This window comes from Staurois parvus, unplaced genomic scaffold, assembly GCF_062004578.1.
Source record: "Staurois parvus isolate SC_StPar_1 unplaced genomic scaffold, SC_StPar_1.0 ptg000053l, whole genome shotgun sequence".
Taxonomy (NCBI): Eukaryota; Metazoa; Chordata; class Amphibia; order Anura; family Ranidae; genus Staurois; species Staurois parvus.
Genome location: NW_028317849.1, coordinates 3,635,909 through 3,780,087, shown reverse-complemented (window position 1 = coordinate 3,780,087; position 144,179 = coordinate 3,635,909). Strand labels below are relative to the sequence as shown.

The following is a 144,179-nucleotide window of genomic DNA, read 5'->3' as shown; positions in this document are numbered from 1 at the left end:
GTGTAAAGCTTGGTGGAAAGGGGGATTAGGGTGTGGGGTTATTTTTCAAGGGTTGGGCTTGGCCCCTTAGTTCCAGTGGAGGGAACTCTTGATGCGTCAACATACCAAGACATTTTGGACAATTTCATGCTCCCAGCTTTGTGGGAACAGTTTGGGGATGGCTCCGTCCTGTTCCATCATAAATGCGCATCAATGCACAAAGCAAGGTCCATAAAAACATGAATGAGCAAGTTTGGGGTGGAGGAACTTGACTGGTCTGCAGAGTCCTGACGTCAGCCCAATAGAACACCTTTTGGATGAATTAGTGTGGAGTCTGCGAGCCAGGCCTTCTCGTCCGTCATCAGTGCCTGGCATCACAAATGTGCTTCTGGAAGAATGGTCAAAAATTCTCAGACACACTCCTAAACCTTGTGGACAGCCTTCCCAGAAGAGTTGAAGCTGTTATAGCTGCAGAGGGTGGGCCAACTCAGTATTGAACCTAATGGACTGGGACTGGGATGCCATTAAATTCATGTGTGTGTAAAGGCAGGCATCCCAATGCTTTTGCCAATATAGTGTACATCCAGTGGGAACTCCAGGGGGTGGGGGAGCCTAGAGTTGGGCTTTAAATGGCTGTAAGAATTTCCATTTTTAACACACATGGTAAGATCTACATCATGGTGTTAAACATTTTCAATCATCAAAGTGATGTATTTTCTTGAAGCAAATGGTCTACAGAATAAAAAGTTGGAAGCCCCTATTTGGTATGCTGCATGGTGTTTGTGCAAATGTGTTTTGCAAAATATACACTAAAATGTTTTTAGGGCTTAAATACACAACATTCTCTCCATTAAATATAAAAAATGAGGTTGTGTCATATTAATAAATATCAAATATTCTCTGAAACCGTTAGTTCCAAAAATGACAGGGAAAAAACAGGAAGGAAAAAAACATGAGACCAATGTAATGGCTATTTTGGGCCTATAATAATTTTTAACATTATTGTGAACTTTTGAAGGAAAAAAACATGAGACCACTATATGGTTTGGTATTTATGGTGGATATGAAATGAGTATTAGGTTATTGTTTTTTTAGATAAGATAGTATTCTTGTGAAAGGCTGTTTAAACTTAGGAAGGCCATAGATGATTCTATTTTTTTTTTTTGTTCAACCAACTGCACACTTTTGTGGCTGCACTGATCGAGTGGACATTTTCCAAGGCGATATTACAGAAGTCAGTTGATATATTGGCTTCTGTACAACCACCCTGCCCATACATAGATCGAAATTTGGCCAATCCCTAATCAAAATTTCAATCCATGTATGGCCAGTTTTGGATATGTCAGCAACCTATTGTCAAGGCCAAGTTGACGAGAGGGCTTCCCTTGCGACTTGGGTCTGAGCACCCCTGAATGTGGTGACAGAGGTAGAAGACTCAAAGAAGCACGGATGCCGATAGCTTGATAGCAGGTGACTGCTACTGTCAGGGATGTAGTCAAGATGAGCCAGGGTCACACACAGTGAGGCAGCAGTATCAGGAGGCAGGCTGGGGTCAGTACCAGGTTAGCAAGCAGGGCGAGGTCCAGTAGCAAGCTGAGGTCAGCACCAGGAGATCAGGCAGGGAATAGTCAGAGGCAACCTGAAGTCAGCACCAGGAGATCAGGCAAAGAGTAGTCTAAGGCAAGCAAAGGTCAGAATCCAGAATTCACAGAGCAAGGTCAGCAGCAAGCCAGGTCAGCAATGGAAGATCAGTCAGCACAAACAGGAACACAGGAAGCTGAAGAACATCCATTAGTACACATCAGAGTCTACTTTAAATAGACAGCTTGGTGCCAATGTTGGAAGACAAGCTCGCCGATGCACGATGACACATAGAAATGTGCCTACGTGTCAGTGCACACTGGATAGCCTGGACCTGTATGTGTGCTGGTACACGTGCATGAGCATTAGCTGCTCGGGAATGAGCAGTAGCTGCACTAGTTTCCTGTCACCTATTTTTATGCCTGTGCAAAATGTTTGTCGCCACACAAATCTTTGGTCATTCTCAGCTGTCTGAGTTCCCAGGTCCTCTTGAATGACCAACTGGTGTCCAAGTTTTGTGATGTGGTATTTAAGGGTTATTTAGAATGGTTGGAATAAATGAACTGTAGTTTTGTTGAGGAGCACCTTAGTTCAGTGGTATTCAATGGAAATTATGTCTTGATGGCAAATGTATTTCAGAGAAAACATTTATTGAATAATATTGTTACACCTTTGACTCATTATCAAACTCAGCAGCTACTTTGTCAGAAATTGTGTGTAGAAATGTATTGCAGTTTAGTAATCCTTTTTGCCAGGAGTACCACCCCTCCCACCAAAAAGATTCATATGCTGTAAGACGTTTTTACACACCATTCCTAAATAAGTGCTCGCAAAGCTACGAAACTTGTTGTACAGTAAATGTATCAATATCATTCAATAAAAGTTTTGTCTGAAATACAACTTTTCCACTTAACACCATCAAATTTAAGAGTGCCTTGGGAAAATACAGCTAATTTTTTTTATCTATCACTTCAAATATCAAACAATTATAGTTTTAAAATTACATTACATGCTTCCAAAACAATGGAAAACTATAACTAGCTCAGAAATTGTAAATAGTGACACATGAAAGCAGAGTCCATATATAGAATCCATGGCATACATTTCAATTTAAAAGACTAGTAATAGATGTTTATTTGTGTGTTAGTTTTCTTTTTTTTCCTTTTTCACCTAGGCCCTCATCCTGCAGCCTCCTGGGGTACCACATCACATCCTCGAAAAGACCATGGATCTTGGATCATGGGACACAGAGGAACTCGAGGAAAGAGGCGGCACACATCCTCATCACATCATACAGCTTTCTTAGATTCCTGATGCCTCCTTTGCCTCCAGTTCATTTTGATTTAATACTGGACATGTCAAGCCTGCAGCTTGCATGGTCTGTGTATTTTTCTCATTTAGGTGCTACAGCAAGGGTTAAAAAGCCTGTACTTGCAAGTCGGGCCACTGCTCTAACACACGTACAGCAGACCAGGTCTCCAGATCCTCTCTGTTGATTGAAGAGGTACAGTGGGCAGTGTCAGACTGCTGGAGACCTAGTCAACTGCTGCTGCTTGATAGCAGCAACCCAACCAGGGCCTCTGAAAAGGGGTTACCAATGGTCCTTCTGTATGGGATCCCTTGTAGTTTCCCCCTGCAACAGCTGCAAGCTGACTTCTCCTCCTCTCCCTCCCACCAGCTTTCAGCTGCTGCAGGGTGGAGCTACAGGTGATTGGTTCCAGTAAATTCTGCCCTGCCACCCCTCCTGTTCAGATTCTCCTTCCTTCTGCTGCCTGGGCTCCCTGTGTGCTCCCCTGGTCTCCCCCGTTGCGCTGCTGGCTTCCCCTCCCCTCCCTCCTGCAGGGAATCCATTTCAGAATGGAGAGCAGGGAAAGGGGCCAGAATATATGTCATATATACCAGCCACTTTCTTTTCCGAATGAACACGAAATCAGTACCAATCACTCACTGTGCTCAATCATAACCTAAGCATAATAATCAGTGTTTACTGTGCTTCAGTTTGTGAATGAACAGGAAGCTCTGTACAGAGCTATTCCTGTTCATTCATTCGGTGCAGCTGAGGCTGTAGAGCTAGAGATGGAGGACTGTGTACTGAATCATAGTCTCTGTCTCGAAGTGAGACCACAGAGGTCTGTTTAGTTCCTGATAATTCACCAAAAGCCCCCAACAGGGCTTGTAAAAAATCAATGTAAAAAATAGTAAAAAATAATTTAATAATAATACAAAAATAAAATTGTGAAATTATAATAAAAACATGTAAATATGGGCTCATTCACAGGCCTATACAGTGTGAATGAGTGGTTTGTTTGTGTGGCTGGATCCGCCTGTTATTGCATGGGTTGCAGCAGCTGTAAGAACACAGGGCCTGATTACGACAGGTGTACAGATGAGGATGAATTTCCCCAAATGCACATTGTCTGTGTTCTGGGCTGTACAACTACTCCAACATGCCTGTCAAATTAACCACTTGACCTCCAGAGGATTTACCTCCCTTAATGACCAGGCCTCTTTTTTGCTACTTAGCGCTGCACTAATTCAACTGATAATTGCGCGGTCATGCAATGCTGCACCCAAATGAAATTTACGCCCTTTTTTTCACACAAAAAGAGCTTTCTTATGGTGGTATTTGATCACCTGTGCGCTTTTTATTTTTCACACTATAAACAAAAAAAATGCCAAAAATTTGGAAGAAAAACAATATTTTTTACTTTCAGCTATAAAAAATATATAGTAAACTCAAAGTTGGTTATAAATTTAGGCCAAAATGTATTCTTTTTTTGGTAAAAAAAATCCCAGTAACTGTATATTGATTGCTTTGTGTGAAAGTTATAGCATCAACAAACTATAGTATAGATACTGCAATTTTTAACGGACAATTGCGCGGTCATGCAATACGGTACATAAATGAAATTTACATCCTTTTTTTTCCCACAAATTGAGCTTTCTTTCGGTGGTATTTGATTGCCTGTGCAGTTTTTATTTTTTGCGCTATAAAAAAAAAAAGGCTGACAATTTTGAGGAAACAAAACAATATTTTGGACTTTTTGCTATAAAACATGTCCAGTAAAAAAAAAATATAAAAATCAAATTTAGTCATAAGTTTCTGCCAAAATGCATTCTGCAACGTCTTTGCTAAAAAAAAAAAACCCAATATGTGTAAATTAATTGCTTTACGTGAAAGTTATAGCGTTTACAAACGGCGGGAAAGATACTGGGTTTTTTGTTTTGTTTTTTTAATACTAATAATGGCGGCAATCAGCGACTTATGGCGGCGATCAGTGACTTATGGCGGCGATCAGCCACTTATGGCAGGACTGCAGCGGACATTGGGGGGTACTGACTTGGGGTCACTGACATCCCCAGTGACACCGATACAGTGATCAGTGCAAAAAAAAAAAAAAAAAAACACTGACACTGTACTAATGGCACTGGGGAGGAAGGGGTTAACTTTATTTTTCAGGGAAGGGTTATCTGTGTGAGGGGGAGTGTTTTACTAGGGGGCGGGGGTGTGTGCTGGATGGGGACAGGCTGATCGGGAGAGAGAAACTCTTCTGTCCCGATCAGCTTGTCCACGAGCTGTCAGAGAAGTGACAGAAAGCACAGCTACTGCAGCTGTGCTCTCTATCACTGATTACCGCTGATCGCCGGGAGATAGCCGGTAAGGATCGGCTGTGACCCGGCGACTGACATCCGTGGCTGTGATCGGCGGGACATGTAGGGCGGCAGCGCGCCTCGCGCGCGCCCCCTACCTGTTTACAAAACACACGTTTTAAAACGTGGTTTTGCCTGCCCGTGCCGCCCTGCCGCCGTATTTATACAGTGGCTGGGCAGCATGTGATTAAGGCTTGCGACTGTGTAACTGTTGTGTCCCTATAACATAACATAGACTGCCTGCACACAGCTCCAGCCACACACACAAAAAAAACCCCACAAATTCACACTGTACAGGTCACAGCACCCATATGGATGAGCCCCAGTACCTCACTCACAAACAGAGCTTTATTTATTAACTCAATACAGTTTTATCTTTTAAATTTAGCAGGAATTTTTGTTATGTTCTATTGGATCCCTTAATAATGATTTTAGTGTATTTTTTAGCAAAAATATTGTTTTGATATTTTGTGGCACCCTGTCAAGTAGGCTTTATCTGGTCCCATTATTTCTAACAGCGGCCCCAGGCCCAACCCTCTAGCACAGGCTAATTTTGCTGTTGCTGCAGCACTAAATATAGAACAATACACCAAAAAAAGAACATATTGTATACTATAGTCTGCAGCCTGGGCAAATTACAGTTATAAATAGGGGGACATTAACTGGGTTTTCACAGGAACCTGACATTCATTGTTACAGCCCTGAGCCCAACCCTCTAGTATATGTTAATTTTACCATTGCTGCAGCACTAAATATGGAACAATACACCAAAAAAAGAAAACATATTGTATACTATAGTCTTCAGCCTGGCTGCATTACAGTTCTAAATAGGGGGACATTAACTGAGTTTTCACAGGAACCTGACATTCATTGTTATAGCTCACCTGACATTCATTGCTACAGCTCACCTGACATTCATTGATACAGCCCTGAGCCCAACCCTCTAGTATATGTTAATTCTACCATTGCTGAAGCACTAAATATGGAACAATACACCAAAAAAAGAAAACATTGTATACTATAGTCTGCAGCCTGGCCACATTAAAGTTATAAATAGGAGGACATTAACTGAGTTTTCACAGGAACCTGACATTCATTGTTACAGCTCACCTGTCATTCATTGTTACAGCCCTGAGCCCATCCCTCTAGTATATGTTAATTCAGCCATTGCTGAAGCACTAAATATGGAACAATACACCAAAAAAAGAACATATTGTATACTATAGTCTGCAGCCTGGCCACATTTACAGTTATAAAGAGGGGGACATTAACTGAGTTTTCACAGGAACCTGACATTCATTGTTACAATTCACCTGACATTCATTGTTACAATTCAGCTGACATTCATTGTTACATATCACCTGGTATTCATTGTAACAGCTTTGTACACTTATTTAAACTATTTGACATTGTGTGAAAAAATATTGCCAAAGACTCCACCAAGATAAACAACTGCTTTTATTAGTGTACTGACCTTTAAATTTGCATTGGACAAACGATACTTAGCTGTACAGCAAACATTTACAAATATGAACTGAACGTGAAGTGACTGCCAGCAAGTTTAAATGAAATAGTTTACGAACAGGATGAAGCCAATTAAAATAAGAACTATTACATTCTAGAGTCCTGTACAATGGAAACAGAAAAAATACACAGTTAAACAGGAAACAAATATAGTTTACATCTTGCACATTCAGTTTGACAGGTTAACCTCCCTGGAGGTATTCCCGAGTGTAGCTCAGGGTAAACTTTCAGTACCAAAAGCGGTACCAAAAGCAGTAACCCTGTAGCATTACTCTGGGATCCCTGTTTCACTTACCTTGTTCTGCACTCCCGCGATGTCCCCGGCCATCTCCTCCGACCGAAGCCGACATCTGTCTTCCGGGTTCCATTCCCTGCGAGCGTCGGGATGTACGGGGGCCAGAACCGGTGGGAAATTCAAACATTTTAAAAGTGACATTCACTCAATACACTAAAATCACATAGTAAAACATTACGGTAACAAAGAATTTCTCATACATTTTGTCCCTACTGCTTTGTCCTGTGCCCTGCCTGCATTTTTACTGTTCTTTCTGCCTGGAAACTGAGAAAAGTCCATGGCGTCCAAAAAGTGTCTCTTTAGGTCAAAAACGGTTTTAGACCAGCTAGAGAACAGCGATAGTAAATCAGAACCACTTGCAGAATTGAGTGATAATGATTCGTGGGGAAATTCATCATCAGACACTGAAAACGATTTTGCGACTAAGCTCAGTGATGTGCGAACTTGGCACTATATTTCCAATTTCAGTGTTTTTGGTTTGATTATATTATTGAATTAAATGTATTATTATTTTATTATTATTTTTTATGATTATTATAATTTATGATTTCGTGTTTCAAATTTTATCATACCCGGGATGTTTGCTAGACTCTTGTTTGGACAGATTTCAGTGAGTTATTCCTAAAAATTACAGGCCTACAATAAAAAACAACATATTTCCATGCAAAAAAAAGTACCACTTTGAGCACAGAAATATGGACATAATCAGACCGCTAGGGAGGTTAATTGTTATTCTAGCCCCATTTTCCCACAAATGAAAAATTATGGCAACATGCTGTTTATCTGTTCTATTACAGGAGACTCCTTTTATCTGCAAATTTCATTACCACTAGAACGAGTAAAGGTTACTGGTCAGAGGAAATATGGTGGCCCTCAAGCAGACTGGGTTGAAGAAGCTCCTCTATTTGGGACATAAATATTTATCAACAATCTCCCTCAGGAAATCTAGAAAGATAAACTAATTCCACTTTTCAGACTGTTGGAATACTGTATGAGTTTTGTCTTATGATGGACAGATATACAAATGAAAGCAAACACCTGAAAGACAGCATGTGTAATGTACTTTGTATATTCGGGGGTGGGTTTGTCGCTAGCTGTCTGTGGTGGGTAGTTATGGGCTGAACACCCCTCTGACCTATCGAAAGTTCAGCCGCGAACTTAGAACAGGGACAATTTACTGAGTGGTATCTTACTGCATCTGAGTATGCGGTAAGATTCCGCTCAGTTACTAAAATACCACATGAGTTATTTTGATAAGTCATGTGGTATTTTAGTAGTGAAACATTCATTCATGTTTCAGCTGTCGGGTCTGGTATGGATTTTGAGGGGAACACCCCACGCCAATATCCAGACCAGACCCTTATCTGAGCACGCAGCTCGGCAGGTCAGGAAAGGGGGGGGGGATGAGCGAGCACCTCCCCCCCCTGAACCATACCAGGCCACATGCCCTCAACATGGGGGAGGGTGCTTTGGGGCAGGGGGGCTCCCCCTCCAAAGCACTTTGTCCCCATGTTGATGGGGACAAGGGCCTCTACCCCACAACCTAAAATATAAAGTGAACAGGCTGTTCACAAAGCGGTTACATAGAAGGACAATGCGGTAGACCAACACACAACCAGTGTATAAATATGATACTTTATAATATCGATAGGCATATGCAAAAATAGCCAATTGTACATATAAGAGAATTTAATACACTTAGTAACCATTACGTCACCCCAGACAACGTTGTCTGTATAACCATAAAATAAAAATGACGTCAAGAGCAAATAGAATTTAGCAGCATGGCAGTGATTCAATACTGTCATCTGCTAAGCTGCAATCTAAACATGGAATAGTCCCATTCACTAGAATAGATGGAATAGATAGAGCGTATAGTCCAAGGTGGAATCATTGAATATGCAACTCAGTTCAATGAATAACAAGATAGACAACCTCAGACATGCATGAATATGAGGTAGCAACTCTCTGAAATTATTGATGACAGCAATGGTACATATTTGCAGTAAATTGAAGTAATTGCTTGCAAGGAGACACCAATGCCCTGTTTGCCAAGGTGGACCTGGGTGATCCAGTCAAATGCATGAATGGAAGAAAGTCCTTAGCAGCAGTATATGACCTTGCAGGGGATATATTCACCCTATGAATTAGTGACTGTCCGTCCTTAGGAAGGTGCCATATCGCACATAAATAGTAGGGTGTATGGACTTATAACATCTAATGGCAGCATGGTTTCCCATTGAGGACTGTTCATTGCAGTAAGGACGAGCGTCATGCATCCCAGTATACAGCCATTTAGTGAGTCCATACACCCTACTATTTATGTGCGAACACACAAACGGTAACATGCAGCCCATCACTAGCTATGGGCTCCTTGATTAATCAAAGCATTGTTTAGGTGCTTGACTGTTGATTAGATCACTGTTGGCTGTACTGTTTACCATTTGCATTGTTTAGGATAATGTGATCAAGCTCTTACCTAATCAGTGTGGGATGCTTGTCCTAATGTATAATATTTGTGTTTATTGTAACTGTGAGCATTGCCCCTATTTCTGGCGTGTATAAAAACATGTGTTTTCTGTTTAACCACCTTCCGCCCGCCCTATAGTACAATGACGGGCTCAAGGTGGTTCTCTCGTTCTGAGAGGACATCATATGACGTCCTACCATTCTCACTGCGCATGCTTGGCTCAGGGAGCGTGCAGCGCGGCGATCGCCGGTGCGCTGTGTCACGGAAGATCACGGAAAGAGCCGAAGATGTCGGCTTGGTCATGTGATTGGTCCAATCACAGCTGATCACATGTAAACACGGAAATGCCGGTTATCGGCATTTCTCTCCTCTCGAGCTGTCACGCTGACAGCTTGAGAGGAGAGGAGAGCCGGTAATCGGCTTTCTGCGGAGGGGACATGTACACTGATCATCAGGGCACTGATGACCAATGTGCTCTGATGATCAGTGTGGCCCCAGAAGTGCCACCTGTCAGTGCTCATCAGTGCCACGTGCCAGTGCCCATCAGTGCCACATCAATGCCACATATCAGTGCATACCAGTGCACATCCATGCAACATATCAGTGCCCATCTGAGCTGCCTTTCAATGTCACCCATCAGTGCCGCCTTTCAATGTCACCCATCAGTGCCACCTATCAATGCCAATCAGTGCCACCTATCAGTGCTGCCAATCAGTGTCACCTATCAGTGCTGCCAATCAATGCCGCCTAACAGTGCCAGTCAGTGCCGCCTAACAGTGCCAGTCAGTGCCGCCTAACAGTGCCATATATCAGTGTCATGTATCAGTGCTGCCTTTCAATACCCATCAGTGATGCCTGTCAATGCCCATCAGTGCAACCTACCAGTGCCTCCTCATCAGTGCCACCTATCAGTGCAGCCTGTCAATGCCCATCAGTGTAACCTACCAGTGCCTCCTATCAGTGTCCATCAGTGCAGCCTATCAGTGCCCATCACTGCAGCCTCATTAGCGCACATCAGTGAAGGAGAAAAATCACTTATTTACAAAACTGTATAACAAAAACTAAGAACAAATGTTTTTTTTTTCAAAATTTTCAGTGGTTTTTGGTTAAAGAAAAAATAAAAATCCCAGAGGTGATTAAATACCACCAAAATAAAGCTCTATCTGTCTCAAAAAAATGCTAAAAATTTCATATGGGTACAGTGTTGCATGACCGCGCAATTGTCATTCAAAGTGTGACAGCGCTGAAAGCTGGAAATTGGCCTGGGCAGGAAGGGGGTATAAGTGCCCCGTAGGCTAGTGGTTAATAAAGAGTTCCAGTTTGGCGTCTAAGCTATTCTTGTCAAGTCTTGGGTGTGATGCCCAGCTATAATATCTTGGTCCTGTGTCCCAGTGGCGAGGAAGTGGTTCTCTGGCGGAATCACCCAATCTGGGTGACAGACGTTCCATCACACAGTATTGTTCCCTACTTAGTAGTACAGTGTCCCTTTCACTGCTGTTTGTCAGCACCTACAATACATACAGTATATGCCACACATTTCTATACGCACACACAGTCTTTGTTTAACAGAACTGGATAGAGGTAAAGTGTATGTCAGTACAAAATAAAAAAAAAAATGAAAACACACAACCAGTACATACAGGTGAAACAAAAAATTTGAATATTGTGCAAAAGTTAATTTAGTTCAGTAATGCAACTTAAAAGGTGAAACTAATATATGAGATAGACTCATTACATGCAAAGCAAGATAGTTCAAGCTGTGATTTGTCATAATTGTGATGATTATGGCTAATGAAAACCCCAAATCCACAATCTCAGAAAATTAGAATATTGTGAAAAGGTGCAATATTCTCCATTCAAAGTGTCCCACTCTAATCAGCTAATTAAGCCATAACACCTGCAAAGGGTTCCTGAGCCTTTAAATGGTCTCTCAGTCCGGTTCAGTAGAAATCACAATCATGGGAAAGACTGCTGACCTGACAGTTGTGCAGAAAACCATCATTGACACCATCCATAAGGAGGGAAAGACCCAAAAGGTAATTGCAAAAGAAGTTGGATGTTCCCAAAGTGCTGTATCAAAGCACAGTAATAGAAAATTATGTGGAAGGGAAAAGTGTGGAAGAAAAAGGTGCACAAGCAGCAGAGATGACCGCAGCCTGGAGAGGATTGTCAGGAAAAGGCCATTCAAACGTGTTGGGGACTTTCACAAGGAGTGGACTGAGGCTGGAGTCAGTGCATCAAGAGCCAGCACACACAGACGGATCCTGGACATGGGCTTCAAATGTCGTATTCCTCTTGTCAAGCCGCTCCTGAACAACAAACAACGTCAGAAGCGTCTTACCTGGGCTAAAGAAAAAACAGACCTGATCTGTTGCTCAGTGGTCCAAAGTCCTTTTTTCTGATGAGAGCAACTTTTGCATCTCATTTGGAAACCAAGGACCCAGAGTATGGAGGAAGAATGGAGAGACACACACTGCAAGATGCTTGAAGTCCAGTGTGAAGTTTCCACAGTCTGTGTTGATTTGGGGAGCCATGTCATCTGCTAGTGTTGGTCCACAGTCTACCAGGAGATTTTGGAGCACTTCATGCTTCCTTCTGCAGACGAGCTTTATGGGGATGCTGACTTCATTTTCCAGCAGGACTTGGCACCTGCCCACACTGCCAAGAGCACCAAAACCTGGTTCAATGACCGTGGGATTACTGTGCTTGATTGGTCAGCAAACTCGCCTGACCTGAACCCCATAGAGAATCTATGGGGCATTGCCAAGAGAAAGATGAGAGACATGAGACCGAAGAATGCAGAAGAGCTGAAGGCCGCTATTGAAGCATCCTGGTCTTCCAGAACACCTCAGCAGTGCCACAGGCTGATAGCTTCCATGCCATGCCGCATTGAGGCAGTAATTGCTGCAAAAGGGGCCCAAACCAAGTACTGAGTACATATGCATACTTATACTTTTCAGAGGTCCGATATTGTTCTATGTACAATCCTTGTTTTATTGACTGCATGTAATTCTCTAATTTTCTGAGATTGTGGATTTGGGGTTTTCATGAGCTGTACGCCATAATCATCACAATTATGACAAATCACAGCTTGAACTATCTTGCTTTGCATGTAATGAGTCTATCTCATATATTAGTTTTACCTTTTAAGTTGCATTACTGAAATAAATGAACTTTTGCACAATATTCTAATTTTTCGAGCTTCACGTGTATATTTAATACACGCACATTTTACCTGTTTCATCCTTTTAAGAACCCTGCAATTTCCGAAAAATATAGTATCTGCTCTGTTTATGCCATTAATGCACTCAACTCCTAAGTCCTGTGGATTGACCCCAAAAAATCATTTTTGTGGACTGGAGTGGTGTCAGCTCTGTCCTGTTGACCTTTGCTAAACTAATCAAACCCACCCTCAATGCTATACCCACAATAGCACAGGATACAGTCCTGTTCTAAATTTCTGTCATAATCAAAGGAAGGGATTCCTAGAGTTCAACCTAAACCCTGCCCTTTTGCCATTCGCAGACTGGGCAAACTATTTGGCCCAAGTTGTCCAGTCCACTCACAGAATCCCTGGATGCTGAACCGAAATCTGGGAGACATCATTACCTCACCCAAGATCCCTGGCACTGTTATATACATCAAAACAACACTATGGATTTGCAACTATGAGGTGGGTGTGGGGCAGAGAAACATGATCAGGTGGTTACCAATACAAAATTATATAAGGTGCACAACTCCAATAGTAATATCAATAGTGTAGCTGCCCCTTTAAGATGTGTGAAGCACCTTTAGACCTATAGTAATTAGTAAAGTGTAGGCACTTCACTTTATAAACCAATTCATGTGATAATCCTCAAAACTAATCCAAAAAAAAATTTCTATAACCAAAATTAAAACATAATCCAATAAATATACACTCACTGGCCACTTTATTATACCTTGCTGATGCCAAGAAAATATGCCCCTCACCAGTACACCACCACTACCAGCCTGAACCATTGATACAAGGTAGGATGGATCCATGCTTTAATGTTGTTTACACCAAATTCTATCCCTACCATCTGCAATCAGTCTGTCCATTCTCCTCTGATAATGCAAAAGATGTGTAGGCTGCTCTGGTATTGAAGACTGAATGATTACATAGCCCACAGTAATATTCTTAAGAATAATTTTGTGATTATTATTATTCAATTATTAAGAACAAATACCCCCACCTCCGATATCATAGATGAAGCCTTTATCCAGTACACAGGCAACCTATCTAAAACTAAACAACCCACTAATACGGACACCCAAGACATCCGTTTTACTACCCAATTCTATTCACGTCATAAACAGATGGAATCTATCATATGTAAACACTGGGCAATATTAAAGCAGGATCAGTTCCTTAGCAACTCCATAGCTGGTAGACCAAATTCTCCTACAGGAAGATCCCTAATATTAAAAGTAAACTCGCACCAAGCAAATTAAAATCTATACCGGGACCTAATAATACCACTATACCCACTTTCCTTTCCATAGAAGGCATGTTCGAATGCTGTAAACCTCTATGCAAAATGTGCCATTTCATTGAACATGGCCAAAAAAATCTCCATACTAAGGGTAAGTCATATCAGATAAAGGGATTCCACACTTGCTCATCTGAATATGTGGTATACTTTTTATCCTGCCTTTGTGGCCTGTTATATGTTGGCAGGACAACACGAACACTACATAAATGTTTTGGTGAATATTGCCGCTTAATTGAAAATGGTAAAGATAAGCACAGTGTGCCCAGACATTTTTTAGAATACCATGCAAAATCCACGGAAAACTTAAAAGTTTGGGTTATTGAGGCGATGCCTAGGAAGCTCCCGTTAGCCGTACGTTTCCAGAAACTTTGTCAGAAAGATTCTGCATATATGCCCTAGATACCTTGTCTCCTGGTGGCCTTGATGAAGAGCTGGAAATAAATACAGTCATATAGTTAATAGATCAGTAGTTGATATAAACAAATATTCACATTGTATATTTTCTTTTATTTCAGGTTATGTAATTTTGATCTTCATTCTATTTAATTGGATAATTTTTGAAATGCAACATATTCCACACAGTAAGTTTGTATATAGATAAGAAATTTCTCTCAATCGTGTTTTATCACATATTTTTAGGTCAGACTTGATTTATATTCTTAATACATCTACTCCCCTTTAATTTCCTCTATATACAATAATTTTAGATCATCCATCTTTTTTTATATCTCGTCCATCAGTAATATTATGCAGTACTAATATATATGAACGCTTATATGGATGTTGCATTTTAATGATGCAGTATGTATATAGCCCCATCTCTGCATCTTTCATATGTGTCAGTATATGTGTATATACATGGTCCTAAATATTTTTATATATGCACGTGTTCTTAATTATCTATATGTGCCATAAAATGCTACATATATACATATATATATATATATATATAAATAGAAGTCTAATTGTTATATAATAGCCAGCTTGTGTGCATATTTTCACTCCATATATTAGCACGTTGTATGTGCAGTTTATTGATCCTGAGCGGAGATTGCTTAGCCAATCACCTCCCCAGCTCCACTTCCTATTGCTCCCATATGTGGCTGTCCTAATGTCCTGGACGTTAAGTCTAAGGAAGGAGCAATAGTGCATGCTCCAAAACGCATTACCGCCCCCTTGACATCACTTCCAGTTGTGTTCCAGTGTGGCTCTAGAAGCTCCTGGCAGCCATTCACTGCTCAGCACCGCGGATCGGCGAAAGGTTTGAGGATTACATCTGTCACAGGAAGAACCAAGTGGCACCTCATGGGACTGACAAGCATTTTTCCCATTATGCTCTATTGTGTTTTTATCCTTGTGTCACAATAAAGTATCTTGCTTATTGCACTTAGAAGCTCCTTTTTCTTTTGTTTCCATTCTCCTCTGACATCAACAAGGCATTTTCATCCACACAATTGCCACTCACTGGATATTTTCTCTTTTTCAGACCATTCTCTGTAAACCATAGAGATGGTTGTGTGTGAAAATCCCAGTAGATCAGCAGTTTTTGAAATACTCAGACCACCATGTCTGGCACCAAAAACCATGCCAAGTTCAAAGTCACTTAAATCCCCTTTCTTCCCCATTCTGATGCTCCGTTTTAACTTCAGCAAGTCACCACATCTACATGCCAAAATGCATTGACCTGATGCCATGTGATTGGCTGATTAGCAATTTGTGTTACCAAGCAATTGAACAGGTGTACCTAACAAAGTGGCTGGTGGGTGTACAATACAGTTCGAATCCAAATATGTTAAGTCCAATGTTGACATCCCAGCACTGAATAAAAGTGCACTTGTGTCTGTTCTCTTTTCTTCAACCATTAAAGATCCAGTTACTGGGTGATATGTGAGTACACATTTTCTTATCACGTGGTGGTGGATGCATGTCAATGGTTGAAGAGGAAAAGAAGAGACACAAGTGCACTTTTATTTGGTGTTGGGATATCAACATTGGACTTTATTTTAGGCTATTTGGATTCGGACTGTATTGTAGATTTATTGGATTATATTTAAATTTTTGTTATAGAAATGTTATTGTAGATTCGGTTTATAGAGTATTACATGATCAGGTGGCTAAATACATCTTTGAGTGGCAGGTCATCATGATGGACAACATGAATGATGGTGGATTTATGTTGTACATCAGGGGCATTATTTTATTTTTTTGTATTACCCACTTGACCTCCAAAAGGTTTTATCCCCTTCTTTACCAGGCCTTTTTTCCCTTTTCAGCACTGTGCTACTTTAACTAGCAATTGTTCGGTCATGCAACACTATACACAAATTAAATTTTTATCTTTTTTCACAACAATTAGAACTTTCTTTTGGTGGTATTTCACCACTGGGTTATTTTTTTTGCTATAGAAACAAAAAAATAATGACAATTTTGAAAAAAGCATGTTTTTCTTAATTTCTCTCATACAATTTTGCAAACAAATAATCTTTCTTCATAAATTTACACCAAATAGTCTGCTACATTTATTTGGTAAAAATCAGTGCATATTATTTAGTCTGTGTGAAAGTTATAGAGTCTACAAGCTATGGAATATATATTTGAAAATTGATCAGTCCTGATGTACTGACTGCTTATCTTACCTAGAAATGAGACAGTACAACCCCCCCCCTCCTCTTTCCCAAATGACCCCTTTTTGGAAAGAAGACAGTCCAAGGTATTTAGTAAGAGGCATGGTGAGTTTTTCAAAGATCTAATTTTTTGTCACAATTTTTTGGAAAATGAAGAAATTAAATAAAACTTTTTTTTCATTTTTATTTTTTACATACTTTCATTAGTGCAGTAGTGTCATCATTATTATTATACAGTATTTATAAAGCGCCAATGGTTCGCTCAGCGCTGTACATTACAAAGGGGGACAGAACATGTGACAGAACAATAACAATACAATACAATGCAAAACATGAGGGGATCGAGGGCCCTGCTCTTTAGAGCTTACAATCTAGGAGGGAGGGGATTGTGGCACAGGAGGAGATAGCTGTGGGGGATGGAGTGGTAGGAAGAGTGGAGGAGGTCGGCAAGTTAGCAGAGGGTGGGGTAGGCTTCCCTGAAGAGATGGGTTTTCAGGGTGCGCCTAAAGGAGAGGAGAGTAGGTGATAATCTGATGGGTTGGGGCAGGGAGTTCCAGAAGATGGGTGACACCCTGGAGAAGTCCTGGAGGCATGGGAGGAGGAGACCAGGGAACTAGAGAGAAGGAGGTCTTGTGAGGAGCGGAGTGTGCGTGCTGGGCGGTACTTGGATATTAGGTCAGTGATGTAGTACGGGGCAGTATGGTGGACAGCTTTGTACGTCAGTGTTAGGATTTTGAATTTGATCCGTTGCGCAATCGGAAGCCAGTGGAGGGATTGGCAGAGGGGGGTGGCGGAAATGGAGCGGTTGGAAAGGTGAATGAGTCTGGCAGCCGTATTCAGGATCGACTGAAGCGGTGATAGCCAGTGGCGAGGCAGGCCAGTGAGGCCACACAGCTGGTGTGGTGGTGATCAGGGATACTGCCAGTGCGAATGTGCTCAATGATGTACCAGTATGTCGCTGAGCCTGTAGCTGCAGCCCACTCGCAATAAAAGTACTGTGGGCGGGTGGTAAGTGGTTAAAGCACTTTTTCACGGTGTGGATGTGTTTATTCACTTTAACCCTTTCGTTGCCTGGTCTGCATGTCCATACATACGCCTGGCTTAGGAAACTTTAACAAGTTGCTCTGCAGCTTAAGTGGGGACAAGTGAATATGATATTGGCTGAAAGATCTCGAGGCAAATTCTATGTAAGTGTAATTATACCAAAGGTCCAGTTACATTTTGTGCCAACTGGCAATGAGTCAGATTTTCGAACTCTTCCTTTTGAAGTGATGAGATTAGAGAAATTTTCTCTATGGGGACACAGACAATAATTCAAATCTGATAGGAAAATTAGGGATGGAAGAGATCATTAAAACTTGACATATGTATGTTCTAACCTTTCCCTATTATTTATTGTGGTTACAAAAGCCATCAGTTCCCAAGTTGTTTTTAAGGCAACTGGCAATAAATTGTGCCATTGTTTGAAAACTCCTTACTTTTCTTGAACTGTTTGATTATGCTGATCACTATCATTTTTACAGCCTTACTTCCTATCATCACTATCAGGTGCTGTCTTGATGGTTGTACAAAGCAACCTTATACAAAATCCCAAATAAGTGTCTTGGGGACAGTCAGTTGTCCTTAACCCCTTCACACCTAAGGGTAAAACAAATCTTGAAGCCTAAGTAAAATTTTACAACTTTGACATGTGTTAGCAAAACCATACATATCACCACAACTACTTTGTACATCCAGGTGGATTATACCTTGTTTTTTTCAGAACAAATTGGGCTTTCATTTGGTGGTAAATGGTAATGGATATCTCCTGATTTTTTATATTATCAAAGGAAAACTGTCCCAAAATAGTAAAAAAATATTTTTTTTTAAAATTAGCTGTGTATTTCTTGTTACTACCATAACCTACCAATAAAGAACAACCCAAAATAAATTTTCCAGCTCTTGATGATCGCAGCGATACCATATATGTGTATGTTATTTGTACCTGTACTACAGCCCAGAAACATTAGTGCGCATTTTGTTTTTTTATTTTTGTTTTTTACCTAAAACACACCGACACTAACTGATACGGAGACCAATTTAAAAAATAAATAAATAAATCCTGACCTTTGACCCGGACCTTGATCCAAACACTAACCATGGCACTGAACCAGATCAAACCTTGATCTAGGTACTTTTTATTAATTTTTTTATGTTATTTTAAAATATTTATCTTTTTTTTTTTTTCTACAAACAGTTGTTTTTTTTCTCTCTGCATGGAGAGAAAGAGGTACAATGTATCACTCTCCTCCATTCAGAGAGAAAAAAAAACAAGTGGGGTGGGTTTCACAGTCACTGATCACTGTGATAGCCTCTGATTGGCTATCACAGTGATCATGTGACCTGGAATCGGAGTACGGCCCCACGGAAAAAGCCCAGTTCTGTGAGGCCGCATATTTGTATGTGACGTTGGCGTCAAGGGGTTAGAGCTTACAGAATTACTAAACCCGGGACCTTGCATTCACTATATTTGGTCTCCCACAGTACACAGAACATGGAAATGCAATTATTTTAGTAAATATAAACTGCTAAATACTTTTTCTCATCAGCAGTTAGAGCAATCTGTGACTTGTATCAGTGTTCAGCAGAGCACTGGTTAAAGCTTGTAGGAGGAGTTTTCTCTAGGAGGATGCAGAACCCCTGACCTCTGTCTGGGCAGTGCTGACTGGCCCTGTGCTGATCACATGCACTCTCCCAAGAAAAAAAAAAAAACACCTCTCTAGCAATACATACCAAATTGAGCATGTGCAGTTTCTCCGACCGATATGTCTTATCAGGAGATAAGAGGGGGACACTGGAAAAATAGGAGAATTGGAGAAGACAGGATCAACAGCCTTTTTATACAATGCAGAGGATTAACCCCTTATTTTCCACATTCAGTATAACAAGCATGCTTTACTGTATATACAGACTGATTTTACTGTTGTGGGTTTAGTAACACTTTAACTCTAATCAATTTTGCTTTAAACTGTCTCATAAGAGTCAATATGGTCCTGGCTTCTCTATGTAGAAATTCACTGTCCTGGAAATGTCACAAAGCTAGTGAAGTTCTGGGGTTCTGATGAAGGCATGTGACAATACATGTGGAGCAGGGCTAGGTGACGCAAAGCCAAGGACCAGAAGTACTGTGTACTGTTCAGTCCCAAAATACTTTTTTAAAAAGCAACTTTTATGTGTAATTATATTATTGCAATTTTAATTAAGTGCTTGGTGACAGTACCACACTATGGTAGCTCCCTTGTGTCTCAGAGTCTAACCCACATATAATCAAAAGTGGTGCAGGTGAGTTTCAAAGATACAATAACCTCTGGGAGCAGATGGGTGAGAAGAGAAACTGGGACCACAGAGAGGCTTTGCTATATTATCCCCAGGAGGTTGTGGAAGCACTGTTGACCTATCTTACGTTTTAGGTCATTACTCCAAGTTGAGGACACATCCATATTCATTATTTGAGGTGGCGCACAGTGGTGTGAAGAGGGTTTACAGCACTGGGATTCTGGCTTTACTTATCTGTGGGAAGTTGGGATTGTGGAAGCACATATTTATTTAAGAGACTATACTGAATATACAGTATCTCACGGAAGTGAGTACACCCCTCACATTTTTGTAAATATTTTATTCTATCTTTTCATGTGACAACACTGAAGAAATGACACTTTGCTACAATGTAAAGCAGGGAGTATACAGCTTGTATAACAGTGTAAATTTGCTGTCCCCTCAAAATAACTCAACACACAGCCATTAATGTCTAAACCGCTGGCAACAAAAGTGAGTACACCTCTAAGTGAAAATCTCCAAATTGGGCCCAATTAGCCATTTTCCCTCCCCGGAGTCATTTGACTTGTTAGTGTTACAAGGTCTCAGGTGTGAATGGGGAGCAGGTGTGTTAAATTTGGTGTTCTCACTCTCCCATACTAGTCACCGGAAGTTCCACCTCATGGCAAATAACTCTCTGAGGATCTGAAAAAAAGAATTGTTGGTCTATATAAGCTCGAAAGAGCAGGGCCCTCGATCCCCTCATGTTTTGCATTGTATTGGTATTGTTCTGTCACATGTTCTGTCCCCCTTTGTAATGTACAGCACTGAGCGAACTATTGGCGCTTTATAAATACTGTATAATAATAGTAATAATAATAATATAAAGATGGCCTAGGCTATAAGAAGATTGCCAAGACCCTGAAACTGAACTGCAGCACGGTGGCCAAGACCATACAGCAGTTTACAGGACAGGTTCCACTCAGAACAGGCCTCGCCATGGTCGACCAAAGAAGTTGAGTGCACGTGCTCAGCGTCATATCCAGAGGTTGTCTTTGGGAAATAGACGTATGAGTGCTGCCAGCATTGCTGCAGATGTTGAAGAGGTGGGGGGGGGTCAGCCTGTCAGTGCTCACACACTGCATCCAATTGGTCTGTATTCTGACTGATAAGTAAAGCTTTTCTGATCTTCTTGTAGCCTTCACCTTTCTTGTGTAAAGAAATTATTTTCTTTCTCAGGCCTTGTGACATTTCTCTTCTATGTGGTGCTATTGGTGACAGCATGAAATGGGAATAGGTTTTCTATGTTAAGTAACACCCTTTTATAATCAACTGTCTGCTGGTTACCTAAAATTGTCTAAAATTTAGCTTTGCTCCTAAGACTTTCATTGGGGTTTATTCATTTTTGCAACATGGTCTTGGAAAAATTTGTTAGGAAAAATACTTTGTGTGTGCGAATTAACAAATCTTGTTTGCAATCAATGGCCCGCATTTGTGGGAGTATTTTGTAGTATAGCGTTCCATAGAAAATGTTGATTCTGAAAGGAACATAAAAGGTTTTCTGAAAAATCTGTTGGGATGTATTCATTTATACTGAGCAGTGTAAGTGCCACTTGCTGCACAGCCCATTGCTTGGTGCCCAATTTTGGGCTACGCCTACTGGCTGTAGACAAAATTTGTCCAGGCTTGCCCAGCAACATTTCATGTGACTACAATAAGAAACGTCAGAATGGCTCCTGAGGAGGCACCCGCACCAGATTGGCTGGAACACTGATAAAGGGTGTATATAGCAACCAAAACCAGAAGCATGCCCAAATGGCATACGTTCTGTGCCAGCACCAGCACCAACTATGGCCAAACACATCCTACCATGGAAGATCGTACCTGCCTTGTTTGTTACCGGACTTTCCTACCGGCCTCATATGTGCGTGGGAGGCACATATGCAAACTGTTGTAATTCCTACACCGTTCACCTGATTTGGATGTAAATACCCTTAAATTAAAGCTGACAGTCTGCAGTTAAAGCAAATCTTGTTCGTTTCATTTTAAATCCATTGTGGTGGTGTACAGAGTCAAAAATGTTAGAATTGTGTCAATGTCCCAATATTTATGGACCTGACTGTACATGTACCTGTGAGAACCCACTTGCGTTCATGACTTTATTTACTCCTTCTGTATCTGCAGCTAGGTGCCTAGGGTCTCTGTGATGCGGGTTTGGACCCAGTTACTGGGGAACCGACCACTCAGTACTGAGGTAGTGAACTGCTTCCCTCACTATGCACAAAACTGGTCACCTCTGGCGGTACGGCTTTCCTGCTGTCTGCCATGCTCGACTTTAGAATAATTTCAGACCAGGCTTAGAAATGGTTAACAGATGTTTACTGGTAACGTTTGCATCCACACAGTCCATCAGTACACAAGTCCCTAACTAGCATCCCTAGGTTGCCTAGGCATACCTTAACAGGTAGAAGTCCATATCTGGAAGAATCCATCACTGGTAGGTTCCCTTGTGAAGTACTGATGGCTTGCTGCTGATTACTATACATCCTCACATGTGGACCCTTTAGCCTTTTACCATGCAGTCCTCTCAGTACTGACCTCCTTCAGACCCAGCCTTCCCCTTTTTTATATATACCACAGGGTGGAGGGCCGAGCCTAAAAAAAGCCTGGGAAAACAGCAGACCCTCATTAACCCTTCCCCACCTGGGTAGCAAAAAATCTCTACCTAAAGAGCCAGCTTGCACACACCTGCATACAAGTCTACTAAACAAAACCCAGATTAGCTACTGCAAAAGTACACCAGAGCTCACATTCTAATATAATAGAGAACCTTTTTCAGTACATGTGGTGTCCACAATATAACATATTGCACTGTAAAAACTGGTCAAAATATATTATAACACAGTGTCCAAAAGTCCCCAAAAAATAGTGCCCCAATATGGCACCACAAAAGAATATAAGATGGTGCTCACATTATAACACAGGGCACCGATACAACACATTTATGTTAACAATCCCTAGTGGCCTAGCGGGTGCCTCCCTCCCCATATTAATAATCCCTGGTATTCTAGTGAAGGAAAATACATATATAAAATAAACAGAGATCACTTGCCTGTTTCTGCATTTTCTTCAACACCATAGTGAAAGTGCACACTGGGCACACTCTCACTACTGTCTGCAATACAGCGACAATGCAGGTGTATGGGGGTGTCACGTACCTGATAGGAGACTGAATTGACGAGGTCGGCCTCACTTGTGTCACTAGCCCTGACCCCGCTGAGGTTGGAACAGAGGGAGTCTAGGGACCAGGGGGACAAGAGCGCCAGTGTTGTTGCTTGCGGCTCTTGCAGATGATGGCCTGGAAAGGCAGTGTATCCTCTGATTAGAATACTGTAGTAGCAGACAGAGCAGGTTCTGGGTAATGCCTGATGTGCAGCAGAGCAAGTAGGTAGCCAGGACACAGAACAGGAGCAGGGTCAAAGGAAGGCAAGGTCATCAACAGTCGGGCAGCGAAGTACAGAATCAGTAGGAGAAGCCAAGGTCAGGAGCAGAGCCGAAGTCAGGAACCAGGAGCATAATCAGAGTTGGTCAGGAACAAGCCGGGTCAGCACCAAAGGAATTGCACAGGAAACAAGCAGGACACTGGGGGAAGCTGAAAACCAGTCAGCACTGAATGAGCAGCAAGGTGCTCTTTAAATAGCCCGTTCAGCGCCGACAGGCGCGCCTGGGTCCTAGTGCCTGCCCATTCCGTCATTGGTGACAGGCATGCTGGGGTCCTAGTGCCTGCCTGCCTGCCTGTATGCCTTGTTGGGATCCTGCGCATGCGCAGATTCATGCGCTACGGCAATCTTTTTGTTCCCTGACAGGGGGTGTCAAATGACAGCCACATTTTTGGATTTTTGATACTTCTTTAGTGTCTTGAGGCAATTATGAAAGAAAGAGCAGTTGAAATAAAAAATAAAGCGTGATTTTATTCTATCACACAATGGCTTAAAATAACAAAGTAAAACTTATCGTGAACAGTTCCATATAAAACCAGAAATATCAAAGCCGAAGTTTAAAGATAAGTCACCATTATTGTCATGGCTGTCCGGCCATGTGCATCTTCTATGTTCTGTTTGTCCTTCTGGAGTCTTTGGGAAGAAGCCGGAAGTGACTATTCTTGTCTTACAACATGCACCTGTTCCAGCTTCTCAGAATGTTCGAATGCGTGTCTGTTTGGACATACATGTGTGTGTGAGTGCGTATGAGTGTGTGTCCCAGAGACTGTCTCTTATGGTCTTTTTATGAAGCAAGTAAACGTCATAACTTGTGATCTTAAGGCTTTGTATGGCAAACAGTACTGCTTAGCAGAGCAATTTCATTGAAGGGAGGGGATGCTACATGTATGGTCTTTTGATTGACAGGTACATATGTAATGACCATAATAAGCTGGTGATGTAACATCAGCTTGTTCATATTTAAATAATATAAATTAAGAATGTATCTTTACAACATCTCAATGTTGTATAACCACAAATCTAGGTATGTAACAATACTGTATTACCAACTTATAAATCAAAGTACATACAGATACTATTAGAATACATAATGTAATACTTTTTCTATTTTGGTACTTCTAACACCCTTGACTAGAGATGAGCGAATCGAAGTAGGCGAAGTGGAATTCGTTTCGAATATTGGAAAATTTTCGATTCGCGCCGAATCCCAAAAATAGCCTACTTCGGACGCGCGAATCAAAATTTTTCCTAAAATGGCGGCGGACATGTGCGGCGACGGAGCGGGGATGTCTGGGAAGGCGCGCAGACAAGGCGCGCTGACCCATAATGCATTCCTTAATGACATGTGATCGCATTAGCCAATCAGCAGCCAGCCAGCCAGCACTGTGTAATGGTCGAGCTATAAATGGCAGCCATTTTAGAATTCTTCATTTGCCTCCAGTCATTCAAGAGAGGCAGACCGCTCTGTATTAGGGACAGAGTTAGGGCCACAGAAACGTTACTTGGGGACAGAGAAACGTTACTCAGGGACACAGAATTGTTACTCAGGGACAGACACAGAATTGTTACTGAGGGCCACAGAACCGTTACTGAGGGCCACAGAACCGTTACTTAGGGCCACAGAAACGTTAGTTAGGGCCACAGAATTGTTACTCAGGGACAGACACAGAATTGTTACTGAGGGACACAGAATTGTTACTGAGGGCCACAGAACTGTTACTTAGGGCCACAGAATTGTTACTCAGGGACACAGAATTGTTACTGAGGGCCACAGAACCGTTACTTAGGGCCACAGAAACGTTACTCAGGGACACAGAATTGTTACTGAGGGCCACAGAACCGTTACTTAGGGCCACAGAATTGTTACTCAGGGACAGACACAGAATTGTTACTGAGGGACACAGAATTGTTACTGAGGGCCACAGAACCGTTACTTAGGGCCACAGAATTGTTACTCAGGGACAGACACAGAATTGTTACTCAGGGACAGACACAGAATTGTTACTGAGGGCCACAGAACCGGTACTTAGGGCCACAGAAACGTTACTCAAGGACACAGAATTGTTACTGAGGGCCACAGAATTGTTACTCAGGGACAGACACAGAATTGTTACTCAGGGACACAGAATTGTTACTGAGGGCCACAGAACCGTTACTTAGGGCCACAGAATTGTTACTCAGGGACACAGAATTGTTACTGAGGGCCACAGAACCGGTACTTAGGGCCACAGAAACGTTACTCAAGGACACAGAATTGTTACTGAGGGCCCCAGAATTGTTATTCAGGGACAGACACAGAATTGTTACTCAGGGACACAGAATTGTTACTGAGGGCCACAGAACCGTTACTCAGGGACAGACACAGAATTCTTACTCAGGGACACAGAATTGTTACTTAGGGACACAGAATTGTTACTGAGGGACACAGAATTGTTACTGAGGGCCCCAGAATTGTTACTCAGGGACAGACACAGAATTGTTACTCAGGGACACAGAATTGTTACTGAGGGCCACAGAACCGTTACTCAGGGACAGACACAGAATTCTTACTCAGGGACACAGAATTGTTACTTAGGGACACAGAATTGTTACTGAGGGACACAGAATTGTTACTGAGGGACACAGAATTGTTACTCAGGGACAGACACAGAATTGTTACTCAGGGACAGACAGAATTGTTACTGAGGGCCACAGAAATGTTACTTAGGGCCACAGAAACGTTACTCAGGGACACAGAATTGTTACTCGGGGACAGACACAGAATTGTTACTCAGGGACAGACACAGAATTGTTACTGAGGGACACAGAATTGTTACTGAGGGACACAGAATTGTTACTGAGGGCCACAGAACTGTTACTGAGGGCCACAGAACTGTTACTTAGGGCCACAGAACTGTTACTTAGGGCCACAGAAACGTTACTCAGGGACACAGAATTGTTACTGAGGGCCACAGAACCGTTACTTAGGGCCACAGAATTGTTACTCAGGGACAGACACAGAATTGTTACTGAGGGCCACAGAATTGTTACTTAGGGCCACAGAAACGTTACTCAGGGCCACAGAATTGTTACTGAGGGCCACAGAACCGTTACTTAGGGCCACAGAACCGTTACTTAGGGCCACAGAATTGTTACTCAGGGACAGACACAGAATTGTTACTGAGGGACACAGAATTGTTACTGAGGGCCACAGAACCGTTACTTAGGGCCACAGAATTGTTACTCAGGGACAGACACAGAATTGTTACTGAGGGACACAGAATTGTTACTCAGGGACACAGAATTGTTACTCAGGGACAGACACAGAATTGTTACTCAGGGACAGACACAGAATTGTTACTCAGGGACAGACACAGAATTGTTACTCAGGGACAGACAGAATTGTTACTGAGGGCCACAGAAACGTTACTTAGGGCCACAGAAACGTTACTCAGGGACACAGAATTGTTACTCAGGGACAGACACAGAATTGTTACTCAGGGACAGACACAGAATTGTTACTGAGGGACACAGAATTGTTACTGAGGGCCACAGAAATGTTACTCAGGGACACAGAATCGTTTAATTAAAGAGTATGTCAGACAACATGCAGAGGAGTGGCAGAGGAGGCAATGTTTTAGGAGCGAGCAGACGTGGCAGCAGAGGAAGGGGTCGAGGCAGCACTATTCGCAGCCAGAGGCTAGTGCTCCCGGTGTCATCCAGTAAAGTGAGGAAGAGCTAACAGAGGGCGGTCAGGAACGGGGGGAGACATCCGCCTCTTCAGCAGCCAGGCGAAGAAGTAGTGGCGAGGAGAGTGGCTCGGTAGCCGGTCTAGAGACAGGTCTGTCTCCTGACCCACACGCAGCCGAGGGGGCTAGTAGTGAGGCGGAGACCCTAATTGATGATGATGAGGCTGATCGCACTTGGCAGCCTCGTCGTCATCAGGCTATTGCTTCCGCATCATCAGGAGAAGAGGGTGGCAGCTTGACAGCGAGCAAAACAGTCGGTGAGTTGTCTCCATCGCCACACTCTGCCATGTGCCACTTTCAGGTCTCCTCACACACTGCTGGTGTGTTCCATTTTTTGTCATAGGGTGCTGGCAGATTACGGGCCTCCCATAGCTGCTGCCAGGCCCCTAATCTGCCATGGGCCCCTATATACCGCCTCCTCATGCTGCTGCCAGGTCCAGAGTCTCTCATGGGTCCCTGTACGGCCTCCCATTGCTGCTGTCTCCATCGCCACACTCTGCCATGTGCCACATTCAGGTCTCTTCACACTGCTGGTGTGTTGAATTTTTTGACATAGGGTGCTGGCAGATTACGGGCCTCCCATAGCTGCTGCCAGGCCCCTAATCTGCCATGGGCCCCTGTACCGCCTCCTCATGCTGCTGCCAGGTCCAGAGTCTGTCATGGGTCTCTGTACGGCCTCCCATTGCTGCGGTCTCCATCGCCACACTCTGCCATGTGCCACTTTCAGGTCTCCTCACACACTGCTGGTGTGTTCCATTTTGTCATAGGGTGCTGGCAGATTACGGGCCTCCCATAGCTGCTGCCAGGCCCCTAATCTGCCATGGGCCCCTATACTGCCTCCTCATGCTGCTGCCAAGTCCAGAGTCTGTCATGGGTCCCTGTACGGCCTCCCATTGCTGCTGCCAGGTCCACAGTCTCTCATGCCATGTGCCACTTTCAGGTCTCCTCACACTGCTGGTGTGTTCAATTTTTTGACATAGGGTGCTGGCAGATTACGGGCCTCCCATTGCTGCTGCCAGGCCCGTAATCTGCCATGGGCCCCCGTACCGACTCCTCATGCTGTGACGTTGCAACAAGGTGGAATTCAACCCTACATATGTTAGACCGCCTTTACGAACAGCAAAAGGCCATCACAGATTTCCTGATGTTAAAAGCGGATAAAGGTACTCCCTGTGTAACTTAGATGTCAGCCATTGGCAGCTCATGCGTGACACTTGCGCTTGCTCAGGCCCTTTGAGGAGGCCACGCTATTCGTGAGTCGGCAGGACTATGGGATGAACGACGTCATTCCTCTGTTGCACGTCCTGGAACAAATGCTGTTAATAATGGCTGGTCAGGGTGCGGTAGACGTGGCGCACAGATCTCAACGCCACATGACCCCTGTGGGGGCAGGACAGGAAGAAGAGGAGGAGGTAGAGGAGGACATTGGTGCTCAGGAATTATTGAGTGAAATGGGTGGTTTTTCCACTCAGCGGACAGGAGTGGAGGAGCAGGAGCATCTGGTAGAGGAGGAGGAAGAGGAGACAGAGGACCCAGACGCACCGTGGCAGTATGCTGTGGAGATGGAGGCAGGGAGTCCCTCGCATTCCTTGGCACAAATGGCCCATAGCATGCTCGCTTGCTTACGTACCGACAGCCGAATAATAACCATCAGACAGAGGGATGACTTTTGGCTGTCCACCTTGTTGGACCCTCGCTACCGTTCCAAAATGGTGGCCTTTTTCACACCTGCTGAGAGGGAGGCCAAAATAACGTACTATAAAAACCACCTATGTAGTCAGCTGGTCTCTGCCTGTCTGCGCCAACGTCCATCCTCAGACACTGTGGGCCCTGTGCGCTCGCGTTACGCTGCCATGGCAGCAGGGGAGGGGTGGGGTGGTAGGAGCAGTGGCAGCTCCACCAGCAGCAGCTGCCTCAGTCTGCAGTCGATGATGAGTAGCTTTCTTCACCAGCGCAGTGAGGAAACTAATAACCAGCCGCAGCAGCAGCAGCAGCAGCAGCAGCAGCAGCAGCAGCATCAGGTGGACCTGGAGCAGGACCTCAAACAACAGGCTTAGGCCTACTTGGACAGCACCCTGCCAACCGAGGTAGACAATCCCCTTGACTACTAGGCAACGAAACTTGACCTTTGGCCCCAACTAGCTGAATTTGCCCTTGAAAGGCTGTCATGCCCGGCCAGTAGCGTGGCATCGGAGCGCGTGTTTAGTGCGGCAGGAGGTATTGCAACTCCGCGGAGGACACGACTGTCCACCCAAAGTGTGGAGAGACTCACGTTTGTGAAAATGAATCAGGCGTGGATTAGTCTGGATTTCAAACCACCAGTTCCTGACACAACTGACTAAATCCGCCATGAATCATGCCCCAAACATGTGCCACTTTCAGGTCTCCTCACACTGCTGGTGTGTTGAATTTTTTGACATAGGGTGCTGGCAGATTACGGGCCTCCCATAGCTGCTGCCAGGCCTGTAATCTGCCATGGGCCCCTATACCGCCTCCTCATGCTGCTGCCAGGTCCAGAGTGTCTCATGGGTCCCTGTACGGCCTCCCATTGCTGCTGTCTCCATCGCCACACTCTGCCATGTGCCACTTTCAGGTCTCCTCACACACTGCTGGTGTGTTGAATTTTTTGACATAGGGTGCTGGCAGATTACGGGCCTCCCATAGCTGCTGACAGGCCCCTAATCTGCCATGGGCCCCTATATACCGCCTCCTCATGCTGCTGCCAGGTCCAGAGTCTGTCATGGGTCCCTGTACGGCCTCCCATTGCTGCTGTCTCCATCGCCACACTCTGCCATGTGCCACTTTCAGGTCTCCTCACACACTGCTGGTGTGTTGAATTTTTTGACATAGGGTGCTGGCAGATTACGGGCCTCCCATAGCTGCTGACAGGCCCCTAATCTGCCATGGGCCCCTATATACCGCCTCCTCATGCTGCTGCCAGGTCCAGAGTCTGTCATGGGTCCCTGTACGGCCTCCCATTGCTGCTGTCTCCATCGCCACACTCTGCCATGTGCCACTTTCAGGTCTCCTCACACACTGCTGGTGTGTTGAATTTTTTGTCATAGGGTGCTGGCAGATTACGGGCCTCCTATAGCTGCTGCCAGGCCCCTAATCTGCCATGGGCCCCTATACCGCCTCCTCATGCTGCTGCCAGGTCCAGAGTCTCTCATGGGTCCCTGTACGGCCTCCCATTGCTGCTGTCTCCATCGCCACACTCTGCCATGTGCCACTTTCAGGTCTCCTCACACACTGCTGGTGCGTTCCATTTTTTGTCATAGGGTGCTGACAGATTACGGGCCTCCCATTGCTGCTGCCAGGCCTGTAATCTGCCATGGGCCCCCGTACCGCCTGGTCACGCTGCTGCTGGGTCCACAGTGTGACATGGGTCCCTGTACCGCCTCCCATTGCTCCCACTCTGCCATGTGCCACTTTCAGGTCTCCTCACACTCCTGCTGGTTTCCATTTTGTCATAGGTTGCTGGCAGATTACAGGCCTCCCATAGGTGCTGCCAGGCCCCAAATCTGCCATGGGCCCCCGTACCGCCTTGTCACGCTGCTGCTGGGTCCACAGTGTGACATGGGTCCCTGTACCGCCTCCCATTGCTCCCACTCTGCCATGTGCCACTTTGAGGTCTCCTCACACTCCTGCTGGTTTCCATTTTGTCATAGGTTGCTGTATGGCCTCCCATTGCTGCTGCCTCCACCGCCACACTGTGGCTCCAAACACTGGTTTTGGCCCCGTGACTGGCCAAGTGAGTGAAGTGTGCGGTGATTCTAAGATCGACGGCACTCATCTGCATGTCATACTGACTGACAGTATTATTTCTCTTCCCCAGCAGACTCCAAGGGCATTTAAATTAAAGGTACAGTGTTCTGCACTAATATTAAGTCTCTCTGAAGCCTAGAAACACCCTTTTTTAAGTTAAATTCACAGCGAATATATTCGACTCGAATCGAATATTGTCCACGAATTCGCCGAATCAGTCGAATCGAATTTTTGAATACTTCGCTCATCTCTACCCTTGACATTCACACCAGAGTCTTGTAATCAGCTATGCCTTTATTATAGAATACTCAGCTTTCAGCTGGTTACATAAAGTGCTGCTCCTCTACTGCCAGAAATGCAGAGAAATCTCATTCACTTTTCCCCTTGCTCCTCTGAACCCGTGACCTTGAAGTGAAGGCCTAACTTTTGGGTTGGGGTGTCCAGAGAAGTTAGAACGTTGAGTGAGTGAGATCCCACTCTGTCACTAGACAACACCCGCTACCAGGGCACAGTATACTGGCATGTTCCCACACAAAAAAAAACCTGTGCAAGATTCAGGAAGTCTTCCTACTTACCTTGATTCTTCAGTAGATATACATACACATGCAATCTGTGTTACTAAACTCACAACAGTAAAATCAGTCTGTATATGCAGTAAAGCGTGCTTGTTATACTCACTATGAAACCTAAAAGGGTTAATCCTCTGCATTGTGTAAAAAACGCTGTTTGATCCTGTATTCTCTGATCCTCTCCTTCTACTGTCCCCAATCTATCTGCTGTTAGTACAGGGCCCTAGGAGGCACATGCTCAGTTTGGTGTGTATTGCCAGAGAATTATTTTTTTCTTGGGAGGGTGCATGTGATAAGGACAGGACTAATCAGGTCAGGGGATATGCAGCCTCATAGGAGAATTAGGGGAGAATGAAAACTCCTCCTACAAGTTGGTACCAATGCTCTACTGGACACTGATAAAAGTCACAAGACTGCTTTATACTGCTGATGAGAAAAGGTATTTAGCAGTTTATATTTACAAAAATATTTGGATTTCCATGTCCTGTGTACTGTGGGAGACCAGATCTAGTGAATGCAGGGTCCTGGGTTTAGTAACACTTTAATGGTCCTAATGTATAAGTTATTAGTATGTCTACATGACATTATCTTAGCCATCATTAGAAAAATGTATTCTTACCTCCAGGCACAAAGCAATGCCTCCACGCATGTATAAAACAGAAGTTAAGCGCCTTAATATAGAAAAAAGCTGCTATGCACAAAAAGGTAACCAATATCACCCTAGAACATCAATATAAACAGGAAAGTGCAGCGCTTAAGATATTAACCACAAATATATAAGTAAAATGATAAATAAATATCCCTTCTCTGGTCCAATAAATAAATAAAATATATAAATTATATAAAAAGTTCCAATATGTAAGCAATGTGAACCAGGTAAAGTGACTCTTGTGCTCTGGTGACTCTAGGACCCGGTATCCGTGCAATAGTGGTGAAAGTAATGCGCACTCATCAGAAGCGCATGTTTAATGCGCCTTATGTAAATAATCCAGATGTCATCAGATATAGAGAAGGTCAGAAGATGGGTGGTCCTCCCTCTAAGGGATGGTGGATCATTGGACTAAGTAGTGTGAAGCTGGTGTAGGTGGTCCTTGTCCTCTAGGGGTCCCCCTATTATCCAGGCTGGTTGTATCCCTCTAGGTGTGCAGACCTCCACTATGCAGCAATGATCCGTCTTGGTGGTGGATCTGTGGGCTAGAGCACTTCCCCAGGGGCTGGCAACAGCGATACTCCCATAGTATAGTAGGTGTTTAAGATACTTTGTGATGCATCATAGGTAGGTAACATAAAAATGCAGACAGAAATCGATGAGGACTAACCATCTGATAAATGCCTCCACGCAATCACCACTCTAAATACTGCTGTAGGAAGCACTGTTTAACAAAAGTAATAAGCCTTCTTCCAGTAAAGCACTTACAGTAACACAAAGAATAAGAAAGGAAAAAAAAAACGAATGCGCTTACATATCCAAGACTGATATGAAATAAATAGTACAACTTACCATGTCAGTGATGAGTGGTGGTGGATATATACAACCATTGGCTTTTGTAGCTAAATGAAGTCCAAGTGGCTGTATGGCTATACAACAACCCAAAAGTGAACGCATTTTACTTCTAAGTCAAGGTATCCAGGGACACCAAAGGTACCAATGAATGAGACTTCATGGCTCTGTCTGCAGAAGAGAAGTAGCACTGTATTGTGACTATCAATAGACAGCCGAAAATCGGAAACAGTGGCGTGACATCCACCTACATGCTGACATCATGTCTCTGCCCTCTGATTTAAATTTTTGGGACAGCGGCCATACCACTATTTTTAATACAGTATACTGCCCAGATGATCACCCCTAGTAGTAAGAAGTGAAAACTGCTGGTGATTGTCATAGAGAGCTTGGAGTTGAAGTACAGTGCCTTGAAAAAGTATTCATACCCCTTGAAATTTTCCACATTGTATCATGCTACAACCAAAATCATAAAATGTTTACAAAATTACAAATAAATATCTGAAAAGTGTGGCATACATTTGTATTCAGCCCCCTTTACTCTGATACCCCTAACTAAAATCTAGTTGAACCAATTGCCTTTAGAAGTCACCTAATTAGTAAATAGAGTCCATCTGTGTGTAATTTAATCTCAGTATAAATACAGCTGTTCTGTGAAGCCCTCAGAGATTTGTTAGAGAACATTAGTGAACAAGCAGCATCATGAAGGCCAAGGAACACATCAGACAGGTCAGGGATAAAGTTGCGGAGACGTTTAAAGCAGGATTAGGTTATAAAAAATATCCCAAGCTTTGAACATCTCACGTAGCACTGCTCAATCCATCATCCAAAAATGAAAACAGTATGGCACAACTGCAAACCTACCAAGACATGACCATCCACCTAAACGGACATGCCGGGCAAGCAGAGCATTTTTCAGAGAAGCAGCCAAGAGGCCCACGGTAAATCTGTAGGAGCTGCAGAGATCCACAGCTCAGGTGGGAGAATCTGTCCACAGGACAACTACTAGTGGTACACTCCACAAATCTGGCCTCTATGGAAGAGTGGCAAGAAGAAAACCCATTGTTGAAAGAAAGCCATAAGAGGTTCTGTTTGCAGTTTGTGAGAAGCCATGTGGGGGACACAGCAAATATGGAAGACAGTGCTTCAGTCAGATGAGACCAAAACTGAACTTTTCGGCCTAAAAGCAAAACACTATGTGTGGCGGAAAACTAACACTGCACATCACCCAGAACACACCATCCCCACCGTGAAACATGGTGGTGGCAACATTATGTTGTGGAGATGCTTTTCTTCAGCAGGGATAGGGAAGTTGGTCAGTGTTATTGGGAAGATGGATGGAGCCAAATACAGGGCAATCTTAGAAGAAAACCTGTTAGAGTCTGCAAAAGACTTGAGACAGGGGCAGAAGTTCACCTTCCAGCAAGACAACAACCCTAAACATACAACCAGAGCTACAATGGAATGGTTTAGATCAAAGCATATTCATGTGTTAGAATGGTCCAGACCTAAATCCAATTGAGAATCTGTGGCAAGACTTGAAAATTGCTCTTCTGGCTCTTCACAGACACTCTCCATCCAATCTGACAAAGCTTGAGCTATTTTGCGAAGAAGAACGGGCAAAATTGTCCCTCTCTAGATGTGCAAAGCTGGTAGAGACATCTCCAAAAAGACTTGCAGCTGTAATTGCAGTGAAAGGTGGTTCTACAAAGTATTGACTCCGGGGGGGCTGAATACAAATGCATGCCACACTTTTCACATACTTATCTGTGAAGTGGAAGGAAAATGATTAACAGTTTTCACTATGTTTTACAAATATGTGCCACTTTTTGTTGGTCTATCACATAAAATCCCAATAAAATACATTTAAGTTTTTCGTAAAAATGTGGAAAAAGGTAGCACAGTTTGAATATACAAATGAAGCTGTTTGTAAATTATTTGTTGACATGATATATTTTATGGATAAAGTTTACATATTTGATCATCACAGCTGGCTTGATGGCATTGTAAACTATAAAAATGATACAATCTAAAGCAGATAATATTTTATAGGGATAAAGTTGACATGCATATTTTTGTGATCACAGCTGACCTGCTGGTATTGTAACAATTTACAAGCTATGTAAAAATGAAACAATCAGAAGTAGAAAATTGCTCATCACAGGACTTCTATAAATCAGCAAGTACTTTTTTTCCCCTTTGCCAAGGTATGCTATACTTTTTTTGCAAATACTTTTCTGAGCACATTTTTAACGGTTTGAATGTAGTGTGAAAGTGTTCATGCTGCCTTGATGACCGTTGTCACTCCTGCAGAAAGTAATGGTAAATCCAAAAATGTATAGTTCCCCAACAAAAGAGGTGTGGGGAAAAAAAACTTTTATTGGGGACTCCTGTTCTAATGACAAATGCCCAATAGGAGTTGCGACTGGTATTTCTCTAGGACAGGAAACAAAAGAAAACTCATTTCAAAATTGTCAAAAACTGTCAGTATTGTATTGATTTGCTACTGTATCAAAACTTAAAATGCTTTATATCCTAAAGGGTTAAGGGTACCTCAACATTAAAATCAACTCTTGTAAAGAAGATAGCAAATTCTTACCTCTCCATCTGCCCGCATCATGCATACCTCCTAACTTTTGAACTTCAGAATGAGGGACACTTGAGGGAAGAAGTGACCTGCAGCATGCGCAGCACATCATGGCAAAAATGGGTGTGGCCAAATTCTTAACAGTGGGAGGGCCTAAGGGGCATAGTTAAACAAAACCCGGGCTTCCTTGTACCTATAAAATATGCTTTGATTGCTGTGCCAGAAGCAAGAGTCTCAAGGACACAAACCCCAGCACAATCACTAAAAAAAAAAAAAAAATAATGAATAAAAAAAGCTTCCATTATAAATGCTTTTGCACAAACGGTGGAAGAGTGCGTTACACAAAGTGTGGAAGGATTCAGGAATGAATTATGCACAGAGTGCAGGATTAAGGGAATGCGTTACGTACAGAGTGCAGGATTCAGGAGTGCATTTCGTACAGAGTGCAGGATTCAGGAGTGCATTTCGTACAGAGTGCAGGATTCAGGAATGCGTTACGTACAGAGTGCAGGATTCAGGAGTGCATTTCATACAGAGTGCAGGATTCTGGAGTGCATTTTATACAGAGTGCAGGATTCAGGAGTGCATTTCATAGAGTACAGGTATCAGGAGTGCATTTCATACAGAGTACAGGATTCAGGAGTGCATTTCATACAGAGTACAGGATTCAGGAGTGCATTTCATACAGAGTACAGGATTCAGGAGTGCATTTCATAGAGAGTGCAGGATTCAGGAGTGCATTTGGTACAGAGTGCAGGATTCAGGAGTGCATTTGGTACAGAGTGCAGGATTCAGGAGTGCATTTCATAGAGTGCAGGATTCAGGAGTGCATTTAGTACAGAGTGTATAAAATGCACTCCTGAATCCTGCACTCTGTACCAAATGCACTCCTGAATCCTGCACTCTCTATGAAATGCACTCCTGAATCCTGTACTCTGTATGAAATGCACTCCTGAATCCTGCACTCTGTACTAAATGCACTCCTGAATCCTGCACTCTATGAAATGCACTCCTGAATCCTGCACTCTGTACCAAATGCACTCCTGAATCCTGCACTCTGTATAAAATGCACTCCTGAATCCTGCAGAGTGCAGGATTCAGGAGTGCATTTCATAGAGTACAGGTATCAGGAGTGCTTTTCATACAGAGTGCAGGATTCGGGAGTGCATTTCATACAGAGTACAGGATTCAGGAGTGCATTTCATAGAGAGTGCAGGATTCAGGAGTGCATTTCATACAGAGTACAGGATTCAGGAGTGCATTTCATACAGAGTACAGGATTCAGGAGTGCATTTCATAGAGAGTGCAGGATTCAGGAGTGCATTTGGTACAAAGTGCAGGATTCAGGAGTGCATTTCATAGAGTGCAGGATTCAGGAGTGCATTTAGTACAGAGTGCAGGATTCAGGAGTGCATTTCATAGAGTGCAGGATTCAGGAGTGCATTTCATAGAGTGCAGGATTCAGGAATGCGTTTCAACAGAGTACAGGATTCAGGGGTGCATTTCATAGAGTGCAGAATTTAGGAGTGCGTTTCATACAGAATGCAGGATTCAGGAGTGCGATTCATACAGAGTGCAGGATTCAGGAATTGAAAAGAGAGAGTGTGCAGCTGTCAAGTCCAACCTGTGATGTCAGGGATGGGTGGGGCTGATATGCGCTTCAGAGATTCCGCCCCCTTTTAGAAACAAGCCATTCATAGGGAAACAACCGGCAGTTATACACGTGGCAAGGGGCAGGACACAATTGGAACTACTGCATGTGCACTGGTGCAGCGGTGTATAATTCAGATTTATTATACACCACTGCAGGTGCACATGCAGTAGTTCCAATTGGTCCTGCCCCTTGTCACCATCTTCCCTGGCCTGCAATGTATAAATGCCAGCTGCTCGTCTATGCAGTAGTTTCTTGACAGAGGGTGCGGAGCCCATGAAACGCATATTGGCCCCACCCATTCCCGACATCAAAGGTTGGAGTTGACAATTGCACTTTCTCCTTCATTGCGGCAGCAAACCCCACTGGCTTGCCCGCCAATTCCTGGCTGTGCTAGATGTTCACACTATTCACACTGCTCTGCTGGAAATTATCATATAAAGAATAGGTATAGTAATGCAGGTCAAAGCCCCTGTACACCAGGACTGTGGGAGAAAGGTGAAAATGTGGGAAACTCCCACCCAAATCGGGACTGTTGGAAGGTATTCATCATGTTGAGCAGGAAGAGGGTCGTTTTCAACAGGCTTCAAGGGCAAAACTGAAAATACACAAAACCTTTAAACAATATGCGTGTGGGATGTCTTAAAGGGGAAGTGTGGGATAGTAAAAATTAACATTCATATTCACCTCTATGGTTGCAGCATCTCTGTGACAGTGCAGCTGTCCCCCCACTGGCTGTAAGACCAAGAGCTGGGCAATCACATGACTGCTGATCTCTCAGTTCTTAGTCAGCTCTGAGCAGAGAGGGGTGACTGGAAGTCACGGGTCCTCTGTTCTGCCTCTCCAGTGCTCACTGGAGCATCCGGCTGCTGAGGACGTGGGAGCGGCTGGCTCAGGCTCTTAGAGGAGCACCGAGAGGCTTAGCTAGCTGCCGGTCAGGTATCTGAATGGATCCTGACATTGTCGGGATCCTAGCAGAGCCTGCACTGGCTCTGTGATGGAAGCGGATAGTGGGCTATAGTCCCTCAATTGGCTGATTCTGGATTACAGTAGAGCACAAGTGCACTCCTGTGAAGTAAAAGAGAAGTATGGCCAAAAAATGTTTGGCTGTACTTTTCTTTTAAACAGTGTACATAGTGTTAGGGAACAGAACAATTTTCAAGGACAGCACATACAGTATTTGGTTGTGGAATAAATGTTTTTATTTTACAAATTAGTTCAGCTTATATAAAACATCAGCATTCAATCTAGTTCTATTCACCCTGAAAAATAACCTGTTTGGGGGGGGGGGGGCATGGCTTGATGGTGGACCGATTGGATTGCCGATTCCAGAGCATAGAGCCTTCTCTCTCATCCTGCAGTCCATCCTTCCTAGATCTATTCTCCTGTGTCACCGATCGCCTTCTCCGGACAGAGTGCTTCACCCGGTCCATCATAATGGTGAAAATAGGGTAGAATAAAGCTCCCTTGGTGGCTGAAAAACTGGACAAGTACTTCAGACAAGATGGTTTCCTTCCTTCATGCTCCCTGCTGGACTCAAAGGATGAACTGCAAGATCTATCCCACCTTTTGGCTCCTAAGCGGAGTCCCAGCACGTCCTCATGGCTAGACAAGTGCCCTTCTCTGGCTACGATCTGGAAGGTAAGCCCACCTCTCCTTCTAATGAGCTCACACTCACACAGATCTCATGTCATCCATTCAGGACTGTAAGGCCTCCATTACAGCCCAAATAGAGACTATACATATTGACTTCTCTCTACTTAAACAAGATGTACAGAATCTGACAGAACGTACTGGGGTTGCTAAGGAGTTTATTAGTACAGTAAAGGATATCATTGCCCCACTCTCTACCTCCATGTGCGAGGCCTTCAACAAATTGGCAGCACTGTGGGCTAAAGTGGATGATTTGGAAAACAGGTCCTGCCACAATAACTTGAGATTTGTGGGCTTTCCTGAAAAAGCTAAGGGGTCTTCCTCTGAATACTTCCTATACCTGGCTAAAGGAGACCTTAGGAGTGAATGTTAACCTCACCACCCTTGCGATTGAGCACACTCACCATACACCTCCACATCCTCCACCTGAGGGTGCTTCTTAACAACCGATCATAGCCCGTTTCTTTAATTTTCTGGATAAAGTGGCCATCCTGTGGGCTGCAAGATCGCATGGGAAACGCCGCTTTATTGGTAAAGTGATTTTTTATCTTTTTGGACTTCTCCGCTGAAGTGTACCATCAATGGGCCTCATTCACCACTGTTAAAGCTAGAATGCAGGAACAGGCTCTCCAATATTCCATGCTGTGCTCAGCCAAACTCTGGGTCATTTCAGCGGGTAAGGTCTACTTTTTCACATCTCCTAAGGAAGCTACTTCCTGGCTGGATGACACCTATTGTCACCCACAGCGTGTCTGACAGTGAACAGTTCACCCTCTACCTACCTACAATTTGCTTTCCTGCTCACGGGCCACAGGTTGAGCCTTTGTGCGAACCCTTTCGCTTACCTGTTCCCTGAAGGTTATTGCAGAGCTCTGACCTTCTCTCCTTCAACAGATGGACACGGGACAGAAGCCTACTGCTGCTCCCTTGTTGTGATCTTTATAATTTTGTCCAGTTGTAGTTATGACCAGTCGACACCTTTGCCATATGTGACTTTTTTTTCTGGATCTTTGACCTAATCCTACATATATTTGAGAAGCTAGCCTCTGGTATCCCATTCTTCTTTCTTACTACTGCTCCCCACCTATATGTGATGTTCGCATCACAGATTTTGTTTTGTTCTATTTCATGTTTGGGCTATAGGCTCTCTGTGTTTGGGATGGAAGAACAGGGTGGGTGGGTTTGGTGTTAAGTGAATCTTTTTGTTATGTATGGTTTTCTTGATTTTTGTGCCTTTACTGCTCACCACTCTTCCTTCCTTTGGCACCTATGGTGGGAATTAATGGACACCCTATACTGGCTACTATCCTTATTATTATGTTTGCATACAATGCCATGGCTAATACTTTGAAGATTTTATCTTGGAACGTTGGAGGATTGAACTCACCTCGGAAACAATCTGTTTTTTTCCTTTCTTAAACGCTATAAACCACATGTAATTTGTCTACTGGAGACCCATCTAGTGGCTCCAAAATATCTGGCTCGTAAAAAATCTTGGACTGCTCACTCCTTTCATGCCACCCATACCTCGTATTCCCGGCGAGTATCTATATTATTGTCTACGTCTCTCTGCAGACATTATTCTTAATAAAACTGATCTGGAAGGCCGCTTCATTATTTTAACTATCCAGATAGGCAGCATAGCTGTGACTCTGGTTAATGTTTGTGTCCCTCCCCCCTTCTCAGCAAATCTCCTTAATAAGATTTCATCTCTTGAAACAATGACAAATAAAAGCTGCGCAAAAAAAAAAAAAAAACAATTATAAAAACACAATGGCAAAGTGAAAATATGCCACAAAACATAACACTTCAATAAATATACACAAATATTTAAATCATTTGACATACAGTGGGGCAAAAAAGTATTTAGTCAGCCACCAATTGTGCAAGTTCTCCCACTTAAAAAGATGAGAGAGGCCTGTAATTGGCATCATAAGTAGACCTCAACTATGAGAGACAAAATGAGAAAAAAAATCCAGACAATCACATTGGCTGATTTAGAAAGAATTTATTTGAAAATTATGGTGGAAAATAAGTATTTGGTCACCTACAAACAAGCAAGATTTCTGACTCTCACAGACCTGTACTTTCTTCTTTAAGAGGCTCCTCTGTCCTGCACTCATTACCTGTATCAATGGCACCTGTTTGTACTTGTTATCAGTATAAAAGACACCTGTCCACAACCTCAAACAGTCACACTCCAAACTCCACTATGGTGAAGACCAAAGAGCTGTCGAAGGACACCAGAAACAAAATTGTAGACCTGCACCAGGCTGGGAAGACTGAAGCTGCAATAGGCAAGCAGCTTGGTGTGAACAAATCAACTGTGGGAGCAATAATTAGAAAATGGAAGACATACAAGACCACTGATAATCTCCCTCAATCTGGGGCTCCACCCAAGATCTCACCCCGTGGGGTCAAAATGATCACAAGAACGGTGAGCAAAAATCCCAGGACCACACGGGGGGACCTAGTGAATGACCTGCAGAGAGCTGGGACCAACGTAACAAAGGCTACCATTAGTAACACACTACACCGCCAGGGACTCAGATCCTGCAGTGCCAGACGTGTCCCCCTGCTTAAGCCAGTACATGTCCGGACCCATCTGAAGTTTGCTAGAGAGCATTTGGATGATCCAGAAGAGGATTGGGAGAATGTCATATGGTCAGATGAAACCAAAGTAGAACTGTTTGGTAGAAACACAACTCATCATGTTTGGGGGAGAGAGAATGCTGAGTTGCATCCAAAGAACACCATACCTACTGTGAAGCATGGGGGTGGCAACATCATGCTTTGGGGCTGTTTCTCCGCAAAGGGACCAGGACGACTGATCCATGTACAGGACAGAATGAATGGGGCCATGTATCGTGAGATTTTGAGTGCAAACCTCCTTCCATCAGCAAGGGCATTGAAGATGAAACGTGGCTGGGTCTTCCAACATGACAATGATCCCAAACATACCGCCCGGGCAACGAAGGAGTGGCTTCGTAAGAAGCATTTCAAGGTCCTGGAGTGGCCTAGCCAGTCTCCAGATCTCAACCCCATAGAAAACCTTTGGAGGGAGTTGAAAGTCTGCGTTACCCAGCGACAGCCCCAAAACATCACTGCTCTAGAGGAGATCTGCATGGAGGAATGGGCCAACATACCAGCAACAGTGTGTGCCAACCTTGTGAAGATTTACAGGAAACGTTTGACTTCTGTCATTAATACCACATACTAAATAGTGAAGTGCTAAAAAATACCAAAAAAATACCCTATATATACACATCATAAATACCATCTGAACCTCTAATAATATATACCATATGGTGATAAAAAAATATATATAAATATGTTTATTGGTGAGATAACTTGAATAAATAAATATCTCATACATAAACTAACCATTAATACCTCATAATATATAAATACGTGATAAAAAATAAAATATAACAATTGATATTTTCTTAATTAATCCTCAAATAAATCAGTGATATAAAATCAATATTTATAATTATACTAATTGATAATAAAATAATGAAAGTGTAACTATCCGTGATAAATTGTGACAAACCTATGAATAGAAATAAACTATGATTCATCATCAAATAAAAACGTGATTAAAATTCTGTGGTAAACTATAGATCAGAGTGAAAATAATATTATATATTAAATCCACTTAATTATGTGATAAATACATAAAAACACTGTGTCTAAAATAAACACAAAAGTCCATGCATGTAATGTGAAAACACTCTGTGATCTTCACTTCTATTGCTCAAAAGGAATCCTCCAATGGTAGCAATGCCTGCTCACCTCCCCACCTCGACCCACACAGGGCCACAAGGCAAAAATTCTCCTCAAAGGCAATCCTTTACTCCAGGCAGCTCAGCAAGGGACCACAGGACTTCCACTCCACCTCCTCTCAAACGTCATATAGGACACAAACAGAGCTTCCCATAGTATAATACCGTTTATTAAGAACACTCAATGTAACATACTGTTTCCACTCACATGTATTCCTTGTTTACACAGCGCTTTCCACCTCATTCCATGGGTGTATTCACATACAGGGAGGGAAACCAATATGGCCGCTACGTCCGGACATGCGTCCCCACGTGACCCGAAGTGACGTATCTCTGAACTGGGAATGGCGTATCTCTGAACTGGTATTGTATTGTACTGGTGCTTTTGCTCAATAAGGGTCACATATTCCTACTCATATATCATAGACCTGTGGTGTATTGTCCTCCTTTCTCCACCATCACTCTACCTTTTGGAGGCATGAGAAGGCACAGATTACTTGTGTTGTAGATGTTTATTGTTGGTTTGTAATAACGGAATACTTTTAATAAAAAAAATTAAATAACCTGTTTTTTCCAGGTAATTTAAAGTAGAGCTCCACCCAAAAGGGCTTAAGCCTTCCTTCCCTCCCAGTTTGTGAAATTGAGCTATTGGGGGGGGAGGGGGGGGGAGGGGAGGGGGGTACCCCGTTCCCATTTCTGCTCTGACCACCTGGGCGAAAAAGGAAATCCTAAAAAAGGTCCTATCAATATACAGTAAAATCCAATATACTCTTAAAATAACCACCTGAAAGGAAAAAAAATTTTGAAAGAAAAGCCCACTTTTCTGAGGGAAGCTGCCGTTAAACTTGAAATAATATCCCTGTCAACATTATATAAAAACAATATACATACAAAAATGGACAAAAACCAAAAAAGACCTTTTTTTTTCTAAAGAAATATAAAAAAAGTTTGCTATGGAAGAGACAATGGTCATCTTAAATCAACCACAAATTAAAATTAAGGCCAAAAAAGACCCCAATGCTGAGAACAAAAAAGAAAGCAAGGTTGATTGCCTAACTAACTACCAGGGTGGAAAGCTTAAAAGAGAAGTATTGGATGTTTTCATTTTTTTTTTCTTTTTTAAATCATACTTGCCTAGGTGGATACTGCATCTGTCCGCCGCTGGCTCCAAGTGTGAGAACTCGACCGCTAATCTAAGTGATCACATGACCGTTGAGTTCTCACGGGCGCACTGAGTAGAGTGGTGACTGTCAGTTACCACTGTCTTCTCTGACCCCCCACGTTCACTGGAGCACTGTGACCGCTTCGCTGAGAGGTGCCGCTCCAGACCCTGGGGTGGATCCCAACTTTAAAGTTGGGATCTTTCTCCAGCCTGGACCAGCTGAGTTACATAAGCTGACAGTGGGCTTCAGTCCGCTGTCAGTTGAAAATGGGTCTCAGAAGTGCAGAACGAACTGCACTGCTGTGATCCACAGAAGTACAGCCAAAAGAGATTTGGCTGTACTTCTGCTTTAAAGAAGATATAGCACCTTCCTAGGCAGGTGTTAGGTTAAGTTAGTTTTATAGCTCTCTTGTAATAAGTGGAGATGCTTTTGATTACTCTTCATTTCACAGGTAGTGGGTTTGGCAACTATCCCCTGCCTTCTGAATTGTTCTGGAAAGTAGTGCGCTGGGAGAGTCAAATCTGCAGTATAAAGTTTTGTGGTCCCAGCCAATCCCTAGAGGAGAGTGCTTAAATATATTGAATAAAGAACCTCCTGGGGAAGAACAACACTCTTGCTCCAATCTTTCAAGTCCCAGAGACACTATGGGGTTGAATTTCTAAAGATAAATATACTGTGCAGTTGCTTTAGATCTAAGGGGAAGTTCTGAAATGAGACGAAGCTCTACGGATTTCTTTCATCCAATCATGTGCAAGCAAAAATACTGTTTTGTTAAATTTTTTTTATTTCCCTTGCGTGTTCTCCTCAGATCTACAGCAACTGCACTTTCAATTAACTTGCAGTGCACAGCCCATTTGCCTTTAGTAAAGCAACCCCTACGAGTACCTGAGACAAGGATCCTAGTGGCTGTTGCTGTGGTTAGCCCCTGGTGCACTATTATTAAGTCCTCATGCACACTTCATGTTTTTACAGCAGCTGCTTTTGGCTTTTGACTTTTTTTTTCTACAGCTAGTAAACCCCCCAGCATATTATCCTATGTGTCCATACACACAGACTGTAATTAACATTTTTTGGCTGGAAAAACACTCTAACGCTGCAAACCGGCGTTTTTCGACTTTCGACCCAAAAAAGAAAAAAAAAAAAAAACCTGCTAAACAACACAAAAGCGGGAAAAAGCAGCTAAACGCGACAAAACATCACTAAACGCTAATGCAAAAAAAACACATTTTTAACGGGTCTTTACACAGCTAACGTTACCAGCGGGGGTGTATCATTGTCAAAATCTACAATCAAGAGAAGACTTCACAAGAGCAAATACAGAGGGTTCACCACAAACTGCAAACCATTCATAAGCCTGAAAAATAGAAAAGCCAGATTAAACTTTACCAAAAAACATCTAAAAAAGCCAGACCAGTTCTGAAAAAGCATTCTTTGGATGGATGAAACGAAGATTAATCTGTACCAGAATGACGGGAAGAAAATAAAAGTGTGGAGAAGGCTTGGAACAGCTCATGATGTCATCTGTATAACATGGTGGAGGCAGTGTGATGGCATGGGCATGCATGGCTTCCAGTGGCACTGGGTAATTGGTATTTATTGATGATGTGACAGAAGACCGAAGCAGCCGGATGAATTCTGCAGTGTTTAGAGATATACTGTCAGCCCAGATGCAGCAAAGTTGATTAGACGGCGCTTCACAGTACAGATGGAAAATGATCAAAAACTCCTGGGTTGCTTTTGCAGTGTGTTTTGGAAGGAAAAGAAGTGGAATATTCTGCAATGGCCGAGTCAATCACCTGATCTCAACCCAATTGAGCATGCATTTCACTTGCTGAAGGCAAAACTAAAAAGGCAGAAAGACCCACAAACAAAGAACAACTGACGACAGATGCAGTTAGAGAGTTCCAGACTTCAGGCAGTCATTGCCAGTAAAGGATTCTCAACAAAATATTAAAAATGAACATTTTATTTATGATTATAATAATTTGGCCAATTACATTTGACCCTCTGAAAATGGCGGGACAGTTTATAAAAATGGGTTCAGTTCCTAAAATTTGTACTTGATACTTATGTTCAACCCCTTGAATTAAAGCTGAAAATCTGCACTTCAAATTAATTTGGATTGTTTCATTTTAGTTTCTTCTGGTGGCAAACAGAGCCAAAAGTATGAAAATTGTGCCTGTGTCCAAATATATATGGCCCTAACTGTATATATACATAAATGTTTTGCCTTTCATTTCTGTTTTAAACTGAATGGGTTGTGAGGGTTTACATATACTTTAAGCAAATCCATTTTTATAATAAAGTGAAGAAGCTCTAGCTATTCGAAATTAGCTGCACTGAGGACTGCTGAGCCCATTGGTGGTGTTAAAGGAATGTACCACGAGAGGACCAGTTGGCTGTCCTGCCCATCGTCTCAGCTGAAAACCCCTGCACAAGGTGCCCCACAATATTAGAGTTGCTTCTGGCTGAATGTGCAGCATTTACTAGAGTAAGCTTTTTAATTCACTGGTCTTGGAAATGTGGTTCCGTTTTTTACCTCAAAAGATCCACACAAGGGTTCCCTGCCTTATTGGAGCATTTAGCATCCAAGGTCAAGGACTGAGCTACAGGAGAGATTGAACTTACAAAAGACAACCACAAAAAGGTGGTAAGATGGTAAAGGTTTAACCCTTTCATGCTGGTTGAGAACTCTGAGTACAAAAAGGTAAAAGCTGTTGTGTAAACATCCACACCTTTTAACTTTGTACTGGACCTCTGGGTGGAAATAGGCGGGGCTACTGACATAAGCACCAGGGAAATTGGTTAACTTTCACCTAGTCCTTCCCATCAGCATATTTTTACCTTCCTTTTACTTCCCCAGCACTCCATTCTGCTTTCAAGAACAAATTTCTGTGCAAGCTACAGTATGAGTTTTTGAAGTAATATGTTGGGGAGGGGTTGTGAATGAAAACAGGCCGATTTCTTTGTCTTGAATGGGTAAAAAACAGATTTGCATATATTATCAAAATTTTTAAATCATATATTGATTTTACATTCATACAGGGTATTTTGCCTTCTCTCCTAGAAGCCTTTCCTCTTGGCAGCAGCCTTTTGACAAAAAAAAAAAAAGCCTGACACTTGTAAAGTGTGTAACGCGTTTAGGAGTGTCAAGTGCTTTGGCATAAATTAATTTCAATGGCCAGAATAAATACATTTTCTAGCCAATTAAATGAATTAACACTCATGCATTAAACACGCCTAGCGTTAACACACGTTTACAGGCGTCAAGCATTTTTCTGCCAATTAAGCAAATAAAACATTCTGACTTTACAAATGCTGCATACTTTCTCCAAGTGAGGCACTGAAAGAATATCGAAAGGCAGTTTCTAGATTTTTCTAGAGTTTAGCAGTGGTTGTCTGATAAATAATAATGATATCAAATTCATAATTCGGCACTTATATTGATGGAAAGCTTGCAAAATATTTGGTTTTTATGATTAATCATAATATTAAAATGTGTGAATGGTCTTGAACCAATTATAGTGTAATTTCTTCAGTTAAGCGGAGATAGGAGGCATAAACTGACCTAGCTAACCAGCTGAGAGCTGATTATTCTATAATAGAGCATAGCTGGTTACAGGACTCTGGTGTAGAATGTCAAGGGTGTTAGAAGTGAATCAAAATAGAATAAGTATTACATAAACTAAATACACACAGATACTATTGGTATATATTGTTACACATGTAGATTTTTGGTTATACAACATTGAAATGTTGTAAAGATACATTCTTAATTTATATTTTTTTAATAAGAGACTGGTCATATGAGCAGGCTGATGTAATATGGTCAAATTATGGTCACTACATATGTGCCTGTCAATCAAAAGACCATATATGTAAAGTCCCCTCCCTTCAATGAAAATTGCTCTGGTAAGCAGTATCGTTTGCCATACAAGGTTCTAAGATCACGAATTATGATGCTTACATGCATCATAAAAAGGCGTCTTAAGAGACAGAGAGACATACACACGTCGGTCCATCCATACAGATACGCATAAGCAAAGCTGAGAAGCTGGGACAGGTGCATGCTGTAAAACAAGAAATAGTCACGAACGTCTACTTCCAAAGACTCTGAAGGACAAGCACCACATGGTCAGACTCAACTGCATTAAACAAGGCAAAAAGCACATGAGACAATGAACATAATGGTGACACATCTTTATAACTTCTGCTTTGACATTTACATGGAACTGTTCATGATACGCTTTACATTGTTATTTATTTTAAGCCATTGTGTGATAAAATAAAATCACACTTTATTTTTTACCTTTCCGGCTCTTTAATTACAAGCACAATCGCCTATAGACGCTAAAGAAGTACTATATGTGTCTCAGTAAATTCTACATTGTCTAAATGTTTCACATATTTCTCTTATGACAAATATCCTTTAATATCGGCAGTGCTAAGCTCCTCATTATAACTAGTTTATAATACCATGGCAGGCAGCACAGTGGCTAAATGGTTAGCACTTCCGCCTGGCAGTACTAGGGTCGTTGGTTTGAATCCCAACCACGGTACCACCTGCCTGGGGTTTGCATGTTTCCTCCCACACTCCAAAGACATGTTGATAGGTTACTTGGCTCCTGTCTAAATTGGCCCTAGTATGTGTATGTATGAATGTGAGTTATGGAACTTAGATTGTACGCCCCTTGAGGGTTAGGGACTGATGTGAATGTACAGTATACATATGTAAAGCACTGCATAAACTGTTGGCGCTGTAGAAGTACTTGTAATAAATAAATTAAAAAAAAAAAAAAAAAACACAAACATACCATGACAGGCACACCCCCAACCATATTATCACTGGACTCAGTGTGTTTTTTCCATTATAGTAGCCAAGCTTTTCAACTTTCCAGACATAACATTTTAAGTATCTGTGTTCACTCATTTCTTCCAAAACTGCTCAATCCCATTGAGATCTATGCAATACTACACTTTTTTTTTCTCAGCTCCTGTCCTCTTCTGACCTAGATGCTTGCTGGTATTTCTGGCCGTGGCCATCTTGAGTAAGGGCAAATGATTTGTATTGCATTTACTTCCTGGAACCCACCTGCCCTTAGCTCAGGCACGCAGGCAGGAAGGTGTGCTTAGCTGAGAAAACCCCTCCTCCCCTCTTGAAGACTCCTGGGTTGTATGACATAGGTTAATTATGGCAAAACACAGCTGTCTAGTTCCCCTCACAAAGAGAACGATAGTAGCAGTTTTCCTTGCTGGAGGGTCCAGAACAGAGCATCTAAAATGTATGCTGCAATTTTTTTATTTATTTTTTTTATGTTTAGAATTTTATACTATATAAAAATATTTTATTTTTTTTTAAGTTATGCAATGTGAATATATTTTTTAAATTATGCTATGTACCAATTGTAAAGTAGTTGTCCCAATTTGGCTTCAAAAAGGTGGAAACACAGTTTAAATCCAGTCCTCAAAATCACTCTGGTATACTTGTGATACTATATCAATGACAAAAGGTTGTATACATGACTGAACTGAGGTATGGCAGTCAAAACTCCAACGTTCAAGTAGTCCTCAAAAAATCACTCTACTGATCAACTGTACGGTGGCCCTGCTGGAAAATTTCCTCCTCTCAAACAGTGCTGTAAGCTATAGCCTGTATCGGTGATCAGTGAATTATGATAGTGGGGAAATCTCCCTGCGTCTGAAATTAATGACACAGTGGGAGGATTCCCCCTTCCACCATGAATGTGTGAATGGGGGAATCGGGTCAGTTTTTTTGTTCAACCCACTGGTTGAATGAAAACAAATGGACTCATCTATGGCCAGCTTAAGGCACTGTTGCCTCTGACTGCAAGTCTCAGACGTTGTGATGGTGTCATTGTGCTGCTTAGTGTTCTCCTTGCTGGAGGCCCTGACATAGGGGAACAAAACCCTGTCTCTACCAAGATGATCATCTCCAGACCGAAACATTGTGCAGAACAAAAAGTAGGCCAAGTTACCAACGTGGAAAAGATCAGCTGCAGGTAGACCACAGGGAATATTGTTGACAAGTCCTTTGCAAACTTTACCCAAAAATGGAGGGAGAGAGAGCAGAGTTTAATTCCTCCTTAACTTCTCAATATCTAAATAATTAGTCTAACCCCTAAACATCCTGAGCCATTAAGCTCACCTAAAAGTTAAACTCCCATAGTGAGCTCTTAACTCTTTTCCCAAACATTTAACCTCCAAAAGTGTGCCTGTACCACTTTACTTTCCCTAAAGTGTGTCCTTAACAGCCCCTAAAGTGTGACCTTAACACTTACATTTAGATGCAACAACCCTTAAAAACACTGAATCCCAGAGTCTAACACTGACACAAACAAAATCTAGTCCATAAAATAATCAAAAACAATAATCAACTCTATCCTGCTACATACTTACTTTGTCCTTCCTCAAGATCCTCTGTTGATAGCATGTAGTGTAGGTTCCATGCCAAAAGCATACTTCAGTATTCTCTTCAATAACACAAGCTAACAATATGACGAAAGGTATGTTCAAAAATATAGCTCAACTTAAATTACTTTAATACAAAATTGAGAATAAGTTAGCAAAGACAAGCATAAACAAGTATGAAGACAATTGCTTAACCAAACACAAAGGGGTTGATTTACTAAAACTAGAGAATGCAAAATCTGGTGCAGCTCTGCACAGAAACCAATCAGTTTCCATTTTTTTTCGTTTGCCAAACCTAATTGAACAAGCTAAAGTTAGAACTGATTGGCTACCATGCACAGCTGCACCAGATTTTGCACTCTCCAGTTTTAGTAAATCAATCCCAATGGCTCTTCTAATAACTGAAGGAAAGGAAAATGTTGCTGTGGTGCCCACTTTTGCGTAAATAAGAGAATGAGTATTTTGATTCACAATGCTACTCGAGGGCATGGGCAATACAGATTTTCCTTTCTCCAGGTCTTATAGATAAAACTATTTGTTGAGAGTCAAATGGTATATTGCTTAAGAATCTTCCCAAGTCCATCCCTGTTAGTGGCCTACATATATAGAGAGCTTCTGTCCACATTTGAGATGAGGATCTTGTATAGCTTTCCACATGACCAGCATCTGATATGGCACAAAACGGTGTACCATTAGAAGTTCTCTATAATAGCATGGATCAAAAGAGTCTAATGTGGCAGACGGCACATGCACTCCTACTGTTCTCATCCCCATGTGAGAGGCTGGAACTAAACCAGCCTTTGCCAGACACATGCCTAGATAAACATCATCAATAGGGAATAGGGGAATTTCCAAGGATTTATTGTAAATGGCATGGGCAGTGTATCTGGATAGGAGAATTCCCCCACCGCCACAATACATTGGGTAGGAATCTGAGCTGGTTATCTGTACGGGCACGTAATACTTGCTACCAGATTCACGAATAGGTCCAACATTGGCTATCAGCTGTCCGATAAAGAGGTGATCATCTGCCTTTAGTCCACGTAGATAGGTGACAACATTGAAGGTATTAACAAATACATCATCATCTCCATTAAATATAAAATTAGCTCCTGGGCAGTTATTCTCTAACCACTGATGGAAAAGGAACTGTTTCAATGTCAGATTAAAAAAAGTGTCATGGAAGTTCCACTGTAATATATCGCCGTAGGTTTCACTTTCGATTTTTAGAAGTTGCCTCAAATGTTTGTCCTCCCTTTCATTTTCAAAAGTTCCAGAGAGAAAAATCCTTCTGACATGGGCACCATTATAGCTGTTTTGCTCCCCCCAAGTCTGGCGAATGATGGCTCTCCTTTCATAATTCCCAGGGGAAGACTTTATGGCAAGAAGCAGAAATACCCTTTTAGATTTAGCTCTTCCACCACACTTCTGTGGTGCATTAAGTATCTGTGGAAAGCTTGTGCAGTGTTTATATCTCAAGAAGTTTTTAATGTGTTCAGGTAGTTCGGAAAATCCATCAATACGTTCCACTGAAGAGTTCTCCTGACAGTGGGAGACCCACTCAATTTTTTGTAGTGTAGTAGGTCTATAGGTAACATGAGCAAGAACAGGTTGATCTTCAATCTCTTCTATTCCATCTCCACTTTCTTGCATAATAAACAAGAGACCAACAAAGCCCAAGCACAGCAGTAGTATGCTTTCCACCTTTAAAATAGACCGCCTCATGCTGACGCTGTTAAAAAAATAAATAAATAAAAACAAACAATGTAAAGTCTATTTTTCTCAACAAATACAATGCAATATTTACTACATTTTTTTTTTTAAAGCTATCTTTATGTGAAGAGTAAATCCATGAAAAAAAAACTGCTATTTTAGTGTTTTATAGATGCAACAGAATTAAAGAGTCTCTGTGAGCACCCCCCTTCCACAAAAAAACATTACAGGTATAAAGTGTAGGCATGTACCTGAAGAAGCCTCCAAGTCCCCACTGTCAAATAATGGGCAGTCTGTCAGGCAAAGCTTTAGCAACAAAAAGCTGAATTTAAGCTGCTTTGCTTGCAAGGCAAATCAGCTGCATCCAAACAAGTGTAAGGGCCCTTTCACACGGATACATTTTTGTTTTAGCCTGCTAAAAGCACAGGAAAAAAATATATATATTTCCCTTTAAATCCTATAGAACTCTTCACACCAGTGGCCTGCAGGTGCAGTGCATTTGCATTCCCAATGTGCATGAGTACATCCAAAACACTAAAGTGGCCAGGAACAATAGCAAGGAGATCACCACAAGTCATCAAGGAATATAATAAGACATAATAAGCCATCAAAACACTCAGTGAACCAGGTTCAATCTAGATTTAAAAAAATTCTTGGGTAGACCCTTTAAAAAGTGATTCAGAATTAAATATGGTACATTAGCATATAAAAGTTATTATTTTTAGATATTCAGAGAAAAAAAAATATTGTGAAAATGCAAAATAAACAATAATAGTAATGTGCTCTCAATAATGAAAATTGAAAGCGGACTACATTAAATGGAATCTCTAAGGCTACGTTCACACTAGTGTTGTGTGCAGGCGGCAGAGAGGCGTTTGGGAGGCGTTTTTACCGCTTCACAAACGCCTTGGACAATTCTGTACATTGCAGCACATGGTGCTGTTCTAACAGGAGCATTAGCGTTGCGTCAAAACGGACGCCTCTAGTCCAGTCAGGAGGCGTTGAAGCCTCCTATTCTAGTCTATGGTGCCGCTCCGCAAATACCCGGCCTGCGTTTGCAGTGCGGTTGCAAAGCAGTAACACCATTCAAACTTCATTCTAGACGTTTGTGGGGCGTTTTTAACACTCGGCATGCGCCATTTGCCGAGCGTTTGCTGAGCGTTAAAAAATGCTCCGCTATAGGGGCGTTTGGCAAGCGTTGGTAAAACAGTCAAGGGTGAATGAGCCCTAAGGGTAGGAAGTACAGAAACTGCCATTGCCAACTTAGAATTTAAAGCTGTAGGCTCTGAAGCAGTCATGCTTTATTTTGACTTCACTAAGATGGCTTACACCCACAGGTCCTCAAAGAGTTGAGCTCTTCTATGTCTAAGCCATTGTTTCTAATTTTCAGAGACTCTTTAAAGACTGGTATGGTACCAGTGAATTGGCGTAAGGCCAACGTGGTGCCTGTATTTAACCAATTCAATACCAGGCAATTTTACACCTTCCTGCCCAGGCCAGTTTTCTGGTTTCTGAGCTCTCACACTTTGAATGACAATTGCACGGTCATACAACATTGTACCTAAACTAAAATTTTATAATTTTCTTCACACAACTAGAGCTTTCTTTTGGTGGTATTTAATCACCGCTGGGGTTTTTATTTTTTGCTAAATTAACAAAAAAAGACCAAAATTGTTTTTAAAAAAACACACGTTTCTTTGTTTCTGTTATGAAAGTTTGCAAATAAATAATTGTTCTTCATAAATTTAGGTCAAGATGTATTCTGCTACATGTCTTTGGTGAAAATAACCCAAATTAGGATGTATTTTTTTAGTTTGTAGGAAAGTTATAGAGCTCACAAACTATGGTATAGATCTGAATATTGATCAATCCTGAAGTACTGACAGCCAATCTAATTTCTTGAGGTCCAAGAATGTCAGAACAGTACAGATATCCCCCAAATGACCCCTGTTTGCAGAGTAAACAGTCCGACGTACTTCATAAGAGGCATGGCGAGTTTTTTGAAGTTGTATTTTTTTGGGCATAATTTTTCAGAAAATGAAAAAAATGAAAAAAATTATTTTCACTATTTTTTTTTTATATATTGTCACCAGTGCAGTACAGCATCATCATATAACTGGCATGGCGGTGATCAGGGACACTGACTGGTGACAGTATGAAAAAAAAAAATATATATATATATATATATTTCACTATGACCAAAGTAGTACAATGTTACCATAGTAACATTGTACTACTTTGTGTAAAAAAAAAAAAAAAAAAAATACTGATCACTTCACCAATTTGCTTGTAGCAAATAATTACTTTGCTACAAGCAAGCATTTACCTGAATGACATCGATTCATTGTATTTTGTTTTTTTTTGTGCTTAGCTGTGATTTGGCCACAGCTAATCACATGACATGTGCATGTGATTAGCTGTGACCATTCACAGCTAGACACTAGTATACAATGGATGGCATGAATGAAGCCATCCATTGTATACAACTGTCATGTGACCTGCTGTGATTGGTCACAGCAGGTCACATGGTACCAGCAATGGGGGCCAATATTCAGATCTGTCATTGGCCGTGTCCGAGGTACACGGCTGGTGACAGATCGCGCCGATGCACGGCTCTGCAGGAGCGCAATCTGCGCATGTGCGGGAGGACGCCATATGGCGTCCACCTGGAACGCTGATGACATTTGCCGGCCGCCATTCGGCCATAGGGCGGGCGGCAAATGGTTAAAAAGGGATGAAAGCCTTTACGAGTAACTAAAGACCTGTTCGTTTAACTTGTATAGTCAGGAAGATACTGGAGAGTTTAATAAAAGACCACATAGGTGAGTCCTTGCTAGATAAAATAAAAAATAAAAAAATTAAAGCAGCGTTCCACCTGGAAAAAAAACAAAATACAGTAAGTCGGCAGCTACAAGAACTGTAGCTGCTGACTTTTAAAATACAGCCACTTGCCTGTCCCTCGGTCCAGCGGTATCCTCACCATGGCTGGTTTCACCAGCCATCTTCTCTCCCTGGCGCCGGCATCTTCAGTGTGGGCACCTGGCTGTGACAGCTTGCGGCTTCACAGCCAGGTGCCCACTGCGAGAAGCGCTGCACTTTGTGAATGGCCCCATACGGGGAGAGAAGGGGGGGGGGGGGGGACACTTTCCACTTCCGATCGCCTAGGCGATCACAGCGGAAGTGAAAACCTGTCAAATTCGGGTACCTGCTCCCCCCACTCACCAAAGGTGCCAATCCTTAATGGGGAGCGGGGGACAAAGGCTTAGGCTTAAAGTGAAACTTCCCCTTTTGGGTGGAGCTCCACTTTAAGCAACAAACAGCATGGATTCATGAAAGACAGAAGTTGTCAAACAAATCTTATTTCTTTTTATGAGGAGGTGAGCAAAACCTTGGACAGAGGGGTGGCTGTGATTATAATATACTTGGATTTTACAAAAGCATTTGACACAGTTCCCCCACACATGGCTAATATGTAAGGTAAAGTCTACAGGCTTGGAAAAATCAGTTTGTAAAATGAATAGAAACCCCTTCCTTAGAGACCTCCATTAGATCAGAAAGACCCCCCTGCCCATAGATTGCCTTACCTGAGGGACTCTGAGCAGCTGCAAGCCAGGAAGCATAGGAGGCTTTGAGTTGAGGAGATGGAGCTGCTGCAGCTCTAGGGCTATTGTCCACCCCTCTCTGTGTGTCACTGCTGGCTAGCAAATTATTGCTTACAAAAGGAGATCCGTGGGGGGAGGCGCCCAGCGTGGGAGAAGGCAGAGAGCACAGGAAGGCAGCACAGCTGACAGGAGTGGAGCCCAGTGCCCAAACTTGCTCCAGCCATCTGGGGGCCCCTCCACATTGGTGGAACTCCAGCACCTAGTCGCAAGAGCAATTGTTACAACCCCGGTATTTCCGCCACTGATCCAGAGTATATCTGATTGTCTCCCAGGGGAAACCGGAAGGAATTTTTCCCTCACTGGAGAGAATTGGATCATGCTTTAGTGGGGTTTTTTTTTTGCCTTCCCCTGGATCAAATGTGGGTATAGAATTATTTATATGGAGGGTTTCAATATCTTCCTCTTGTTGGTTGATCTAGATGGACTAGTGTCTTTTGTTGGTTGATCTAGATGGACTAGTGTCTTTTTTCAACTTCACTAACTATGTAACTAAGATTTACTGCCCTGGAATAGGCACAATACACACTTTTTAAAACTTTGCTTCTTGCAGGCATGGTCCTGGTCAGTGTTTTTCAACCTCATTTCAATCAAGGCACCCTTTAATTCTGCACAATCTTGAGGCACCCCAATCTAAAAAAAATTAACTAAAAACGCAGCAACATCCACACGCAGAGGTTAGAGGTGATTCATTCCTCCACCTTTGCACACTGGTAATTACTCCAGCTGCTGGAGACAAAATACACATTTAAAGCGCCAAAGACCCAATTATAGGAGTCCATGGAGATCTGATGAGTGCGGTGTTCACAAGGGGAACACATATCGGCAGGCCTGGACTGGGACAAAAAAATAGGCCCGGGCATTTTAGACTGAGCAGCCTCAAGCCCAGGGGCTCTTCCAGTGAGCTCAGTGGCGGAACGTCAGGGCCCGGTCGCAATAGGATAGGAGCTCCATTTGGGGTGCTTTGGTGAGATATCAGATATCTGCTTATTTGTACCTGTAATATACTTATTCCCTATTTGTAAATAAACCCAAACCCTATTCGTAAGAGTCAGTCGTCCTTCTTGGAATCAAGACACTCCAACCAGAGCACATTTCACAGAGTGAAAATGCCCGGTGTGCCCTATGGCCAGTCTGGGACTACATATCGGTCACAATAAGTGAAGACACTGGATTTTCTACCTCTGAGTACAAGACACTTTTTAAAGAGCACTTTATGAACACTGAATCTTTCCACGGTCTATTGGATATTTGTAACTTACACAGAGATTTGTGTTACTGACTTTTGCACAGAAATTATATTGTTTACAATATTTATGCACTATTTTGCACAGTGATTGTTTTATTTGAAATATTGCATATTATTGATTTATGCACTTTACAGATACATGCACTTTACTTAGTGAAGGATGCTACTGAAGAAGGTATGTTTTAGTATCGTTCCACGTGTATGGTGTCACTAAAGATAATTTATTTATATTATTGTTTAGGGGAGTTGCAGCGTTGTAATATTGCAAGTGCCACACCATATTGTCTTTGCTAGTATTTTCCAGGAACCTTGACAAGGTCATCTAATGTGTGTAGATACGTATATAAACGTTGTGGTTTGCAATCGGTTTACCAGTGTTATGTGTATGTAAACTCCTTTTGGCCTGCTAAATATAACAGTGAAACGATTGGGCCCCTTTCACACAGAGCAGAATCCATTTTGCTCAGCAGGGGATCTGTCCTCTGATCTTCTGCTGAGCTGAGGAAAACGGGCGCAGAATGGGCGGGTGACAGGTCCCTGACACAGGGCACAGCCTGCTCTGTTCTAGATTAGATTAGATTCAATTTTATGGTCATTACATATGTAAAAATACAAGGCAACGAAATGCAGTTTAGTATTGAACCAGAAATGCAATAAAAACAGTACAAAGTATACTGTGTCTGCTAGATGTACAAGATGGACATCATTTATGATCATAACGTATATGTGGAAGTACTTTAGGACTAATATGTAGATTACTATGATTACTAAGTACTATGAACATAATATACAGATTATGAAAATAATGAATGTAAAGCTAATGCATAATACTTATTACACAAATGAGTGAAATGAGAACTTATCCCAATGTGTAAAGTGAATACAATTCAATGTTTGTATATACACAGGAGAAAACGAGAAGGGGAGATAAGTGTATAGGGGAATAAAGGATCAACGGGGAGCAAAGTTCAGTAATGTAACAGCTGTAGTAAAGAAACTGTTCCTAAGTCTGGTGGTTTTATTCCAAAGGCTCCTGAAGCAGCTCCCAGAAGGCAGGAGATTAAACAAACAGTCTATGAGAAGGATGAGAGGAGTCCTTGAGAATACTGCAAGCTCGGTGCAAGCAGCGTTTCCTCTGGACATCCTCAATGACTGGAAGTGAAATCCCTATAATGTGTTGGGCAGTTTTCACTACCCGCTGCAGTGCCTTGCTGTCAGCGACAGTGCAGTTCCCATACCAGACTGTAATACGGTTGGTGAGGATGCGCTCTATTGCACAGTGGCAAAAGTTCACAAGGATAGCTGAAGACAGCTGGTTCTTCTTCAATGTCCTCATGAAGAATTGTCACTGGTGAGCCTTCTTGACCAGACTGGAGCTATTGGTAGTCCAGGACAGGTCCTCTGAAATGAGGATCCCCAGGAACTTGAAACTGGTGACATGTTCAACAGCCATCCCATTGATGTGGATGAGGTCATTCGTGCCTCCATTCTCCCTCCTCAAGTCCACAATAAGCTCCTTAGTCTTGGTGTAGTTAAGGAGCAAGTTATTGTCCGTACACCATGCAACCAGATGTTGCACCTCCTCCATATAGGCCATCTCATCATTGTTTCTGATGAGGCCAATAGCTGTAGTGTCATCTGCAAACTTGACGGAATTAGAGTCACATGTCTGCAGTCATGGGTGAAGAGGGAGTGGAGGAACGGGCTGAGTACACAGACATGTGGTACACCGGTGTCGAGGGTGATGGTGGTGGAGCAGGTGTGGCCTAACCTGACATACTGAGGTCTGCTGGTCAAAATGTCCAGTATCCAGTTACAAGCGGAGGTACTGATGCCCAAATCTCCAGGTTTAGTGGTCAGTTTGGAGGATATGACTGTATTAAATGCTGAACTGAAGTCAGCAAACAGTATTCTTGCATATGTTTTGTTATTGTTCACTCCAGTGTGCAGTGCTATAGAGACTGTAGAGCCTGCATCCTCTATGTTCCTATTGATTCTGTTTACATCCATAGAGGAGAATGGAGGGTCCGATTAGGTCTGCCTGAAAAACAGACAGGCGGACCTAATCAGATAGATCATGTGAAAGCGGCCTTCTGATATACGTGGAAAAAAAATAGCTGGTTATCGTGCTGTCATGCGTCCTGTCCCGTGTGTTAGAACTACAGAACATCTTAAGGAGATGAGAAGAAGGGGAAGTGTTCTGCAATCCCAACACTTTTTTTTCCTTTGGCAACAATATTGTTCTTCCATAGATAAGGTAAAATAAGCGTTGTTACCCTAGGACAGGAACTATGTTGCTAGCACATAACACTTCTCAGAGATGTTTAAAGCTTGGGATATTTGTCTATAGTTTAACTCAGATAAGGGTCTAGTGACATATTAGTCGGAGAATTAAATACCATATCTATACATCGAAAACATCACACACACACACACACACACACTAGAGGCCTCCAGGAACAGGTACAGTTATTCTGAGGTCATGTGACACTAATTTCACACAGATGAATGCCATTTCACCAATATGGGACTTCTGAAGGCAAGTGGTTGCACTATTGCATATACAGGGCTCATGCATGTGAACGAAGAGAGCCATACGCAGTCAACAGAATTATATATCACTGCCCCCAAGAGTACAGGTGTTTGCGTGCAGCTTCCAATATAAATAGTTGACATTGTTAGGTTCACACCTATGCAGGTTGCGTTTGACCCGTTTTTGCACCTGCGTTTTTTTCTGTTTTTATTTTTCTTGTTGCTAGGCAGATTTAAAATGCAAAATGCATCAAAAAAATGCACTACATGCTTTTCTGCAGCATTTCTATTGAAGTCTATAGAACCAAAAACGCAACTTTTTTTTTTTTTTTTTTTTTATTGCAAAAAGGCCCTGACTCTTTCCAAAAAACACTCCTGGTGAAAATGTGGAGATGGGAACATGTTCCATAGGAAATCATGTTAAATGGATTGTACTGCTTTTCTGCAAAATGCTGCAGAAAATTTTTAGGTGTGAACCTCAGGTTAAGGATTTCCCTCAGATGACACAGCTGTGATAAAATTACCAAGCCCACAATACCAATTACCTGTACAAGGTGAAGAAAAGGTCTGGTTCATACCAATGTAATTTTTAGTGCTATTTGCGGAAACGCACTACAGTTTATTTAATATGGTTTCCTATAGGACATGTTCACATCTATGCTTTTTTGAACTGCTGCATTTTTGGAAAGGGTCAGGGACTTTTTTTTTTTTTTTTAAAGGCAAATGTTTTTGCTACAATAGAGTTCAGTGGAGAAGCTGCTGAAATGCATGCAGTGTGTTTTTGCTGTGGTTTGCATTTTTTTTTCTGCCCAGCAGTAAAGAAAATTTCCACTTTAACAAAAAAACAAAGCTGAAAACCCCCTGCAAAAACGCAAAGCGCAATGCAAACATTATTACAAAATGGATCAAATAAAACTGCATAGGTGTGAACCAAGCCTAAAATGATCACCTGTTGAAGGTACCTGAAGAATGTAAATCTGATACTTTCACTTTGCCTATGGGCTTTGTAAAATAATCTTACTTTGAATGACGTCTAAGTATAAAATTCTTTTACAGACAGACAGTGAGAAGCTGAAATTATGCTGGATTTAAAATTCTAGGTGATTTCCCATGTTGAAGGAGCCACAGGAGTATGTACAACCTGACATACAATTTATTTGTGCACAGCTGTACTCTTGTAAATGCGGTTTCAATGCATCTATGTTTACCTGAACTTGCTTGTACAAAGTTTTTTTTGAACGTAAAACATCTACCTTTGGAAAATACATCTCACATGCATAAGTGGGTAAATGACCATGCACAGAAACATCTGCTCTTAGAAGAGTAAGGCCATTCACCTGCAGCTCCTCAGAAGTGGGAAGATGCCAAGAATTTAATGTCCAGCATATTTTTTTTTGCCAAATTTTACACCCAGCATATTTTTGGCCTCTCACCATCCATGTGCATGAGGCTCAAAGAAAATAAAAACAACCCTTTAAGCAGTCATAATCTAAACAGGTATTTTTGCTTTTTTACAGTTGCAAGCACAAACAAAAAATCTGAGTACAATCAACAGAGCACAGTCATAAAAATCGCAGATGCGTCCATCATGTATATAAAATGTAGTAATATAAAATTGGACATATTAAAAAAAATAAATAGGTATCACAAAAGTCATCCCTGTGAATAAACTCTTGGGGTTACCTGTACATCCTCCTTGCCATTATATAAACCTTATATCACTGTAGTCAGCACAGAGTAGGAGTGCAATCTCATTGGATTTGGGGTACTCAACAGTGAGATACAAAAAAAAAAAAAAAAAAAAAAGTATTTTCCTCTTTTTTTAGAGGAGGTTTATGAGGGAATGGGGGTCCCAGGTAAAACGGGGGCCCCAGAAGAATAAAGCCTGCATTTCCGCAACACCCACTGGGGGAGGAGGCACTGGGCCTTCTAAGCCCTAGCAATCAGGGGAGCAACAAGTTGCATAACACTAGCATGGTATTCCACTCTTCAGCATTGAAGAAAAAAAAAAAAAATGGTGGTACCATGATTGTGCTGCAGAAGTAGCAGTCTGGGGCAACTTTACACTGCAGACACATAATAGTGCATATAAGCAGGACTTTCAGAAACACAGCAAGCACATGCAGAAGACACACACAAAGTACACAGAGCATGCTAAGCATACAGCTGATGGAACCCAGCCGATGTGCACATCTAAGATCTTGCATGCACATACAGGACTGACACAGGACACTTGGATATTCGCTGTACGGCTGATGGAAAGCAATGTATGCATGCGTGTCCGGGGCACCCATGCAGGACTCACTCAGGCCTCCTGTTAGATGCTCATTGTATAACTAACAGGAAAAACAGCCACATAAATATAAAAAACAACTTTATCTGCATCAAAAGTCCAAAGATAATATGGTGGAAAGTTTGGTACAAATTGCTCTGATACTTCAAGTGAAGTAGCATGATTTCAAAGTTGCCTTCTCTGTGAACCAGGACTTAAGGCAGATTCATACTGTTCTTTTACTAAAGCAGATTTAGTATGAGTTAGCTGCGCTTTCCATGAGGTTTTGTGACTTTGGAGCAGTTTCAAAAAGCATACCAAAACTCCTGTATGCTGCATCTTTGGTGTGCTTTCTGACACCACATCAAAACTTTGGAACACCATTAAAATTGATGGCACTATATAAGTACCAGTAATAAAGTAATGGGAAAGTGCAGATAGTTTGAACAAAGCACAGCCAACAAGCTGCTTTTGATCAAAGTGAGCGCAACCATGCTAGGGCAGTATGGAGCCAGAGTATTTCCACAAAATGAAATTTCTATTGCAGGGGACACCTGAAATTTTAGGCGTCTTAAATGCAGACTTCTTGGAAAATCAGCGAGCCAATAACAAAAGCAAGACATTATATTTCTATATGCAAGATGTACACCAACTGTACAGAATGCCTCCAGGTTTCAATGCTGTATTGAATTTAATTTTTTTTCTTACACAGTTTTAGAAAATCACTGTAGTTACAGGTTGAATTTAAAAATTTTTTAGGGACATTAGAATTCCAAAATGACTCGTGTAGCAGTTGTATATGCTATATTTTTTAAATAAAAAAGGTACAATTTTCCTTTAGAGTAGTAAAAGAAAGGGGTAATAATCTTAGGCCCCATAAAACATACTCTTATTTTAATTTAAAATTGCCATACACTACTACAGTTTTCACTCTAAATGCCGTATGTCCAAAAATGTACATACTGGGATAATGTCCCAATTAAAATCATCCTGATTATCATCTGACACTGACCTTTTTTTTTATTCATATTTAAAGTTTAAAAAGTGAACCTCTAATCAATTTGAAGCAAGTAAACTAAAAGCCCACTGTATAACAAGCATTATGATCTGCTTCCATCTAGACCAGGGGTCTCTAAACCTTCTAAAACCCATTAAAATGGTGTTAGATACAGTACTCTAAAATGGATATTAGATGGCAGTGGCCTGCCATTCAGTGCCATTTACTTTTGGCAGAACAGCCCTCTGGAACTTGTAAGCTGAACAGCAGGAGTTGAATGGTGGGGAGGAAGTCCAGGGACTGCATTTCCTGGGAGAGGTAGTGTGTGGGTGGGGCCATATAAATATCAAAGCCCAGGAGAGTGAGTGGAGGGGCTGAGAGAGGAGGAAGTGTGCTGATGGCTGAAGTGCTGAACTAGGGCGCGGAGCCAGAGTTGGAGAGGTAGGAGTGGAAAGTGCCTACTGATCGCCTGTCCAGTGAGCCAATCTGTTAGCAGGAGACCAGACGGGACACCGAATTGGAACCAGAGAGCCTGTGTGGGGCCCTCATCTGCCGGAAATGCTGGATCACTATCATCTGTTGGACCACACTGATCGGGTGGGAGAGTCCCAAGTATGCACTATGAGAACACCGACAGTTTCATCATCTCAGCTATCTACCTGCACATAGTTGTGAACATTACATATAGTTTCCCCAGGTTATGGCCTAGTTCCCTCGACCGCCTCTGTTGGAATACATCTGCATTACAGTCTCATCATTCAAGCTGACGACAGGACATACAGTAGCAGGCCAAAATACAGCAGTGCCAACTGAAACAAGTTCCCCTTTTCAGCCAAGCAGGATTCCTACTAATTTTCCCTTTAGCCTTTGACATTCAGAGAGAGTTGTCCTTGTGCAGAGACACTTATGCCAATTGTTACTCTCCACTATTTAATGTCTGCCTTTTAACTAGTGCTTTACATGGGGACCCTGCACCAATTTACCACCAGCAAAAGGAAATGTGTTAAATCCTCTCTTTCCTCATTTTTGTGTTACTGTTTTGAGGAACTATTATCTACACCTTAATCCAATTTCATACCAACTGGGCCCCAACTGGGCCATTGATCAATTATACATGAGAGCTCTCTTCACTTCACATTTAATCCCTGCCATCTAGTTCTGAGGACCCACAGTTGGCTTGCCCAGTGACAGTTGTTCTTGCTCAATGGAGATTCAATAGTCTCCTCAGATTGGAGGCGTTGGATTATTTCTGAAAGCAGGCCTGCTACCAGTTACAGATATTTCACTGGGAATACGGTTACTTTTAAGTAAAAGTTATTATCTTTATTGCCCATGTCCATGTTCTTCTGTTATTTTTTACCAAGTTTCATTCAATGCCAATATAAATTTCATATTAGTTTATACTACCTTGTGTGTGAGTCCATTTTACAGTTGTGATTTATTGTGGCCACAAGAGTATGGTGGTATCAGCAGTGGGTGGGTCTGGAAAAGGAGGTCCAGATTGACAGGGAACCCAAAAATTACTAAGCAACTCTTAAGGGGGTAGTGCTACATAAAAGGGCCAGTTTACGGTCGTTCAGACTATAAGGGGGCCTGAACTGTGGGAGTAAACAATGTCCCATCTTTGCTCTTGGGGGAGGAATAGTACCCTGTCATTGGTGTCAGAGGGAGGAATAGTGTCTGATTGTTGGTGACAGTGGAATGAATTATGTCCTATTGTTGGTATCAGTGGAACAGTGCCCTATTATTGGTGTCAGTGGCAGGAATAATGCCTTGAGGGCCAGATAAAGGCAAGCAAAGGGCCACATCTGGCCTGCAGGCTACAGTTTGAAGACCACTGATCTAGAGGTTTGTATCTTCAAACCCCCACCGCAGCCTCTTGAAAAAGCTATGCAGATGATTGCATTTCCATAGAACTAAATACATCCCCGCTACCCATGTTGAAGAGAAACAGAACTCTGTAAACTGTGCCGTGAGAAAGGAATGCTGTTGGTAAAGGACTAGCCAGCAATATTGTCTGTTGTCACCCTGCAGTGCATCTTTCTCCATTACTGATCTACCATGCCTTGTTCTGCACTATATCTCTATGTGGAGGTGGCCACTTTTTAGTAGAGCCCGGCTTTGCTTCTTCATGTCAGAGCCTTCAGCATAGAGAACAGCGTGCAGCACAATAGCATCATTGCCAAAATCTCACTCTAAATTTCCTGAGACTTTCAGTATTAAACAACAGTGCCTTAGATTTTGCTCTGGAGTATACCTCCAAACTCAATTAGATGGGAAAGAGGGACACATTTTAGCACAAAAGGTACATGGGAAAACCTTTGGTACTCTTCCAGTTATGCAGACGGAATAATTAAAATGCAAAAAAGTGGTTAAACCTACAGGTGTTTCTATTCAGTGCTGCTTTTGCTTTATATTGGCTTTAAGAATGAGGAGTAATGCAAGTTTGGATGAAAGGTTTAGTGTAGTATACAAAAACTTGGTAGTTGAATAGTTAAATTAAAAAAAAAAAAAAAAAAAAAAGACAACTGAGAAGGGAACAAGGACGGGGGATCTGGTTCTAAAGGAGTCAGTCCTTCCAAATGAGGAGTAATTGGAGGCTATGCTATGAGCTACACAGCTATGAGGGTGTACTCAAAAAAGGAGTAAATAGGAACCCTCGCATGTCTTGGTGTACACGCCTGTTTTAGAGAAGGAATTCTACACAAAAAAAAGGGTACATTTTTTTCAGAGTACCGAATTAACATAACTGCTCCTTACAATATAGCAAATCTTCATTTTTTAAGTTCAATTCCACTTTAAGGTGCTTGGGTCTGGCAACCAAGAGCAAAATAAAAAGGAGAATACTGACATATTATATGTCCAAAGCTACCAGATTATTCTATGAGCAATGCATTGGAGGTAGCAAAAAAGTATTACAAGATTCCTTCAAAACAGACAACTGAATACAGAATTTGGAACAAATTGGTCCCGTCTAGGAAACAGCAGAAAACGGAAGCCTAGAGCAAAAGCTCAACATATTTTGACAGATTTCCTTCTCCTTTTCCTTGGCTTGTGGGTTCTGTCAAACCTCAGTTTGTAGAACATAGTTGTACAACCTTTCAGACTTTGTTAGACTTTTCTGATTAGATAACATGCAGTAATAAACTGCAAGCAAACACAGAAGGCTATATATTATTTTGCCCTTGGTGGCCCGAGCACGAATATGTAAAATATGGACAAAGCTGAGGCCACTGACATTATGCTGAGGCATCGTGTTTATTGAAACATGTTTAAAAAAACCAACACGTTGATTTTGGTAGAAGAAGCAAAATAGCTTTTGCTTTTAGTAAAAATGCAGAGTCAAACTTCTAGGGCAAGTTTGAATCTGTTAAATGGCTGAAAGAAAAGAATTCCAATTGTTAGTAAGAACGTGTTCATATATTAGACCGGTCACATTTTGGTTCCTGGAAAAGAATATTTGCATATACCGTATTTTAATCAATCAATCACTTGACCCCCCCAGGTCAGTTCCGACATTTCTCACACACGTAAAAAATCTGCATTTTTGATAGGAAATTACATAGCACCCCCAAACATTTTTTTAAGAAGAGACCCTGGAGAATAAAATGGTTGTCCTTGCAATTCTTTATGTCACACAATATTCGTGCAGCAGTTTATTAAATGTAAATTTTACAGGAAAAAAAATACACTTTAATGAATTTTAGTGCAGACAAAAACATAAATACCCAGTTTTTGGTAAAATATAAAAGAGGATGTTACCCAGAGTAGATACCAAACACTTTAACCACTTGCCCTCCAGAGGATTTACCTCCCCTTCCTGACCAGGCCATTTTTTGCGTCACTGTGCTGTATCACTTTAACTGACAATTGCGCGGTCATGCAGCGCTGCGCCAAAATGAAATTTACATCCTTTTTTCTCCACAAATACAGTTTTCTTTAAGTGGTATTTGATCTCCTGTGTGTTTATTTTTTCACTATAACAAAAAAAAAAAAGACCAACAATTTTCAGAAAAAAAAACACTATTTTTTACTTTTTGCTATTAAACATGTCCAGTAACAAAATTAAAAAAAAAAATCTAATTTCATTATAAATTTAGGCCAAAATGTCTTTACGAATAAAAATCTCGATGCGTGTAAATTAATTGCCTTATGTGAAAGTTATTAGCGTTTACAAATGGCAATATATATCGTATTTCGTGCTCCATAAGACGCACCTGGCCATAAAACGCACCTAGGTTTTAGAGGCGGAAAACAAGAAAAAATATATTCTGAACCAATGGACTGCAGACACAGTACAGGAGATGACCAGAGACTGCAGACACAGTACAGGAGATGACCAGATGACCAGAGACTGCAGACAGTACAGGAGATGACCAGAGACTGCGGACACAGTACAGGAGATGACCAGAGACTGCGGACACAGTACAGGAGATGACCAGAGACTGCGGACACAGTACAGGAGATGACCAGAGACTGCGGACTTAGTACAGGGAAAAAACAGGGACATAGTACAGATGACCAGAGACTGCAGACAGTGCAGGGGATGACCAGAGACTGTAGACCTTTGGGGAGGGAAGGGGAGCGGGTACCTGAATTTGACAGGTACCCGCTCCCACTTCCGGAGTTATCCTTCCCTCTTCTTCCTGCGCCGGCTTCTCTGACAGCCGGGTGCCCACTGCGCATGTGCGAGAAGCGCTGCGCATTGTGAATGGCCCGGCGCCTTCTGGGACCTGTCATGTGTCCCAGAAGACCGGACCATTCACAAAGCGCAGCGCTTCTCGCACATGCGCAGTGGGCACCCGGCTGTCACAGAAGCCGGCGCTGGAAGACTGTACAGCATTGGAGCGAGGAACAGGTAAGGTCCTGCAGGAGAGAAGAGCTGAGCGATCGGCCCAATATTCTGACATGGTGGTGGCAGAAATACCGGACCAGCCGCTTTATATTCACTCCATAAGACGCACTGACATTTTCCCCCCTTTTTTGAGGGGAAAAAAGTGCGTCTTAAGGAGCGAAAAATACGGTATACACTGGGATTTTTCATTTTCCAATTTTTACTAGTAATGGCGGCAATCAGCGACTTATAGCGGGACTGTGGCGGGCATTCTGATTCTGGGGGGAACTGACTTGGTATCACTGACATCCCCAGTGACATCAATACAGCAATCACTGCTAATAAAAAGCATTGACACTGTACCAATGGCACTGGGCAGGACGGGGTTAACATCTGGGCAGAGCAAAGGGTTAACTGTGTGCTCGGTGTGTTTTCTTAGGGGCTGTGTTTGTGCTTCACTGTAAGCACACTGCTTTGCATGATTGTGCTGTGCACAGCCATCCAAAGCAGTGTGCACAAGCTTACAGGAAGAAGAACTGTATTTTTTACATACAGTTCTCCCCCTGTCGGAGATCCTCGGCAAATCACTGTCCGGGACCTGGTGATTGACAGCCACGGCTGTGAATGGTGGTGCTGGTAGGGCACACGCATCGCACGCACCCCCTACCCAGAAATGAAAAATAACATATACATATATATGTAGCCGTATATCTGCTATAGGGCGGACGGGAAGTGGTTAAAAGTATGTAAGCCCGTGGAACAGCAATAAACACTTTGCCAACTAAAAATCTCCATGGGCAACCCTTTAAAAACCTTTACAATTTACTAGTGGTGTGTGTATGTGTGGTGCGATTGCCAATTACATATGCATGCGGGACATCTGTGTACGTTCACCTTTGTGCGTTAACACATGGGGACAGGGACATGGGTCCTTTCATTTTTTTAAATCTATTTTTTTTTTTTTTTTTAACACTTGTACCCTCCCATCATAGGATGCTAGTTAAATTTAGCTTTTGGCACCTTCTGTAATTAAGGGAACAGTAATTGTTTGGTCTGGTTTGTTCAGGGTTTCACAGGTTGGAAGTTTGAATGCTTCCCCCTGCCTCTTTTTTTTCTCCCTCCCTAAGCTCTAGAAACAAACAAAAAAAACAAAAAAAAAAAAAAAACAAAAAAAAAAAAAAAAAAAAACAGCCTGAATATTGATCAGGGCCAAGCGAATCCCTGGGGAGGTGTGCCCAGATTTTTTTTACCCCCATATCGCTCCTCTGGCCTCCAAAGCATCTCATTGAACCAAGTAACCGGTAACGGCTTGTAAACAAACAAACCAAAATAGTAAGTGATGAAATTCTTGTTGCTTCTCATTTTGACATCACAGAAGGAGTGGAAGGAAGCTACCTCAGTGCACCTGATGCCCCAGTTAGATTGGTCCCGGGCTCCTCCCCGGTGCGACAGGAGAGCCTTGGAAAAGCAGTGGTGACTGACAAATGCGGTGTCTGACCACTCCCTCCTCACCCACTTGTGACAAATGGTTGGCCAACTCACATCGCGCGGTCACGGATACGCAACAATGACTCTCTCAGCCCCCCCACGAACAAAGATTCTCCAGCTTGTGGGATCCTAATCTATGTGCCAACAGAGTGATTGTCATTGGGTTTAGTTACCCAAACAACTCTTTATGCTGCCACCAACTGTTTACAATATTTGCAATAGCAATTATGACTTTAGAATAAACATCTAACACACTGCCACACACGGTCACCACAGACAGGTATATCCAGAGATTTACACTACAGTAGCACTCTTCAAGAGACAGGGGTTCTTGAATGTTAGTGCAATAAAGACAATTTTAATGCTTTTCAAAATATTGTTTAATAATGACGTTCAAAAAAAAAAAAAAAAAAAAAAAAAAAAAAAAAAAAAAGTGGAAAAATAAAATTTACAGAAAAATTATACTGATATGGTAAAATGGCCAATCAAGGCTGCCTTCTACCACGTGATCAGCTGTGTCCAATGACACAGTAGATCACCTGGTAAATACAGTTGCCAGTTATCGGCTGCACTGCCGATAACCGGCAATAGTCAGAGAAGTGATCGACACTGATCATCAGTGCCCAGAAGTGCCACCCAACTGTACCCAGCAGTGCCGCCCACCTGTGCCCATCAGTGCTGCCCAGCAGTGTGCCACCCATCAGTGCAGCATCATCAGTACCAGCTTAAGTGCCGCCTATCAATGGCCATCAGTGCCTCCTATCAGTGCCCATCAGTGAAGGAGAAATTACCTGTTTACAAAAAGTTATAATAGAAACCAAAATTTTTTTGTCCTTTGTTTATAGCACAAAAAATAAAACACCCAACGGCGATTAAATACCACAAAAAGAAATAGTAAAAAAATGTATACGAGCGCACCTACAAATGCAATACAGCAGCTGTGCACCAGGTAACCATAAACCTTGTAAAACAATATAAATCAGAAGATGCAGCGCTGAAGAGGAAATACTAAAGTGAATAAATGCATAGATAAATAGGTAGTTCATATGGTGATATCAAGGTGACTTCAAGTGCTCTCATCTACTCCTATCCTCCTGGTAACAAGGTGCTGTGCGATATAGTGCAGAAGGGATGCACACTCACCAGAACGCACAGTTTAATGAGCGTTTATATACAGTGGGGCAAAAAAGTATTTAGTCAGCCACCAATTATGCAAGTTCTCCCACTTAAAAAGATGAGAGAGGCCTGTAATTGGCATCATAGGTAGACCTCAACTATGAGAGACAAATTGAGAAAAAAAATCTAGACAATCACATTGGCTGATTTGGAAAGAATTTATTTGCAAATTATGGTGGAAAATAAGTATTTGGTCACCTACAAACAAGCACGATTTCTGGCTCTCACAGACCTGTACCTTCTTCTTTAAGAGGCTCCTCTGTCCTGCACTCATTACCTGTATCAATGGCACCTGTTTGTACTTGTTATCAGTATAAAAGACACCTGTCCACAACCTCAAACAGTCACACTCCAAACTCCACTATGGTGAAGACCAAAGAGCTGTCGAAGGACACCAGAAACAAAATTGTAGACCTGCACCAGGCTGGGAAGACTGAATCTGCAATAGGCAAGCAGCTTGTTGTGAACAAATCAACTGTGGGAGCAATAATTAGAAAATGGAAGACATACAAGACCACTGATAATCTCCCTCGATCTGGGGCTCCACGCAAGATCTCACCCCATTGGGTCAAAATGATCACAAGAACAGTGAGCAAAAATCTCAGGACCACACAGGGGGACCTAATGAATGACCTGCAGAGAGCTGGGACCAACGTAACAAAGGCTACCATCAGTAACACACTACGCCGCCAGGGACTCAGATCCTGCAGTGCCAGATGTGTCCCTCTGCTTAAGCCAGTACATGTCCGGGCCCGTCTGAAGTTTGCTAGAGAGCATTTGGATGATCCAGAAGAGGATTGGGAGAATGTCATATGGTCAGATGAAACCAAAATAGAACTGTTTGGTAGAAACACAACTCGTCGTGTTTGGAGGAGAGAGAATGCTGAGTTGCATCCAAAGAACACCATACCTACTGTGAAGCATGGGGGTGGCAACATCATGCTTTGGGGCTGTTTCTCCGCAAAGGGACCAGGACGACTGATCCATGTACAGGACAGAATGAATGGGGCCATGTATCATGAGATTTTGAGTGCAAACCTCCTTCCATCAGCAAGGGCATTGAAGATGAAATTTGGCTGGGTCTTCCAACATGACAATGATCCCAAACATACCGCCCGGGCAACGAAGGAGTGGCTTCGTAAGAAGCATTTCAAGGTCCTGGAGTGGCCTAGCCAGTCTCCAGATCTCAACCCCATAGAAAACCTTTGGAGGGAGTTGAAAGTCCGTGTTGCCCAGCGACAGCCCCAAAACATCACTGCTCTAGAGGAGATCTGCATGGAGGAATGGGCCAACATACCAGCAACAGTGTGTGCCAACCTTGTGAAGACTTACAGGAAACGTTTGACCTCTGTCATTGCCAACAAAGGATATATAACAAAGTATTGAGATGAACTTTTGATATTGACCAAATACTTATTTTCCACCATAATTTGCAAATAAATTCTTTCCAAATCAGCCAATGTGATTGTCTGGATTTTTTTTTCTCATTTTGTCTCTCATAGTTGAGGTCTACCTATGATGCCAATTACAGGCCTCTCTCATCTTTTTAAGTGGGAGAACTTGCACAGTTGGTGGCTGACTAAATACTTTTTTGCCCCACTGTATATATCCCTTGAGGTCATCAGCTGGTCAAAGTAGGGTCTGGAATCCAATGGCCTCCATCCAGCGTTCCTGGGTGTTATTTCTAGGACATCAGGGTGATCCCTCGGATGTTAGCCTATGGACTGCTCCTTAAGTGGTAAAAACGCTCCTTCCCCAGCAGTGAGATGAGACACTGTAAATTGATACTCCCCAAGGGAGTCAAAACAGAAACATCTCCATAGTGTAGTAAATTCGTATTTTATTTGAGTAAAACGAGGATAAAAATCAATATTCGTACGAGAGAAATCATGGACTGACCGTCCAGTGTTAAAGATGGCCACCGGAGCTCCACGATGCTCCGGCGGCGTGATGTCACGGCGTTCCTGGCTCCTCCTACGCGTTTCGTGCACACGCACGTCGTTTGGCAATTCCCCCCAGACGACACACACACCAGCATTGAGGTGGTTAAACCCAAAACCAGAGTAGACAGCTGTAACTGACAGTCAATGGACTAATGCTGCATCCACCTAGGTAAGGATTGAGAAAAAAAAAAAAAAAAAAATCCCCATACTTCTCTTGCATTCTCTATAACCAGCAGTCCTGTGTCCCCTTTGCCACCCCAAAGAAGTTTATACCATCACAGGGGTAATATGCCCTACTAGGCGTAAAAAACAGTGGTGTATTTAGGTTTCGTGCTGCCCTAGGCAACACAAAAATCAGCGCCCCCTGCAGAGAGAGCCTGACATTGACCAACAACACCCCTGCCTCTCACCCAAGAGAGCCTTTCACTACCACTGCCCCCCATACACCAGCCACCATCCCCCATGGCGAGAGAAAGACACTCACCTTCACAGCTCCGGACATCCCCAGGAACGAGAGTCGGGCTGTGCATACACCGTCATGAAACCTGGACCCTCTCTCGGAACCCACCAGGTTCCCATGCCCCGTGTGTCCCTTCTTCCGAAGGGCAGTGCTGCCCCCCCCCGAAAAATGCTGCCCTAGGCAAATGCCTTGTTTGCCTTGTGATAAATACACCCCTGGTAAAAACCCGTAGTAAGCAATCTGCCCCCATGCTCCTGTGCCCAGTGTCATCCTACTCCCCTTTGTACCATTTATTGTGATGCAAATTTTCATGGTCTCGCCTTGTACTGTTCCAACAGTTGTAGCACATACCTGGTGTATGTCACAATCCTAGTTTCATAGTAGGTAAGGGTGGAAAGAAACAAGGTTTGTCAAGCCAAACCTATGCAATCATCAATGTGCACATTTTTCTTGAATAAGACCATAAAAAGACAAGTGCTTTCGTAATATTCAAAATAAGGACCAAGCAGTATCCTGGCATGAGTAAGGACCAAGCAGTATCCTGGCATGAGTAAACATTTGCTGGGCAGACTATTTTCTCAACTATTGCTTCATATGAGGTAATGGGAAATGAAATCACATACTAGTAATGGTTCAGATAAGCAATTTAAGTCATTGTGAAACTGAATGCGAGTGTGGTAATGTATACAGGAATTTGTGCCAGAGCAACTTTTACAATGTGCTTTACTTTAGTTATTCATTTTGATGACAACTCCATTCATCCACAGAAGTCTAGCTGCCAGGAACAGAGTCAAATGATGGAGCCTAAGGCTGGCCATAGATTATCCAATTTTCTTGAGATTTTTGGTTTAGATTTACAGAAAAACCATAGAATATGAGGTCAAATCTAAACAACACTTTCAATTTGTATCCAGTTAGGCAGGCTCTTGCACTACATAGTTGAAGGTAAATCTAAAGGAAATTGGGCAGAAAATTGTATAGTGTATGGCCAGCCTAAGTAGGCTGCAGAGGTTATGGTATTTAACAGTTAAATGACAGGATTTGTGGCTTAAAGATAAATTACAGGCACACTGTAATTTATAGTAACATCACCTGGAACCAGCATTTGTAGACTGACATAAGGGAGTTACTGACCAAGACTGGTTTTGCTGCTGGGTGGTGTCTGCTTGGTTCTGCTTTGGTTTGGTGCTTTGGCCTCAGTCTCCTCTCTGTGGTCCAGTGCCTTGACCCCATCCCCTTGTCCAATTTGTGGTCGGGGATAGGTTGGGTCATTCTTGTCCCTCTGGTGGCGTGAGGTGCTAATTATACCAAATATTTGTTGCCGTCGAAAGTTGTGACATTTTTTGCATTCGCTTCCTGAAGAAGCAGCGGTCAAAGCTGCAGAATGTGTTTGACTTTGAACTTGATAAATGTGCAAATAATTATACGAACATACGTCTTTTTAGCACTGTATGGTACAGTAATTTATGATGTTTTGAGTTATTGTGGAAGCATACCAATATAAACGGGAGTACAACTTCAGCTTCTAATAACCTAGGCGCTCCCCAAAAGGTGCCAATTCCTCACAGGAGGTGGGGGACCAGTACTTAAAGCAGAGCTCCACTCAAAAGGGGAAGTTAAATGTGTCTGTGTTGCCTCTATTATGGAGCCTTTAAAGTACCTTATTGGTGGAATCAGGTGGTTCCTTTATGTGTTTCGGAGCATTGTGAGCACAGGAAATCAGCCACTCAGCACTAGCACCATTCAGAGAATACTTTGCATTTTCTCAATGACTGCAAAGCATTCTCTGATTGGATGATGTGGAGAGCGGCAAAACCTTTTCACAAGAGATATATAGGATTCCACCACAGATTTTTGTTGTAAAAATGTAGGTATCTGCCTGCCATGCTAACCCTTGCTTCAGTACTCATTTATTCAATACTTCAATAGTCACCATCTTAAATACGTTTTAAAGGCCAGTTCACGCCAGGCCAGTTTTTTTTCTGCATTAAAAACACATTGATAGTAGGTTACATGGTTTCCAATGGCAGAGTTCACACCAGTGCAGTCAGTTCCAGTGCATTCCAGTTCCAAAAAAAAAAAAAAAAGTAGAACATGCTGTATTTTGTTCTGCACTGGAACACAATACAATGCACCAAAGACACACGTCACAATTGAAGTTGAAGAAAAAGAGAGGGGAAAAAACAAACAGTTTGTAGGTGCAATGATTTGCAGGCTCCTAAGAAATAAAAAGTGCACTTTACATAAATACACACAAATAATCCAGTAATCCAGTGAATGAAGCACACTGTACAGTGACAAAGTGAAATGAAACAGTCATACAATATAAAATTATTAATTTATAAATATTAAAATTTATATGACCGTTTCATTTCACTTTGTCACTGTACAGTGTGCTTCATTCACTAGTTGGTTACAGGATTACTGGATTATTTGTGTATATGTTAAGTTATTTTATTTGTAAAGTGGCAGCAGTGTCCAATATTGGTTCACTATCACTTATATGAGATTATTTATATGTTTTTGAGCACGTATTCAGCGCAAAGGGTTTTTTTCATTGGTTGTGTTTAAAAAATTCACTTTACATGCAAAAAAGTACATTATTATTTTTTTTTCTTTATACAAAAGTGAGCTTATCCTTTAAGATAGCCGATGGGTTAGCATAAAAGCCAGGCAACCAGAATTTTCAGAAGGTGTGCATGACAAGATTACTATAACCACTTGCCGACTGCCCACAGTACATTTACTACAGGTGGGCGACACGTGCTGGGTGCAAGGGCGGACTCATCATTTGCAAACTCGGGCAATGCCCGAGGGCCCGGAGTCAGTAGGGGCCCCATGAGATGCCCCGGTACCTTTTTCATAGGCTTTTTTGAGTTTGGGCAAGGACACAGGGGCCCCATGATCCCCTATTGCCCGGGGGCCCCATGAGTTGTCAGTCCGCCCCTGGCTGGGTGGAGGATGTACATGTACGTCCTCGAGCCTGCACAGCTTTAGAAGCGCGCTGCGCGCCCCCACAAATCGCTGTGTCCACTGAACACAGTGGATTGTGGCTCCCAGTATCGGGTCACCTTGAGCAGCCTGGTAATTATGGGATCGCTATGCGATCACATTGTCAAAAAAGTTGGTATGAACGAATGCCATTCAGAACAGCTCTGCTTCTTATACCAGTGAGCTGTAATTGACCCACAGCTATCCCTGGGCCAAATCACAGCAAAGTACACTGTACCATGTGCAGTGCTTAAATTATAAATAGTCCTGGTGAACGTATCACGTATAACTCGTGTATAAGGTAACAGTCCACAATAGGTAAAAAAAAGAGCTCAGGGTGACTTCAATACTCCCAAACTCACTTTCTCAAACCCTGTGAGAGGCAGGATATGCATAAAATGCGCACTCAACGGACGCGCAAAGGTAATGCGCAATATATCAATACATGGAGGCCTGCCAGGGAGTCCCTCTCAGGATGGAAATGGAATCAGCCAGGCATGGATGGAAATCGTCTGGATGGATATTCAACCGGAGGTCCACTTTAAGGACTCGGATGCAGCCTCTTCAATATAATGGGATGGTCACCAGGGGGAGCTCTGGGGGATTGAATGCTCAGTGCAGAGCAAATATGGAAATACCCATAGTGTAGTATTATCAAAATAATATTTAATGACAGATAATAAAATCAACATAAAAATGATTAGATATCATTTTACATGTATGAGGATAATTGCCAAGTATGTGCCGAGATGCCATTTAAAAAAAAAGCAGCAGCGATAGATATTGCAGCAAACAGGTTGCTATGAGCACTAACCAGCTAGTATAAAATGGTGGCCGCCGGACCTCCGTGATCCGGCGGTGTGATGTCAGGGTGTGCAGGCTCCTCCAAGACGCGTTTCGTACACTCGTATGTCTTCAGAAGGGGTGAGGATATCTAATCATTTTTATGTTGATTTTATCATCTGTCATTAAATATTAAACATTATTTTGATAATACTACACTATGGGCATTTGCATATTTGCTCTGCACTGAGCATTTAATCCCCCAGAGCTCCCTCTGGTGACTATCCCATTATACTGAAGAGGCTGTATACGTGTCCTTAAAGTGGACCTCCGGTTGAATATCCATCCAGACGATTTCCATCCATCCCAGGCTGATTCATTTCTATCCTGAGAGGGACCCCTGGCAGACCTCCATGTATTGTTGTATTGCGCATTACCTTTGCGCGTCCGGTGATTGTGCATTTTATACATATCCTGCTGCCTCTCACTGCCTCTTACCGAGTTTGAGAAAGTGAATTTGGGGAGTATTGAAGTCACCCTGAGCTCTTTTACCGATTGTGGACTGTTACCTTATACACGAGTTATACATTATATATTCACCAGGACTATTTATAATTTAAGCGCTGCACCTATTGTATCCTGTATATTTCTTGGAAGGTTTTATGGTTTCCTTTATTGTGCATAGCTGCTTTTATGTTGAGCGCTCGCTGAGTTATTTTATCTTTTTACACTGTACCATGTGATAATCACATATGTCATGACAGTTGTGGCTACAGTGATTTTCATTGGAACAGCAATAAAGAACAAAAAAAATCCCTGATCACCACCCCAAAGTTAGTGATGAGCACCACTACACCAGTCATATGGTGGTGACAGTAATATATATATATATATATATATATATATATATATATATATATACATATACACACACACACACACACACACACACACACACACAGGCCGCTTTATTAGATACACCTTGCTAGTACTGGGTTGGACTCCCTTTTGCCTTCAGAACTGTCTTAATTCTTTGTGGCATAGATTCAACAAGGATTCAAAGAGATTTTTGTTCATATTGACATCAGTTACTATTGCCTTTCTATCATCTCAAACCAGTCTGCCCATTCTCCTTTGACATCAACAAGGTATTTTCACCCATACAACTGCCACTCACTGGATATTTTCTCTTTTTCGGTCCATTCTCTGTAAGCCTTATTATTATACAGTATTTATAAAGCGCCAATAGTTCGCTCAGCGCTGTACATTACAGAGGGGGACAGAACATGTGACAGAACAATACCAATACGGTGATGTAGGTGGGGCGGAGCCTAACTATGGCGGCATCGGAGAGCTCGTGGTAGGAGCTCCCGCACGAGGCCCCTCCGACCTACCCCCCCTAGGATCTCAACATTCCCCCCATGGAGATGGAGCCCTAGAAGGCAGAGACCTTCCTTGACCGGGGGACTTACTGGCTCCTGTAGCTGAGTGGTTACCCGCGGTGAGGGGAGTTGAGAGCGGAGACCGGCGGAGAGAGGCTGGGACGCCGAGCCTGGTTGCCAGGAAACAGGGAGGCGCGGCCGGGACACATGACCAGCAGTGGTGCATCCCTGGGAGGCAAGGAAGCCAGCCTCCCGGCCGGAGGCTGACAGAGAGCAGGAGAGATCCCCGTTCTGTCTGACGACCTGCTATCCCTGGAGCCCTGGCAGGGGATCGATGGTGAGCCTGCCCAACAATCCAACAAAGCAGAAGAGTGTTGAGGAAAGTCCTGGAGGGTCCCCCTGAAAGGAAGAGAGCTGACCTATCGAGGGAGATGGAGAGTGGAGCCTGAAGCTGTCTCACGAGAAGCGCAGGAGGGGTGAGTCTGGCGGTGGCCCCAAATAAAAAAAAAAAAAAAAAAAAAAAAAACTGTATAGAGCTGGGAGAGAGAGAGAAAAGGGGGGGGACCCCCAGAGAATAATAATAAAAATAAGGAGAAGAGCGCAAGGTGTAGCCAAAAGGCGTACAGAAAGGTGGGAAGACAGAGCTGGGAATTCTACCTCTATATCTTATCAGTTTCCTTGTTTTTGTAAGGTATAAGTCTATGAGAAGAAAATAAAAGTTACAGAAGAAATGAAAAATAAAAGTACAAAAAGGAACCGGGCCTAAGGGGACCCAAACGGGGACAATTAAAAAGTATACATCCCAGGGAAATGTGACCCCAGAAAGGCCCCAGAGCAGAAATGATAGAGAGTCTGATTTAAGTATGCAAAATAGTCCTAAACAATCACTGGAATTGGATATCAGTAATCAGCAAATATCAGAGATAGAAATCCCAAATAAAAAAAAGAGATGACAGAAATGTTTAAAGATCTGGAGAGAACAATAAAAGCAAGAAATGGTAAATATTCGGAATGACCTGGGGCAACTGTTGTTAAGGGTGGAAGAAACGGAGCAGAAAGTTGAAAATCAGAACCAGATTATTTCCGAATTAGAGAAGAGGATAATTAATATGGAAAAAACTCAGGAAAAATTGCAGTACAAGGCGGAAATCCAAGAGAATAGAGAAAGAAGGAGAAACATAAGGATAAGAGGGATACCGGAAAGTTTAAAAAGGAGAAATATTGGAAGAGATGGTCTGCAAAATTCTGAACTATATAATGGAAAACTCTGAAATGGAAAGGACTAATATAGAAAGAATCTCTAGAAATGGGAAACTCCAGGGGAATTATGAGAAGGACAGGCCGAGAGACATACTTGTAAAATTCTATGAAGTACAGCAAAGGGAAAGACTCTGGAGGAAAACTAAGGGAAAATCAGTTATAAAGTATGGAGAAATGGATATTCAAATATATGCGGACTTGTCACTAGAGACTCTCCGGAGGAGGAGAACTCTGAGGCCTTTGCTGGAGCAGATGAAAAAACAGAAGGTGCAATATAGATGGGGAGTTCCGGAGAGTTTAATAGGATGGAAACATGGAATAACAGCCCAATTGAGGTTCCCAGAGGACTTGAGAAATTTTTGTGATAGACTTGAAATGCAGAAAATTGAAATAAACGGCTGGGAAGAAGATTCTGGGGGAAATAGATCAAAAAGAGGGGAGGTGTGGAGGAGGGACGGGGAGGGTGAGTGAAGAGGAGAGAAGTTTTTTTTTTTTTTTCCCCTCTCTCTATCCTTGCTCCCATCCTGTCGCCTTTTTTTTTCTCCCTTGTCCCTACAGCCTGACTCCTTTCTTTTCCTTTTTCAGAAAGTATAAGTAGAGAGGAGGTCAAGGGGGGGATTCGGAGGGAGGGGAGGCCGTCCATGGGAGGAGTAAAGCCCTAAGGATTAAGTCAAAGGTGGATGCTGCCTCCACAAAATGACGGTTAGGCAAAGTGAAGGCCTAAAAAGAGGGGGGAGGGAGAGGAAGTGGATTGAGGGGTGTATGGAGAGGGGGGGGGAGGGAAATGGGGAGAGAAAAGGGTAGAGGGATAAAAACGCTCCATAGGAATAAGAAAGAAGGAAAGGAGGAAGAAGGAGACGGTAGAAAAAGAGTAAGATGGAAGAAATCCAATATATAACTTATAATGTAAAAGGGTTAAGTTGTCCAGGAAAGAGATTCAGGTTATTTAAAGAACTCCAACATAGAAAATCCTCAGTGGTATTCTTGCAGGAAACACATCTAGAGATAGAGTCGAAGGTTAGACTGAGGACTAGATATTTTCCAACATGGTTCTATGCGGATTCACCAACTAAAAGAGCAAAAGGAGTTGCTATAGGATTCGCAAAGAATAGAAGGTTTGAGCTGGAGGAGAGATTAACGGATCTGGAGGGAAGGTTTTTATTTTTGAGAGGTAAAATTACAGGGAATGGAGTGTACAATAGCAAACATATACAGCCCAAATAAGAAGCCGGAGAGGTTTATGAGAGAAGTGTTGAAGAGATTGATGGATTTTAAAAGTGGATGTATGATAGTAGCGGGCGACCTAAACATCTGTATGGACCCGCGGATGGACACCACTTCCTCTGTGAGGAGGGAGGAAAGCAAATCTTTGAGAATGTTAAAGAAATTGATGCATGAGTGTCAGCTGGTAGACATCTGGAGAATTAGGAATTTGAAGGAGAGAGATTATACTTTCTTTTCGCACGTTCATGAGACTTATTCTAGATTAGATTATATATTAGTAGAACATCGAATGATAGAGTTGGTGGTGGAGGTAAGAATTGAAGGAGGTACCCTGTCGGATCATGCCCCAGTTGCAATGAAGTTGAGGTGGGGTAGAGAAAGGAGAGAAGGTTATGTATGGCGGTTGAATGAGGCACTTCTCATGGAGGAAGAGATTGGTCAAAGAATTGAGAGGGAAATTGAATGGTTTTTTGAAGAGAATGAAACAGAGGGTGTCTCAGTTGCAACGGTGTGGGAAGCACATAAAGTTTATATCAGAGGTCTACTCATTGCAATGGGAGCAAAAAAGAAAAAAGAAAGAAGAGAAAAGATAAATAGATTATTAAATGAAATATATGATCTTGAACAAGTGCATAAAAAGGGAAAGATCTAAGGAGATAATGCAGATGTTAATAAAGAAGAAAGAAGAATTAGAGAATGTAATGGAGGAAAAAAGAAGAATCTTTAATAAAATAACAAGTGAAAGATATAGATGGGGAGACAGGCCGGGAAAGTATTTAATGAAAACTTTAAGAAAAAAGAAAAATAGAAATTATATTGAGAAAATAAGAAATCCCAAGGGGGAATTTGTACATTCAACCAAGGATATTGCTAGAACATTTAAAGAATATTATAATGAGCTGTATAATATTATACCCCAGGATGCATTTAAGAAAATCGAAACAGTAAATAGAGGGGAAAGAAAGAAATATCTAGAGGAGGCAGGCCTACCGAAAATTAGAGAAACACATCTGAACTCTTTAGAGGCAGAAATAACTTCAGAGGAAATAAAAATAGCATTAGAAAGCATGGCGGGAGGGAAAAGCCCGGGTCCGGATGGATATACGGCCAAATACTATAAAAAAATATAAAGAGCTTTTAATACCCAAAATGAAGACCTATATGAATGCCTTGGGGAATGGGATGGAGATGAGGGGAGAGTCTTTACAGGCGAATATAGTATTGATACAGAAGGAGGATAAAGACCCCTCGCAATGTGCGAGTTATCGTCCAATAGCGCTGCTGAATGTAGACACTAAAATATATGCAAAGGTTCTGGCAAATAGACTGAAAGAGCTGATGCCAGAGTGGATACATGGAGATCAGGTGGGGTTTATCTCGGGAAGAGAGGGTAGAGATAATGCTTTGAGATCATTGTTGCTTATACAGGAGGGCAAAAAAGGGAAAACCCCAATGATAATGATGTCAATAGATGCTGAGAAGGCATTTGACAGAGTGAGCTGGGGTTTTATGATGGACACTTTGGAGACGTTGGGAATGGGAGATAGAATGAGAGGCTGGATTGGAGAGTTATACAGAGGGCCTACCGCTACCATAATGGTAAATGGAGGAAGATCAGAGTATTTTAAGATGTCAAACGGTACAAGACAGGGATGTCCATTGTCTCCATTGCTATATGTGCTATCACTGGAGCCCTTACTGTCTAGGATTAGGAAGAACATAGACATAAAAGGAATAAAGATAGGAGATAGAGAACATAAGGTAGTGGCTTATGCGGACGATTTGATGTTTTATGTCGGAAATCCTAGAACATCACTACCAAATTTAATGAAAGCCCTGAGGGAGTACGGAGACCTGTCGAATCTGAAAATTAACCCAACAAAGACCGAAATCTTAAACATAAATCTCAAAAATAGCGAAAAAGAAAAAAACTACAAGAGGAATTTCCTTTCCTCTGGAGAGACAAAGAATTAAAATATCTAGGAATAAAACTATCAGCCTCAAATAAGAATCTATATAAAGCTAATTATATCACGTTATTAAATGAAATGAAGGAGGAGTTAAGAATGGTGGGAAATGGAAACCCATCATGGATAGGTCGGATAAACTTGATAAAGATGGCAATTGTCCCCAAAAGTATTATATAAATTTCAAATGATCCCAATCAAACTCCCAGAGGCATATTTTAAAGAACTGAGGAAAATGATAATAAAATGTATATGGAGGAATAAAAAGCCTAGAATAGGTTATGAAACGTTTATTAGAAGTAAAGAAAGAGGAGGATTGGGGGTACCAGATTTTAGGAGATATTACAAAGCGGGGATCATTGCAAGAATCTTCGACTGGATTCATAATCCGGAGAAAAGTTAGGTTAAAATTGAGAAAGCACTGAGTGGAATAAGTTTGAGTAATAGTATATGGGTACCGGCACAATACAGAGAATTAGAGGAGAGCACAAGCACGTACACTTTAAATGTCTTAAAAGAATGGGATTTATTACACAGACAAAAGGGGTGGGTTTTTAAGTCACAATTAATACCACTTAGGAACACAAAATATTTTATCCCAGGTAAAGATAGTATAGCAGGGAAATGGATTATAAAACAGGAGGCGCAATTGAGAGATATAAAATGGTAGGAGAGGAAATTGGGTCATACAAGAATATGGAGGAAAGAAAGGGTGAAGTCTTTAATAAGATGGATAGATTAAGATATTACCAACTGAAGAATTTTTTTGATAGCCTTCCAAAGCCTATAAGAACTAGAAAAAACTGGAATCCATTTGAGAGAATTTTGGAGTCACGGGGAAATGGTAGACACGGAATGGCAAACATACACAAGATACTAATGGAGCTCGACACAGACACAAAATTAATGCACATAGTGAAATGGGAAAGATTTGGGAAGAAAAATAGAGGAGGAGGAGAAGAAGATGATGTTCACATTAATTCACGAAAATATTAGTATGAGGGAAGTGGAAATAAATTATAAATGTTTGAATAGATGGCACATCACCCCCTACCTGGAGCACAAGATGAATAGAGAAATTTCACAGATGTGTTGGAGAGGCTGTGGAGAGGTGGGCACGTGGTATCATATTTGGTGGGAGTGTTCAGAAATACAGGTGTTCTGGCGAAGGATAGTTCACTTGATAAGGAAAATTACTAAAATCAATATAGGATTAGATCCAGAATTATGCCTCCTCCATATCTCAGAACTCCCAGTGAAAGCTTATAAGAGTTCAGGGATATGGTACTACTTAACCGCAGCAAAAAGTCTAATACCCAGGTACTGGAAGAAAAGAGAAGTGACAACTGAGGAAGACTGGAAGGGCAGAGTAAATCAGATATCTGGGACAAAAAGATTGTATTACATGCATGAGGACAAGCTCGAGGTCTATAATAAAAAATGGAAAGGATGGGGAAAATATAAAGAAATGGTGAAATAGATGAAGTGATTATGCTCCTGGTAGTCGGTTTAGAATTGGATTCAGGAACAACAGAAGTATATGGAGTAAATGAGAGAAGAGAGAACGTGGAGTGTGGGAAGGTTAGGGAAGGAGGGGAGGGGATGGGGAGAGGGAGGGGGGGACGGTAAGAAAAGAAGGTCATATATATAGGAATAAATTAAATATGTTTTTGATAAATGTTTTAATAGAGATGTTGAAATGACTTGTATATGAAGTGAAAAATATTTATAAAAAAAAAAAAAACAAAAAAACACAACAATACCAATACAATGCAAAACATGAGGGGATCAAGGGCCCTGCTCTTTCGAGCTTACAATCTAGGAGCCCTAGAGATGGTTGTGCATGAGAGTCTCATTAGATCAGCAGTTTTTGAAATACTCAGACCAGCCTGTCTGGCATCAACCACCATGCCATGGTCAAAGTCACTTAAATCCCCTTTCTTCCCCATTCTGATGATCAATTTGAACTTCACCAAGTCGTCAACACCACGTGTAGATGCCTAAATGCATTCAGCTGCTACCGTGTGATTGGCTGATTAGCAATGCGTGTTACCATGCAAATGAACAGGTGTACATAATTATATATATATACATACATACATACACACACACACACACATATACACATACACACACACACACACACACACACACACACACGTTTGACGGAGGAGGCTGAGCGTAATTTGCGTTGGACGCACCAGAAGTGGTATAGTAAAGCAAATAAACCAGATTCCATGTTGGCACGTAGATTACGTTCTTTTGCACATCACCCCAAACCGATTTCCCTACACACTCGTCAGAATGCTCTCACAAGTAATCCTGTAGCGGTATTGGAGGAATTCCGACATCGACTTGCCAGACTTTATACGGATCTGTCAGGAATGGACTTGCCAATAATGGTGGGACTCACCTGCCTTGTGGGCTGCAGTACCAGGGCTGGCCAGCGGGTGCTCTCAGCAATCAGAGACTCACCCCTGCAGTAAGCCAAAAACACCTGAAGCTGATTGCAGGGGTTGTATTTAAGGAATGGCCAGACTCACAGTCAGGGCCTTGGTGTGGGTTTTCCATGGGCCACTGTATCTTGGAACCAGCATTCCTGTTCCTGTTTCTGCCTGACTTGTTGCCGACCCTGCCTGATCCTGACTTCTCCTGTTTGATCCCTGGCTTGTGACCCTGACCATTCTCTCCTCCTGCTCCTCCTGTACCTACCTGCCCGATAGTTATCGACCCGGCCTGCCTGACTACGTTGTGCTCTATATGTGTATGTACCTGTGTATCTATATCAGTTTAGGTTTGGGTTTGTTTCACCTTGTTGTATGTATTTGTGTTAGCTTGGGGTTTGGTGCACTGCGTTTATATTTGTATTGTTAGTCTCAATAAATTATATTATTTACTATATCTGAAGCCTACGTTTCCCTGTGTCAGTCCACACACTTCTGGTCACACCTGCATCCCTGACAGGATCCTACACGGGCTGACCCTCAGTCTATTTCTGACTTTTTATCCCATTTGTCTTTGCCTACTTTGACACAGGCTCATAAAGACCCGATGGACCGTGATATCCAATTATCAGAAGTTCTGCAATGCATTGCAGATTTGAAGATGGGCAAATGCCCAGGTCCAGATGGATACACGGCTTTATACTACAAGAAATTGGCTGATGTGCTTGCCCCTCACCTTGTCGCTATGTTCAATGCGGTGAAGGGAGGTTTGAACTTTTCCCCTGACTCTTTGACTGCTAATGTGGTTATGATCCCCAAACCGGATCGAGATCATTCCTCTTGGGCAAATTATAGGCCTATTTCTCTTATTAACATTGATATGAAAATTCTCACTAAGATCGTAGCCACTCGTTTGAATTCTTTCCTTTCTCGTCTGATAGAAAAAAAAAAAAAAAAAAAGACCAGGTGGGTTTTGTCCCCCACAGACAAGCCGGAGATGCCATCAGACGTATCTTACAGTTACAACATTTGGCTCATACTCGCAAAATTGATATGATGCACCTATCTCTAGATATCAACAAGGTCTTTGATACTTTGTCCTGGCCTTATCTTATGTCAGTCCTTCACCGTTTTGGCTTTGGTCCCTCGTTCTTATGTTGGAGCTCTTCGCTATATACAACCCCTCAAGCAAAACTCAAATAGTATGGTTTTGAGTCCTCAACGTTCCCGATTAGCAGGGGAACTAAACAAGGGTGCCCACTTTCTCCCATACTATTTATCTTAGCCTTGGAACCTTTGGCAGAAGCCATTTGTATGCATCCTGATATTAAGGGAATAGATGTAGCTGGCTCCCAGCACAAGTTCTCTCTGTTCGCTATCTGTCCCAAATCTTCAGCCTTACTATCTGGCGGCCAATATTGCCCCCTTAGCCCATCTCCATGCATTTCACCATTTCCCCTTGTGGGCTACTGTAGACTTGATGGAATCCCACCCGATACCACTCTTCTTTGCCGTGGCTTCCTTTTACTCATCGACCTTCATCCCTTAGTCCGACGCTGACGCTTCGTCTTTGGGATTCTATTAAATATTCCGCTGGCCTTATCTCTGCTCACCTACCGTTCCTACGTTTGCTACATAACCCATTATTCCCCCCAGGTCGTGATAATCCTGGACAGTTTGCCTGGTGGCAAGCAAATGGCTTCCATGATGTACATTCGATGCCATCTCCCACTAGCATACTCACCTTTGAAACTCTGCGCTCCTCTCATGATATCCCATTGCGGGAACATTTTGGCTATCTTCAACTTCGCCACTTTATTAATACACTAATATGGACCCTACATGTTGTCCCCCTTTGAAAATCAATGTAGACACAGACCCCATGCTCCGGGCCTAATCTCTCTGGTCTACTCTTCCATTATTTCTTATAGAACTCCTCCGGTCCGTTCCTATCATCAGCGTTGGCAGTCGGAACTCGGGGGCACTTTGGATCAACAAGATTGGCGAACCATGACCCAAGCATTATCTAAATGTTCTAGGAATGTTATTTTAGAAAATGCCTATAAGGTTCTTTATCGATGGTATTACACACCTGCTCGTCTGGCTCGTTTTATCCCTACATATTCTGACTTGTTTTTGGGGCTGTCAACAGATGGGTACTATGGTTCACATCTAGTGGACTTGCCCTAAGATTTGTAGATAGTGCGGAGGAGGGCATAAACTCTGATCCACGTTTCACACAGACATTAAGTGCAACCCGTATGAAGCGCTTTTATTTAAACCATAAGTGGGCCTACTCCGTCCTGAACGGCAGCTGGCATCGCACCTATTTATGGCCACCAAGCTGACAATCACGAGGGCCTGGAAGACTCCCCTCCGCAGCTTCGAAGCTGTCAAAAACCAGATGAACTTCATAATGGTTAACGAAAAACTGATGGCTATACTGTTGGATACCCACACAAAATTCCTGCAGACATGACGTCCCTGGCTTGATATAGCCCAACCATCGAGACGAAAATTTACGTATTCGTTTATTTTTCTTTTTTTTTCTGTTGCGATCGCCCTGGAGCCCTTTTTGTTTTTGTCCTCGTCTTCTTACTCTTCATCCTTCTCTTTTCTCTAATCTGTTTTATACTATCTGTATTGATTGTGATTAGTGCTTTGAGTGCCGCATCCGCAATACTAAATCCTCATGCTGCACTCCGAGAGCCCTACATGTGGAATACTGATCTACATTTGGAGAGGCTCCATTTTATATCTTTTCCGCTTTTTGTATGCGGATATAGTAACAATTTTTCCTTAGAGTTTATATTGTCATTGGTCTTTAATTGTTTACTCATTGTTTTCTTTTTTTTTTTGTTTTTAAATACATGGCACTTAAGTATACAGTTTATTTCTATGTCTCTCCACCAGTACATATTCTGGAATATTCATCGAATACCTTGTATGTCTTATTCCTGCTGGTCAATGCAATTGTTTTTGACTGATTCTTTGCTCCTATCTATTCTATAATAAAATTATTTGTAAAAGAAAGGTGCTGACAGCCAATGCCTGAGTTTCCATCCTGGGGTGAGTGAGCTTCATCCATTGTGACTAAGGTATACCCCCCCCCCTTTCTCTCCCCTGCCTCTGAGTACACAAATGTAAGGGGGACTCAAATGTAAAAAGGGGTTTTGGTGAGCAGACACCCACTTACATCAGAGCTCCCCTTTACACCAGAATCAACAGCATGCTCCCTTACATCAGAGCCCTCCTTAAATCAGAGTTCCTGGGGAACCCCTCACCCCTTCATACATTTAATCTGTCAAATGTTCTTTCTACAACTTCTGTTTTTTTTTTTTTACTTTATAAAGTAATGGTCATCTGCTCCTCGGTGTTCTGTACTGTGACCTTATGGGAAAAAAAAAAAAAAAAAAAAAAAGTGCTTATCTGCGACTTGAAAGCTAGCCCTCAAAATGTACTTGACACAACATGTTTTTCCCTGTGATATCAGCATAACCTTCAGACAAATGATCACCCTGTCAAAGTGGTGGACAGCTTTCCAATGGGAAGTTGTTATACAAAAGCAATGTTTCCATACTGACGAAGAATCGATCATTCATTAGAAATGCAGAAGTTCTATCCAATCTGTTAGTGATTACATTTGAAAAGAATAAAAAAAAAAAAAAAAAAAAAAAAAAAAAGGAAGTAGTGTGCTTTGTATGTTTTATGTGCCTACACGGTCTACAAACAAATCCTCTACCCATTTAAAATTGTACATGGACTTTTTTTTTTTTTTTTAATCCTGCTGCATTGCAGTGCCAGTCCATTGACAGAATACACTGATCAGTACCGTAGCCGATTGGTTGCAAGGTGCTGATTGAAGGAGGTTTTCTAGCAGGACCAGACTTCTGTCACACAGGGAGGTCTACACACAGACCGGAATTCGACTAATCCCTGCTGAACTGCCATTTTTTTCTGTGTGAACCCAGTTTAAATAAATGGATAGAAAGATCTACACATTGTTTCGCAGGTAAAATAGCTACCATATATGTACATAGTTCACCTGTGCTTCTAGTAATTTGTCTGAAGTTCTGCTTTAAACCCTTCCTGTCGAGCCCCATGTCCCTTTAATAGGGCGTATATGACCTAGGGGTGGGAAGGATCACATTGGTTGGCTGTCACAGTAGTCACATCATCAAGACTATGATCACTAGTACAAACTGTGAGCTGCCTTTGACAGCTCAGTCACTGTGCTGGGAGTGTGCACTGAGCACACTCATCACAGGTAGCTCTGCACACATGGATGCATATATGTGGCAAGGGGGTGTTAAAGCCCACCCTCCTTTCCTATGCACATATGCAGTACAAGGGTGGCAAGAGGTTATTTAAAACAGCTGTGGGCCTGTACACCCGTATGAGTTTGGTATTGTCATCATGGATGCTAGAGGTCTAGTATTCAATACAATCTAAAGTGTCCCTCATTACCAGTATTTGTTTCTGGCACAGATGCATTATTCCTCCTGGGAATAGCATTTTTCAGTAAGTACCGGGGATCAGACATCAGGCTAGCAGAGTCACAGACAGACAGACACTCATGGCTGTCAATCAACTGCTGTATTGGAGGGGGCGGAGTCATCTGCCAGGATTGCTTGATGTCAACAAACGGTCAGAAATTACTCATGCAGAGGGAGGAGATAGCAGACAATCACACTAGCTGCTTTGCATCAAGGCAAGTACACACTATAGAAGTAAATGCTTTGCCCATTTTTCTTGTCAGAGCAAAAAAAAAAACAAACAAAAAAAAACAAAAAAAACTGCAGTAAACCTAAAAAAGGGGAAGGGGGAAGAAGATTTTCCCCTGCAAGTTAATGTCATAGTGTGCTAGTATTCATTGCATACTAGCAAATTTTGAAAGACCTGAGGATGAAGCCCTCCAGTAGCACAAACACTGTCACCGCTGCAGAGGTTTCCATCTTCATCCGGTGTTTCTTCTCAGTTCCCGGGCTGTGACCACTTGAATGACTGAAGCCACAATGACATCACTCCTGCGCAGGAGTAACGGCCACGGCACATAGTTCAGAAGGAATGGCAGAGCATATTTTACTTACAGGTATGCTGTATTATAAGCTTACCTGTAGCTGAAAGTAAAAACAAAAATTAGTTTACTACCACTTTAAGAAAAGGGTTAAAAATTCAGAGCACTGGGTCTCAGCATATATTTAATGTCAGTTTAGACCAGCCTTTCTCAGCCCGCATTCACAGTGATGCAGTGCGGAATTTGCAGCATTTTCTGTGCAAATTCCGCACTGCATCACAAATCGCACCCAGTCCATGCGAACCGCTGCGGGTGTGAATGTTAAGCGAACACCCCGAAATCGGTCCTCAAAACGCAGTGCGATGTACAGAATTGGATCACATTAGGTGTGAATACCCATGTGATCCAATTCTAGTGCGGACCTAAAAAAAAAAAAAAAAAAAAAGAAGGATCCTGCACCTTCTTTGTGCAGGTGCGGTGCGATTGGAGCCATACAAAATTTCCCCCTTACATATAGCTAAAAAGATAATTGGCGTCAGCGGGAACTCATCTGACAGGCAGAAATCTCTTATTGCCAAAGGAACCCCTAGTTACCTCTGGAGGAACCCTGGCTGAAGAACCCTGGTTGAGGAACCCTGGCTTAGACTATCAATATCAAAATTTAACAAAGTAGAAATTGTTTTCTGATTTCGAGCATTATTTGCAATTATTGAGCTTTTAGTAATGCAAGAGGACAGGCAGCCAATTGTGCTAGTTTATCACACAGGTTGAGTTTCCAACAAGTTGGAGAAATGTCCCCGTGAGCAAGGCTGATTTGTCAATCTTATATGCAGAAAAGTGAAGGATTGGGAGTACTGCTTGTGAGCTGCTTTCAGCATTGGGTGAAGATTGCAAATGGACCGCATGCAGCCATCTCCCCACTTGTCTGGTAGATGCACATTGATCTGTGGTATTTTAATCCAGTTGATTCTGCAGCTAATACAGGCATCAATCAGGTAAAGGTGTGCCATCAACATTTGCCACAGGATAGGCAGGTAAACTTCTGAGAAGCAAATAGCTGGACTGAAGATGAACAATGCAGGCAGAACACCAAACACCCAAGTAGCCAGAGTTCAGTCTGTAGGTCCTCAGGCAGCCCAACTGGATTCCCAGTGGGTGTGTCCATGACAGCTGGAGCTCACAGGAAGTGGGTTGATGACACTAGCCATTATTCAGCATAGAAGTGAAGCACCACCTACTGCAGAAGACGACTTTTTGCAGGGTACAGCACTAGAGTAAAGCGGATCTTTCCCATTTACTAAAATGCACATAAACATGCACCTTCTACATACGGATGTGAAATCATCCAACACAGTTTTGTTTTTTTTTTCTTTTAAAGTTTTTTGTATTACTTACCTTTCTTCTGTCCACTTCCTGGTTTCCCAGAAGACACTGATGGTTTAGTCCTGGCCACACTGATGCCCCTTGGGAAGGCAACATAGTCAGTGCCTAGAGGGAGATCACGTACCTAATCTGTGAGTTCTTGCTGTAGCGTACTGTGCATAGAACACATGACATCTGTACTGTACAACGTTACATTCATAAAAAAAATAAATTAAAAAAAAAAAAAAAAAAAAAAAGAGGCTATTCAAGATTTAGTGAGTTTTTTTCCTTTTTTAAAAAAGATGAATGTCATGCCAGAATACACACACTTTTTTTTTTTCAAAATGGTGCGAACGGCAGCATGGAGGCAATGTGAAAATGATGAAAGGAGGAGGCAGCATGAAGGTAGGCAAGTGTACTTATTTTATAGGTTGCCTTCATGACTTTTTCCATTAAAAGGAGTTGGGGGGGGGGGGGGGTAGAGTCCTCTTTCATGGAAAGTATTGGACAAGATTTTTTTATTTTATTAAAGTGCTAAAAAGTTGATCGTTATTACCTAGAATGCTGCTGTGAAACACAATTTGAAAATGTTGCATTTATCTCAAACCAACAGATCCCCAGGAAAACATTGACTGCTCTTGCTGAAATACTCAGGGTTGTGTCCCTGATAAGCGTGTACAGGGAGTGTCTGCACATTGTACCACCCCAACTCCCCAGCTTTCCTGTAATAGTCACACTTCATGTCATGCTGAATGTCCAAGGACGGTCACATCACACATACGCTTCTAACTGCCCTCTATATCTGTATAGTCAAACCCTGATGTTTAAAGTCCACCAACCTGTATGACCTGTCTTTAGACTGCTTTTTCTCAAAAAAAAGTATTCACACTTATGATTTTATTTTAGCAAAACATACAGATATGCTTTGAGATAAAGCCATTACAAAAAAAAAAAAAAAAAAAATTTTAAGAGTTGTAAACACATTAGCTAGTTAGAGGACCACGCTGAAAATGGCAGTCTGCAATACCAAAGCTGTGCACAGAGGTGGATGTTATCCAATACTCCAAATAGGAATATATACATACATACATACATACATACATACATACACATATACACACACACACACACACACACACACACACACACACATACACATAGTTGTGTTCAAAATAGCAGTCAGACATCACTAACCAGATCACTGTTTTTGGTAGAAATTATATTTCTACATGGCAAATAATTTACTAGCAGGTATAGTAGAGTAATAGAAATCCAACAGACCCAACAAACATGACATGCATGCTGCTGATTCTGTGTAATTGAATCACTAATTGAAAGGGGCATGTTCAAAATAATAGCAGTGTGGAGTTCTATTAGTGAGGTCATTCATTCTTTGAAAAACAGGTGGCAATTATTGCCCTTATTTAAGGAAGGAAGGCAGAAAATGTTGTACATGCTGGTTACAGTGCATTTCTCTCTGAAATTCTGAGGAAAATGGGTCGTTCCAGACATTGTTCAGAAGAACAGCGTACCTTGATTAAAAAGTTGATTGGAGAGGTGAAAACATATAAAGAAGTGCAGAAAATGGAAGGCTGCTCAGCTAAAATGATCGCAAATGCTTTAAAAATGGCAACCAAAACCTGAAAGACATGAAAGAAAAACGAAAAACTACCATTCGAATGCATAGAAGAATAGCCAAAATGGCAAGGACTCAGCCAACAATCAGCTCCAAGAAGATCAAAGAAGGTCTAACGTTACCTGTGAGTACTGTTACAATTAGAAGACGCCTATGTGAAGCCAAGCTATCTGCAAGAAGCCCCCGCAAAGTCCCACTGTTGAAAAAAAAGACATGTGCTGAAGAGGTTACAATTTGCCAAAGAGCACATTGACTGGCCTAAAGAGAAATGGCGCAACATTTTGTGGACTGATGAAAGTAAGATTGTTCTTTTATGGGTCTAGTGGCCAGAGACAGTTTGGCAGACGACCCCCAAACACTGAATTCAAGCCACAGTACATACACTAATGACAGTGAAGCATGGTTGCGCAAGCATCATGATATGGGGATGTTTCTCATACTACGGTGTTGGGCCTATTTATCGCATTCCAGGGATCATGGATCAGTTTGAATACATCAGAATACTTGAAGAGGTCATGCTTCCTTATGCTGAAGAGCAAATGCCCTTGAAATGGGTGTTCCAACAAGACGACTCCAAACACACCAGTAAACGTGCAACATCTTGGTTCCAGACCAACAAGATTGACGTTCTGGAGTGGCCAGCCCAATCCCTGGATCTTAATCCAATAGAAAACATGTGGGGCGACATCAAAAATGCAGTTTCTGAGGCAAAACCAAGAAATAGAGAAGAACTCTGGAATGTAGTCCAATCATCCTGGGCTGGAATACCTGTTCACAGGTGGCAGAAGTTGGTTGACTCCATGCAACACAGATGTACAGCAGTTCTCAGAAACAGTGCTTATACAACGAAATATTCATTAAGTGATTCAAAGGAAAGCAAAATCTTCAAACATTTTTCAGTTTATATAGTGAATGTTTGAGTTTGTAAAGAAGAATCACTGCTATTTTTTTTCCCAGTCTAATATTCACTTTTCTTACTTTTTTTTTTTTTAGAGGAACAACATAAATTTGATATTTTTTTTCATGTTTGGATTTGGAATAGATGGTGTAGTGTTCCCAATGCATTTGTGTGTATGGAAATAAAAGCCATTAGAAGGATTTTGAGCTTTATATATATTACAGTTGTGTTCAAAATAATAGCAGTGTGTTTGAAAAAAGTGAATACATACATACATACATACATATACACACACACACACATATATATACACACAGTCTTATTATTAGGTATCCCTTGCTAGTATAGGGTTGGACCCCCTTTTTGCCTTCAGAACCGCTTTCTCAGTGGCATAGATTCAAGGTGTTGGAAACATTCCTCAGAGATTTTGGTCCATATTGTCCACAATCTGCTTGGGGGGGGGGGGAGGGTACCTGGTTTTTATAGGTTCTCCTCACCCCCCACCCCACCTGCATCCTTCTGGGACATGTCCCAGGAGGCTTCAGGACCATACACTAAGCGCACCACGTCTCATGCAAGCACAGTGGGCAGCCAGATGTAAAAGCGTCACAACTGGCTGCCCACAGTTAGGGTACCGGCACTGGGGACAGAACACCAGTGAAGAAACAGCCTTGGGTGAGCACGGCACTGGATCCTTGGGCAGATGAGTACCTGTTCATTAAAATCAGCAGCTCCTTTTAATTTTGGCAGAATTGACTGAAGAACCACTTTAAAAGGAGGTTATAAAATTATTGCAAACCCATAGTTTCTTTTTAATTAAACATATTCTAATTACCTGCCTTGTGCAATGGTTTAGCACAGAGCAGTCCCGGTCCTCCTCCTTTGCTATTGGCTCCTTAACCCACGAGTGCACTTAGGGGCTGATATGCTATGGGTGCACTTGTGCATGCTTGATCCCATGTCATATCTGTGTGTGTTTATTGACACACAAAGAGCAGCTCGGCCCTGGTGCATGCTCCCTCCACACTGGCTGTGACTGACAGCAGCAGGAGCTAAAGGCTCTGTACCTATCAGGAGGAGGAGAGCAAAGAGACACAGCCCTTGTGTACATCTGGATTGAGATTGAGCTCAGGTAAGTATAAGGAGGGGGTCTGAAGCTGCAAGCACTTTTTCTTCACCTTAATGTATAGAATGCATTAAAAGTAAAAAAGAACCTTCAGCTTTTAGAACCACTTTAAGGTTCATGGTAGCTCACCATGTGCAGTATGAGCCAAATTCCTGAGCGCTGCACTCCAAGTTGCTCAGTAATCACAAGGGTAATGACATTCTTCCTGAAGGTTGAGTGCATGTTAAAAAAAAATAATAATAATAATATATAGAATATGTAATGAGAGAGTTGCTTTTTTTTTTTTTTTTTTTTTTTTTTAAATAATTGTGGAGGATTGTACGTTTTTGTCGGACTTGCTTTTTATCACAGTAATTAAAGCATATTTCCTGGGTTCAAAGACTGGGTCATAAAGTACTTTGTCACAAGGAGTAGGTTTACGTTTTCAGCTAATCCTGCTGTCAGCCCAATTTTTTTTAAATATTCTGTTGAATAAAAATTTAAAAAGAAAAGTCTGATTCTTCTTACACATGACATATCCTATTTTCTTATGAAAGGGTACCAACCTTTCACAAATATTGACACCATCACCAAGCGATTACACCCCTTAAATGAATGACAACATCCCTGTATATATTAAAGCACAGAATATCTCGGGCTTTTCAGGCATTCCACATGTCCACACATGTAAATATATAAAATACATATTATTCAAAATATATTAAAAATGGAAACTATTTCAGTTTCTATTTTTCATATAGGTTTTGGAAAAATTTATATTTACATGTGTGGACTTGCGGAATGCCTGGAAAGTCCCATCCAAATCTAGATATTCTGTGCATTCACAAACATTTTCCACATTCAAAATAAGTACGGTACTCTGTGCTTTTTAACAGGCATTCCTTCAGTCCTCTTGCCAAGTGGATAATCCCTTTATTTGGTGTTCCCAAATGGTATACTTCAGCAAAACATCTCAGTCATAGAAAAATCTGAGAAAACATTATCTAGCCCCCACCAAACACATTTCCGTTTTAGTCACTGCAACCCCGTTACACATTAGAAGAGGTTTTTTTTTTTTTTCAAACTATCTAGCCAGTTTCTGTGTATAACAGTATACAGATAAGATTGCCTCAATTGACAGTTGTTAAAATTGCACAACATGTTCTTTATAGGGCTAAGAAGAGTACACATACTGATAACACATGGCTTGAAGCAGCAAAATTGTCATTACTAAGAACTGGAAGTATTAAAGTATAAATTTTATTGTCAAAAAAAAGGTGATAACACAAAGACATACAATACATCATAATAAAGTCATAATAAAGCATCAAAATCAGAAAATGCAATTACATAAGGATACCCAATATGACTGTTTGATTGGTCATAAAAGATACAAATTGGTATCAGCATATCACATGATATATAGCATGTTTTCAATTAGTCATCTATTGCAGTGACCTGGGAAGCCCTTGTGATACGAGGCCTTTTTGGGGGGGGGGGGGGGGGGGGGTTCTGCTGTCCTGGTTCATTCAGCCCCCAGTTTTATGAGGCGACATTTCTAAAGCATTTATATCTTTTAATCAATTGTCTATTTTGCATTTTCATTTACTGTAAGTATATCTACAGATTACAAGGTATTATATGTTCTTATGGATAGGAGACGTGTTCCAAACAAATATTTAATCTTGTAGATGAGGTCACCCATATGCAGAGTTCTTTTTTCCCTAAGGAGTGGAATCACTCTGAAACGCGTTGGATTAGATTAGTATCTCTGCAGCCTTGTTAAATCTATGACAATACCAATTTGTATCTTATGACCAGTCAAACAGTCATATCGGGTATCCTTATGTAATTTCATTTTCTGATTGTGATGCTTTATTAGGACTCTTTGTGTTATCAGCTTTTTTGACAATACATCATACAAACATACAATACAATTTATACTTTAATACTTCCAGTACTTTCTAAGCTCTTAAAGTCCCAGTGTTAGGGGGTTTCTCTTTTTTCCCCCAACGGTTGTCTTAGTGATGTTGGCTTATAATCAGGAATTTTTCCCTTCTTTACTAGGAATTAAGAGTTTCTTCCCCAAAGATATCAGTCTTTCCCCGATGGTCAAATAAATCCTGTGTAACTCCAATGTACCAAGTCCACATTGGTTTTTAAAACTGTGCTTGGATAAATGTTTTAGAGGCCTATCCATTCCGAGCATATTAAAAGAAGCATGGCAGGTATATCAATAAATCCTTCCTCCTGGAGGAATGAAGACAGGGCTTATACATGTAGCGCTACCCTCCGGAGGAGCCTCTTGTATTTTTGCGCAGGTTTCCCCTTACTTTGCCCTACAGCCAGGCACAGTATATTTTCCACAGCCAGGTACACACACGCTTTTGCTTCTGGTCTTCAATAACCAGTCTAGGGGATGTTTGTTTTTGGTATTTTATTGTAGAACTGGGGATAGGGATAGGTAATTTAGTAGGATACTCTAAGATTAGAATTATTCACAACTGAGGACATCTATCTGATCTCTTAGTAGAGCACTTTTTAAAGTTCTGGCTGAAAGCAGATAGACTTCTCTTTAAATAGTAACAAGTAGTTTAGGAGTGAGCAAAGTCCCTTTAGCAGTAGTAGTAGTTGCAGGGCTGAGCTCTTCAGGTACAGGCATGTTACGACAGACTGTGTTAGCCCAGAAGTAATAGAACTGAGCAGTAGAAAGGATTGGACAAACTTCAGAACACCAGCCAGTATTCCTTTTTCTCTCAGACCCATGCTGAATATCAAGCATCAGAGGGGTAGCAGGCACACACAGCCCCCAAGATCTCCCAATGTCTGTACTCAAGTCCAAACACAAAATGGCAACCTCCTTCCAATCTTCCACGGGACTCTCTCTCTCCAATGATACCAGACAGATCTTTGACAGACAGCCCCCCTCTGTCAGTGTACTGAAGAACCAAGCTCATTCTTTCTAGCTCCAGGCCCTCTGGTCACCCACTTGAGGCACACATGGCAGTAAGTTCTAGGTGAGGTAAGCCTGCCTTCAGCCTGGCTTGGTGCAATCCTCTCCAGGGAAAGACTCTGAACACATGTGCTCACAGAACATAAAATACCACTCCCAGCATGCAATGGGGCCACCCTCCCCCTGGCTGTATCCATATTCATGCTGCTCATTTGTCTAGTCACCTTCGCAGGTTCTGGAAGGCTCTCAGCTTCCTGAAGGTGGGCAGAACTCAGACAAACTCAGCAGCACCAGAGCATCATGAGCAGACCTGACTAATCCATCACAGCACTCTGTTAAGCAAAGAGCCCAATTAGATTTACCCAACAGCCTCTTTGTTAAGCAGGGAAACACAGGAATACTTATCCTAACTATACAGATCCTAGCACCTACATACACTTTACAATCTAAGGGGTCTATGTAGTCAATTTAGAAAATGTTTGCATAGCAATTTTACCCATTAAAAGCGCATGTAGATGTGTTCTATGTAAATGGGGCAAAGAAAAAAACTGAATGTTATTAGTCTAGTTCCTTTCCTGGCTGAATGTTTCTCATTGATTTAAAAAGGGAAAATACCCAATTCAGCCACTAAATGATAATAGCATAGTAAATTCCTATGATACTTAGCTCCATCTAGTGGCAAAGTATTTTAAAGCCGTATTAAAGTGATTCTAAAAGTTGTAATTTTTTTTTTCTTTTTTAATAACAAACATGTTATAACTACCTGTTCTGTGCAATATGTTTGCACAGAGCACCCCCAATCCTCTTCCCCCCCCCCCAGTGGTCCTGGCTCCTTCCCCCTGCCAAGTGCTCCCAATAGCAAGTCTCATTCCTGAGCAGTGCTCCTATGAATGGACATGGTCATACAGAGTGCAGCTCGGCCCTGCCTCTTGTTCTCTCCTCATTAGCTCACTGGCTGTGATTGAGAACAGCAGGAGCCAATGGCTCTCACTGCTGCATGAGCCAATGAGGAAAGAGAGACCCAGGAAAGTAGCTGCTTTCATGCACATTGCTGAATCAAGATCAAGCTCAGGTGAGTATAAGGGGGCTGAACCCAGAAGGTTTTTGTCTTCATGCATAGAATATATTAGGGTAAAAAAAACTTTGCCTTTAGACCCACTTTAAATCCAAAAGCAAACTTTTTTTGCAGCTTATTAATTCTTAGATGGGATGGCTGCATTAGTTTGCTTTTGGCTTTGTTTCCTCTATTTTCATTTGGTGACCCAAGCCAGCAAGTCTGTTTTTCAGAAGTTCAAGCTCTCCAGCAGAACGTATCAGTTTACATGGATGAGACAAAGCTTTTAACACTGAAACACTGACGGCTGTGGTTTTTAATTTATTCATGTGAAACCTTTATCCCAAAAGGAAACAAATGTTTGCTGTAACTGATTATTATAAAAGTGTTTTTCTTTCACAATATATTTGCGGAGTAAAAAAAAAAAAAAAAAAAAAAAAAAAAAACCAGACATCAGGGCCATTAATAGTAGAGATCATAGAACCAAGTCATCAGCAACATGATCAAATGGGCCCATTATAAACCAGAGTAAAAAAATAATAATAAAGTTGTAGTGCCAATATAATAGTACATTCCTTGCACAGATTTTCATTGAACCTCTCTATCCAACTTGATCAGTTGGTGGCCCTATGGGCACCACTCCACCCATCATCAAAACTGATAAATCAAAAAAGGAGCAGAGTGGATGCAGATAATCAGACACAAGCACTGTTCATCTATCCTGACAGTGCCGCTTGTGAGAATAAAATAGTGGCAATGGGAGATTTATTCTTCCATGCTGTTTGGCATGGTTGGTGGAGTCAGGTTAGGAATCAAAGTGTGTATGGCCATCATACAGCGGACCTTCACTACTGCTCATCCCTTTCCCCTCTTCTGCCTTAAGAAATGTTTAAATAAAATTTTATATACAGTATACTGCAGTACTAATAAAACCCCTCCCAGCTGCTTACACTTTGTTGGAATCACAATATTATAAACAAAAACCAATATCAAAATTTGTACTTCATGTACTCCCAAAAACAGTGTATAAAGAAAAAAAATAAAGTGGTTTCTGTTTTTTTGGAGGGTACATTAAGTGCCTCACAAATTGATATTGTTTTAAATATATAAATTTTTTTTTTTTTTTTAAGCCTCCTAGGACACAACATACATGTAAGCTGAAGTATGGCAAAGAACTGGCTCTGCAGGCTTGTGTTTGTTTCTAAAGACCCCTTTCACACAGCAGGTCCGATCAGGATCGACTGAGTTTTTTTTTGTTTTTTTTTTTTTTTTTTTTTTTTTTTTTTTTACAGACCTATGGACCGGCGGGTGTAAATGACTCCAGGTCTGATCCAGTCCGCAAAAAAAAAAAAAAAAAAAAAAAAACCACCCACACAACACACGCATTTCAGGAGTCCCTCTTCATCAAGCCTGTGATCTGTGAAAGGTACTGGACTTGATTAGGTAAAAAGTGCTAAGAAGTAATAGTGCAAAATATTACTGCAGCAGGGGACTGACCTATGCCACACATTGAAGAACAGCTAAGAACTGCACAAGCAACAGGATTTACATTGACTGCCACCTCTGAGCCAGCATTCCAGTCCAGGAAGTTAATGTTCATCCTGGAATTGGTAGATTTGTGTGAGACACAAGATACAATTTCCGGAACATAATCAGTCCAGAAAGTGAAAAATCTCAAAACATATGGTACCCCCATACTCAGGAGGAGTAGTAAAATGTGTTTTGAGGTGTAATTCTAAATATGCCTATGCTGTGTGAGAATTAAATGTATCCAGTTGACAAATTTGTGTAAATAAAAAAAAAAGTATTTTAATTTTCTTTCAGCATTTTACAAAAACTTGTGGCAACAATGAAGTCTCCAGCCTGAGTTCACACTGATGTGGTCTGAAATTCTCAGCGTTTTCTGTGCGAATTCCGCACCACATCAGAATCGCACCCAGTTCATGCAAACCACTGCAGGTGTTTATGTTAACAACACCCCGAAATCGGTCCGCAAAACTCGGTGCGATGTGCAGAACCAGATCACATAGGTGTGAATACCCATGCGATCTGATTCTAGTGAGGACCCAAAAAAGGGTCCTGCACGTTTTTGGTGTGGATGTGGTGCGATTTGAGCCATATATAATGTATGGCTCAAATTGCACTGCACACAATTCATGGTGCAGTTCCTGTGTGAATCACATGCAATTTGCAATTGCAATTTGCAATTTGCACAGGGATACAGTGCGGTTCCTGTGTGAATCACATGCAATGTACCACACCTAAAGTGAAATAAGTACAGTGCTAAAATGTGAATAGTCCTGGTAGGTATACGACATATAATTCATGTATAGGATTATAGTCTGTCTGTCTATATATATATATATATATATCTCTATCCAAGAGTGACTTCAATAATCCCTAATTCATTTTCCAGCTTAATGTTTTCATTGCAATCCGGACCAAGGGTAAATGGCTGCGGCCGTTTCACGCATGCGCAGTCCATTTAGCGGCGGCCATCTTGCGCATCCGCAGTCCGTTCTGGTCTTCGGCAAAATGGCGCCCGATAACATACAGACGCCATTTTTCATTATAAAATACAGCACACAAGATGTCAGGCTGCATGGTGCACCCCTACTGAAGACGTACAAGTGTATGAAATGCGTCTTGGAGGAGCCTGCATGCCTTGACGTCACGCCGCTGGATCACGGAGGTCTGGCGGCCACCATTTTTACACCAGCTGCACTGAGCATTTAATCCCTTAGAGCTCCCCCTGGTGACTATCCCATTACATTGAAGATGCTGCACCCGTGTCCTTAAAGCGGACCTCCGGTTGAATACTTATCCTGACGATATCCATTCATCCCGGGCTGATTCCATTTCCATCCTGAGAGGGGCCCATTGGCAGACCTCCATCTATTTATACACTGCGCAATACCTTTGCGCATCCGGTGAGTGCGTATCCATATCCTGCCTCTCACCAAATTTGAGAAAGTGGTGAATTGGGGATTATTGAAGTCACTCAGATATATATATATATTTTTATTACTGACTATAATTGTATACATGAATTATAGGTCATATACGGGACAGACTAAAACATTTAATGTGAAAATGGCTTAATGTAGCTTAACGTGTAATAAACTGCCTAATCTCAATCAATTGACTTGAAATTTTGCACAGCCCAAGTTCTCAACCTCCCAAACATGTCCTAGAAGTTTCATAGATTTCAGCCTTCCACAAAGAAAATGGGGGACATTAAGCTTGTTTTTTGGGGAGCTTAATGTGGCTTAACGTACAAAAAAAAAAGCTTAGATGTTTACCAATCTTCCCCAAACTTTACACATTAGAAGACTATCTATAGCAACATATTTTCAAAATTTCAGGTCATTTGGTAAATCACACCAAAAGTTATTCACATTAAGCTATATTTTACAGTGCTAAAACATTTAATGTGAACAGCTTAATGTAAAAAGAGCTTAACGTACCATAATGTGCCTACATATCAATCTATTGACTTGAAGCTTTGCACAGAGCAAGTTCCCAACTTCCCAAACATGTCCTAGAAGTTTCATAGATTTCAGCCTTCCACAAAGAAAATGGGGGACATTAAGCTTGTTTTTTGGGGAGCTTAATATGGCTTAACGTACAAAAAAAAGCTTAGATGTTGACCAATCTCCCCCAAACTTTGTCAGATTGCGAAGGTATCTCCTGTGCAGAGCCCTCTTCAGATCACCCCACAGATTTTCGATTGGATTCAGGTCTGGGCTCTGGCTGGGCCATTCCAAAACTTTCATCTTCTTCTGGTGAAGCCATTCCTTTATTGATTTGGATGTATGCTTTGGGTCGTTGTCATGCTGAAAGATGAAGTTCCTCTTCATGTTCAGCTTTCTAGCAGAAGCCAGAAGGTTTTGTGCCGATATTGACAGGTATTTGGAACATGAAAGTATGCACTTCCCAAGCATGCACCACAAGCCAAGAAACCCCCAGTGATTGGCTGATGAGCCACAAACACACACTCATAATATTCCCCCATTGGCTGTCCCACGCAACGCCCACTACACAAGGTGGTAGGGGCTACACAAGCTTAATGTCACTCACTTGCTTTGTGAAAAATCAAAATCTATGAAACTTCTAGGACATGTTTGGGACATTGAGAACTTAGGCTGTGCAAAGTTTCAAGTCTTTTTACATTAAGCTGTTCACATTAAATATTTTAGCACTGTAAAATATAGCTTAATGTGAATAACTTTTGGTGTGATTTACCAAATGATCTGAAAGTTTCAGAATATGTTGACATAGATAGAGCCCAATGTGTAAAGTTTGGGGGAGATTGGTCAATATCTAAGCTTTTTTTTGTACGTTAAGCCACATTAAGCTCCCCAAAAAACAAGCTTAATTTTTTGTCCCCCATGAAACTTCTAGGACAGGTTTGGGAGGTTGAGAACTTGGGCTGTGCAAAGTTTCAAGTCAATTGATTGAGATTTAGGCAGTTTATTACACGTTAAGCTACATTAAGCCATTTTCCCATTAAATGTTTTAGTCTGTCCCGTCATATACCTTCCAGGACTATTCACATTTTAGCGCTGCACTTATTTTACTTTATATGTCTTTTTGAAGGTTTATGGTTTCCTTTATCGTGCATGGCTGTTTGTTTATGCTAAGCGCTCGCTGAGTTTTTATCTTTTAATGTACCACACGAGTGTGAACCTAGCTTCAAAGACTCACCAATGTCTCTTAAAAAATACTTTGGAGGTTTACTCTCCAAAAACTGGTCATTTTGTGGGCGTTTCCACTGCCCTGGCGCTCTAAGGCATCCAAAAATGTGAAAGGTAGCCAGGAAATTAGATGTGCAATTTATGCTCATAGAAAGCCTGTGCAAAAGGCTGATGCATGTGGTAACGACACACTCGGGAGGAGTAGCATGCTTATGATGCGTTTTAGAAATAAAAAAAAAAAAAAAAAAAAAAAAATTGACATTTACAAAAGACTCACTATGCCTTTCAGAAAATACATTGGAGTGTTTGCTTTCCTAAATGGGGTCATTTTGTTGGCGTTTCCACGGTCCTGGTGCACTAGGGTCTCCAAAAATGTGGTACGTAGTCAGGAAATTGGATGCGTAATTTATGCCCTTAGAACACATGAAGGTGCTCCTTGGATTTGGGGCCCCTCTATGCATTTAGGCTGTGAAAAAGTCTGACACATGTGGTATCCCCTTACTCTGGATGCACAGCAGAATGTGTTTTGGGGTGTAATTGGAAGTATGCCCATGCTGTGTGTGATAAATAACTTGTTTAAAATGACAACTTTGTTAAAAAATAAAATTCTTTATGCTCCAAAACATTTTGACCGAAAAAAAAAAAATTACAATTAAAAAAAAAACAAAAAACAAAAACAGGTCTCTTACTAAATACCTTGGACTGTATTTCCAAAAAGGGGTCACTTGGGGGGTATTCCAGTAGTCCTGGAATTTCAAGGCCTTGAGAATTGAAATAGATAGTCGTTACATGAGCGCACACACACACGAAAAATTAGAATATCGTGCAAAAGTTCCTTTATTTCAGTATTGCAACTTAAAAGGTGAAACTAATATATGAGAGAGACTCATTACATCTAAAGCAAGATAGTTCAAGCCGTAATTTGTCATAATTGTGATGATTATGGCTTACAGCTCATGAAAACCCCAAATCCACAATCTCAGAAAATTAGATTACATGCAATCAATAAAACAAGGATTGTACATAGAACAATATTGGACCTCTGAAAAGTATAGGCATGCATATGTACTCAGTACTTGGTTTGGGCCCTTTTTGCAGCAATTACTGCCTCAATGCGGTGTGACATGGAAGCTATCAGCCTGTGGCACTGCTGAGGTGTTATGGAAGACCAGGATGCTTCAATAGCGGCCTTCAGCTCTTCTGCTTCTTTCTCTTGGCAATGCCCCATAGATTCTCTATGGGGTTCAGGTCAGGCGAGTTTGCTGGTCAATCAAGCACAGTAATTCCACAGTCATTGAACCAGGTTTTGGTGCTTTTGACAGTGTGGGCAGGTGCCAAGTCCTGCTGGAAAATGAAGTCAGCATCCCCATAAAGCTCGTCTGTGGAAGGAAGCATGAAGTGCTCCAAAATCTCCTGGTAGATGGCTGCGGTGACCCTGGACTTAATGAAGCACAGTGGACCAACACCAGCAGATGACATGGCTCCCCAAATCAACACAGACTGTGGAAACTTCACACTGGACTTCAAGCATCTTGCAGTGTGTGCCTTTCCATTGTTCCTCCATACTCTGGGTCCTTGGTTTCCAAATGAGATGCAAAAGTTGCTCTTATCAGGAAAGAGGACTTTGGACCACTGAGCAACAGACCAGGGCTGTTTTTCTTTAGCCCAGGTAAGATGCTTCTGACGTTGTTTGTTGTTCATGAGCGGCTTGACAAGAGGATTATGACATGTGAAGCCTATGTCCAAGATCCGTCTGTGTGTGGTGGCTCTTGATGCACTGACTCCAGCCTCAGTCCACTCATTGTGAAAGTCCAACACTTTTGACTGGCCTTTTCCTGACAATCCTCTCCAGGCTGCAGTCATCCCTGCTGCTTGTGCACCTTTTTCTTCTACACTTTTCCCTTCCACATAACTTTCTATTAATGTGCTTTGATACAGCACTTTGGGAACATCCAACTTCTTTTGCAATTACCTTTTGAGGCTTTCCCTCCTTATGGAGGGTGTCAATGATGGTTTTCTGCACAACTGTCAGGTCAGCAGTATTTCCCATGATTGTGATTCCTACTGAACCAGACTGAGAGACCATTTAAAGGCTCAGGAACCCTTTGCAGGTGTTATGGCTTAATTAGCTGATTAGAGTGGGACACTTTGAGCCAAGAATATTGCACCTTTTCACAGTATTCTAATTTTCTGAGATTGTGGATTTGGGGTTTTCATGAGCTGTAAGCCATAATCATCACAATTATGACAAATCACGGCTTGAACTATCTTGCTTTGCATGTAATGAGTCTCTCTCATATATTAGTTTCACCTTTTAAGTTGCATTACTGAAATAAATGAACTGTTGCATGATATTCAAAATTTTGAGTTTCACCTGAATATATTTATTTTTTCAAAACAGACAAAATAATATACACTAAGTTGGCTTATTTTTACTAAAGACGTGTAGCAGAATACATGTTGCCCAAAATTCATGAAGAAAGATTCATTTGCAGCATTTTGTAACAAACGTGGAAAAATTAGTTTTTTCCAAAAAATTCATTTTTTTTTCATTTATATAAAACAAAAAATAAAAATAGTGGTGATTAAATACCACCAAAGGAAAGCTTTATCAGTCTAAAAAAAAAAAAAAAAAAAAAAAAAAAATGAAATTGGGGTACAGTGTTGCATGACTGAGCAATTGTCAAAGTATGGCAGTGCCTAAAACTGAAAAAAAATGGCCTGAACTAGAAGGGGGTGAAAGTGTCCAGACTTAACGTGGTTAAACATTACTCCTACATGCACTTGGTATGAAAAGTATATCTAATGCATCCAGTTCCTTTAATGATATGTGAACACAGCAGTACTATTGACTGTGCTTCCCTGTTTTCTTCAAAATTACATACATTATGTTTCAGGCTGGAGCACATGTGTCTGCATTTCTGATGCACTTCAGCTACATCAGTAGAAACGTAGGTGGTTTACAGTTACAGTGGTTTAGATCTCACAATGTATCATGAAAAAGGTACAGCTTCCCTTCTACATAGAAAGCCCGCTGTGGTTTTGTGATAACCCTAGTCTCAACATGCTGGAACATATACATGTACACACTGCAACTACTAATTTCCTCTCTTACATATAGCTCCTTCCTGTCTTGTAGTGTTATTGTAAAATATTTCCAAGCCCAAAATAGAAAAATGGTAGGAAAAAAAATAAACTGTTGAAGAGCTCCTTGATTCAGCAGATATGTCAGCTTTATCGGCATATTATATGCCCAGGAGAGATCCAATAACCTAGGAGGCAAGTTTATTGTATCCTATTTATCGCAGCCAGCTAAGACCCGTTACATGTACAGAACATGATGTGAAACAAAAAGCACTAAAACGTATAAAAGAAAAATATTTTTGTATGATCAGATATTCCTGGCAGAAAAAAAAAAAAAAAAACACAAAAAACAAAAACACTAAGATGGGCTTTATGGCACTTGCCAATATTTGTGCTTAGGTTTACAAAACGTTTAAAATTCTATTAGCTTTTGGTCCTCATGCACACTGGACATTTTTACAGCTGCTGCTTTTGGCGGTTTTTTCTACCGCCAGTAAGCTCCCCAGCATGTTATCCTATGTATCCATGCACACAGACTAATCAACATTTTTTGGCTGGAAAAAAAAAAAAAAAAAAAAAAAAACACACCACAGAACTAGCGGGTTTCTAGGAGTTTTTTAGTTGTAAAAACACTAACACTGAAAAACGCAGCAAAACTCTGCTAACCGCTAATGCAAAAACACTATAAAATGCACATTTTTAACGTGACTTTATACAGCTAACATTACCAGCGTTAATAAAGCGCCCAGTGTGCATAGTCAAAGAAAGGTGGCGTACGTGTATTTGTGTGTATGATACTGACCAGCAATGCAGATTTTTATATTTTCTTTCTGATCTATCTTTGCGCACGGTCAACGCACCTGTGTTTACAGGCCCATTAAGATAAGACAAAAAAGCCTGAATGCCTAAAAACATGGTGTTCTACACACAGGACGCCTAAAGAGGCCTTTAGGTTTCTTGATACATACTTATGCAGGCCATAGATGGGTCGTAAAATGGGCCGATTTTCGGATCGTTAGTGGGCAAATTGTTCGGCCGTTTTTCGGTATTTTGTCAGATTTTTTTTTAGCGTAAAGTTGGGGGAAAAAAAAATAAATAAATAAAAAAAAAAAATCGGCCGATTTTGCCGATCGGCCGATTTTCGCAGCAATGATGGGCAAATCGGCCGATCTTTTTACCGATAAAAAAAATCTGCGCATGAGCAGTGACCTGCAAGAGGAAGACAAAAAGAGGATGAAGAGGAAGAGGAGGAGGATGAAGAGGAAGAGGAAGGAGGATGAAGAGGAAGAGGAAGGAGGATGAAGAGGAAGAGGAAGGAGGATGAAGAGGAAGAGGAAGGAGGATGAAGAGGAAGAGGAGGAGGATGAAGAGGAAGAGGAGGAGGATGAAGAGGAAGAGGAGGAGGATGAAGAGGAAGAGGAGGAGGATGAAGAGGAAGAGGAGGAGGATGAAGAGGAAGAGGAGGAGGATGAAGAGGAAGAGGAGGAGGATGAAGAGGAAGAGGAATTCCAGTCCGGCAAAAAATGTCCCTGCAGAGAGCTCCGCTATTTCTTTGACAGTTCCTTGACATTTATAGCGGTTGCAACAATGTATCTATTTGTTTCCAAATAAACACATCTGTATCCTAAAATGGATACAAATACATTGTTGCAATCGCTATAAATGTAAAGGAACTGTCAAAGAAATAGCGGAGCTCTCTGCAGGGACACTTTTTGCTGGCTGTAGACGGGATGAAAATCGGCCGATTTTTTTTTACAGTTGCTGTTAACGTCGGCCGCTTGAACGACCGATTTTTTGTTTTTTTAAAGAAAAATCGGCCGGTTTTCTCTCCATCTATGGCCTGCATTAGGCTAGGTGCACACATGTGCAGGTGGGAGACAGCAAGCTAATTGCATGTATTCTCCTACCCGCAGGCCAAACACGCTGCTCTTTTGCAGATACACAGAAGTGCCGTAAACTTTCAGAATTCCCATGCATTGGAAAAACGCAGTAGGGTTGTTTTACTAAAACTGGAGAGTTAAAAATCTGGTGCAGTTCTACATGGAAACCAATCAGGTTCCAGGTTTTATTGTCAAAGCTTAATTGAACAAACTCAGGGTAGAAGCCAACTGGCTACATTGGAGAGCTTCACCAGATTTTGCTCTCTCCAGTTTTAGTAAATCAATCCCAGTGTGTTTTTGGGTGCATGAAACTACATGGTGCCACAAAAAAAAAAAAAAAAAAAAAAAAAAAAAAAAAAACCACCACGAAAAAAAACAAAAACAAACAACACACAAAAGCTTTCTCCCTAGGTTTCCTTCAGGTACAGCAGCCCATTCAAACACAGCACCCATGACCCACAACAGTTGGAACCTAGGCCTTAAAAAAAAAAAAAAAAAAAATTCCCCTGCTCGACAATGTCATATTGCATCGCATACTAGCACATTATGTGCAACCTAGCTTAAAACTAAACCCTCCACCACCGACAGGGCTTTCACCTTCACCCAGTCCCTCTTCCGGGTTCACGGGCTCCGGCAGCTTGAATGGCCGAGATGCAATGACGCCACTCCCGCACACGTGCACTTTTTACGGCACACAACTCGGAAGGAATGGTACGGGCATGCCGTTTCTTCAGAGCGCATGCGCTGGTACTGCTTTACAAGCAAATATCTCCTAAATAGTACACGTTTAGGTGATAGTTACAGTACCTAAAAAGGTAAGCCTTATTATAGGCTTACCTGTAGGTACAAGTTAAAAAAAAAACAGTTTTTACTACCACTTTAAAGCCCAACTTCAGGAAGTCCAAGGGTTAAAGTGACCATAAACGCACACATAAATTAAAATAAATCCAATATGTTTAAATATAAAATAGAAGGCACCTTCTATCTCTCGTTTGTTTCATACATAGTTGGTCTGGCTGAAAAGAGACAAGAGTCCTTCCAGTTCACCATAAAAAAAACAAAACAAAAAAAACAACAAAAAAACAAACAGCAAAGCATGACACAATTTGCTCCTGCAAGGAAAACAATTCCTTCCTGATCCTCCAAGAGGCAATCAGATATTCCCTGGATCAACTTTACCTATAAAATGTTTGTATCCAGTTATATTCGGTGTATCCAAGAAAGAATACAGGCTTTTTGAAGCAATCCACTGAGCTGGCCAGAACCAACTCTTGAGGGAGTCTATTCCACATTTTCACAGCTCTTACTATGAAGAAACCTTTCCGCGTTTGGAGATTAAATCTCTTTTCCTCCAGATGTAGAGAGTGCCCCCTTGTCCTCTGTGATGACCTCAGGGTGAATAACTCTACACCGAGTTCACTATACGAACCACTTATGTATTTATACATGTTGATCATATCCCCCCTTAATCTCCTCTTCTCAAGAGAGAATAAATTCAGTTCTTCTAATCTTTCCTCAGAGCTGATCTCCTCCATGCCTCTTATCAGTTTGGTTTCCCTTCTCTGTACTTTCTCCAGTTCCCCAATGTTCTTTTTGTGTGTAGTCCATCTCTCAAATGCAAGCTCTTTTCTGCTATTCTCAGACTTCCTGTTCTAGGGGGCTATGTTCTCTCTCCATGCTGCCCCAGCATATGTGAACATAGCCCCCCTTTCCTGTTCACTTCCGAGATGGACTACACACCTATGTGCAGACACATTCAGCTCTGTTGGAATGATACAGTTGCAAGAAAAAGTATGTGAACCCCTTGGGATTACATGGAGTTTTGCATGAATTGTGCTCTGAACGTCATCTAAGTCACAACAATAGAAGAACACAGTCTGCTGAACATAATACTACACAAACATTAGATGTTGCCATGGTTTAATTGCACATAACATGTAAACATTCACAGTGCAGGGAGGAAAAAGTATGTGAGGTCCTAGCTTAATGACTTCTCCCAGAGCTAATTGGAGCCAGGAGTGAGCCAACCTTGACTCCAATCAGTGTGATGATATTAGATGTGTTGCTGACAGCGGTCCTGCCCTTAAACACACACCTGTTTTGGGTTTACTGGTTTCAAGAAGCACTGTCTGATGTGAACAATGCCTCGCAGAAAAGAGCTCTCAGAAGACCTACGATCAAGAATTGTTGACTTGCATGAAGCTGGAAAGGGTTACAAAAGTATCTCCAAAAGCCTTGATGTTCATGTGTCCATGGTAAGACAGACTGTCTACAAATGGAGAAAGTTTAGCACTGTTGCTACTCTCCCTAGGCGTGGTCGTCCTGTAAAAATGACTGCAAGAGCACAGCGCAGAATGCTGCATGAGGTAAAGAAGAATCCCAGAGTGTCAGCTAAAGAGCTACAGAAATCTCTAGCACATGCTAACATTTTTGTTGACACATCTACAATAAGGAAAACATTAAACAAGAATGGAGTACATGGGAGGACACCACGGAGGAAGCCATTGCTGTCCAAATAGAATATTGCAGCACGTTTGAAGTTTGCAAAAGAGCACCTGGATGTTCCACAGCACTACTGGCAAAATATACTGTGGACAGATGAAACCAAGATTGAGTTGTTTGGGAAGAACACACAACACTATGTATGGAGAAAAAAAAAGGCACAGCACACCAACATCAAAACCTCATCCCCACTGTAAAACATGGCGGAGGGAGCATCATGGTTTGGGGCTGCTTTGCTGCCTCAAGGCCTGGACGGATTGTTGTCATTGATGGGAAAGTGAATTCCAGAGTTTACCAAGACATTTTGCAGGAAAACGTACGACCATCTTTCCGCCAACTGAAGCTCCGCAGAGGATGGGTAATGCAACAGGACAATGACCCAAAGCATACAAGTAATTCAACAAAACAATGGCTGCAACAGCACAGAATACGCCTTCTGGAGTGGCCCAGTCAGAGTCCCGACCTCAACCTGATTGAAATGCTGTGGCATGACCTTAAGAGAGCGATTCACACCACACATCCCAAGAATATTGCTACACTGAAACAGTTTTGTGAAGAGGAGTGGTCCAAAATGACTCCAGATCAATGTGCAGGTCTGATCTGCAACTACAGGAAACGTTTGGTTGAGGTTATTGCTGCCAAAGGAGGGTTAACCAGTTATTAAGTCCAAAGGTTCACATACTTTTTCCTCCATGCACTGTGAATGTTTACATGTTATGTGCAATTAAACCATGGCAACATCTAAGGTTTGTGTAGTATTATGTTCAGCAGACTGTGTTCTTCTATTGTTGTGACTTAGATGACGTTCAGAGCACATTTTATGCCCAATTCATGCAAAACTCCACGTAATCACAAGGGGTTCACATACTTTCTTGCAACTGTATTATGCATAGACCTGAAATAACAGTGCTGCTCGCCTACACTAGTTGCTGTGAGGTGCACCAGTGGAGGATAGGGAATGTGCATAGAAGAAATAGAAAGCCTGAAAACAATGATAAAGAGATTTTTCAAACAGAGCCATGGTATGCTTGATATTTTATAATGACGAAGTCCCAGTTCACACTAGAACGCAGTGCAGGAAACACATGATCTGTGCGCACTTCCCGCATCGCATTCAAAATACACTGACCTTGTGATCTGCAGCAGGTGTCAGTGCCGCAAACGCAGGTTGCAAATGCAGTGCGTTTGCCTGCACTGGATTGCATAGTATAAAACTACCATGAGAAACGGCTGCAGTGAGTTTCCAAAAACTGGGTAGCATTTGTAACTGCTTGCCCGCCGCCCTATGGCAGAAATACTGCTGCGCAAAATCACGTATATGCATCGGCGGCTTCAGCTGTTGATCAATCAGTCCCGGCCAGTGATTCCCCGCCGGCACCCAGCAATTGCTGAGCATCACTGATGTGGGAGAGGTCTGTACGTAAATACAGATCTCTTCCCTGTTAGCTCCAGCGCACGGCTTTGTATTGCTGTGCATAGCAGAGCAATACAAAGCAGAATGCCTACACTGTAAAGCACACACACAGCACACAGTAAAACAGCACACAGTTAAGCCTTTGATCCCCCAGATGTTAACCCCTTCCTACCCAGTGTCATTAGTACAGGGTCAGTGCTTTTTATTAGCACCAATCACTGTATTAGTGTCACTGGGAATGTCAGTGGCAGTTCGTCAGTTCCCACCCAGTGTCAGAATGCCCGCCACAGTCCCACTATAAGTCGCTGCTATTACTAGTATTAAAAGAAAAAAAAAATTCCAGTTTATATGCTGCCATTTGTAGATGCTATAACTTTCATGTAAACCAATTCATTTACACAATTTTTTTTTTTTTTTTTTTTTTCCAGCAAAGAGATGTTGCAGAATACATTTTGGCGTAAATTTATGACCAAATTTGATTTTTTTACTGCACGTTTAATAGCAGAGTCAAAAATATTGTTTTTTTCTTAAAATTGTTGGTCTTTTTTGTTTACAGCGCAAAAAAAAAAAAAAAATGGCAAATACCACCGAAAGACAGCTCTATTTGTGGGGGGAAAAAAAAGAAAAAAAAAAAAAAAAAAAAGACGTAAAATATAATTTGGGTGCAGCGCTGCATGACCACGCAATTGTCAGTTAAAGTAACACAGCACCATATCGCAAAAAAAGACCTAGTCAGGAAGGGGGGATAAATCCTCTGGAGAGCAAGTAGTTAAGAAGTACTGTATATTAAAGTGCATGTAAAGACAATTTAGTTATGGATAGAGTAAGGAAGGTTGGTGTGTTTGTATATATCATTGTCATCGAAACAGAAAGTGATGGAAAAGCCAAACATTTGGAGTTGTCATCAGAGCAAGGACAAAGCCTCCAAAAGGGATACCCGTTTACTATGACAACTCTCTAAGATGGGAATTCTATTCACCTTATCGAGATTTACTCTCAATTCCTGTTGTAGCTCCAAGGCAGAAAATGAAGGGATGTCTCCCCAGTTGGGGAAATTCAAAAACAACTAAGTTGGCAGCACAGTGGCTAAATGGTTAGCACTTCTGCCTGGCAGTACTAGGGTCATTGGTTCAAATCCCAACTGTGACACCACCTGCCTGGAGTTTGCATGTTCTCCCTGTGCCTGTGTGGATTTTCTCTGGGTAATGCGGTTTCCTCCCACACTCCAAAGACATGCTGGTAGGCGAATTGGATCCGGTCTAAATTGTCCCTAGTATGCGTATGTAGGAATGTAAGTTAGGGACCTTAGATTGTACAGCCCTTGAGGGTTAGGGACTGATGTGAATGTACAACATATATGTAAAGCGCTGCGTAAATTGATGAGCTATATAAGTACCTGTAATAAATACATAAAAAGGGGGGGGGGGGGGGAGAAGGGTTAATGTTACACATAACCTTTAACCACCCAACAACATTAGGCATTCTATGCATGCCCAAGATAAAGAAAACTTCATGTGAATGCTTTGGGTGTTTGTAGTATCGCCCAGCCCCTCCTCCCCTGTAGTATATACAGGCAATAGCCAGGATTACTCTTATTTACACTGGAACAGATCTTTCTGGTTTTAGGATGAAAGACACTCAGAACTGTGTCTGTAGTGTCAAGAAGAGATACAGTGAAGATATTTTGGTAGTTTTAGGAGTGGTTGATGCTTGAAATGGACTTCCAGCAAAGGTAGTGAGTCAGTCAACAGCAAGTGGATTTAGACGTGCTTGGAACAAACAGATTTTTACTCACAAAAAAATAATTGTATATTAAAGAATATGTAAACCCAACATTTTATATTCTTGATATGTGCCTGCTGTGCCATGTACTTGTATGAAAAAAATATCCTGTTCTCTTAGTATTCCTTTGTGTGAGATCCCTGGTGTTCCTGCCAGTCCCTCTGCTTTCCTGCAACACTTTGATGCTACTTGAGTGCCGAAGAGTGTAAAGTCGTATCAAAGTCACACCACATGAACACAACTGTTATACTTTCCTATTAGCCAAAAAAAGAAAAAGCATAAAATAGGGACAAAAATGTGTTAAAAAAAAAAAAAAAAAAAAAACCAAAAAACACACAAAACCATGCCAGAAAAAAATGCATTGCCTGCAACCTGTATATATGTGAACCTAGCCTTAAACTTTTTTTTCATGTGTTCCTTTTTTTTTTCTTTTTAAATGTGTCATTTAAAAAAAAAGTGCGACATTGGGAGGAAAAACAAAAAACTATTTCATTTGTAAATAACTGTTACATTCTGTAAAAGAAACAAGATCATGTTGTGATACACAGGAGAAATTAAGTGAAAATACAAATAAATAAAAGTCAGCAGCTACATAACCTGTAACTGCAAAATTTTAAAATACACTTACCTGTCCCTCGGACAGCTTGCGGCTTCACAGCCAGGTGCCCACTGAGCATGCGCGAGAAGCGCTGCGCTTTGTGAATGGCCTCATAGTCTTCTGGGACCGGTCACGTGTACTACGGGGGGGGGGGGGGTGGGGGGTGGACAATTCTGCTTCGGATTGCCTAGGCAATCGCAGCGGGAGTGAGAGCGGGTACCTGTCAAATTCGTGTATCCGCTTCTCAAAAGTGCCAATCCTTAATGGGGAGCAGGGGACAAAGGCTTAAAGCAGAAGTTCCCCTTTTGGGTGGAGCTCCACTTTAAAGAATATAATATGCACTTTTTATCAAAAGAACACGATTAAACCCAGATTCACATTGATGCGGTGTGGCACATTGCATTTGATTCACAGGAACTGCACCACATTCCTGTGCAAATCACATGCGATTTCTGTGCGGTGGAATTTGAGCCATACATTTTATGGCTCAAATCGCACCGCAACTGCACCAAAAAAATGCAGGACCCTTTTTTAGTCCACACTAGAATCAGATCACATGGGATGTTCACACAGATGCGATCCAATTCTGCAGATCGCACCGTGTTTTGCAAACGGATTTTGGGGTGTCATCAACACATCCACAGTGGTTCATATGAACAGGGTGCAAATATGATGTGGTGCAAAATTGCACAGAAACCAGTGCGAATTTTGCACCTCGTTAGTGTGAACCCAGGCTTAAAACGAAGGCCCCTTTCAGACAGAATGGACCCATCAGTGGATCTGTCTGCTCAGCAGGGTATCTCTCCATTGAGATGACAGATGCTCAGGTGGATGACAGGTCTGTTTCCACACCGCTGCTGCAGAGCGGACACAGCCTGCTGACTTCTATGGGGCAGTCGGATGGAAACAGAACGCTTGTCCGTTTCCACTTGTCATCCAATCCACAGGACAGATGGGGAACGGATCCACATCTGTCTGCTTTTGGCGTACAGGATCGGATCAGATGCCGGTAGGTGTCAGCAGACACTTGTCCGCTGACACCCACCGATCCATAGAGGTGTATGGGTGGACCGATCAGGCCTGCCTGAAAAACTGACCTGATCAGACCATCAGTGTGAAAGGGACCTTACACTGCTGAAACTAAAGAAAAAACACCTTACTTTTTTCTATAAAAAGTGCGTAAAATATTTTTTCCAAGACAATTTAGCTGGGAGAAAACCTTATTTTTACTGAAAACATACACGTTATATTAAAAGAGAGGTTTGGAGGGTTTTTTCCCCCCAAATTATACTTACCTAGGTGTATGCAGCATTGGTCCGATTCTTCATCTGTCCCCTGTCGGCTCTAAGTGTGAGAACTCAGCAATCACATGATCGATAATTATAATCGCGGAGTTCTCACAGCCGCTCTGAGCAGAGAGCGGTGACTGTCAGTCGCAGCTGTCTGCTCTGCCACCCCCCGCTCACTTTAGCGCTGGGCTGTGGAAGGGGAGGCTGGCTCACTTTCTCAGCGCTCTCTGGATCCAGACTTTGGGTCGGGATCTTTCTCCAGCCTTGACCGTCTGAGTGACGTTAGCCAACAGAGGGATTCAGCCCTCTGTCAGTTGAAAACCAGTCACAGGAGTGCAGAACAAATGTGATCCACAGGAGATGTACATCCAACAGAGCTTTGGCTGTACTTTTCCTTTATACAATGACAAAGTCTCATCAAATCAATGGGTCCACAGTTCATGTAAATGTTGTCTTTTCTATAGGGTTGTACAGGTGTGAGAATTTGAAGTGGTTAAGCATATCACTTACAATAATGGAAAAGCAGGTTCTGCAAGATTTATGACTTTAGGTGATCTAAGGCACTTCTGACCTTACAGGTTCACACCACTGCTTGTCATCACTGCTTAGGGAAGTCCTTATACCCTTCAAAGCAGTATTAGACCCAAAACTGAAAATGTAATATCAATAAAAAGCAATCATTAGATGTGGTGGCTGCATTATTTTTCTTTTTTTCGCCCCCCCCCCCCCCCAGTGATCTGGCCAGTAACATACCCCCTGAGAGTACCCCCAACTCTGGATGAATGAGCATAGGGGGCAGATTTGGACTGCAGCATTGCCAGTCCAGGGAGAGGGGAGTGTTGATTGTAGTAGCAGATTTAGATACACTAACAAATTAAATCCAAACTCCAGCTCACACTTTATAATCAGTTGCAACAAACAATTGTTTATCCTTTTGGGATAAAGGTTTTACATGAATAAATAAGAGCTGATCATTATGATCACCCATGTCAGTGGTAAACAGTGTCTCATCCCTGTAAACTGATACATCTGCAGGCCAGCTTGTTCTGTTGAAAAACAGGTCTATTGGCTGGATCACCAGATGTAAATAGAAGAAAGAAAACCTAAAAATGAAAACTAATGTAGCCATCACATCTATGAATTGGTAAGCTGCAATATAATAAAATGTTTTTTATTTGGGGGGGGGGGGGTTGGGGGTTAAGCTCTGGTTCACACTGGATGTGACTTGGCATGTGATTTGCATGCCTTGCGACTTGCAAATTGCAAGCCAAGTCGCACCCTATTGTCCGCTATTAGAGCGGTCATATCGGTGCGGTTCCGACTTGCTTGGAGCCGCACCAATTTCAAAAATAGTACATGCACTACTTATGGTGCGATTTGCATCTGTATCAGATATCTTGCAAATCGCACCTGAAATCGGTGGGCCCTCCGAGTTTGAAATCTTACAGTGAAGTCGCACGATTTCAAAGTCAGATGTGAACAGAGGGTAATACTGCTTTACCCACTTGCCTACCGGACACTTATACCCCCTTCCTGTCCAGGCCAATTTTCAGCTTTCAGTGCTGTCGCACGTTGAAGGACAATTGCGCGGTCAACACTGCACCCATATGACATTTTTATCATTTTATTTTCACACAAATAGAGCTTTCTTTTGGAGGTATTTAATTGCCACTAAGGGTTTTATTTTTTACGCTATACACAACAACAACAAAAAAAAAAAGTTTCTTTGTTTCTATTATAAAATTTTGCAAACAGGTAATTTTTCTCCTTCACTGATGTGCATTGATGAGGCTGCACTGATATGCAGCGATAGGCAGCACTGATGATCCTGCACTGATGGTAGGAACTGACTGATGGCACTGATGGGCAGCACTGATCATCAGTGCTCTGATGATCAGTGCCAATCACTTCTCTGACAATTGCCAGTTATCAGCAGGACTTTCCTCAAGCTGTGACAGCATGAGAAAAGTGCAGCCGATAACCAGCAGCTGTATTTACCCAGTGTCATTGGACATAGCTTATCACGTGGTAAAAGGGCGCTGTGATTGGCTGTTTACCATATCACGTGATCAGCTCTGTCTGTAGGACACAATAATCACTGGCAACACCGTGTGCAAAATCTGGTACAGCTGTGCATGGTAGCCAATCAGCTTCTAACTTGAGCGTGTTCAATTAAGCTTTGACAAAATAACCTGAAAGCTAATTGGTTTCTATGCAGAGCTGCACCAGATTTTACACTCTACAGTTTTAGTAAATCAAACAGCCATAAAAGCAGAAATGGCAGTCGCTCACATTAATTAATGTGCAATGCATGGAACAATACAAAAGTTTCCCAGCACATTTAGCTAGTCAATGTTAACAAAAAAAAAAAAAACAAAGAAAAAAAAAATTAATTGAACAGTTTCACCATTTTAGTTTCAGAACAAATATTTCATTTAGTTTTTGTATGTCAGGACCACAAAATAAAGAAGCAGTCCTATGGAATTGTCTGCCCCCCACCAAAATTTCTTTGAACAACCACTTTTGTTTAATTTATAGTATATAGGAAAGTTGTTCAAAGGGAAGTCTGGTTGGAATTGTTGTGAGAAAGGTTGATACAGCTGTTTAAAGTGGAACACCTAGGGTTGCCACCTCATCCCTTTAAAACCGAACACATATTACTTACATAGGTTCTGTGGTCTTATCTGCATTAAATTGGCCTCAGAACCTGTGTAATGTGTTCAGGTTTTAAAGGGATAAGGTGGCAACCCTAACTACACTGCATCTGAGCCACACAAACCAAAAATGATATTGAATTAATTTTTAATATTCAAAGCAAACTCAGCCATCTATGTCTCCATGCTTTATTTTACTGACAAATCACTTTGAAAAAAAAAAAACCCTGACATATCTGGCAGTGGCCATCTTGAGTAAGATGATTCTTGTATCATTTACTTCCTGGAATCCATCAGTCCTTAGCTCAGGCATACAAACAAGAGGGTGTGCTTAGCTGAGAAAGTCCCTCCTGAAGACTTCTGGGATGTATGACATCATTTATCATTTGCCTAGGCAGTAACTGAAGTAAAAAAAAAAAAAAAAAAAAAAGTATGTTTAAATCAAGTAAATATATACTAATGCTAGCAGCATAAGAATTAAAAATTGTCAATGCCGATTGCGAGAGTGAAGTTCTGCTTTAAGTTCAAAGTTAACAGTTAGCTTTAAACCCTACCGAGTTTAAAGGCCACAACCTTTCCACATTCATATCTTTGGGGTTTTAGAAATTGTATTTGTTATTTATATGATGCAGTTTGTGGTGGGGCAATAATGGGTGTGTACAATACCAATCAGACATTCCTGTCCATCAGGCAAGGTTCTGACAAAGGAGAAGCTCAGGCTTGTTTGTACTTGTGTCTGAACATGCCTGAGCTCATCATTCAATCATTTGTGATTACCTGAAGGAGACTCAGCGGGGTTCCCTGTAATTAGCTCTGGGAAGCCGCATTCAAAGCAATGGGAGACTGCCAAGCCTGTAGTTATTTTACCATTCAGGCAGTGATTATCTGCAGATAATAGTCCCTCAGCACAGACTGTGTCAATGGGCCCTAAACCGATTCAGATTGGTCAACAGCTTCCACAGAATGAAGAATCAACAGCACTGATGTGCTCCTCAGACTGGTCCCTGGGACTTTGGCCCCTTTCACACGGTAGGTCCAATCAGGTCCACCTGACAGTTTTTCAGGTTGGCCTGATCGGATGGTCCATTCACCCCTATGGACCTCTGCGTCCAGTCTGGTCTGCTAAAAAACACATGTGGACTTAAAGAACTATACTCATCTTTGGATCCAGCAATGCGGTGTCCTGGATCTCCCTGCCCAGCCGCTAACACCTTCAGGTGGTAAGCTTCTGGGTCTCAATCGCCGACAGCTGTGCTGTCAATGGCTGGGCAAGGATGACACGTAGCAGTTCAGTCAGATTCGGCTTTGCCAAATTTACGGTGAACTATGCAGCAGGGCGAACTGGCAGGTAGGTAACTATTGCTGAAGAGACAAAGCATATCTCTTCTGCATTAAAATTCCTGCCCATTCACCCTTTTTAATATTTTGAGCTAAAAGTTCCACTTTAACCTCCTTGGCAGTAATTCCGAGTGTGGCTCGGGGTTAATTTACAGTACTAAATGCGGACACCCCGAGCTACACTCGGGATTACGCTATAGTGCTTCGCCTACGATCCCCCGATCCTTACCTTATCCTGCGATCCCCCGATGTCCTCCGGCCGATGCCGGAATCCGTCTTTCGGGTTCTGTTCCCTGCGAGCGTCGGGACGCAGGGGGGCAGAACCGGCAGGAGTTTCCAATAAGTAAAAATATGACATACACACAATACATTGTAATCTGTTAGGATTACATTACTGTATCAAACCATTTCACATACATTTTGTCCCTAGTGCTTTGTCCTGTGCCCTGCCTGCACTTTTACTGTTCTTTCTGCCTGGAAACTGAGAAACGTCCATGGTGTTCAAAAACCGTCCCTTTAGGTCAAAACACCAGCTAGAGAACAGCGATAGTGAATTAGAATCACTTGCAGAATTGAGTGATAATGATTCGTGGGGAAATTCCTCATCAGACACTGAAAACGATTCTGCGAATGAGCTCAGTGATGTGCGAACTTGGCGCCCTTTCAAATGTCAGTGTTTTTGGTTTGATTACATTACATTTATTATATTTATTATAATTTCAGGTTTCAAACTTTACCATACCCGGGATGTTTACTAGACTCTAGTTTGGACAGATTTAAGTGAGTTATTCCCATGAAATTACAGGCCTACAATATAACACAACAAATTTCCATGCAAAACAATGTTCCGCTTTGACATTCAAAAATATTGATTAGTTAGACCGCCAGGGAGGTTAAGGCACCCTAAAAGGGAGCTTCGGAACTTCACTTGCTAATGGCCAGCTAAGCAGGTGAAGGCCGCAGTCATGAGAAATCTGCATTCAGGTGGCATTTCAGCTGGGAAGAGAGCACATGTCGTGGCACAATTAACTCCTTCATGTCTCATCCACTTCACAGCGGCATTACACTTTACTGACTGTACTCAAACCATGGTGCAGCACTTATGAGGGGATATTATGAAGCCCACATCCTGCTCTCCAGCCCAGATTTCATGTCACCTCAATCCCAGTGACATACATGAGACATTTCATTAGCATGAGGCTCTGTATTTCAGAGCTTTTTCTCTCACATTCTTCCTCGTGACAAACAGGGGCCCTGTTAGGCTACGTTCACACTAGCCTTGTGTGCAGGCGGCAGAGAGGCGTTTGGGAAGCGTTTTTACTGCTTCCCAAACGCCTCTGCCAATTCTGCACATTACAGCACATGGTGCTGTTCTAACGGGAGCGTTTGCGTCGCGTTGCGTCGCGGCAAAACGGACGCCTCTGGACGAGTCAGGAGGCTTTGAAGCCTCCTATTCTCGTCTATGGTGCCGCTCCGCAAACGCCCGGCCGGCGTTTGCGGTGCGGTTGCGACGCGGTTGCGGAGCGGTAACACCACTCAAACTGCATTATAGGCGTTTGTGGGGCGTTATTAACGCTCGGCAAACACCTAGCAACCGCCGCTAAACTGCGCATGCGGCGTTTGCGGAGCGTTTGCCGAGCGTTAAAAAACGCTCCGCAAACGCCGGACCAACGCTTGCCAAACGCTATAGGGGCGTTTGGCAAGCGTTGGCAAAACAGCCTAGTGTGAACGAGCCCTTACAGTCGCTAGGGAGGGGTTTGCACTTGGAAACCTCCTCACCAATGGAGTACACAGTCATCCCTGCCAAGTCACACTGTACACTCACTGGCTGGCAGCTTTACATCAACTGGTTACTCATGGCAACGGCAAGACGGCCTTTCACTTGCAGCGTTTTCCACTGGTAGTACTCATCCCCGGAAATAAGCCCTGTCCCTTTATACACCTTAGATACAACCCTTTCGTAGGAGCTTCCGACCAGGCCTTTAGTAGTGTTTACTTCCAAATGTAGAATTAAAGTGTTAATAAACCCACAACAGTAAAATCATTCTGTATATGCAGTAAAGCATGCTTATTGTACTCAATTTAGATCCTCTGCATTGTGTAAAAATGCCGCTTGATCCTGTCTTCTCTGTTCCTCCCCTTTTTCAAGCAATCACCTCTTAACCCCCGATAAGACAGACTGAACCGTAGGCATATTGCACATGCCTAGTTTTCTTGGGAGAGTGCATGTGATCAGCACAGGGCCAATCAGCACTGTCCAGACAGAGGTCAGGGGTTTCGCATCCTGCTAGAGCAGAAAGCTCCTCCTGCAAGCTTTAACATGGGCGCTACTGGACACTGATAAAAGTCACAAGACTGGTCTAGCTGCTGATGAGAAAAGGCATTTAGCAGTTTATATTTACTAAAGTAATTGCATTTCCATGTTCGGTATACTGTAAGAGACCGGGTATAGTGAATGCAGTGTCCGGGGTTTAGTATCACTTTAACCAGTGCTCTGCTGGACACTGATAGAAGTCACAAGACTGGTCTAACTGCTGATGGGAAAAGGCATTTAGCAGTTTATATTTACTAAAATAATTGCATTTCCATGTTGTGTGTACTGTGGGAGACCAGATATAGTGAATGCAGGATCCTGGGTTTAGTAACACTTTAATATGTCATCTGCCTGCTATGCTCCACCCCATCTGGAAGGGGCCCTATGAAGTAAAGGCTACTTTTCCCAGCTCTCTGCTCCTTCTGTGCCTCCTCTCAGATGTGACCATGCTTGACCAGGATTTGCCAGGCTAAAATACAATTATGTAAAGGGCCCCTCTCCCCATCATCCACTCAGGCTCCTGTTTAAATTGGCCCATCAAGCACATGTGAGCGAGGGACCTTAGACTAAGTTCCTCAAGGGCAGGGACTGATGTGAATGTACTGTTTGTAAAGCATTGTGAACATGAAATCCCTCTGGGCATAAGGAGCAGCGTGCATGTTCCAAGTTGAATTCATAACAAGCCATAAACCAAAATGTCACATAAAGACACACACTATTGTATTTATATTGAATGATCGCCAAGCAGAAAAGTCAAGGACACATTAACTGCCTTTGGACAATAGTAGCGTGCAAGGTACAGCAGCATTCATCATCTTTTTATCGGACTGCAATAAACTAAACTAATTAAAAAGGGCTACATGGACAGTTTATATTGCTCATTAGCAACAGAATTAACTCCTCGTGGACATAAAAATAATGCACTGTGGCTTTTGGGGTTCTGAGCGTGCCCTGCAAGGCATGTAAATATGCATGCAGACACAATAGATATCGAAGTTCAATAGATACTGGTGGCCACAGCATCGGCTTTGACATGGTTTCCTCTGCTCTACTTTAAGGGTTCATTCAGACACCAAGACATCCACCTCTGCGCCACTGCATCTACATCCACATATATAGGCTGCCTGCATGAAGCTCCAAGGTGGGCGCAAACACAGAAGAGAGACTCAAGCACACTAAAGGGGTCTCAGCATTCTTCCCAATATCCCCTAAAACGGTATTCTCTGCTCCAATTGTTTTAGGATAGAAAGGCACTGTATTTTGAATAACCAGATATTACTTAAAGCGGCTCTTCTGTTAGATGTGCCAAAATTAAATGTCAGCACCTACAAAAACTGTAGCTGCTGACGTTTAATAAACAGACACTGATCTATCCAGAGCTGTCCTCACCCAGACCGATTATTCCGGTCTTTGGGTCCCTGGCACTGGCATCTTAACCATTTGCCGCCCGCCCTATGGCCGAATGGCGGCCGGCATATGTCATCAGCGTTCCGGGTGGACGACATATGGCGTCCTCCCGCACATGCGCAGATTGAGCTCCTGCAGAGCCGCGATCTGTCACCAGTCGTGTACCTCGGACACGGCCGCTGACAGATCTGAGTATCGGCCCCCATTGCCAGTACCATGTGACCAATCACAGGTCACATGACAGTTGTATACAATGGATGGCTTCATTCATGCCATCCATTGTATACTAGTGTCTAGCTGTGAATGGTCACAGCTAATCACATGCACATGTCATGTGATTAGCTGTGGCCAAATCACAGCTAAGCACAAAAAAAAAAAACCCCTGAATGAATCGACGTCATTCAGGTAAATGCTTGCTTATAGCAAAGTAATTCTTTGCTATAAGCAAATTGTGTAAAAAAAAAAAAAAAAAAAATACTGATCACTTCCCCAAAGTAGTACAATGTTACTATGGTAACATTGTACTACTTTGGACATAGTGAAATATGAAAAAAAAAAATCTTAAAAAAAAGAAAAAGTTTAATAAAAAAAAATAATATATTTTTTTTTCATACTGTCACCAGTCAGTGTCCCTGATCACCGCCATGCCAGTTATATGATGATGCTGTACTGCACTGGTGATAGTATGTAAAAAAAAAAAAAAAAAAAAAAAAAAAAAAAAAATAGTGAAACTAATTTTTTTAATTTTTTCATTTTCCGAAAAATGACAAAAAAAAAAATACAACTTCAAAAAACTCGCCATGCCTCTTATGAAATACGTCAGATGGTCTACTTTGCAAAAAGGGGTCATTTGGGGGATATCTGTACTGTTCTGACATTCTTGGACCTCAAGAAATTAGATTGGCTGTCAGTACTTCAGGATTGATCAATATTCAGATCTATACCATAGTTTGTGAACTCTATAACTTTCCTACGAACTAAAAAATACATCCTAATTTGGGTTATTTTCACCAAAGACATGTAGCAGAATACATCTCGGCCTAAATTTATGAAGAACAATTATTTATTTGCAAACTTTTATAACAGAAACAAAGAAAAACGTGTGTTTTTCTTCAAAATTTTTGGTATTTTTTTGTTAATTTAGCAAAAAATAAAAACCCCGACGACGATTAAATACCACCAAAAGAAAGCTCTAGTTGTGTGAAGAAAATGATAACATTTTAGTTTGGGTACAGTGTTGTATGACCGCGCAATTGTCATTCAAAGTGTGAAAGCGCTGAAACCTGAAACCTGGCCTGGGCAGGAAGGTGTAAAATTGCCCGGTATTGAATTGGTTAATTGTGGGCAGCCAGCTCTGACTGCCTGCAGTTTCCCACTGTGCAAGCAAAAAAAAAAAAAAAAAAAAAAGCAGACATTCAGCAGGGAACACCTGGCACTGCTCTACTGCCCTCTAAAATACAACCCACCGCAGATCACTTTTCAGAGGGCGGTAAGCACTGTGTGAAAGAGCCCTTAGGCAAATACACAAAGTCCAAGTTTTGCATGCAATTCAAGTGAACAATGTATTAGTAGCAGTCCATCTCATGGGAAGCCAGGGGATGGTAAAATCACGTGGGTGAGCCGCATTTTAACCAGCCTCTAACTGTCCACCTTAAAAAGAATATGCAGCTGCTCAGGGCTGTACACATGCTAGGGTCGTGATGCTTCACTTTGTAGCTGTAGAAAGTTAATGCATGTGGCCCAGTGTTTTGGTCTTTTAAATTTATGTTTTTACAGTGGCTGTTTTTGGCTTTTGACTTTTTTTCTACAGCCAGTCAACACCCCCTCCCAGCATGTTATTCTATGTGTGTGTTTTTGATGCATTTTTGATGAGTTTTGTGTTTTTTAATCTGCCCAACAACAAATTGGCCAAAGATAAGCATAAAAAAAAAAAGCAAGACGTAGATACTGATTTAGAGCTAGTTCACACCATAGAAAACTCAGTCTGCATGCACTTTTTTCATATGTTCTGGTGCGTTTTTGATGCATTTTGATGCTTTGTTTCTTCCTTTCTGGGTCATTTGGGGACCAGTGTGTTCCAGTACAGTTCTATGCAGGAGAAATGCAGCATGTTCTACTTTTTTTTCTAGAACCGGAATGCAAGGAAACTGCAAGCACTGGTGTAAAGCATGCCACTTAAGATCATGTAACCTACTTTGTGTGTTTTTGATGCAGAAAAAAAAAAAAAAAAAAAAAATGCACTGGAATGCATGTAGTATGAACAAGCTCGAAGGGCTGGAAACAAAGTCTGGATATGTTCTGGATGCATTTCTGTATGCCCATTTTTACATGTCCTAGATTGTAAGCTCGAAAGAGCAGGACCCTCAATCCCCTCATGTTTTGCATTGTATTGGTATTGTTCTGTCACATGTTCTGTCCCCCTTTGTAATGTACAGCGCTGAGCGAACCATTGGCACTTTATAAATACTGTATAATAATAATAATAATAATAATGTTTTTGCCACATTCCAGTGTGTTTTTTAATGCGTTTTTGTGGCGTTGCAGTTCATTATTTCCCTCCATTTTTCTTCAACTTAAATAAGGACATGTGTGTTCTGGTGCATTCCAGTGCGTTTTTGGTGTGTTTTACTGCATTCCAGTGCAGTGTAGAAAAAAATACAGCATGTTCTACTTCTTTTCTGGAACTGGAATGCACTGGAACTAACTTCATTGGTGTGAACTATGCCATTGGAAACCATGTAACCTACTATTAATGTGTTTTTGATGCAGAAAAAAAACAAACAGGCAACAGTTGGACATTGAGCTGCATAGGAATCTCAACAGCTAACCAAGGCTTTATTCATATGGGTAATTAGGAATCACTTGTGTGGACATAGCCTGAAGGTGCACACATAACAGACTGACAATTCTGCTGCCAATTGTGAGGCAGAGACGATTGCAGGCCATAGATGGTTCGAAAAATCGGCCAATTTTTCGCCCGAAAGAATAATCAGCTGATTTTCGCACTGTTAGTGGGGCAATGGCATCGGCCGATTTTCGTGGTTCCTCCTCATTTCGTTTTTTTGGTCATGCTGGAAAATTCGTAAAAAACAACCGATTTTCAAAATCATTGGTGGCAACATCGGATTACAGAATGAATGATGTTTAGTTTTTTGGACGAAAAATCGGCTGATAAACGAACAGTCTATGGCCTGCATTAATCCTGTCATACTTGGATTGAAATGTGGCCAGTTCAGCAGGGAGCTGCCAAATTCCAATCCATGTATGGGCTAGCTGGTTTTACATGGTTTCAATCTATTGCTGGAGCTGTATACAACAAACCTGTCAGGTTTTTCCCGAATGATCAGTGCCTCTGGCTATAGCTGGGAACACTAATCATTGTAATCTGCCACTGGGGAAGGCTCCCCACCAGCACAACACAGTAGCACTGCGAGAAGGATTCCCCCATTAGCATCAAATGTGTAGATGAAGGGAATCAGTTTTTTTTTTTTCCATACAACCCACTAGTTAAACAAAAAACAAAAAAATGTATGGCCTGCAATAAAGTAGAACTATAGCCAAAACGTTTGTTTTTTATTTTGGATAAAGTATAGAAGTTATAACCCCTGTGTTTACTTTTTGCTATCTATGTCCCATTCAGGAAACCTATCTTCACTCCCTATCCCACAGCCAGAACAGGAAATCCCTGCGTATGACCAAGCATTTTTTGGAAGGTTTTGTTTAAATGGTTATTTTTTACTAGAAAATTACTTAGAACTCTCACATATATATTTTTTTTTTGTTAGCAAAGACCCTAGAGAATGACATGGCGATCATTGCAATGTCACATGGTATTTGAGCAGCGGTTTTTCAAGTGCAATTTTTTTGGTAAAAATACACTTTAGTAAAAAAAAAAAAAAAAAAAAAACACAAAAAAGTTACCCCAAATTTTTTTAAATATGAAAGAGGATGTAATGGCAAGTAAATATATATCAAAAATGTCACTCTTTAAAATTATGCACACTTGTGGAATGGAGACAAATGACTGTAGTTAAAAATTTCCACAGGTGACGCTTTAAAAGGCGAGGCTGGATTCGCACTTGAGCAATTTGTAGCTGGAAGCTACTACTCAAGGAACTAGGACTCAGTTGTTCTCTAAGGTACCTGTTCACTCCCGATCACATAAACACATACCATAGAGAACAACTGATTTTATTCAAGTTTAATCATTTTGGAGTGTTGAGCTTCAAGCTACAAATCGCTCAAGTGTGAATCCAGCCCTAGAGTTACAGAGGAGGTCTAGTTCTAGAATTATTGCTCTCGCTCTAATGTTTGTACCGCTACCTCACATGTGTGCTGCAAACACAGTTTACATATGCGTGCGCGATTTGTGTATGTATTTGGGGACACTTAAAAAAAATTCTCTCATTTTTAAAATTTTTTACACTGCCCTTTTTTTTTTTAAATCACTTTTATTCCTATTACAAGTAATGTAAAGATCCCTTGTAATAGAACTGTGCATGACAGTTCCTCTTTATGGCTAGGTTCACATCTCCGCGTTCTTGCAGGCCGTGTTTTGCGCGGGCACGAGAGCCCGTTCATTTGGATGGACTCCCGTGCCCTGGGACACGCAGGGAAGACGTCCCTGCACTTCTTTGGTAAACGCAGCCTGCACGGGAACCGACGCTCACAGTACGGTTGCGATTTCCAGTGCGGGCGGCGTGCCAATAGAATTAATGACACCCGCCCACAGGTCCGCATTCCTCTGTGCAGGTGGTGTGGCTGCACGGATTTTTATGCGGATCCGCAGCGGCACCACCCGCACAGATGTGAACCAGGGGTAAGAAGAGATTTGGGGTCAAAAAGACCCCAAACCTCTTCACCTTTAAAAGCAAAAGATCAAAAAAAAAAAAAAGTTTTTAACTTTTACTTTGCAAACAAAAAAAAAAAAATTTGTATGCTTCCGCTGCCATCTGGATGTGACCATATTCTGGTCCTCTATCATGACAGAGGTGATCAAAGACCACAGAGTCTTTCATCACTGCCATCTTTAAGAGGCTGCACCATTGGATTGTTTCTCAGGCCGGCCAGTAAGCCCTAGAAACAGCGGCGAGTGGCCGGAGGAGGCGTCCTCTTCCACCGCTACGGAAAGCAATCCAGTGGCCACTAGGACTGCTTCATGTGAAAGATGGCCATGTGCTAAACAAAACGGTATCGGGATTATGGCGGATTCCTTCAGCCATAAACCAGGTAAACCACAATGTTTATATACGTATTGCGGTCGTCAAGTTGTTAAGGGAATCCCCTGGGGACAACCAGGTCACCAGAACTAGTGTCTCCATTGGAAGATTTCCCCTCTATTACTTTTCAGGGAACAAGCCACATTTTGGGGTTTTCTTTTACTTTCGCTTTCAATGCTCATAGTAATAAAAACCCAATAGGTCTTCTAATTTCTTCTCCACTATCTAAAACTTAAAAAAAAAAATTTAAAAATTGCCTTTAGTTATACTTTCAGCTTGCTGGATTGTGACTGAAGCAATGGCTGTCCCTGTCAGCACCCAACCATCCTTCAATCTGAACATCAGCTACAGTTATGGTTTGGCAGCACCCTCTGTATTCCATCAGTCAGCGGCTGTCAGAATACAATAGCCTCAGTGGGAGATTCATCCATCCATGCGTGGATGGAGGGAACTATGAGGCTGGGGTCATACGGTTGTGCCAAAACCTGTCGCTCTTTAAAAATGGCACCCCCACGCATCTAAAAACGTAGTGCATCGATGGGTGCAGGAACCATAGGGAATGTGATTTCCTGGCCACTGCATCTCCAAAATGCTGCAGGAACCATTTCCCTACATGAAACACAGGCCATTCAAATGAATAGGGTGCCGTGCCCACGCAAGCCGCAACAGCATGAACCTGCCCTAAGCCCCCGTTCACATCAAGCCCGACTTTGAAATCATGTAACTTACAGTGAAGTTGCATGATTTCAAAGTCGGGAAAGCTGCCGATTTCAGGTGCAATTTGCAAGACATCTGATACAGGTGTCTATGGAAATCGCACCAAAAATAGTGCATGTACTACCTTTGAAATCGGTGCGGCTCCGACCAAGGCGGAACTGTGCCGATATGACCGCTCCAATTGTAGACAATAGGGTGTGAATTGGCTTGTGATTTGCAAGTCGCAGGGCATGCAAATCGCATGCCAAGTCGAACCGATGTGACCGGGATGTTAGGGCTAATTTATTTTTTATTACAGGTACTGTCAATTTACACAGCGCTTGACATACACACACATATATATATATACATACATATATACATATATATATATATATATATATATATATATATATATATATATATATATATATATATATATATATATACACACACACACACACATACACACACATATACATACATACATATATACACACACACACACGTCCCTAACCCTCAAGGGGCGTACGATCTAAGGTCCCTAACTCACATTCATACATACACATACTAGGGCCAATTTAGACAAGATCCAATTAACCTGCCAGCATGTCTTTGGAGTGTGAGAGGAAACTGGAATATCCAGAGGAAACCCACGCAGGCACAGGGAGAACATGCAAACTCCAGGCAGGTGGTGCCGTGGTTGGGAATCGAACCCACAACCCTAGTACTGTCAGGAGGAAGTGCTACCCATAGTTTACACCAGCATTAGCCCTCAGAAGAGTGACAGGGGTGGATCACTCTTCAGAGGATGTCTAAAAAAAAGGTAAAGAGGCTTTACATCACCGCATCACCACCTTTTTAACCCCCAAAAACCACGTGCATTGCATACAGTTGCTGCGATGCCCCAATACTGCCCACCGAACATGACAGGATGTGTAGGTTTTGCCGTGCCTGCAAAGGATCAAGGCTACGGAATGTGGTGAAAACAGGGCTCAACCAGCTGTTTTTACCACCTACTACTAACTAAAAGTGTAAATGAGCCCATGCATTTTTTTTTTTTTTTTTTTTAATAAAGTCTAAAAAAAAATAAATAAATACATTTTATGTATGGTCAGCTTTACCATAGAATTACACAATTGTTCACAAATTAATATAGATTGTATTGTATATAGACAGCTTCACTTTACTCTGATCACCACACGTGTTACAATATTTCTCTACAATCCCCTTTAGATCTACCAACAGTTTGTACAAGGGCCTTCCCGATTGGATACAGAATGATGATTGGATAGTTTAGCTGGGGCTTCATTAGCTGGTAATCTAAAGTTGATTGTACAAAGATTGCACATATAATGGTGACCTTAAGAGCCCATTCACACTCGTGCAACTTTGGAGTGCAAATTCGCATGTCGAGTCGCACCCCAGGTTTCCCAATGATTACCATTCATATCTGTGCAACTCCAAGTCGCAGCGACTTGAAAGTAGTTCCTGCACTACTTTGGTCCTACTTTCATGCGACTTGAGGGCCATTCAACTTCAATGTAAACCCTCCAAAGTCGCATGAATGTTATACATGCGACTTGTGTGCAACTTTGTACAGTACAAACAACCATCCTTGGTCAAAGCCAAAGTAGCACTCATCCAAAGTCACCGCAAGTTGCAATGAAAATTGCACGATTTTGAAGTTGCACAAGTGTGAATGGAGCCTATCACTCTCATCATCTGTTTCTCGTCACATACACTAGAAGCACAACTGTACAATCTCCGTTAGATCCACCAACAACTATGTAGTGGAAGGACCTTCCTAATTGGAAATAAGTCGATAATTTGGGTAGATCTTCATATTGCCTAGTTTTGGTAGATCTAAGGTTGATTGTACAGAGATTATATGATCAGACTGGGTGCAAAGTCGCATGACAAGTCGCACCCCAGGTTTCTCAACAAGTACCATTCATATCTGTGCAACTCCAGGTCGCAGCGACTTGAAAATAGTTCCTGCACTGCTTTGGTCTGACTTTCATGCGACTTGAAGGCCATAGACTTCAATGCAAACTCTCCAAAGTCGCACCTGAAGGTTATACATGCAACTTGTGTGTGACTTTTCCCAGCACAAACAATTACCCTAGGTCAAAGCCAAATTCGCACTCATTCAAAGTCACCTCAATTCACACTGTAAAAGGTGCAATGAAAAAAAAAAAAAAAATTTGCATGATTTTGATGTCACACAAGTGTGAACAGAGCCTAATTACCACTCTCACCATATGTTTTTCATCACATACACTAGCAGCACAACTGTACAATCTCCATTAGATCTGTCAACAGCCATGTAGTGGAAGGATCTTCCTAACTGGAAAGAAGTAGAGAGATCTTCATATTATATAGTTTTGGTAGATCGAAGGTTGATTATATGATCAGATTGGGAAGGACTTGTCTACAAACAAATTAATCAATTTGTCTCCAGACAGGTCCTTTTACTACAATCTGAAATTGTAGGTTTGTTCTTATATTAGATTGTTTTTGTAAATCTAAAGTTGATTGTACAAAGACTGTGCTGTCAGATTGTAATGTGTATGGTGTCCCTTGAAGCCAACAATGATAAAAGTATGTACTTACTTCATTAGAAAAGCAGCTGTGTTCCAGCAATAGTCCCAGCAAGAATTGTCAGCTAGCAGCCATATGCTGTGTACTCCTTGTACAAGTAGTTGTCACAGCAGTTCAAGTAGCAGCACCTCTTGTGCAATCAGTAGCCTGCCCCTCCCCTGGTGATCTCCCCCACTTCTTATGTCAGTTCCAGAAGATCTACATCCCCTGCTGGACTCTAATAACAGCACTCCCTCCTTCCACCACCTCTAACCAGTCCACGCCCCTCTTCCAGCTTTATCTGTGCTTTGTCTGCAGTCACACTTATCCTTCATCACCTCTTCTCTGACATTTCTGCTGATCTCCTACATTGTCTGCTTCTGACAACTCCTGTCCAGCTCCACTGATCCCTCTAACGTAAACCTTACGCATTACAAAGGCACGCAGTACAGCCAGCCCTCCGCTTACCGTGGCCATACACGCAACAATCTGATCAAACGATCCTTCAAAGAATCGCATAATATCATCGGATCTATGAATTATCAGCATGCCTCATGAAGGGGTCCTGTGAGGCTCCGACAAGTTGCTGCTGCTGTAACGATCTGATCGCTTAATAAAGCTTTTGGACCCAGTTTGGAGATCCACGGTGGGCTGGTGACCTTCTTCTTCTTTGACTACTTTTGGTTCCAGCAGATGGTCGCTGCAGAACCCACTTACATACACAGCCAACGCTAAAAACAGGAACGTGTGCGTTGGGATTGTGCGTTCACATAACACATGCACACTAGCATTTTGTTAAGCTCAAAAAAACACTGGTAATAGCATTTTAGGAGTGCTAGTGTTTTATTGGCAATTATAAAAAAAACCTAGAAAATGCTGTTACCCCCCGGTCACATCAAAGTCGATTTTGAAATCATGCGACTTACAGCGAAGTCGCACGATTTAACAATCGGGGGACCTGCCGATTTCATTGTGATTTGCAAGACATCTGACACAGATATCTATGCAAATCACAACAAAAGTAGTGCATGTACTACCTTCGAAATCAGTGTGGTTCCGAGCAAGTCGGAACCGCACCGATATAACCGCTCTAATAGAGGTCAATAAGGTGCGACTTGGCATATGATTTGCAAGTCACCTGGCATGTAAATCCCACCCGATGTGACTGGGGGCTTAGTAGCATTTTAGGAGCACTAGTGTTTTATTGGCAATTAAAAAAAAACGTAGAAAATGCTGTTACCCCCGGGTCACATCAAATTCGATTTTGAAATCATGCAACTTACAGTGAAGTCGCACAATTTAAAAATCAGGTGACCTTCTGATTTCATTGCGATTTGCAAGATATCTGACACAGATGTCTATGCAAATCGCAACAAAAGTAGTACATGTACTACTTTCGAAATCGGTGCAGCTCCGAGCAAGTCGGAACCGCACCGATATAACCACTTTAATAGAGGTCATTAAGGTGTGACTTGGCATATGATTTGCAAGTCGCCTGGCATGCAAATCCCACCCGATGTGACTGGGGGCTTAGTAGCATTTAGTAGCGTTTAGGCTAGGTTCACTTGGTGGACTAACCATTCGGAAACTCGGGCACTGCCGGGGGCCCAGGGTCAGTAGGGGGCCCCATGAGATGCCCCTGGTACCTTTTTCATAGGATTTTTTGAGTTTGGGCAAGGACACAGGGGCCCCATGATCCCCTATTGCCCGGGTGCCCCATGAGTTGTCAGTCTGCCCCTGGTTCACACCTATTTTGCATTGCATTTTTGCCGCATTTTGCATTTTTTTTTCCTGTTGCTAGGCAGATTTCTAAGTGGAAATAAGTCGACAATTTAGGTAGATCATCATATTACATGGTTGCTAAGATCATAGATATAAGGTTGATTGTACAGAGAGTGTATGATCAGATTGGGTGCAAGTCGCAAAATACATAAAAAACGCAATACATGCCTTTCCATTGAAGTCTATAGAACCAAAAACGCACCTTTTTGCGTTAAAAAAAGTCCCTGACCATTTCCAAAAAACGCACCGGGTGAATACACGGAGATGTGAATGTGTCCCATAGGAAATCATGTTAAATGGACTGTAGTGCATTTTTGGAAAATGCTTAGGTGTGAACCTAAGGTTAGCATTTTTTTTCTGCTGGAAAAACACTCCAAAGAAACTCTACAAAACAATTTTTTTCTGCTCCTAGACACTGAGGCTTCATGCATACTAGCATTTTTTTAACCTCCTAGAAGCCATTATCAGCATTATTTTTTTCAGCTCCTAGAAGCCAAATAGTGTTCTCCTATGTGTCCATGCACACTACTTTTGGTTATTAGCATTTTTTGAGATTCAGGGTCTAGGAGCAGAAAAAAAATTGCTTTTGTAGAGTTTTTTGAAGCGTTTTTTTTCCAGCAGAAAAAAACACTAAACGCTTTTCAACGCTGCTAAAATGCTTTTTTCTAGCTTTTCCTGTACATGTAATGTAAAATGCTAATGCTTCTGAACGTTAGAAAAAAAAAAACGCTATTACCAGCATTTTTTATCCAGTGGTTTTTGAGCTTAAGAAAAACACTAGTGTGCATGGAGCCTGAAGCTCAGAAAACGCTACTCGCCTAAAATATTGTAGATGGACACCTAGGATAAACACTATTTAGCTATAGGAGCAAAAAGAAAATGCTACGATCATCTTCTAGGAGCTTAAAAAAATGCTAGTGTGCATGGGCCTAATGCAGGCCATAGACGGGGAGAAAACTGGCCAAAAATTTGTCCAAAAGAATAATCAGCCAATTTTTGGATCGTTTGTGGCTGAATTGGTCTTGATTTTGACACATTTTTTTATCAGTTATGTTGGAAAAACAAAAAAAGCCGATTTTCACGGCAATGATGGCCAAATCGGACGATCTTTTTATTGATTAAAAAAATGTGCATGAGCCGTGACCAAAGAAAAAGAAGAACATCTGTATCTATTTGTATCCATTTCGGATACAGATGTTTCTATTTGGATACAAATAGATACAATGTTTGCAACCGCTATACTTATAAATGTCAAATCTAATAGCGGTGTCCCTGCAGAGAGCTCCACTATTATATTTGACATTTAAAAGTATAACAAAGTTGCAACATTGTATCTATTGTATCTGATGTTGCAACTTTGTTATACTTTTAAATGTCAAATATAATAGTGGAGCTCTCTGCAGATTTGCTGGCCGTAGGCGGGACGAAATTCAGCCAATTTTTTTTTACCAATGGTGGTAACATCAGTCGATTGAACGACTGATTTTTCATTTTTTTTTAAAAAAACGTCCGGTTTTCTTTCCGTCTATGGCCTGCATAAGTCCTCATTCATACAGGAAGAAAAAATGTTGCTTTTAGGGCTCGTTCACACTTGGCTGTTTTACCAACGCTTGCCAAACACCCCTATAGCGTTTGGCAAGCGTTGGTCCAGCGTTTGCGGAGCGTTTTTTAACGCTCGGCAAACGCTCTGCAAACGCTGCATGCGCGGTTTAGCGGCGGTTGCTAGGTGTTTGCCGAGCATTAATAACGACCCACAAATGCCTATAATGCAGTTTGAGTGGCGTTACCGCTCCGCAAATGCCCCGCAACCGTGTCGCAACCGCACCGCAAACGCCGGCCGGGCGTTTGCAGAGCGGCACCAAAGACGAGAATAGGAGGCTTCAACGCCTCCTGACTCGACCAGAGGCGTCCGTTTTGCCGCGACACAACACGACACGACACAAACGCTCCCATTAGAACAGCACCATGTGCTGTAATGTGCAGAATTGGCAGAGGTGTTAGGGAAGCGGTAAAAATGCTTCCCAAACGCCTCTCTGCCACCTGCACACAACGCTAGTGTGAACGTAGCCTTAGAGCTATTTTTGTTTTTTTTTTCATGCCTTCGTATGCAGTTCTATTTTAATCAATGAGGAAGATAAACTAAAACTGAAGCAAAATCAAAATCTGGTGCAGCTGTGCATGGTAGCTAATCAGCTTCTAACTGCAGCTTATTCAGTTAAGCTGTGGTAATAACCCTCCGTTCACATCAAGCCCGACTTTGAATTTGTGCGACTTGCAGTGAAGTCGCACGATTTCAAAGTCGGGGGAATCGACGATTTCAGGTGCGATTTGCAAGATATCCGATACAGATGTCTATGCTATTCGCACCAAAAGTAGTGCATGTACTACTTTTGAAATTGGTGTGGCTCCGACCAAGTCGGAACCGCACCGATATGACCGCTCTAATAGCGGACAATAGGGTGCAACTTGGCATGTGATTTGCAAGTAGTAGGGCATGCAAATCGCATGCCAAATCGCATCCAGTGTGAACCAGAGCTAAAACCTGGAAGCTGAGAGGTTACTATGCACAGCAGCACCAGATTCTGTGTGCTCCAGATTTAGTAAATCTCCATGCGTGTCCATGCACATTGTGGTGTTTAGGCTTGTGTATAAGGCTGGCCATACTTTATACAATTTTCTTGAGAACTTTGCTTTAGATTTACCAAAAACCATATAATATGAGGTCAAACCTAAACAACACTTTCAATTGTATCCAATTAGGCAGGCCCTTGCACTACATAGTTGAAGGTAAATCTAAAGGAAATATGACAGAAAATGGTATAGTGTATGGCCAGCCTAAGGGCTCGTTCACACTTGACTGTTTTACCAACGCTTGCCAAACGCCCCTATAGCATTTGGCAAACGTTGGTCTGGCGTTTGCGGAGCGTTTTTTTAACGCTCGGCACACGCTCCGCAAATGCCGCATGTGCGGTTTAGTGGCAGTTGCTAGGCCTTTGCCGAGCGTTAAAAACGCCCCACAAACATCTAAAATGAAGTTTCAATGGTGTTACCGCTCCGCAAACGTGTCGCAACCGCACCATAGACTAGAATAGGAGGCTTCAATGCCTCCTGACTCGACCAGAGGCGTCCGTTTTGCCGCGCCTCTAACGCTCCCGTTAGAACAGCACCATGTGCTGCAATGTGCATAATTGCAGTAAAAACGCTTCCCAAACGCCTCTCTGCCGCCTGCACACAACGCTAGTGTGAACGTAGCCTAAGGCTGCTTTCACACTGATCTGTTTTTCTTATGTTTTTGTGTTTAGAAAAGCAGAAGAAAAACGCATGACCATTAAATCCTATGGAGTTCTTCATACTGGTCTGTTGCAGGTCCATTGCATTTTTCAAAGTCCTGCTTGCTGGACGTGTGGTGCAGTAAAAATGCACCGAAAACACATCTCCTCATTTAAATGAATAGAAAAATGCAGCAAAAACACATCTCCTCATTTAAATGAATGGAAAAATGCAGCAAAAAAGCAAAAAAACGCAACCGTGGAAAAACGCATCAGAAACTCACCTCCCAATTGAAATGAATGGAAAAAGCACCAAAATGCACCTCCTCATTGAAATGCATGGAACACACATAAAAAATGCACCAGCAGCAAAAAAGCATTAAAAACACACCTCCCAATTGAAATGAATGGAAAATGCACCAAAAACGCATCCACTGTTGTATTTTTGGTGCATTTTTTGAGTTACATGCTAAGTGAAAAACACAGTGGAAAGCGGCAAAAATGTTGTAAAAATGCTGTCAGAAAAAATGCATATGCGTGTTTACTGTGTTTTTGCAAGGTGAACGTAGCCTAAAAAGCTGCATTCAGGGCATAACAAAAAGCCCCACATTTTCTTTCAGAGGGCAGTTTACTGGCATAAATTACACATATATGAGTATAAGCACACACGAAACGCATTCTAGTGTCTACAATGAACGAATATTGTAGCCAATAAACTGAGTTTATGGGCATACAGTTATAAATGCCATATCTTGTAAAAAAACAAAAAACAGGCATAATTATGCAGCAAACATTCGCACAAACCTATTTTGTTTCAAAAAGAGCTCTGAGAATGCTGGGAGTTGTAGTGTGAGAAGGCAGGCAAATAATAATGGTTACACTTCAGATCCCAATATGCGAGAGAGAAACCACCTCTGGCCGAAGATTCACCTGCCATCTGGAGACCTTATAGGGTTGCCACCTCATCCCTTTAAAACCGAACGCATATTAATTACACAGGTTCTGGGGCTAATTTAATAGACATAGGGCTCTAAGTGAGTTTAATTACCACCTTAATCAGCCACAGAACCTGTGTCATTAATATGTGTTTGATTTTAAAGGGATGATGTGGCAACCCTAAGGCCGGCCATACATGGGTTGATTTTCGAAAGATTTTTCGTTTTGAAAATCAGACCTAAGAATAATCGGCCAATTTTCACTCTGTTAGTGGGGCAATGGCACCTGCGGATTTTCGTGGTTGTTTCCCCTTTCGTTTGTCGGGCATGTTGCAAAATCCATGAAAAACGACCGATTTTCGAAATCATTGTTGGCACCATCGGATTACAGAACAAACAACGTTTTCTATTTTCGATCGAAAAATGGTTCGGAACTTGACCCATGTATGGCCTGCTTAAGACCATACCAGCGGAGATCCAAGCCTAAGGCCGACCATACATGGGTCGATTTTCGAACAATTTTTCGGACCTAAGCTCTGTTAGTGGGTCAATGGCACCAGCCGATTTTCTTGGTTCCTCCCCATTTTGTTTATCAGGCATGCTGGAAAATTCACGAAAAACTACCGATTTTCAAAATCATTGGTGGCACCATCGTATTACAGAACGAATTATGTTTTCGATTTTCGATCAAAAAATCATTCGGATTTCGACCCATGTATGGCCTGCTTAAGACTGGGAGTGAGGACACCTGCGAGCAGTGCAGCACTGCCCACATCACAGCAGTAAATTGATTGGAGCATCCACTCACCCTCTACTTCCCATTGCTGATTTCCAGAAACTACCTTCTACAGCAAGACGTCACTGCACCATCCAGGCGACTGGTGAGGGGGCTAGCAGGGACCATTGCTAATACTGTTAGCAGGGACTGTGCCACTGAGAGCAGGACACAAAGTGTACCCAATCCATACCACATCCATACTGTACCCTATACTGCACTTATAGCAAACCTAGACTGCACCAATACCAACCCTATACCACATTTTACTGAACCTTTACTGTGGCAGTACCCAGATATTGCAGAGTTTCCCTTTAAACTCTAACACTTCTAGCAGCCTGTTTGCAAAAGCAAGGTCACCAGCTCACCCCCCCCCCCTTATTTCCTGTGAAATAACGTGTTCCAGCTAGTAGCTGGTATCCTTATCTGTAGCTGGCATTCAAGTCCACATTCTGCACAGTTTAGAAAGCCTTTTGAATGTACAGAAAGTGAAAGAGGAGAAATATGCATTGTGACATAATTGTTAATATGTATACTCTGTAAGATATTTTTTTAAGCCAATTAGCTAAGTCTTAACCAGCGCTGGTTAAATAAAAGGTTTGTTTTCATCAAGTTCGTGTCCGGAGTTTGCCTGGTATCTCCAAAGTTGCCACATGTGAACCACATCTACCTTGCAGCTGCAGACTACACAGTTATGTGCCACTTTGTGTTGGTCTATCACATAAAATCCCAATAAAATACATTTACGTTTTTGGTTGTAACATGACAACATGTGGAATATTTCAATGGGTATGAATACTTTGTCAAGGCACTGTAATTAGGCTTAGGTGCCAAACAAAAAAAAACAGGGGCAGTTGTTCATAGCAACTGAATTTCTTGTATCATTTTGAAGCATTATACCGCACCATGCCGTGTTAACTGGAACCGTCACTACGCGCCCCGATGCTCTGAAATGGCCCCAACGATAGCCAACAGTAACATATTTTCAAAGGACTGCCTCTCCCATAATTATTATTTTGCAAGCTCCTTTGTTCCCATGCTTCCTCTGCCATCATCTTCTTTTTATTTTGGACACAACATACCCAGTCGGTCTAGGGCTAGCATCACTGCCATAAATGTGCTCTGGCAGTGTAGTTCTAGCAATCGGAACCATCACATTATAAAATGCACAAAATGTTTGATTTTCGAAAGAAAATTTGTTCAGAATTCGACTCATATATGGCCTGCATAATGGAAATCGGCAATGCAGCCTCGTGGCTTCAAAGCTGTTTCCTACTGCTCATGGGCAAAGTGCGGGGGGCATTGTGAATGGGCCGCAGTCCTCTGGGACTTGTGAAGTGTCCCAGAGGGCTGCAGGGGACGACGACTTCCGGCTCAATTAATTAAACAAAAATGTGGTGTGCTATCTCCTCATAAATAAGGCTTTGAAAACACACGGTGACAGTCCAAAAAAATATCAAAATGTGATAATAAAAGTCCAATCCAATATATGATGTGTTATCAATATTCAGCAATATTCAACATCATGCTTGAATTGTGGCCCCACTCCCTGCTCACCTTGACTTGACCATTGACCAATACATTATAATAGGCTAAACACATTTTATAAGAATTACGTGCCTCCAGATTTCTGATCTGTGACGTGTTCCTTACACATATTATGCCTCCATTGGACCTTTAAGTTCCAAATCTGTGCAAAATAAAGCAACCGCGGCAAACTGAGTCCGAAGTGGGAGCAGGCGCCTGTCAAAACAAGGTGCCCAGCCCAAAAGGTGCCAAATGTGGCAGTGGAGGGTGGGAGGAGGCAGAAAAGCAGAGCTTCCACTTTTGAGTGGAACTCCACTTTAACCCCTTCACGCCTAAGGGTAAAACAAATCTTAATGCTTAAGTACAATTCTGCAAAGTTGACATGTGTTGGTAAAACCGTACATATCATCACAACTACTTTGTACATCCAGATGGATTATACCTTGTTTTTTTTCAGGGCAAATTGGGCTTTCATTTGGTGGTAAATGGTAATGGATATCTTCTGATTTTTTTTTTTTATTATCAAAGGAAAACTGGCCCAAAATAGTAAAAAAAAAATCATTTTTTTTAAATTTAGCTGTGTGTTTCTTGTTACTACCATAACCTACCACCAAAGAACAACCCAAAATAAATTTTCCAGCTCTTGACGATCGCTGCGATAAATGTGTATGTTATTTGTTATTTGTACCTGTATTACAGTCCAGAAACAATAGTGCGCATTTTGTTTTTTGTTTACCTAAAACACACTGACACTAACTGACACTAATACCAATTTAAAAAATAATAATCCTGACCTTTGGACCTTGACCTTTGGCCCAATCACTTACCCTGGCAATAAACTAGATCAAACCTTGATCTAGGGATTTTTTTTCTTTATTTTTTATTATTTTAATAATTACTTATTTATCTTTTTTTTTTTAACAAAGTTTTTTTCCCCCTCTATGCCAGGAGTTAGAGAGATACAATGTATCTCTCTCCTTCATTCATAGAGGGAGAAAAAAAAAACAAGGGACCGGGCTGTACAGTGACTGATCGCTGTGATAGCCAATCACAGTACAAGGAACATGGAAATGCAATTATTTTAGTAAATATAAACTGCTCAATACCTTTTCTCATCAGCAGTTAGAGCAGTCTTGTGACTTCTAACAGTGTCCAGCAGAGCCTATGTTAAATCTTGTAGGAGTTTTAATTTCGCTCTAGGAGGAGGATGTGCTGATCACATGCACTCTCCCGAGAAAAAAAAAACACCTCTTTAGCAATACACACCAAACTAAGAATGTTCAGAGTGTCTCCACACAATATGTGTTATCAGGAGATAAGAGGGGGACACTGGAAGAAGGGGAGGATCAGCGAAGTTGGGATCAAACAGCATTTTTCCACAATGCAGAGGATCAACCTCTTAGGTTTCACAGTGAGTATAACAAGCATGCTTTACTGCATATACAGACTGATTTTACTGTTGTAGGTTTCGTAACACTTTAATGGAAATTTCTCAAGGCCTTAGGCAGCCCATAATGTAAAGCTCCTTAACTCACAAAAATACCCGCTGCATTATTTCCGCAGCATGGCGGAACGCACACTTTATGTTGTGGTGCTTTCCAGCGCAAGTGCTTTGTGGTGGTGTGTTGGGATGCAATTCAAAACGAATAGAACCACAAGTCACAGTGCGCATGGTTTGTTGCTGTGCATTGCAGTGATGCACGCTTTTTACCACAATGTGCTTATATGATTGCACCCCTAACCCCTTGACACCGAGCGCTCGCAAAGATGCGTCCTCTCGTTGTCTGGGCCTTGACACCAAGCGGCCGCATATTTGCGTGCCATTAGAAAATACATATGTGCTGAGAGCGCACGCCCTGCGCGCTCCCAGCACATATGTCCATGACTCACGAAAAGGTCCCAATCTTCCCTTGCGATCGGGACCTTTTCCGATCATGTGACTGCCGTGATGGCGAATCACGGCAGTCACATGACCCTAAAACCCCGTCCGCCTCCCGGCTTCTGAAACTCCTTACACAGTTATGTGCCACTTTGTGTTGGTCTATCACATAAAATCCCAATAAAATACATTTACGTTTTTGGTTGTAACATGACAAAATGTGGAATATTTCAAGGGGTATGAATACTTTGTCAAGGCACTGTAATTAGGATAAGGTGGCAAAAAAAAAAACTGGGACAGTTGTTCATAGCAACTGAATTTCTTGTATCATTTTGAAGCATTATGGCAACACAGTTCCACCTTTGCATAATATTATTATTATTATTTATGCATAATATGTTTTTTAAAAAATTGCCCCCTGTGTACAGCATACTTTAAGGCCCCCGTTCAGACTTGAGAATGGGGCCATTTGCGATTGGCTGCGGTAGAGACCCAGTGGAGGTTCCCTGCAATAACCTGAGGTCGGGAAGCCCCAATGAATGGAATGTGAGATTGACAGTTTCCGCAGCTATTCACAGCCAATCAGGTGTAAGATAGAGTAGGGAAGGATTCAAACCGTCCGGTTTTTCTTGTTGTCCCAGCAAGGCAGGATGACCCTGTCTGTTTGACCTGGTAACTCTTGTCACCAGAACAGAAAGTGAGGGAAAACTCCAAGGTTTACAGGTGTCACCAAAGAAATAGAGTAAAGGCTTGTGTAGACAAGTGTTCTCATCAAACACTGCTCTTGCTATTTGAAATCAAATGTATATGTAGCAGTACCCCTGTAGGATCCGCTGATTAGGATGGGACCTCTGTTCTTTGCCTTAACCTTTTCCAAAAAATCCTTAGGTCTCTAACACACCAAGTTGAGTGTACAAACATACAATATCCCAGGAAATCACTGAGGGTAATACTTAGTTCCCAATAGTAGTGCACCAAACCAGGTAGTAAAGGCAAACATAATATATTGTCACTCAATATGGCTGGTAACTAGGCAAGCATAAACTAAATGAACAATGGTAATAACACAATTTAGCATACAAAGTGATTAACGGTAAGGACTGGGCATGAGATGACATTTGGCATCCAGAGCAGCATAAACCGTAGCAAGGCCACCTCAAGTTCAGCAGTGTGCAGTAGTAACATTTAATCTACCGAGTGCTAGAACTACACTGCCAGAGCACATTTATGGCAGTGATGCTAGCCCTAGACCGACTGGGTATGTTGTGTCCAAAATAAAAAGAAGATGATGGCAGAGGAATCATGGGAACAAAGGAGCTTGCAAAATAATAATTATGGGAGAGGCAGTCCTTTGAAAATATGTTACTGTTGGCTATCGTTGGGGCCATTTCAGAGCATCGGGGCGCGTAGTGACGGTTCCAGTTAACACGGCATGGTGCGGTATAATGCTTCAAAATGATACAAGAAATTCAGTTGCTATGAACAACTGCCCCAGTTTTTTTTTTTTGGCACCTAATCCTAATTACAGTGCCTTGACAAAGTATTCATACCCCTTGAAATATTCCACATTTTGTCATGTTACAACCAAAAACGTAAATGTATTTTATTGGGATTTTATGTGATAGACCAACACAAAGTGGCACATAACTGTGTAGTGGAAGGGAAATGATAAATAGTTTGCAACATTTTTTACAAATAAATATTCTAATAAATAATGTGATTGTGCGTTATGTTTAACCACTTCGCGCTGGCGCCTCCCAGCTCTTAAGGAGTTTCAGAAGCCGGGAGGCAGACGGGGTTTTAGGGTCATGTGACTGCCGTGATTCGCCATCACGGCAGTCACATGATCGGAAAAGGTCCCGATCGCAAGGGAAGATTGGGACCTTTCCG

At 41.9% G+C, this 144,179-nt stretch overlaps 1 protein-coding gene across 3 annotated transcripts; it reads right to left on the bottom strand.

Moving 5' to 3' along the window:
- Positions 1 to 48,022: 48,022 nt before the first annotated feature.
- LOC149470080 (N-acetyllactosaminide beta-1,3-N-acetylglucosaminyltransferase 3-like) lies at positions 48,023 to 132,485 on the bottom strand. 3 transcript variants are annotated; one of them, XM_089667387.1, is made up of 3 exons: positions 132,156 to 132,333; positions 104,059 to 104,123; positions 48,023 to 51,998 (listed from the first exon to the last, which is right to left on the bottom strand). In XM_089667387.1, the coding sequence occupies exon 3, from the start codon at positions 51,989 to 51,991 to the stop codon at positions 50,855 to 50,857; it is 1,137 nt and encodes a 378-aa protein (XP_089523513.1). In that variant the 5' UTR covers positions 51,992 to 51,998; positions 104,059 to 104,123; positions 132,156 to 132,333; the 3' UTR covers positions 48,023 to 50,854. The 3 variants fall into 3 exon arrangements, 2 of the variants coding, with proteins under 2 accessions (XP_089523513.1, XP_089523507.1); XM_089667381.1 differs by lacking the exon at positions 104,059 to 104,123 and having other exon boundaries at positions 132,156 to 132,332; XR_016310732.1 differs by lacking the exons at positions 48,023 to 51,998; positions 104,059 to 104,123 and adding an exon at positions 118,741 to 118,966 and having other exon boundaries at positions 132,156 to 132,485.
- Positions 132,486 to 144,179: the final 11,694 nt, after the last annotated feature.